This window comes from Tasmannia lanceolata, unplaced genomic scaffold (assembly GCF_043159265.1).
Source record: "Tasmannia lanceolata isolate RefF3 unplaced genomic scaffold, GAP_Taslan_0.1 ptg000029l, whole genome shotgun sequence".
NCBI classification, from domain to species: domain Eukaryota; kingdom Viridiplantae; phylum Streptophyta; class Magnoliopsida; order Canellales; family Winteraceae; genus Tasmannia; species Tasmannia lanceolata.
Genome location: NW_027518706.1, coordinates 9,605,169 through 9,747,387, shown reverse-complemented (window position 1 = coordinate 9,747,387; position 142,219 = coordinate 9,605,169). Strand labels below are relative to the sequence as shown.

General features: G+C 39.5%; 8 protein-coding genes, 2 long non-coding RNA genes and 1 pseudogene across 12 annotated transcripts in view; 6 read left to right on the top strand and 5 right to left on the bottom strand.

Moving 5' to 3' along the window:
* Positions 1 to 1,286: 1,286 nt before the first annotated feature.
* LOC143859027 (putative disease resistance protein RGA1 pseudogene) lies at positions 1,287 to 3,402 on the top strand (annotated as a pseudogene).
* A 13,424-nt stretch (positions 3,403 to 16,826) lies between these two features.
* Positions 16,827 to 32,267, top strand: LOC143859026 (uncharacterized). The gene is made up of 6 exons (XM_077369703.1): positions 16,827 to 18,955; positions 19,041 to 19,622; positions 19,667 to 20,079; positions 29,440 to 30,039; positions 30,168 to 30,614; positions 30,898 to 32,267. Exons 1-6 carry the CDS (start codon positions 16,944 to 16,946, stop codon positions 32,022 to 32,024), a joined length of 5,181 nt encoding a protein of 1,726 aa, XP_077225818.1. The 5' UTR covers positions 16,827 to 16,943; the 3' UTR covers positions 32,025 to 32,267.
* Positions 32,268 to 68,371: 36,104 nt separating this feature from the next.
* LOC143859025 (uncharacterized) lies at positions 68,372 to 89,251 on the top strand. Its single transcript, XM_077369702.1, has 3 exons — positions 68,372 to 68,483; positions 88,618 to 88,710; positions 89,067 to 89,251. Exons 1-3 carry the CDS (start codon positions 68,372 to 68,374, stop codon positions 89,249 to 89,251), a joined length of 390 nt encoding a protein of 129 aa, XP_077225817.1.
* LOC143859145 (uncharacterized) lies at positions 78,103 to 79,490 on the bottom strand. Its single transcript, XR_013239171.1, has 2 exons — positions 78,635 to 79,490; positions 78,103 to 78,521 (listed from the first exon to the last, which is right to left on the bottom strand). It is a non-coding gene; the product is annotated as an uncharacterized LOC143859145 (long non-coding RNA).
* A 735-nt stretch (positions 89,252 to 89,986) lies between the features above and the next one.
* LOC143859024 (putative disease resistance protein RGA1) lies at positions 89,987 to 93,070 on the bottom strand. Its single transcript, XM_077369701.1, has 3 exons — positions 92,302 to 93,070; positions 90,389 to 92,260; positions 89,987 to 90,274 (listed from the first exon to the last, which is right to left on the bottom strand). The coding sequence occupies exons 1-2, from the start codon at positions 92,944 to 92,946 to the stop codon at positions 90,968 to 90,970; spliced, it is 1,938 nt and encodes a 645-aa protein (XP_077225816.1). The 5' UTR covers positions 92,947 to 93,070; the 3' UTR covers positions 89,987 to 90,274; positions 90,389 to 90,967.
* Positions 93,003 to 93,641, bottom strand: LOC143859023 (putative disease resistance protein RGA4). Its single transcript, XM_077369700.1, has one exon. It carries the CDS (start codon positions 93,639 to 93,641, stop codon positions 93,003 to 93,005), a length of 639 nt encoding a protein of 212 aa, XP_077225815.1.
* A 23,375-nt stretch (positions 93,642 to 117,016) lies between these two features.
* Positions 117,017 to 118,021, bottom strand: LOC143859022 (putative disease resistance protein RGA1). The gene has a single exon (XM_077369699.1). It carries the CDS (start codon positions 118,019 to 118,021, stop codon positions 117,017 to 117,019), a length of 1,005 nt encoding a protein of 334 aa, XP_077225814.1.
* Positions 118,022 to 118,245: 224 nt separating this feature from the next.
* On the top strand, positions 118,246 to 127,159 carry LOC143859140 (putative CoA ligase CCL7). Its single transcript, XM_077369822.1, has 6 exons — positions 118,246 to 119,548; positions 121,234 to 121,423; positions 124,945 to 125,090; positions 125,866 to 125,933; positions 126,336 to 126,438; positions 126,614 to 127,159. The coding sequence occupies exons 1-6, from the start codon at positions 118,538 to 118,540 to the stop codon at positions 126,725 to 126,727; spliced, it is 1,632 nt and encodes a 543-aa protein (XP_077225937.1). The 5' UTR covers positions 118,246 to 118,537; the 3' UTR covers positions 126,728 to 127,159.
* LOC143859021 (uncharacterized) lies at positions 126,865 to 135,473 on the top strand. Its single transcript, XM_077369698.1, has 7 exons — positions 126,865 to 127,149; positions 131,159 to 131,408; positions 131,798 to 131,920; positions 132,095 to 132,137; positions 133,236 to 133,340; positions 134,552 to 134,648; positions 134,825 to 135,473. The coding sequence occupies exons 1-7, from the start codon at positions 126,865 to 126,867 to the stop codon at positions 134,909 to 134,911; spliced, it is 990 nt and encodes a 329-aa protein (XP_077225813.1). The 3' UTR covers positions 134,912 to 135,473.
* A 4,763-nt stretch (positions 135,474 to 140,236) lies between these two features.
* Positions 140,237 to 142,219, top strand: part of LOC143859144 (uncharacterized) — a 2,023-nt gene continuing 40 nt past the window's right edge. The window contains exons 1-2 of the long non-coding RNA XR_013239170.1: positions 140,237 to 141,206; positions 141,814 to 142,219. The exon at positions 141,814 to 142,219 is cut by the window's right edge and continues 40 nt beyond it. This is a non-coding gene — a long non-coding RNA (uncharacterized LOC143859144). The remainder of the gene's footprint in view (positions 141,207 to 141,813) is intronic.
* The window catches only part of LOC143859141 (putative disease resistance protein RGA3), a 13,708-nt gene continuing 13,179 nt past the window's right edge, over positions 141,691 to 142,219 (bottom strand). For all 3 annotated transcript variants that reach the window (XR_013239158.1, XM_077369824.1, XM_077369823.1), the window contains one exon: positions 141,691 to 142,134. The gene's annotated coding sequence lies outside the window, so the exon portion shown is untranslated. The remainder of the gene's footprint in view (positions 142,135 to 142,219) is intronic.

The window sequence follows — 142,219 nt, the reverse complement described above, 5'->3', positions numbered from 1 at the left end:
GGGGTACAGCTTATTTATGTGAGATTTTATATCCGTAAAACTGTATAGTCCGGTATTTTTCAAAAAAAAGTATTATACGGTTACACCATAAGATTATCCATTTTCTAAAAATATTGTACGGCTTACACCATAAGATGATCTAAACCGTCCATTTAATGGGTCACAACGTAAATATGTTGTACCAAACAAATTTTTTCAATAGGATGGTCCTAGCCGTCCAATTTGTAGAGGAACTGCATATTATCAAAACCTTTATAGATCGGAGGGTTGGGATCATCATATGGAAATGATTTTTTGGGAACAACCGATTTACGTTGTGGCCCATCAATTGGACAGTTTGGATCATCCTATATTCCTATGGTGTAAGCCATGCAGTACTTTCTGAAAAATACTAGACTATACGGGCTTGCACCATATAGAAACTCTATTTATGTTGTTGCCCTACAAATGAACGGTTTAGATCATCCTATGAAGTAGGCCGAACGAATGAATGGTTAGCATCATCCTGTGGAGATGATCTATGGAGGGGATTTTGGGGCTATGTATATCTATGGTGGAACCACTAAATGAATGGATTAGATCATCGCAACAGGTGGGCCCATTTTATTATTTGAGTCAGCTCATTTCCGTGGGAATATCTATATTCCATTGAAAATACACGTCCACAGACAGAAAAGTGAGACCCACCTATCTAGATGATCTAAGCTGTTATTTTTTAGCCAGTGAAATGATATATCGCCCCCTATTCTTACTTGGGACAGCCACATATAGCGTAAAAGATAATTTCATAAATACACTACAGGAGGCTATCCCAAGTAAAAAAGGGGGCAAATATATCACTTCCTATGTAAAATGTAAAGCAAAAGTGAGATGATAGCGGTTGATGGGCATTTATGTCCTCTCCAGCAAAAGTGGTTACTTGTGCTGGAGATTTATGCTCTCTTATTGTAGCAGTTTTTAGTTTGGGGGTTGTTCCTTATGGCTCTTGTTTTCCCTATTACTTTTGTGTTTGTGTTTGTTTCTTCCCTTCTCATGTGATAGTGGTTGCTCCTAATCTTCATGTTGTATCTTTCTTTCTTGTTAATATATCTGGTCGGGGTCTGCCTAACCCCATCTTACCCATCAAAAAAAAAAATGGTTACTTCTCCTCTGGTGTATTCATGAGTCATGACCACTTCTTTTTTACACTAGAGGGGTCTCCCATGTTGAAAAAAGGGCGAATATAAGGCAAACTTAAAAGAAAAAGAAGATCGATGAAAAATGAAAATAAAAAAAGAATAGTAAAAATGAAGAGGAGCCTATATAACGAGAAACCATCTTACTGGAAGAAGCTTGCAAGATATCTGTGTGATTCTACTCGCTCTAGCTTGAGAGAAATTTGTTATCCTATTACCAAGAAAATATGGCTGATGCTATCATTAGTACAAGAGAGGGAAAGGTTCAAATTGGATGTAACAACTACTAGTTCTGAGAGTCAAGAGATAACACCCAGTGTGTCCTTAGTAAATGAATTAGAAATTTATGGGAGAGATGAGGGTAAAGAAAAGATTGTAAAACTATTGCTAACCGATGTGAGTAATGAAAATGATGTCCCGGTTATTGCCATTGTTGGCATGGGGGGTCTGGGGAAAACCACACTAGCTCAATGGGCCTTCAACGACGAGAAAGTAAATGGCCATTTTGAGCTTAGAATGTGGGTTTCTGTGTCTCAAGATTTTGTTGTTAAACGACTTGTAGAAGCAATTTTAGAATCTGCAACTGGAAGTACAACTATTCCCAAAGAGTTGGAGGAGATGCAAAAACGCCTCCGAGATATAATATCTGAGAAGAGATTTTTTATTGTACTTGATGATGTATGGAATGAAAATACAGAAAAGTGGGTTAATCTGAAGAAAATCTTAACATGTAAAGGTAAAGGGAGCAAAATCATTGTAACTACTCGTAATGAAACGGTTGCATTGATGATGGGTGCGCTTCATTACTCCCTCCTCCACTTGACTGGTTTATCAGACAGTGATTGTTGGTCTCTGTTTGAGAGTCAAGCATTTGTATCAGGGAGAAGTGAAGAGCATCCAAACTTGGTTGCAATTGGTAAAGATATTGTCAAGAAATGTGGGGGTGTGCCGTTAGCAGCAAAGGCATTAGGTAGCCTCCTGCGTCTCAAAAGGGAGGAGGAAGCTTCGTGGTTGTCTGTAAGAGACAGCCAAATATGGGAACATGAAGAAGATGAAATTTTGCCTGCTCTTAGATTGAGATATACTAATTTGCCATCTCATCTAAGGCAATGCTTTTCTTTTTGTTCTGTGTTCCCAAAAGGCTTTACTTTTGAGAAAGAAGAACTTATTCTTTTCTGGATGGCTAATGGCTTTGTTACCCCTAATGGAACAATGGAGTTGGAAGACATTGGAAATGAGATTTTCAATGATTTATTATGGAGGTCTTTCTTCCAAGACATAGAAAAAGGCGATGAAAGAAATATAACATGGTGCAAGATGCATGACTTGGTGCACGATCTTGCACAGTCTATTATTGAGAACAAGTGTTATATCGTGGATGGGGAAAAAAACAAAAATTTTCCTCCATTGACACGATATATCTATTCTCATTTACCTTCTTCACTATTAAATTATCAGAGTTTGTTCAAGGCCAAAACCATACGGACAATACTATCGACCCATTGTTATAATAACCAGGTCCCTAGCAACATCAAGGAACTTAGATACTTGAGATGCCTAGATCTTAGTGGACGGGAACGTAAAGAGATCCCAGATTCTATATGTAATTTGAAGCAGCTAAGATACCTCGACCTCTCCTATAGTAATTTCATTGAAACATTACCTGAATCGATTACCAACCTACAAAATTTGCAAACATTGAAACTGAGACAATGTTACGACCTCTGCAATTTGCCCAAGGACATGAGAAAAATGAGTAAGCCTCAGACATGTAGATACTTATGGTTGTAGGTCATCAACTTGTGTGCTCATTGGGATTGGGCGACTGAGTTGCCTCCTAACACTATCCATTTTCATTGTGGGTGACGAGGAAGGACGCCGCCTCAGTGAGTCGAGCAATTTAAAGCTTAGAGGAGAACTATCAATTAAACAACTTAACCTTGTGAGAAATGCAAGTGATGCGAAACAAGCCAACTTGAAAAGCAAGAAAGACCTCAGAGAATTGGGCTTATCATGGGGGGATGATGATGGTGATGTTGAGATGCATGAAGAAGTGTTAGAAGGCCTTGAGCCACACGGTAATTTGAAATATTTGCAGATAGGAGGCTATGAGGGTATTCGATTTCCAGGATGGATACAGAAGTCATTGCTCACAAATCTAGTTAATGTTACTCTTTCAAATTGCCGGACTACAACGCCTCACCTCACTCCAATATCTATCTATTAAATATTGTCCAAATTTGGGGAGACGATGCGAAAGGGAGAGATGAGAGGATTGGCACAAGATAGCCCATGTACCCAATATCTACATTTGGCCACGTCCAACAACAACGGAGAAGATAACCAGATGCATCAATACCCTACTCCCATGCTACCGTGCCAACTGAAACGGTGATTTTATCTCTCAACCGTGACTCACTCTACCATCCCAGGTTCGTTATTTCATAATCCCCTCTTTATCTTTTAATTATACAACCTACTTTGTTTCTTTAATTTTCCTTCATCTATCTAACTAATTTTTACCAAATAATGTTCTGCTACCTTTTTCGCTGCAATTTGGAGGATTTTCTGCAGTTTTGTGGCTGAGGTTGGGGTTAGAATTCTCTGATCGGGATTCTTGCTCTGCTCTTTTGTCAGAGGTCTATGTTGGTTCTTGTATGTTTCTTGAGGTTGTGGTCTGCTCTTGGGACAGAGGATTGCTATTTGGTTTTTGCTTCTATTTTCAGTTATATGTACTAAGCCAGCCTCCCTTCTTTCTATCTGATTGTTGTCTTCTTATAGTGTGTTTGCCCATGTTATGTCCGAGGCAAGGTGGCTAGTCCTCTTGCTTTTTTTAATAGATTTCAGATGTGGATTCTACTGTGGAGATTGTGGTTTAGTGAAATGTATTTCTGATAAACATTATCTCTATTTCAACTTTTCTAGAGGCTTATTTGTATCACTAAATTCTGTACCCACTTTTGTTGATGCTGATTATTATCGCTAAATAATCTACTCTTTGTAGTCTCTCTATTTTTGGTGTGTTTTCCAAATTCTGTTGGATCCTATTATTGCTTTACCTAATTATTAAAATTTGTAATGAGTTGGAACTTTTAGTGCAGTTTTAGGCACTGTTTGGAAAAGAAAAGATTTTCCAAAATTTCATGTTTTTCCATCGTTTAGATAACAATAAAAACAATAACTTGAACCACAGTTGTTCAATATTTAGAGGGATCTTCAATTTATAGTGATATCCTTTTAAATAAGCCATAATCATATGATTTCCCTATGAATCAGGGAAATGAAAAAAAAAAAATTAGGAAAAGAAATTCCACGAGAAATGTTTTTCCTCCAATCCAATCAGGGCATATGATTTGATTTAATTCATTCTAATCAGATTTTATTTTATTTATGTACTTCTCTTCTTTTATTATTTAAACAGCTGTCAAAGGTTGTTACAGTTCCCAAAACGCTCTCAAAACCAATTAAAACATAAAAGACAATCTATGTTTGTGCAATTACTTAAACATGGTAATGCCAATACCAGTGGCCTAAACAAAACATCCTGCTCTTATTATTCAATAGAAGGTACAAAAAATTAAGAAGACATAAGAATGTAACTCTCCCATCAACAACAAAACAAACACACTATAATCAATAGTTTCCTCTTTGCCCAGGCAATTCAGTGGTATCAGGTTCATTACACATAGGAGATGTGAAGTAGAAGGTTCCTATTGTATACTTGATCTGATCTCCATAAACATGAGAGGGCCGACTGAGCTTCACCCCCGACCGGCCTCCTGCAAAGTCGGTGACAATGTTACATGAGGGTTCTGGTGATGACACGAGCCTCATGGAACAATCTCCGGCTTTCAATTCCTTCCCATTGATGTAAAATCAACACTCATTTTACACTACTCTTCCTCACGGAAATGAGTGTTGAATGTAAAATCAACACTCATTTCAAACTCGCCCTCTTCGTCGGCTCGTCAGTTGTATAGTAGTATAGTACACTACTCTTCCTCACTAGTCCATGCATGTTAAGGCAACCGTGCAGCCTACATGTAATATACTTTTAATCATTTCACGAGATTAATTGACGAGTGTTATTAATGCAAATTTGTACATATTTAGATGATTCATAAAATCATTTTTTGGTAAATTACAAGTAAAGAAACTTTTTTGAACGATCATTATTTTTGTTAGGCTCCATTTCTTTCGACGTTAAGTGAGCATAAAATAGATTTTACATCCATTTTTCCTTTCAACATAAAAATGGAAGTAAAATTTGTTTTATGCTGTAAAAATGAGGGTAAAACAAATTCAAAGTTCAATTTTACATAAAAATAAACGGAGCCTTACTAGTGTTTCTTTCGACTTAAAATAAGAGTAAAATAAAATTTTATGCCTATTTTAAGTTGAAAGAAAGGGAACCTTAAAATTGGGTGTAAAATTTACCTGACACCCATTTTTTGGTCGAAAGAAATGAAGCATTAATGAAACAATCATCCTATGGATGGAAGGTTAGTCTAATGCTCTTGGTGCCACCTTCATCGGATGATTCAAAACCATTGATTAAGCATGATGAAAAAAATACCATTTTAAAGATGTTTACAAGCCATTGATTTTTTGAATGCCGTAATCTTACGAATAAGATCTCCATGTGGCATCAGACCTATATCCACTGGGTCTTCCTGTGATGACCCATCAGATCGACGGTCTCAAATCTTACATCATGTGACGAGGTCATCTTGCTAGATGATTTCTTCATAAGTTATTGTAGGGCAAAAAAGGTTCCTGCTAATGACATGGCTGTCTAGCAATCAGAGGAGTGCAATACAAAGTCGATCTAAGTCAGCTATAACCACCATTTTCTCTTTGTTGTTTTCATTATAGCATAACCATTCATGTCAACTAGTCATCCCAAATCGGAGAAATGGGGTGGCCATCCCCTTTCTTTTTGCGCTTTCCTCATAAGGGCCTCGGACAAGTGGTCATTCTCGAAGCTTTCTAATGCTAAACGGGTGAGAGATGGATTGATGAGAATCACTGGAATCCTAGCTTTTAGCCTAAAAAGTAAGAAAATATTCAGAAACAGCTTAGCCGAACGAGATTTTTTGAAATACCTTTGCCTTACTCGTTCTCCATGCCTTAAAAGAAGATAAGACCCGTCATTTTACACCATTGCATCAAGATAGGTGTAGGGCACCAATTTACGCCTCATGTTTTGACATGGTAGTGCCCACCATGTCTACCCAAACCCCATTGCATCAACTTCATGGTTGTCGCTTGTGCCGAAATAAGGGATCTTATTATTATTTTATAAAACAAGTGGACATTTTTTAATAAAAAAAATAGTTATTAAACGTAGTGTTTGGTAGGGGTGCAGGAAAATGAGTTTAACCTCGTTGGACTTTTTGGACACCTATGAAGTGTTGTCGCTTGTGACGAAATAAGGGATCTTATTATTATTTTATAAAAGAGAACATATATGGTGGCAAGACCGTAAACAAGTGGACATTTTTTAATAAAAAAAATAGTTTTTAAACGTAGTGTTCGGTAGGGGTGCAACTTGGGTCGGGTTTTACCCGTCCCGCAGACCTGACCTGAAAATACCTTGGTTCGGGTTCTTAAATCATGGGTCTTGGGTAGGGTTGGGTTTAAGGTTGAAAAACCATACTCAATCTCGGATAGGGTCGGGTTTCAAGTTGAAAAACCCGAAACCCGACCCGACTCGAAACAGATAAATTGAGTATTATGCGTGTTAGTATGTATGTATCATTGAATTTAACATCAACACTATTGTTGTTGCATGTTTAAATGAATTGTTTATGTGGTTATATGAAGTTTATGTTTACCATCTTTGGTTTGTTTACGATTGATGCATGTTTGCATTTTGTTGCTAGTGAGTCCTTGGTTAATAAGCACAGAACCAGTGTTTTGTATAGAAAAGGCTAAATGCAAGCATCTAAGCACTCATGCACCTATATATACCTTTATGTTATCCCTTACCACTGAGTTTGTTTCTCTCTGCATTTATAATCTCAATGAGTTGAAGTTAGATAGTGAAAAACAATGCATCAACCTGAAAAAACCCGACCCGACTTGACTTGGGAATTATCATGGGTAGGGCCGGGTTTGGGAATCGTGGGTTTTTCGAAAAAAAAACCCAACCCAACTAGACCCGAGATATTTCTCGGGTAGGGTAGGGCTCTTCAAAACCCGGCCTGCCCGACCCGAGTTGCAGCCCTAGCGTTTGGGTAACTTTATGTCTTATGACACGACTACAAGGTCTATTCATGTGATCATTCATTTAGAAACAAAGAAAGTTATAGAAACAAAGAATTTTTTTAGGGAAAATAACCTAAAAATGAACTTTTTCCCTGAAATATTGTGTGTGGTGGGTGGGGGGGGGGGGGGGGGGGTGTTTTGAAAATGCCCAAAGAAAGGGGACAAGTAACTACTTTTGCCAAAGAAGACAGAAATGCTCTTATGGCTTATTAAAGTTATCTTCAGCCATCATTTCACTTTTGCTTTACATTTTACACATGGAAGTGATATATTTGCCCCCTTTTTTACTTGGGACAACCCCCTCTAATGTTTTTATGAATTATCTTGTACACTGTATGTGGCTGTCCCAATTAAAAATAAGGGGCAAATATATCATTTCACTTTTTCTTTACATTTTACACTAGGGAATAATATATTCGCCCCCTTTTTTGCTTGGGACACCCCCTCTAATGTATTTATGAATTTTCTTTTACACTATAGGGGCTGTCCCAAGTAAAAATAAGGGGCGAATATATCATGTTACTTGAACTTTATGTTTTGCACTGGAAAGTGACATATTCACCCCTTTTTTTTACTTGGGACAACCCCCTCTAGTATATTTATGAATTCTCCTTTACAATATAGGGTGTTGTTCCAAGTAAAAGCAAGGGGTGAATATCATTTCCCTCTTTACGGTGGGAAGTGATATATTCGCGCCCTTTTTTACTTGGAATAGCCCCCTCTAGTGTATTTATGAATTCTCATTTAGACTATGGGGATGTCCTGAGTAAAAACATGGGGCAAATACTAGTTTTACAACTCGAACCACTATTAGGCGCTCTGAACCACTAATTAGAACTATTTAGACAGCCTTAACCGCTATTTAGGATGTTTGAACCACTATTAGTCCCTCCGAACCACTAATTAAAACTCTTTAAACAATTAACCACGATTTAGGATGTTTGAACCACTAATTATAACCACATTTAGACCCTCTGAACCACTGCTAGACCTATTTAGGATGTGTAAACCACTATTTAGACCTTATGAACCACTACTAGACTTATTTAGAATGTTTGAACCACTACTTACACCCTCTGAACTACTATTAGACCTATTTAGGATGTACGGACAACTATTTAGACCCTATGAACCGTTGGTATACCTATTTAGAATGTTTGAACCACTACTTACACCATTTGAACCACTATTAGACCCTCTGAATAACTATTAGACCTATTTAGAACCTTTGAACTGCTATTAAACCATCAAACCACTATTTATACACTCTGAACCACTATTAAACCCAATGAACTACTATTAGACCCCCACTATTAGACCCTATGAACCACTAGTTACACACACTACTTCTTAGGGTTTAATAGTGGTTCATAGCGTCTATTAGTGGGTCTAATAGTGGTTCATATGGTCTAATAGTGGTTTAGAGTGTCTAATAGTGGTTCAAAAGTTCTAAATAGGTCTAAAAGTTTTTCAGAGGGTCTAATAGTGGTTCAAACATTCTAAATAGGTGTAACAATGGTTCATAGGGTCTAAATAATAGTTCAAACATCCTAAATAGTGGTTAAGACTGTCTAAATAGTTCTAATTAGTGGTTCAGAGGGCCTAATAGTGGTTCGAGTTGTAAAACCACTATTCGCCCCTTGTTTTTACTCGGCACATCCCCCTATAGTCTAAAAGAGAATTCATAAATACACTAGAGGGGGCTATTCCAAGTAAGAAAGGGGGCAAATATATTCACCCCTTGTTTTTACTTGGAACAACACCCTATAGTGTAAAGGAGAATTCATAAATACACTAGAGGGGGTTGTCCCAAGTAAAAAAGGGGGTGAATATATCACATTTTCTAGTACAAAACATAAAGTTCAAGTGAAATGATATATCCGTCCCCTATTTTTACTTGGGGCAGCCCCTATAGTGTAAAAGAGAGAAATGATATATTCACCCCTTGTTTTTACTTGGAGTAACACCCTATAGTCAGGGACGGAGCCAAGGGGGGGCAATTGCCCCCCCTCGTTTTTTGCATAAAAATTTCTGATTCGAGGGTATTGAATACTGGATAGGTCTGGTTTTAGAAAGCCCAATTTTTTTTTCCTCTGTACGAAAAGCCAGTTGTAGATTTTGATGTGGGTCCCATTCGTTGTTTAAAATCGAAACGTAAGCCAACAACATAATGGTAAGGTTTTTGATGTGGGTTCCATTCATTGTTCAAAATCGAAACGTGACAAGAGGACTTGCCGCGCTTAAACGAGAAGTTTCAGGAATAAAATATAGGGAATGATGTACTCGACCCTTTTATTAATTGGGACAGCCCACTTTATTGTAAAAGAGGAGTCATAATTGCACTAGAGGGGCTGTCCCAAATAGATCATTACTTTCCATTTTTTATAAAAGGAAAATTATTATATTTCTAGTTTGGAAAATGTTATCAACACAACCATATTTTGATATTTGCACAAACCCAGCTCTATTTTCTTCTTTAGTAGGTGTAGACACCCCATTTTGACCGTGCCCTGCACCTCCATGTTTCGTGCTTAACTTTTTCAAATCAGTGTGCTAGGACCCTAAATTACACCCGGGCTGGCTTAGGGTCCCACCAAGGTCCCTGTGAAATTTCGTCAAGATCTGAGCTGATTCGCCTAGTGAGCAAGCCTCGATAGTGTCGCGGTGCAAATTCAGATAGGGGGTTAAGTCATCCAAGAGGGAGTGCCCTGTAAGTGAATTAAAGTAGAGATGATACATTAGAGAAGGTTGTCCAAGGAATAAATGGGGTCAAATATATCATTTCTCTCAGGGGTCTGTTCTACACAGGCACTCCCCTGTAGTATAAAAAGAGTGGTCATAATACACTTGAGAGGGCTGTACTGGGGAGAATGGGGGGGTGAAAATATATCGTTTCTCATCTTCTTTAAAACCCATCGAACTAGGGTTTGAGAAAGGAGCAGATTTTTTTTTTGGCAAGAGGATTTCTGCAGCCGCAAGGGAGAGAGAGGAAGGAGCGGACCGGCCATCTCCCTCCACCATTACCTCGGCCATCATCTCCACCAATAAATCCCATCAACCACCACCACCTCCATTTCCATTAAACCTACCACCATCTTTTTCTTCATTTTTTACCTCCAAAACCCCTCTGCAACCCATTTCCATCTACGCATCCTCTCGGGTGGGTTCTTCACCGGAATCCGGCTACCTCCAATCGACCGCCACCTCCACTTCTTCTTCTTCTTCTATTTTTACTACCAAACCCCATTTAACCCAAATCCGAATCTCCTCCTCCTTCTTCTTCTTCCCCTGGAAACCCATCTTAACCACCACAATCTTCCCCTAAACCCTCCCCCATTAATTCCGGAAACCTCCATCATCCACCACTATCCAACCTCCCTTTCCCTCATTTTCTTAATCCCACCATTTCTACCTCAAACCCATTTGCAGCCATCCTTTCCACCACCACCACCATGTCACCTCCTCACCCCTGTTATCTCTAACCCCAATGGAAATCCAAACCCACTTTTAGAACTACCACCTCCATTTCCCCTGTGTAGAGTATAGAACCCAACACAAAGAGGGTTTCTCATTTTGTAAAAAAAAAAAATACTGAGAAAGAGCCGAGAGAGAGAGAGAGAGAGTGGGTTGCACAGAGAGGAGGCCGAGAGTCTCGCCATCGATCACCCTTCCATCTCCATGTCCGGCCATTTTCTACTCCAGTCGTTCATCACTTCCATTGCCGCTCATTGCTTCCAACTTCACTGCGCTGTAACTTCAGCAACCAAACCCCAATTACTTCCATTATAATCTGTTTATACAGATCATTAAACCCTCCTCTTTGATTCTTCACCCCCCCATTCCTATAGTTGCTGATCTCTCTGAAATTTTGGAGAAAGCTAACAAAAGAAGTGATCAGTTAGGGTTTTCATTTGGGAGATAATTTGAAAGGGATATGAGAGAAGATCGAGAGATTAGAGATTGAGGAGGAGGGGGAAAAGTTCGTTCTCCGGACGACGGATCGAAGCTCCGATTCCCCTTTTCCTCTGCGATTCCCATGAGAATCGTCGTCTCCGGCGAGATCCTATTGAAATCTGGACATTCCCGCGATCCGCAATCACTACCATTGATCCCAGAATTGCGGCATCTCTCCGGATTGCGAATCATCAGTGCAAGTAATATTCCTTTTCATTTCTAATTTTGGGTTTAAGACTAGTGGTTGGTTCTTGCTCTAATCCAGTTGGTTGAATGGTGTCTGTTGTATGATTTGGTTTCAATATGATGTGTTTTGGACTTTGAATATTAGCGTATTGTTATGATGATCAATTGTCCTTTCTTATAGTATGAATTAGGGGCTTTGTCCTTCGAAAATTTTGTTAAATACCTGTGTTTGGTCATTGAATACCCAGATTGTTTACTCTCCAAATAATGTGAATTTACCCTGAAAGATCATTAAATAAGGGCCTTCCCTTTCATGAAATCCCTCCTAGCTGCCCTCTAGGTCATATCTTATCATGGCCCCTGATTCTCGATGTGGAGTGCTGGGATTTATTCAAGTGTTTCACCAAGCCTCTTTCGTCTCTCCTTCAGATCTCGCTCTAGCATTCGGGATCTTTGTAGGATTTCTATGGTCTTCATTTACTCATGGTTCCTCAGAATTTTCGGGGTCATCTCTATCTTTCGAGGCCTATTTCAGTTCTTCGGGACATATTCTTTACTTGTTCCTCAGGATTTTCTTTGAATTTCGGGATCCCATCGATTTTGGGAGCGCGCATTGTCGGTTTCAGGCGATGACGGAATGTTTCTTGAGCCACCCCTTTGCCCTTCGCGTCCATTTTCCTATCTCATCATTTTCTACAGGGCTTAGAGGTTTCCCCTTCTTCGAGATCATTACTTCTTATAGGGTTTCGGAGTTCCCTTCACTTTCGAGATCATTTCTTGCGCGTCCCTCGGGATCATTTTCGAGTTTCGGGATTCTATCGATTTAGTAGTTCTTTTTATAGGGTTTTGTCTGTTCCTTTTGTTAGAATTTTACCTTTAGGGTTAGAAGCTTTTCATCTATCGTTTGTTTAGGATTTTCCCTCGTGGGTTAGATATCGTCTCATTTGGAGATTGATTAGGGCTCGTTAGTTTCGTTTTCGTCTCTTCGAGATTGTTCTTTTCTTTGGGATTTTAGTCCCCCCTGTTTTGGTTTCTTCCCCCTTAGGCTTTAGGGATCCCGTTTCCCTCTAAATTACTCTACCGCGATATGGTAGGTAAGGAGGCTCTTCTATCGGATCCCCTTTAGCCGAAAGGGTGTTACCTCCCTTTTAATCGTCAAAAATATAAAAAGCACTTCAAAAACATTTGAAAATATCAAAAGCCTTTAAAAAAAAAAATCTAAAGTGTTGAGTTTTATAGCGTACTAGGAGAGTTCGTTTCGAACTACGTTGGCTTGATCCTCTTGCACGAGGTACGTAGTGCAGCTTGGGGTTTATATCCCAAGTCCAGCCAAACTTTTGTAAATAATATTCTAAATCTTTTCGAATAAGCAACCTTTAAAACTTTGTTTTTCAAAAGATCTTCCTCTAGAGTTAGGAGTTTCTCCTAGATAGAGAGTTTTAGAGTTAGGAGTTTCTTTTGATAGGTTGTTTTGTTTGTTTGCTTGTTGTGTGTTTGTTTTAGAGTTAGGGGTCTATCCTAGAGTTATAGGAGCGCCTCTGTCCGGTCAGTCGGCGATCCACATCGCCGGGTGATGACTAGAGTAGGGCACGTTAGTCCACCCTTTGTTTTCCTTAAGAAACACAGCCTAGTTACACATAGGTTGTAGGAACCACCTGCATTAGCTTAGGGCTAATCTGCATTTAGTTTGGGCATATAGGGTGTCCTAAAATCCACAATTCACTGGAATTTAAATAATCGTACAAGAAACTTTAATAACTGGTCCGGTCTTTTAGATCGAGTCTAGGATAGAGGTCTAGGTGTCTTAGGCATCCTAGCTTAGAATAGGCGCGAAGAACTACGTTGCCTTGATTCTCGTGGAGGCGGGGATACGTAGGCTTCTTTGGATGAATACCAGACCATCCGAAGACTCGGGCCAATCATTTAGAGTCTTAGGATTTGTTGTATTGTTATTATATGTTTTGATGTGTTTTCTTATTTTATCGTACTGATCCTATACTTTTAGCTATAGCTTGCATGTGTTTGCGCATCAGAATTTAGACACCCATTAGGCATGTCACTCATAACCTAGCTATGCTTAGGTGACACATCTTTCATTTTATTTTATATGTGCTTATTATTTTATCCTCAGAAAATGCATGCTTAGGTAGACGACTCCTGAGGATTGTTCCCATTTCACATGATTTTTACCCAAACTTCTTTGGAGTTAATGAAAATGGCATAAGAGACCAAGTGCTTGCACTCGGACGAATTGGGGGTGCTCTCAGACCTTCCCCATTCGTAACCAGGCACGAACCCATATATATTTCTGGTTATCCATTGCACAGAGGATTTGATTTTAGGGTTCCATGGCATATCCATGGATGGCGACTCTGAGTTTATTTCAGGTATGTCTCGGTTTCGAGCCTTGGCTCCGGATCAAGACATATCTCTTTCTTTTTACATCGCCACTCGTGCTATGCTATGAGGGTGGTATCCGTTTTGAGAGTTCCTTGGCAGAGCTCTCCTTCACACGTGGATGATCCAGAGAGGGTGTTAGGGACCCGTTCTCTCGCCTATCTCGGATCGGGGTCCATAGTAGGCTTTTGAGAGCTTTTTAGGAAATGTAATAACCTTTTGACGAGAAATTATATGATGGGTGGCCAAACAAACTCATATTTTTCAAAATGTACCTACGGCACATTTCATAGGATGATCCAAACCGTCCGTGTGTTTGGTCACAACGTAAATCAGTTGTGCCCAAAAAAATCATTTCCATGGGATGGTCCTAACCCTTCGATCTATAGGGAGACTGCACATTATGGAAACTTCAATAGATTAGAGGGTTAGGATCATCCTAAGGAAATGGTTTTTGGGGCCCAACAATTGGACGGTTTGGATCATCCTATGGAGTGGGCCGTACTGTACATTTTGAAAAATAAGAGTTTGTACCGCCACCCATCATATAATTTTTTAATTGTAAGGTATGTACAGCCACCCATCATATAATTTAAAAAGTGAAACTAATTTGAATAGAAATTTGTGCAACTTTAATTTTTTTACTTTATAATAATTTATTAATTGATGTATAACAACTACTTTTTGCCCCCTCTGGTGCACATTCCTGGCTCCGCCCCTGCCTATAGTGTAAAGGAGAATTCATAAATACACTAGAGGGGGTTGTCCCACGTAAAAAAGGGGGTGAATATATCACATTTCCCAGTATAGAACATAAAGTTCAAGTGAAATGATATATCCGTCCCCTATTTTTACTTGGCGCAGCCCCTATAGTGTAAAAGAGAATTTATAAATACACTAGAGGGGGTTGTCCCAAGCAAAAAAGAGGGCAAACATATCACTTCCTAGTGTGAAACGTAAAGAAAAAGTGAAATGATATATTCGCCCCTATTTTTACTTGGGACAGCCACATTTAGTGTAAAAGATCGTTCATAAATACACTAGAGGAGGCTGTCCCAAGTGAAAAAGGGGGCAAATATGTCACTTCCCTATGTAAAATGTAAAGCAAAAGTAAAATGATGGCTGAAGATGTGCATTTCTGTCCTCTTTGGGAAAAGTAACCCCCCTTGCTTTGGCCATTTTCAAACCCCCCAACCCCACACACACGGTATTTAAGGGAAAAAGTCCATTTTTAAGGTCATTTTCCCTTAGGGTCTGTTCAGTTGCACGACGGAAATGGAAAAGATAAGGAAATGACGTGGCAGAAGGAAACGGAAAGGAAAAGAAACTGCTAAGAAAGCGGTAGGAGTTCGCATTCAGTTACCAGGGAAAGGAAAGGAAACAACAAAGAAACAGCAGGAATGTACATTCGGTACAACAGAAACCCCAATCGAAGCCCCAAAGACTAGAGATCAAAGCACCTAAATTTGAACCATCATATAAACCCCTAAATCATATTGAAGAACTTTGAATAAAGCTAAATCTGAACCCAAAAGTACAACAGAAACCCCAATCTAAAAAAAAATAAAATCAAAACAATGGCATAGAAAGAGATTGGGGGTTTCGGCAAAATCAGAAACCCTAACTCCAACAATGAAAACCAGAAACCCTAAAAAAATCAAAACAATGAAACCCTAACTCCAACAAGTCAAAACCAGATTAGGGGTTTTTGCAAAAAAAAAAGAAAGAGAAATAGATTCAATGAAACCCTAAAATATGAACCCTAAAAAACAAAAATCAGAGTTGAATGGCACTTTAATCTTACCAAGAGATGGAAAATTGGCAGAGAGAGAGAGAGAGAGAGAGAGAGAGAGAGAGAGATCAGAGTTCGATCCCTGCATCTCCATTACTCTGTTCTTCAAAAAACTCTTTATTTGTAATAAAAAAAAAGGCAGAGAAAGAGAGAGGAAGAGAGAGAGAGAGAGGAAGAGAGAGAGAGAGAGAGTACTCACATTTTGTTGCTCCGAGAGAATAGAGACAAAGGGAATGGAGACGACAAGAGTGGACGTCGAAGAAGAACCATGGTTCTTTTTTTTCGACGAGAGGAGTATTTCGCTCGTTCTAGGGCTTTTTTTTTCGACAACTTATGTTTCATCGGGGGAAAAAATGCGAATCTGAGCTATTCTCACGGATTTGGAGTTACGGAAATGGCCTTGCCACGTTGGATTATAATGATTCCATGTCAGACTGGCGCTTTCCTCGCGCTTTTAGTATCCGAGCAACAAAACGTCCATTTTAACGCGTTTCTGCGGAAAAGGTACCCCTTTTCCTTTCCGTTTCCATTTCCATTTCCGCGGCTCAACTGAACACACCCTTATAGATTTGACATCCTTGAAAATTTCCTTAGCAACGAAGAAATTTGAAAAAATAAAAGAATATGGAAAATGAGTTTAACCTACTACAATAAACAATAATAAAAGATGCGCCCTTGGCTAGGGGGTTGGACTTTTTGGACCCCCTATTTGTCGTTTGCGCCAAAATAATGTGCAAAACCCTTCTGAACTTGTAGAAGTCTATTCATACGCTGCTTCGTGGTGAGGAAAAGAAGACAAAGTTACTAGAACATAATAAAGGAACGTTACAAAAGAAATTGAAAGTAAGGTTATCAACTACAGCAAATGTGTCTATAAACATTGGCCCTTTTATTTACCTGGAACATCCTCCTCTAGTGTATTTATGACCACTTTTTTAACACTAGATGGGTTGTCCCATGTAAAAAAAGGGCGAATATAAGGCAAACTTAAAAGAAAAAGAAGATCCATGAAAAATGAAAATAAAAAAGGAATAGTAAAAAGAAGAGGAGCCTATATACCGAGAAACCATCTTAGAGAAACCATCTTACTGGAAGAAGCTTGCAAGATATCTATGTGATTCTACTCGGTCTAGCTTGAGAGAAATTTGTTATCCTATTACCAAGGAAATATGGCGGATGCTATCATTAATATACTACTTAGGAATTTGAACTCTCTGATCCAAAATGAGCTTCAGTTACTGGGGGATGTTAAGGATGATGTGGAAGAGCTTCAGAGAATCTTACCGATGATTCGTGATATACTCCCAAACGCAGAGGCGATGGCGGTCAAGAATGGGCAGCTGAAGGGTTGGCTCTCAAATCTTACAGATGCGGGCTATGATGCAGATGACATCTTGACAGATTGGGCTGTGGAAGCTCAGCGATTACGCTCAATTGGTTGTGGCAACATCCAGGTAAGCAATACCTTCTTACCTTGTATTCAATTCCAACGCCATAAGATCGCAACTAGGACAAAAAAGATCCTCAAGAGATTACAAAAAATTACAGAAGATAGGGAAAGGTTCAAATTGGATGTAACAACTACGACTCCTGAGAGTCAAGAGAGAACACCCACCATGTCCTTAGTAAATGAATTACAAGTTTATGGGAGAGACGAGGATAAAGAAAAGATTGTGAAACTATTGCTAACCGATGCGGGTAATGAAGATGATGTCCAGGTTATTGCCATAGTTGGCAAGGGGGGTCTGGGGAAAACCACACTAGCTAAATTGGCCTACAACCACGAGAGTGTAAAGGACCATTTTATGCTAAGAATGTGGATTCATGTGTCACAAGATTTTGATGTTACTAGAATTGTAAAAGCAATTTTAGAATCTGCAACTGGAAGTCCAACTGCTCTTACACAGTTGGATGGGATGCAAAAAAGCCTCCGAGAAATAATTTGCGAGAAGAGATTTTTGCTTGTACTTGATGATGTATGGAACGAGGATAGAGAAAAGTGGGATAGTCTGAAGCAAATCTTAACATGTTGTAAAGGGAGCAAAATCATTGTAACGACTCGTAATCAAACGATTGCATCGATGATGGGTGCGCTTCATGAATCCCTCCACTTGACTGGTTTATCAGACAGTGATTGTTGGTCTCTGTTTGAGAGTCAAGCATTTGTATCAGGGAGAAGTGAAGAGCACCCAAACTTGGTTGCAATTGGTGAAGAGATTGTCAAGAAATGTAGGGGTGTGCCGTTAGCGGCAAAGGCATTAGGAAGCCTCCTGCGTCTCAAAAGGGAGGAAGCTTCATGGTTGTCTGTAAGAGACAGCGACACATGGGAACTACAAGGAGATGAACTTTTGCCGGCTCTAAGACTGAGCTATACTAATTTGCCATCTCATCTAAGGCAATGTTTTTCTTTTTGTGCTTTGTTCCCTAAAGGCTTTACCATTGAGAAAGAAGAACTTATTCTTTTGTGGATGGCTAATGGCTTTGTTACCCCTAATGGAAGAATGGAGTTGGAAGACATTGGAAATGAGATTTTCAATGATTTATTATGGAGGTCTTTCTTCCAAGACATAGAAAAAGATTATTGCAGAAATATAACAAGTTGCAAGATGCATGACTTTGTGAAAGATCTTGCACAGTCTATTATTGGGAACAAGTGTCATATCATGGATTCGGCAGAAACAAAAAATATTCCTCCATCGACCCAATATTTCTATTCTAATTATCTTTTACTATTAAATTATCAGAGGTTGTATGAGGCCAAAACCATACGGACAATACTATTTGGCCGTGGTTGTTTTTATGAGGCCAAAACCATCAAGGGACTTGGATACTTGAGATGCCTAGATGTTAGGCGTTGGGAACGTACATGGATCCCAGATTCCATATGCAATTTGAAGCAGCTAAGATACCTCAACCTCTCCTATAGTGTATACATTGAAACATTACCTGAATCGATTGCCAACCTACAAAATTTGCAAACATTGAAACTGAGAGAATGTGGCAACCTCCGCAATTTGCCCAAGGACATGAGAAAAATGAGTAGCCTCAGACATGTAGATACTTATGGATGTAGGTCATTAACTTGTGTGCCCATTGGAATTGGGCAGCTGAGTTGTCTCCAGACGCTATCCATTTTCATTGTGGGTTACGAGGAGAACTATCAATTAAAAAACTTGGCCGTGTGAGAAATGGAATTGTGCTGAACACGCCAACTTGAAAAGCAAGAAAAACCTCAGAGAATTGGAGTTGTCATGGGAGTATGATAGTGGTGATGTTGAGATGCAGGAAAAAGTGTTAGAAGGCCTTGAACCACACTGTAATTTGAAAGATTTGCGGATAAAAGGCTATAACGGTATTCGATTTCCAGGATGGATACAGAATTCATTACTCACAAATCTAGTTAATGTTTCTCTTAACAATTGCTGGAGATGTGAAAATCTCCCACCACTTGGGCAACTTCCCTCGCTCAAGAATCTTGAGATATCTGGAATGTCTGCATTGAAGCAGATCAACAATGAGTTTTACGGTAATAACACATTGAATGGATTTTCCTTTCCATCTTTAAAAAGACTATCCCTATGTGATATGGATAATTTAGAGATGTGGGCAGTGGAGGAAGGAGGAGTTTTTCCTTGCCTCGATGGATTGAGGATTGAATGCTGCACAAAGTTGATCACCTTGCCATGTTTTCTGCATCTTACCTCCCTTCATATTGATCATCTAGATGAGATGTCATCCTTTCCAGAAAGCTTTCTTCGAGATGGCAATGCACTCCAACGTTTAGAAATTTCGGATTGCTACAAGTTGAGGAGTCTTCCTAGGGAGCTCGACAATTTTGTTGCTCTCAAGTCATTGAGCATTTCGGCTTGTAAGGAACTGGTGTCTTTGCCAGGGGATTGCGAAACGTCACATCTCTCGAAAAGTTAGGGATTAAATGGTGTGAAAACCTTGCATCATTACCCGAGGAAGGAGTACTAAGGGGTTTGAAATCTCTTCAATCATTGGTTATTGGGGGCTGTAAAAAGCTTGTTTCTTTGCCGGATGACTTGCGGTACCTGACTGCCCTCAAAAATCTGAAAATTGATTGTTGTGATGACTTGGCATCATCGCTAGATGGGGGGCGTTTGAAATCTCTTCAGTCATTGGAAATAAGTAATTGTGATGAGTTGGCATCATTGCCAGATGGGTTACAGCATGTCACCACACTGCAACATCTATCTATTGAAGGATGTCGGAGAATGGTGAATTTGCCAGAGTGGGTCGAAAAGCTCACATCGCTTCAATCTTTGACCATCGACCATAATGGTAATATGACTTCTTTGCCCGCTGGACTACAACGCCTCACCTCACTCCAACAACTGTTTATTAACGGTTGTCTACTTTGTCCCACGCCCAACAACGGAGAAGATGACCATCCCAGGTTCTCCGACTCACGTTTGTTCTTCCCACGTTACCATGCCCACTGAAACGGTGATTTTATCTTCTCCGACTCACTCTACCATCCCAGGTTTGTTATTTCCTAATCCCCTCTTTATCTTTTAATTATATAACGTACTTTCTTTCTTTCTTTAATTTTTCTGCATCTATCTAACCAATTTTTACCAGATAATTTTCTGCTACTTTTTTGGCTGCAATTTGGAGGATTTTCTACAGATTTGTGGCTGAGTTTGGGGGTAGAATTCTCTGTTTGGGATTTGCTCTGCTCTTGTGTCAGAGGTCTATGTTGGTTTTTATATGTTTCTTTGAGGTTGTGGTCTGCTCTTGGGGATTGCTATTTGGTTTTTGCTTCTATTTTCAGTTATGTACTAAGCCTCTGTTGTGGTAGTTTTAGTAAGGGTTGCCTCTTTCTATCTGATTGTTGTCTTCTTGTAGTGTGTTTGCCCATGTTATGTCCTAGGCAAGGTGGATAGTCCTCCTCCTTTTGGATTTTTCTATAGATTTCAGATGTGGATTCTAGTGTGGAGATTGTGGTTCATGAAGGCTTTCTTGATCAAAATTTAGTGAAATGTATTTCTGATAAACATTATCTCTATTTCAACTTTTCTAGAGGCTTATTTGTATCACTAAATTCTGTAAGCACTTTTATAGATGCCGATTATTGTCACTAAATTATCTACTCTCTGTTGTCTCTCTATTTTTTGTGAGCATTTCAAATTGTGTTGGATCCTATTATTGCTTTACCTAATTAAAATTTGTAATGAGTTGGAACTTTTAGTGTAGTTTTATTTTAATTCATTCTAATCAGATTTTATTTTAGTTATGTACTTCTCTTCTTTTATTATTTAAAAAGCTGTCAAAGGTTATTACAGTTTCCAAAACGCTCTCTAAACCAATTAAAACAGAAAAGACAATCTAAGTTTCTGCAATTAGGTAATGCCAATACCGGTGGCCTAAACAAAACATGTTGCTCTTGTTATTCAATAGAAGGGACAAAAAAATTAAGAAGACATAAGAATGTAATTCTCCCATCAACAACAAAGCAAACACATTATAATCAATAGTTTCGTCTTTGGCTAGGCAATTCAGTGGTATCAGGTTCATCACACATAGGTGATGTGAAGTAGAAGGGCCCAAGTGTATACTTGATCAGATCTCCATAAACATGAGAGGGTCGACTGAGCTTCACCTCCGACCGACCTCCGGCAAAGTCGGTGAGGATGTTACATGAGGGTTCTGGCAATGACACAAGCCTCACGAGCAATCTCCGGCTTTCAATTCCTTCCCATTGATGTATCTCTCAACACTCATTTCAAACTCGCCCTCTCCGTCGGTCTCGTCACTTGTATAGTACACTACTCTTTCCCGCTCGTCCATGCATGTTAATGCAACCGAGCAGCCTACATGTACTATACTTTTATTCATTTCATGAGATTAATTGACGAGTGTAATTAGTGCAAATTTGTGCATATTTAGATGATTCATAACACCCTTTTTGGTAAATTACAAGTAGAGAAACTTTTTTGAATGATCATTATTTCTTTTAGGCTCCGTTTCTTTCGACATTAAATGGGCATAAAACAAATTTTACATCCATTTTTTTCTTTCAACATAAAGATGAACTTGAAATTTATTTTATATTGTAAAAATGAGCGTAAAACAAATTTTACGTCCAATTTTACATCAAACGAAACGGAGCCTTAATAGTGTCACGCCCATTCTTATGCCCATTTTACGTCGAAAGAAATGGAACGGGTGTAAAATTTGCCAGAACACCCATTGTTGGTCGAAAGAAAGGAAGCCTAAATGAAACAATCATCCTATGGATGGAAGATTAATCTAATGCTCTTGGTCCCACCTTCATCGGATGATTCAAAACCATTGATAAAGCATGATGAAAAAAGACCTTTTTTAAAATGTTTACAAGCCATTGATTTTTGAATGCCTCAATCTTGGGAATAAGATCTCCATGTGGCATCAGACCTATATCCACTGGTTCATCCTGTTATGACCCATCAGATCAACGGTCTCAATTCTAACCATTGAATAGGGAGGGTAACTTCAAAGGCAATCCTAGCTTATCAGGTAGAGAAGGAATAATAAGATAAGAAACCATAAAGGTGAGATTTTATTTGCTTCTTATTTTTATGATAATGGCACTAACTTGAAGGCAAATACTAGAAGTATGTTAGATACAAAAAGGAGTAGAGAGTACCCTGGATAGGCCGGGTCCCATGGGCCCACTCGTTCCAGCCTTGGGTGCAGTCTTGGCACATCACCTTTCCTCCCACACGGATAACTTTTGTCTCATCTTTCCAAGCTTCCATGACTTTGCACCCCATCAAAAGAAATACAACAATAACATACAGAAATGAGCTTCCCATCTCTCTCTCTCTCTCTCTCTCTCTAGTGAGAATCTGCACATCTTATATAGGGAAATGGTATCTGCACTCCCTTGTCTTGATAATGGCACTCCCTCGCTTCATTGAATACTTTTCATATTGGCTGCTGATAGACACAACCTTGTTTTCACACTTGCAATAACTCATCCTGTCTTTTCTGTTTTAATTGGCTTATGAGACCTTTGTGAGAACTGAAATAACCATTAACAGCTGTCTAAATAATAAAAGACAAGACAATTTAGTGCTATTATCAAAATATGGTAGTGCCAGCATCAGTCGCCTATATCAATCTATTATAATACTAGTGGGCAACCCGTGCGATGCACGGGGTGAGAAAGAAAAGGAAAATAATAAAAAATGCATTAAAACTGTTTTAAAAAAGAAGAATTTTAATCGAAATTCAAAATAAACACAAAATTACGGAGATAGTTTCGAGTTCAATAATCAATTTTGGACTAAAAAACGATTCTCAAAATCCAAGACAAACTGGCCCTAACAAAACTCAGATGGCTCAATTGTAACACTCAATTAAAGAAGTTTGACCTAAAAATTAAAACAAAGAAATGGATGCAGCTGAAAGGATAAAGGTGTATCTATCAAAAAACATGGTGTAGTTAGACGTGGCCGAGTAGCTTGTACATTAATTTATAGTGGCACCCATAAATTTAGGCATCGTGCACCATATGCGTTTAGTTAACCCACGCTATAACAGAAGTTGAAAATAATATCATCCAAGCCATCATTTGATAAATGATATCTATAAGCTCTAGAATATTTAAAAAGGAAGAAAAGGATCTTCCAATAAACTTCAGTCTACATGTTCCAATATTATGGCAGCCATTAATTCATGATGTATTAGTTAAGTGCAGCCACTGGCAATTTCTTCAAGACTCTTGTCATTCAAGATATATAGCAGTCACTTAGAATAAGATTGTTTAATCAATAATTCATTGAGATGGGCTTAAGAAGAAACCTCTAGAAATTACAAAAATAGGGATATGATGGGACTATGGGAGAAGCATGCCAGAGATTCTCAGCTACTTTTCTTTCATAATATGAAAACCTGGACTGTTAAATGATCTTGCCTGATTCTTCTACAAAAGGCTGCTAAGAGACTTGAAAAGCAACTTCAAATTTATCTAAGTAGTAAAATTGCAAGAAGGGGATTCACCTCAAAGTTCTTCAGAGTGAATATAAGGGGGTAAGAGACTTAAGGATCAGTTCAGTGTTCTAGGGGGTAGAATGGATGAATGCACTGCTCTGCAAAGCAAGGAGGAAAGAAATTGTATATAGCGTCTGTTTTTTATGTCACAAAAAAGAAAAATGGATCACATAGAGGGACTGAATGATCCTAACCCTCTGATCTGTAGAGGGACTGAATGATCCTAACCCTCTATAGATTGGAGGGTTAGGATCAACACATGGAAATGATTTTTGGGAAACAATCTATTTAGGGTGTGGCCCATCTAATGGACGGTTTGGATCATCCTATGGTGCGGGCCATACCGTACTTTTAATAAAGTGAGGAGTGCAATCATCAAAATACATTAGTGCTGATAACATTTCCCTTATAAATTATTGGAGCATTAATTATTAGGGTAAATGATATCAACACAACCATATTTTGATATTTTACCTAACTCATCTTGTCGTTTAGTGTTTAAAGAGCTGTCAAAAGGTTATTACATTTCCCAAAACCTCTCACTAGCCAACTAAAGAAGAAAAGACAGCAGGGTTTGTGCAAAAAATCAAAATAAGGCTGTGCTCATAACATTTCCCATTATCATAACCCATACTAAATTTGTATCCTAAAACTATTCCTTAATGGTTTTAGGATTGTAGTTTTATAATGAACATTGATACTAGATATCACAATACTTTGCCCGGTAACAAAACCCTTTTCAACATTTCCAGGTCATGCTTTTTTGTTGGAGATTAAGATGGATCAATATGTATTAGAATATTGGGTTAATTGGGGCATTTCTAACATTGGAGATCTCTATGATTATTAGGTAACAGATATCTTCACACTCTTTCCAACTAGTCATGAATAAACAAAGCCATGATAGAGCGAAGTGCATGTGTATTGGCTAATCTGCCTAAAGGATGACTGGGTTGTAAAATCAGAATTAAAGCCTGTAAAAGATTAGCAGATTTGCACTACAAGGACACTCGATACCAAACAAAAAGGAAATTGAAGACTATAGATGTCATGTTGTGTCCATAGTGAGTTAAAAGTCTTGAGAATACAAACTCAACTTCATTTTTCATAGGTTGTATTATAATCCGGGTTTACTTTTAATTGAAAGGTTTAATGATATTGTTGGTTTACTCCTATACCAGTTGACAACCAATGTAACCACATCCTCCAGTCCATGTTAAGGAAGTTGGGTCATTTTGTTTCAGTTAGAAAAGGCTACATAATCGTCATTAAGGGTATTTTAGTGATTTGAAACATGTAGTAAATAAGACATTCTACTCATATATTTTGTATGAATGATAATACACTCTCCCATATGTTTGGTCGTCTTTTCTCTTTTATTCTCTCCTTAAGACATTCTCTGTTATTCTACTCATATAATTAGTATTTATCTATTTTTCATCTCTTAAACCCTAGGTCCTTTTTCTTTCCCCAAATATTCATTACAAATCATCCCCAACTCCAACCCTATGAATTTTCTCTAGGACATCTCTTTCTTTTCTTATTATTCTCTACCTTCCATGTTCTCGTTAGTATCTTACTACTCAATGCTCACGTTAGTATCTGCCTAAGTAAGGAGCTTACAAACAAAGGTATGCCCCATCTTCATTAAGCTAGGTCCATTTTAGCTCTCCTTTGCACTTGAATCTCTATCTATCTTCTCTCATCATTGCAAATCAGTCCACCCTCCCCCTATCATGTCATATTGTCATGCATCATTATTTAGTTTCTTTTCCACTTCAAAATTATATGACTTCTCATCTCAAGAAAATGTGGTAAACAATATCCATATAATGTTTAAAGTAAAAAGCTGAAGGCTGACACCAAGAATTTAGAATTAAAATCCACATATGCCAAGTGGTCATTTAGAAGCAAAAATAAATTGTACAATTGTAATAAACATATAAAAATGAAGTAGCAAGCTCATTGATATCAGAAATAAAATGCAGCAACAAATATTTCTACAAATACCAACAAAATATACTTACCGGTAATTCCCTCTCAAGATTCCACAATCCTTGTTCTTCATCAAATCTCAAAGGAATTCTCTACAAGAAAGTGGGAAAATTATTAACAGGCATAAAAATGGAACCATGAAATCAAATGACAATAATTTTCATGTGAAAATATTTCAAAGTTGGTTATGATGGGGATCCACGGCGTAGAAGGAAGAAGACAGTCTGGACAGAGCCCTGGTTATGACAAATGGATGCGGAGATTTGGAGTAGGGTTGCAACTCGGGTCAATTTTTGCTAATTCGGGTTGTGCTTTTACCTTAAAATCGGGTTGGATTCGGGTTGATATCTATTCATATTTTAGCAAAAGCTCAACCCGACCCGACCCGAGTTGCACCCCAAATTTGGAGAGAAAGTCAATCTCTCTCTCTCTGTTTTTTTTTTTTTTTGACAATCTTCTCCAGAACAGTGATTGCTGAGAAGTACAGGTTGAGCATTGGGGGCTAGGAATCTATGGAAAATTATAGGTAGATGGGATTAACAGTTTGGAGAGATACAATGAAAAATTTCTACATTGTTCCAAAACATCATTTGATTCAGAGTTGGACGTGGGAGGACAATTAGATTCTTGATGGACTGTTGGTGGGGGTCGAATGCTGTTCTTGCTGATTTCCCCGACTTGTCCAGAGTGTGGCTTGTAATAGGAATGCCTGTGTGATTGTTTCGATAGGCGGAATGGGAAGGTTGAAAGGAAAATTCAATTTTTTTGGAACTTGTTTGATAGAGGTGCACCGTGACGGTTATTTATAGTAGGATTGACTCAAATCTACATTTGAAGAAGCGATATTGACTGGAGAATCTGGATATGGGAGTTGACTGAGAAGTTCTCAATTCAATCCTTCTGCCAACACCTTGTTATGTCTGCTTCTTCATCCTCTGCCAGAAAAGCTTGGAAGATTCATGCACCACATGGTCTGTGTGTTTTGTTGGACTATCTGCCTCAACAAAATTTTGATGGTGGACCACCTCTGTAGTCGAAACCAAGGTTGCCAGAGCGGGAATCGAAACGGGAATCGAAAGCGGGAATCGAAGGCTCCTAGGGAAGAATCCTACCCAAGGTTGCCAGAGCGGGAATCGAAAGCGGGAATCGAAACGGGAATCAAAGTGGGAATCGAAGGCTCCCAGGGAAAAATCCTGCTTCCTTGGTCGAAACCAATTAGTTGTTAATCATTGTGCCTTATGCATGGGGGATGGAAAATCTATTTATCATCACTTTATTCATTGTTGAGTTGCTAGAGAATTGTGGTCTTTAAATTTAAACAAATTTGGGATTAATTGGATCTTTCCTTCTCGTATTGCAGATTTGTTGGAGCAAGAGTTCTGTAAATATGATTTCCCCCAGCCTGCCACTTGACCGAGAGTAATGCAAATCAGCACATGCACCTCAACACGAGACCCCGTGAAGTCGCCTTCTAGCAAATTGACCCCACCAAATATGCCTTTGAATAACTACCTTCTCTAAGGCAAACTCAACTCCATCTTCTAATGAGTGACCTCCTTCTCTGTCGACCATCGACTTCATCAATATGGCAAAACACTTCCTTGCACTCAAAGCACAATACACGTCAACTCATCCAACATACCTCCATGTTTGGTCCCCACTAGAGTCATCTCTCTTGGCCTCTTGCCATGTTAGGGTCACCTTGCACAAGGATTCCCATCTCTTTTGTTTATGTACATTTCTCTAGCGTTGAAATGTTCAACACTATTTCTTAGGGAAAGGCCTCTCCATAAAGCTTACTATCTAATCATCTCTAAGACCCTTTGCCATATGATAATCCCATCATTCAACTGCAGGACCACGTCCAACTTCGCATCTGCCAATTCCAAACTATATCAGAACCATAGGTTGCATGGCATGTACCAACCAATCCTCTGAAGGTCTCTGCTCTTTCACTTCTTCAAGCATACTCAACAATGTTAGCACCGTCGTTGAAAGGAAAAAAATCCGCTCATGCCACTTCAAGTAAGAAGTACATTGTTCACATAGAACCATTCTCTTTGTAGCACTAACACAATAGCACTAGGAATTCTTGACATTTTGCCTCCACCATATCAACTTTGATAAGATCTCCAAGCTTCTGCTCTTAACTACCCTGCTCTTGAAGCAGCCCATGGCAAATGCACAGTTCAATGATGCCTCACACAACAGTCAGAAATCTTTCATTTACGCTTCGGAAGGAATCCCACATTAGCTATGTCCAACCCACTGGCCTTCCTAGGTGTCAAACACTTTTCTCAATCAAGATTACGAAGCTGGCAGAACTTGGCCACATTTAGGTCAACTCAACTTTGCTACAAAGCTGATAAGGTTCCTGATCTCTTGTGCTTCTGCACTTGAAATGAACCAACCATAGACATAACCACTTCAACAATTATACCAAGTACCGACACATTTTATATAATCACCTGCCACCAAAGTGCCGAATACACACAGTTCTACCTCGTAATTCTATGATTCACTGTTTGAGTCAAACGCGCATTGGAGACAGAGGAGGAAGTTGATGACTTGTCCAATGATGACTTGGTGTCTCCCTCCACCTCTATTGCTCCTCCATCTAGTAGTGGTTTTCTATTGATCTTTACCCCAATAAGAATGACAATGGTGTCTAAAAGAGGTTGAAGTTGGATGCATAAAAATCGAGATAAGACGCATGTCCCAATGGTTCAAGAGGCAGTTCATCAACTTCAAAAAGGAAGGGGTTGGAAATTAAGGTTGTGATGTGGAATCTTGATACTTAATTTTGGTTGAAAATGAGTTTTCATTGAGTTAACTTCGTAGCCATGGAAGACCAAAGAATTGATTTGTTGAACTAGTTGGATTTGTACAATCGGTTCTCAAAATCCAAAACAAATAGGGCCTAAACGTAAATACTGTACATAGCTACGGATTTAGTCATCACAATTATTAGCAAAAAAATAATAAAAAACAGAATAATACCAGCGATGGAATATAGCAAAGGCATTTTAGTGACAGACTAAATTCCATCGCTAAAGGCATATAGCAATGGATTTTGTCCATTTAGCGACGGATTTTGTCTATATCCCAGTAGTGTATTTCTTGTAGTCATCCCATTCTTTTCAAGATCATTTTTCAGTCGCTGATCCTCATTTAATTTGTACCCTTCAGAATAGGCATCACACTAGCTAGGTGAGCAATCTATTATATAGAATCTCTCTAGAATATAGGCCCAATGAGACAGACCTAATATCTTCCAAGATTTGTCTTTGTGAATTTTTATTCCATTGACGTAAGAGGCTTTACCGGCCTTGATATTTAGGTGTCGATGTTAAGGTCTGATAAGCTTTCTAGTAAAAATCTATTTCAGCAAAAAAATTCAAATCTTGAAAAAGGGATCTTTTCATAATATCAAGGGTAAGTTTGTTACAAGAGTTTGGTCTGATTTTATATATGAGAAATTATACGGTGTAAGCCCTCGATAGTCCCCGTATTTTTCTGAAAGTACTGTTTGGCCTGCACCATAGGATGATCAAACCCTCCATTTGAAGAGTCTATATAACAAACCATCTTACAGGAAGAAGCTTGCAAGATATCCTTGTGATTCTACTTGCTCTTTGCTCTAGAATTTTTTTTTTTTCTGTTACCAAGGAAATATGGCGGGTGCTATTGTTACTATACTGCTTAGGAATTTGAACTCTCTAATCCAAAACGAGGTTGATTTACTCGGGGGTGTTAAGGATGATTTGGAAGAGCTTAAGAAACAGTTAGGATTGATTGGTGATATAATCCCAAACGCAGAGGAGATGGCCATGAATGGGCAGCTCAAGGGTTGGCTCTCAAATCTTATGGATGCGGCCTATGATGCTGATGACATCTTATCAGACTGGGCTGTGGAAGCTCAGGGATTACACTCAATTGGGTTTGGCAACATCCAGGTAAGTAATTCCTTCTTACCTAGTTTTCAATTCCAACGCCATAAGATAGCAACCAGGACAAAAACGATCCTCACGAGAATACAAAATATTGTACAAGACAGGAACACGTTCAAATTGGATGTAACAACTACGAGTCCTGAGAGTCAAGAGAGAACACATACTGTGTCCGATGTGCATGAATCTGTGTCCGATGTAAATGAATTAGAAGTTTATGGGAGAGATAAGGATAAAGAAGAGATTGTGTGGCTATTGCAAGCCGATGTTAATAATAATGAAAATGAAGTCCCGGTTATTGCCCTAGTTGGGATGGCGGGTATGGGGAAAACCACATTAACTAAATTGGCCTTCAATCATGAGATTGTAATAGGCCATTTTCAGCTAAGCATGTGGATTTATGTGTCTCAAGATTTTCATGTTACTGGAATTGTAAAAAAAATTTAGAATCTGCAACTGGAACTAAAACAGATGTTACACAGTTAGAGGAGATGCGAAAAAAACTACAAAATATAATATGTGAGAAGAGATTTTTGCTTGTACTTGATGACGTATGGAACGAAGATGAAGGAGCGTGGGAGAAACGGAACCAAATCTTAAAATGTAACGTTAAAGGGAGCAAAATCATTGTGACTACTCGTAAAGAAACGGTTGCATCGATGATGGGTGGGCTTCATGGATCCCTCCTCCACTTGACTGGTTTATCATTCAGTGATTGTTGGTCTCTGTTTGAACGTCAAGCATTTGGATCAGGGAGAAGTGAAGAGCCTCAAAATTTGGTTCCAATTGGTGAACAGATTGTCGAAAAATGTGGGGGTGTGCCATTAGCAGCAAAGGCATTAGGAAGACTCCTGTGTGGCAAACAGGAAGCACGGTGGGAGTGGGTAAGAGACAGTCAGATATGGGAACTAGGAGAAAATGAAGTTTTGCCGGCTCTAATATTGAGCTATATTAATTTGCCATCTCATCTAAGGCAATGCTTTTCGTTTTGCTCTGTATTCCCTAAAGGCTTTACCATTCAGAAAGAAGAACTTATTCTTTTGTGGATGGCTAATGGCTTTGTTACCCCTAACGAAACTATGGAGTTGGAAGACATTGGAAATGAGATTTTCAATGATTTATTATGGAGGTTTTTCTTCCAAGACATAGAAAAAGACGACTCTGGAAATATAACAAGTTGCAAAATGCATGATTTGGTTCACGATCTTGCAGTCTGTTATTGGGAACAAGTGTCATATCGTGGATCGGGAAAAAATTGTAGATATTCCTACATCGACCCGATATGTCTATTCTCATTTGCCTTCACTATTAAAAGAGCAGAGGTTATACAAGGCCAAAACCATACGAACAATACTATTGGGCCATGTTTGTTATAATTTTGTCCCTAGCAACATAAAGAAACTTAGATACTTGCGATGCCTAGATCTTAGTCACATAAATGTTGATGAGATCCCCCATTCAATATGCAATTTGAAACAGCTAAGATACCTCAACCTCTCCGATAATTATCGCATTGAAACATTACCTGAATCGATTACCAAGCTACAAAATTTGCAAGCATTGAAACTGAGAGATTGTGATAACCTCCGTAATTTGCCTAGGGACATGAGAAAAATGAGGAGCCTCAGACATGTAGACGCTTATGGGGTTAGGTCATTAACTTGTGTGCCCATTGGGATTGGGGAGCTGAGTTGTCTCCAGATGCTATCTATTTTCATTGTGGGTGACGAGGAAGGACGCCGCCTCAGTGAGTTGAGCAATTTAAAGCTTAGAGGAGAACTATCAATAAAACAACTTAACCTTGTGAGAAATGCAAGTGATGCGAAACAAGCCAACTTGAAAAGCAAGAAAGACCTCAGAGAATTGGAGTTATCATGGGGGGATGATGATGGTGATGTTGAGATGCATGAAGAAGTGTCAGAAGGCCTTGAGCCACACGGTAATTTGAAATATTTGTGGATAAGAGACTATGAGGGTATTCGATTTCCAGGATGGATACATAATTCATTGCTCACAAATCTAGTTAATGTTTCTCTTTCAAATTGCCGGAGATGTGAAAATCTCCCACCACTTGGCCAACTTCCCTCGCTCAAGAGTCTTACGATACATGGAATGCGTGCAGTTTTGTGGCTGAGGTTGGGGGTAGAATTCTCTGATCGGGATTTTTGCTCTGCTCATGTTGGTTCATGTATGTTTCTTGAGGTTGTGGTCTGCTCTTGGGACAGGGGATTGCTATTTGATTTTTGCTTCTATTTTCACTCATGTACTAAGCCTCTGTTCTATCTGATTGTTGTCTTCTTATAGTGTGTTTGCCCATGTTATGTCCGAGGCAAGGCGCCTAGTCCTCCTCTTGGATTTTTCAATAGATTTCAGATGTGGAGATTGTGGTTTATGAAGGCTTTCTTCATCAAAATTTAGTGAAATGTATTTCTGATAAACATTATCTCTATTTCAACTTTTCTAGAGGCTTATTTGTATCACTAAATTCTGTACCCACTTTTGTTGATGCTGATAATTTTGATTCCAATAATCAGTTTTGGACTCAAATTCGATTCTCAATATCCAAAAGGAACAAGGCACAAAGTATAACTGATACCATTGAATTGATCGTGTTAATTTTTTTCCACTGCCAAACTGTTTATTAGACTCAAAAGAGGGCTTAGTTGAAGGGATTGGTGAGAAAAATAGTTTGAAAAGACAGAAACAGATATGCCCACTTGAAACCTTCTTAATCCCCAGTAGGAATTACCCTTCATCTATCCCTTCCTTCTCGAGGAGCATGTAGCCAGAAGCTTGAAAAAAAGGTTCCTGCTAATGACATGGCTATCTAGCAATCTGAGGAGTGCAATACAAAGTCGATCTAAGTCAGCTATAACCACCATGTCCTCTTTGTTGTTTTCATTATAGCTTAACCATTCATGTCAACTAGTCATCCCAAATTGGAGAAATGGGGTGGCCATCCCCTTTCTTTTGCGCTGTCCTCATAAGGGCCTCGGACAAGTGGTCATTCTCGAAGCTTTCTAATGCTAAACGGGTGAGAGATGGATCGATGAGAATCATTGGAATCCTAGCTTTAGCCTAAATAGTAAGAAAATATTCAGAAACGGCTTAGCAGAAGGAGATTTTTTGAAATACCTTTGCCTTACTCATTCTCCATGCCTAAAAGAAGGTAAGACCCATCATTTTACACCATTGCATCAAGATCAAGATAGGTGTAGGGCACCAATTACGCCTCATGTTTTGACATGGTAGTGCCCACCATGTCTACCCAAACCCCATTGCATCAACATGGTTCCCTACATTTTACACACGAGTGAGCCCGCCATCTCACCCATTTGAACAGTGGGATCCATAATTTTACCTCATGTTTTGATGGGGTGGGGCCCATTTTTTTTACACCGGTGGACACGCCATCTCATGCCTAACAAATGAATAAGACAAGATCTTCTAAAAAGTGAGCCAATGTGGTTGTTCTTTCCACCTAGCAACTTCATGGTTGTCGCTTGTGCCGAAATAAGGGATCTTATTATTATTTTATAAAACAAGTGGACATTTTAAATATAGTGTTTGCTAGGGGTGCAGGAAAATGAGTTTAATCTGGTTGGACTTTTTGGACACCTACCAACTTCATGGTTGTCGCTTGTGCCGAAATAAGGGATCTTATTATTATTTTATAAAACAAGTGGACATTTTTTAATAAAAAAATAGTTATTAAACGTAGTGTTTGGTAGGGGTAGGGCTACAAATGAGCCGAGACGAGCTTTGGGGTGTTCGGGCTCAACTCGTTTAGTATTTATGAAGGCTCGTGTTCGGCTTGGCTCGTTTAGTTTTCGAAAAAGCTTGGCTCGTTAAGTGGAAAGAACCGGGCAAGCTCGGCTCGGCTCGTCTCAAGAATGATAAAAACATACATCTGTGAGATTTGAACCCAAGCCCCCTCTAAATCCAACACCTTAACCACTCAGCCAAACTTTCATTTGTGATAAACAACCCACATTCTTATTTTATATATAAAAAACAAACATAATCCAGGGCTTTAAAGCTCGGCTCGGCTCGTTTATGAATCGAGCCTAAAAAGCTCGCGAGCTTTTCCGAGCCGAACTATACAAAGCTCAAGTTCGGCTCGTTTATTTGGCGAGCCTAATTTTTGGGCTCGGGTTCGGCTCGTTTAGTAAACAAACGAGCCCAAGCCGAGATTTTAACAAGCCGAACCCAAACATGTTAGCGAGCCGGCTCGGTTCATTTGCAGCCCTAGGCAGGGGTGCAGGAAAATGAGTTTAACCGTCTTTTTATTTCTTCTTCTTCCTTCCTTTCTTCTTATATATTAATTATTATTATTACTTGAAGTTCTTTCATGGTGCTCTCTCAAAGAGAAAGAGCTCCAAAGAACTTGAATGAGAGGAGTGAAACAATCTCCTATTTATAGATGAAGGAGTGAAGGAGTTTGAATCCTAAATCTCCATGTGGGGTTCACCAAATTTCAAATAATTCCCACCAAAGCATTTGAAAAGATTCCAAATGAAAAAGATGGAGGGAACTTTGCACAACTTTCAAGACTTTGATTTTTCCCTTCAAATTAATGGAGGGAACTTGCACAAGTCTAAAAAACTTTAACTTTTCCCTTCAAAATATATTATTGTAATATAATATAATTAATAATACCAATTACATTATTAGTAATATAATAATTTATAATATATAACACATGTTTGCATTTTGTTGCTAGTGAGTCCTTCCTTAATGAGCACAGAACCAATGTTTTTTATAGAAAAGGTTAAATGCAAGCATCTAAGCACTCATGCACCTATATATACCTTACCACTGAGTTTGTTTCTCTCTGCATATAATCTCAATGAGTTGAAGTTAGATAATGTAAAACAATGTGTCAACGTGGAAAAATCCGACCCGACCTGACTCTACCTGGGAATTATCATGGGTAGGGCAGGGTTTGGGAATTGTGGGTTTTTCGAAAAAAATCCAACCCAACTAGACCCGAGATATTTCTCAGATAGGGTAGAGTTCTTCAAAACCCAGCCCGCCCAACCCAAGTTGCAGCCCTAGCGTTTGGGTAACTTTATGTCTTATGACATGACTACAAGGTCTATTCATGTGATCATTCATTTAGAAACAGAGAAAGTTACAGAAAGAAAGAATTTTTTTAGGGAAAATAACCTAATAATGGACTTTTTGTTGGAATTTTTCTTTCTAATATAATATGAATAAATAAAGTTAAATAAACTCACCTTAAGGAGATAGAGCACCTAAGCTAAGATGGCAAATCTAATGGGCAGATTGTGAAAACTCACGCTACCAAGAGCCAATGTGTGATCCCCCTTTTATAATTCCGGTTCATTCTAAGTCTCTCCCATTAGAGATGTAGGATGAAGATAAGATCAAAATCCCTGATTTTGTGGTTTGTTCTTATCAAGTGACAAGTCATTGTCAAAGTGAAAAATGGGAAGTAGTTAAGATACGGTAAATAAAAATTAGTCAATAAATCAAAATTGATTTTGAAGGACACGTATCCAACAATCTCCCACTTGGCCTTTAAAATCTTTTTAAATCAAATTTCTCTCATACCCAATACAGACAGGTAGACCCAAAACACAGTACTTATGAAGTACTTATGAAGTGAGATTTTCCCAAAACACAATTATCAGGGATTATTATCAGGATCAACTTATTATGTGGACTCTCGTCACAAATATTGCGAACTCCTGCCACTATCTGTATTGTGAACTCTTGTCACAAATACCACAGTTCGTGTTGTGAACTCTTGCCATTTATAATGTGAATTCCTGCCACGGTTTGTATTGTGAACTCCTGTCACAAATACTGTGAACTCTTGCCACAGTTTGTGTTGTAACTCTTGCCACTTCTAATGTGAACTCCTGCCACGGTTTGTATTGTGAACTCCTGTCACAATTTATATTGTGAACACTTGCCACAATTTGTGGACCCTTACCACTTAAGATGAACTCCTGTCATCTAACTTATGAGAGCTCTTATCTTATTTTGGTGAACTCTTGCCACCCTATTTTAATGTGAACCCTTGTCACATAGTACATGAACTCATGCCATGCTTAGGTGAACTCCTGTCACACGATTTAGTCAAAACACATATGAACTCTTGCCATATATATAAAAGAACTTGAGCATAAAAAAATATTTATTTGATAGAATCAACAAAATTAGAAAAACAACATGTCTCCCACTGAACTTGGCATACAAACAATGTTCAATAGGATTATAAGAGAAACCAAACTGGGTGACAATATTGTGGAATTTCAGGGTCAAATATGTATCAATCTGTAAACTCTTGTTGCAAAAGAACAAGAAATGTCTACCTTTGGGTATGACATTCCCTAATAAATCATCTAAAAATTCCAATTTAAATTTGGTGACTTCAAAATTTTTACTTCAAGTTGACCCACTTTGGTAGAGTCAACTCACTAAGTTCATGCTTAGTTGACCCACTTTGGTGGTATCAACTTACTAAATCCAATCTTAGTTGACCCACTTTGGTGGTATCAACTTACTAAAACCATCCTTGATTAACTCATTTTAATGGTGTTAATACACTAAAACCATTCTTGATTGACCCACATTGGTGGTGTCAATACACTAAATCCAATCTTTCGTTGACCCACTTTGGTGGTATCAACTTACTAAAACATCCTTAATTGCCTTTGGGCAGTCATAATAATTATTAGATTTATCTAAAGCACTTAAGTGTTAGTATAAGATGGAAACATGTTCATGTATTAACAAAATATTGTAGACACCCCATTTTGACCGTACCCTGAGTCTCCCATGTTTGAGCAAAGCCTAACCAAACCAATGTTTTAAAACTCCAAATTTCACCCCAAGGTAGGTTAGGGTCCCAGCAAGGTCCCTGCAAAATTTCGTCGAATTCCGAGCGCGTTTGCCTAGCGAACGAGCCGAGAGAGGACCGTAGTGTAAACCGTATAAGGGGGGTGAACGTATCCTGAGAGGGGAGCGAATTTATCCTGGGATGGGCAGATCAAGGCTAGAAAAGACACGATTCTTTGGCGCGCCTTATCAATTTTCGCGCATTTCGTGCGCTCATCAAATGGTAGTGCCGATATTAACCCTCTTATTTTTCCTATAAATTTGACTTAAACTCTCATTTGTAGAGGATTAGAGGTTTTAACATAAATTAGAGAGAGAGAGAGAGAGAGAGAGAGAGAGGAGAGAAATCCCCAAATTCGCCGAAACTCATTTCTTCTCCGATCTTCTCCGGCAATACTCCAGCCGGCCATCACCATAGCCTTCTTCTTCTCCTCCATCGCTATATTTGTCCGATTTGCTATTTTCCCTCCCCAAAATCACAGCTCATAAACCCTAACCTAGTTTATCTTTCTAATCAGATTTTCGGATCTTCTCTAGGCAAATTTTGCCGGAACTTCTGCTAAACTCCGACGAAATTCTGGCCGGCTTCTCCTTTATGTTTCTCCTTTATGTTCAGAAAGAGAGAGAGATCTCAGATCTGAGAGAGAGATCTCAAATCTGAAGAAGAAATTTCAGATCTGAGGTCTACAAATCTGTAGAGGGAGAGAGAGAGAGAGAGAGAGAGAGAGAGAGAGTTTTGATTTCAGACGCTGATGGAGGAGCTGCAGAGAAGAGGAAAATTAGGGTTCTAGAGACGAGAAATTCCCCCATTTTCGTTCGATTTTGAGCTTTTGGAAGGTTTCAACCTCCCGATTCAGATTTCAAATGCTCAACCTCTTCAAAGCTATGGAAATCCGGCATATCTCACTTCTCCGACGAGCTTCTTCTTCTCCGGCTACACATCCTCGATTGATTTCCATTATCTGGTGATTTCTTCACAGATCTTCCTCTTCCTCATTTTCTCTGGTGGATCTCGCCGGAATCCGGCAGATCTCCATGAATTCCGACCAATTCCCACAGGCCTCTCTCTCCTTTATTAGATCCGAGATTTACGGCCCATTCTTGCTGTCATTTTCTTGTTTTCAATCTTCATCGTCTTGTCCACAAGGTCTGGAACTCATCACCTCTGCAAATTGCTGAGATTTGATCTTCCGGAACTGATTGTTGTCCTCTGCAATTTCAACAAATCTGTCAATCGGCATCAGCTCCTTTCATTTGCAGGTTCGTTCATATGGTTTTCAAGTTTTTTTTTATGCTAGAAAGGAGAGGAGTTAGATTTATGGAAGAATATCCAGCTCAACAACACCAACAGATAACGTCTTTGTCTATTGGTGTTAATGCCCTGGTTCTTCAATAATCCCCACAAGTCTAATTCATCTCCTCTAATTTCACAAGAATGGACACCTCCTGTTTCAAATCATAGTATCTTATCACTTTGAATCAAGGTATTCTTTTAGGGTATTTGTTGAAGCTGGATGAATGCTCATGTTGTACATTTGCTTTTTAGTGAACGAAATGGAATTCAATTACCAAAATAGAATGCTTGCAGATATTGATATTACTATTACTTGGTTTTGATAATAGCATGAGATCAGCTTGTTGTGTTGATAGTTGCATTGAATTAATTTGTCTTGCCTTCTCTTATGAATGCTCACTAGAATGGGGAAAATGGTAACAGCTTCTGTTAGTTCCCATCTCTTTTTAATTGCTCGAGATAAATGAGTTAGTGAAACTATCGCAATAACATAGTGTTCCTGGCTTTAATCTTTTGTGCTTTCGATATTAATACCATCATTTCCTGGTAATTACACAGATCCGTCGTGTTCCTTCAATTTTCACTGCTGTGTTGATTTTCATAGTCTCTTAAGTATTGTAAGAGTCTATTAGGGATGTTACAATTCCATCCAAAACACGAGATGAGTTAGGGTAATTATCAGTACATTGTAGTGTCAATATCAAGGGCGATGAAGGCGCTAGCCCAAGCCCATATGTAGGGGGACATACCTTGTCATGGTAGCACCCCTATTTTCTTTCTCCTTCTTTAGATAGAAGTTTCTTAGCTTTTTAGACATCCTTTGAACCCTTGCTCTTCTTCATTGCAAAGGGCGATGAAGGCACTAGCCCAAGCCCATCATTAGGGGACTTGCTCAGTCCAAGTAGCATTCCCCTCTTCTTTTCAAAAGACTTAACCAGTCTTTTATATGTGTATCCCTTAGACATTAGAAACCCATTCATTGCAAGGGCAATGAAAGAGCTATCTAGAGCCCTTCTTAGGAGACAGGCCGTGTCTCATTTATCCTACTGGTTATCATCCATTTGGAGAGCCAGGCTTTGCTTCTTTTGCCTTACTCGTCAAATCCTTTTAGGCGACAAGCTATGTCTCATGTAGAAAAGGTCAAACCTTTTTGAGACAGGCTTTGTCTCATTGGTCATAATGTTCTCTGTGTTTAGGAGACTTGACTAGTCTCGATGGCACCCTTATTTGTTCTCCCAGAGTTTATGAGACAGGCTGTGTCTCATAAGCATCAGCTGCCAGTTTTTCTTTTAGGAGACTAACCTAGTCTCATGAGCACTCCCCTCTTAGGGTTGTGCACTAGGAGTCAGTCCTTTCGTATATGAGTCAGTCTTTAGCTAGAGAGTCTGTTTTTAGTTAGAGAGTCAGTCTTTCAGGAGTCAGTCCTACCTTTATGATGATAGGATTCTGTCTTCTTGAGTCAAAACTCAAAAACACTTAAAAAAACATTTCAAAAACCAAAAATCTTAAAAATCAAGAGTCTTTCAGAGTAGTTAGGAAAATCATTTCCGAACTACGTTGGCTTGATCCCTTTCCATAGGGTACGTAGTGCAGCTTGGGATCCACATCCCAAGTCCAGCCAAACCTTTAAAAATAAACATTTCAAACCTTCAAAAAAATACAAAAATTCTACAAAACCTTTTTAAGAAAGATCTTTCCCTAGAGTTAGGAGTCTGTCTTAGTTGTTTGGGATGTTTTAGAGTTAGGAGTCTGTCCTGATTTGTATTGATATGGTGTGTCCTGTCGTGTGAGTGTCCCTAGAGTTAGGAGGCCTCAAGTTGATCGGTTAGACAATTAGTCGAACCGATGGCTAGACTATGAAGCATATAGTCAGCCCATGATTTTTCTTAGAATGCACAGCCTAGTTACACATAGGATGTAGGGCCCACCTGCATTAGCTTAAGGCTAATCAACTTCCATTAGTTAGGGCATATAGAGAGTCCTAAAAATTACAATTCACTTAAATTTAAGCAATCGTACAAAAAATCTTTAAAAAATCAGTCGAGTCTAGTGGATCGAGTCTAGGATAGCGGTTCTAGATGGTTAGGCATTGTAGTTTAGAATAGGTCATCGAACTACGTTGACTCCGATTCTTCCCGAGGCCGGGATACGTAGAGCAGCTGGGATGGACGGCCATCTTGGTCCGAGTCAAGTCGCATTAGAGTTAGGATTTGTCTTGTCCTGTAATATATAAGATTGATTTGTGTTTTATGTTTTGATGTGTTTTCTTACTTTCTTGTACTGATACTATACCTTTAGCCATAGCTTGCATGTGTGTGTCCACCAGAACTTAGACACCAATTAGGTATGACATTCATAACCTAGTTATTCTCAGGTGACACTACTTTCATCTATTTTGTGTGTGCTTATTATTCCTCCGAGACATGCATGATTAGATAGACGTCTTCTCGGAGATATGTGTTCCCATTTCGCATGACTTTGGCCCAAAACTCTTCAAAATCAATAAGTAAATGGCATAAGAGACCAGGTGCTTGCACTTGGGCGGACGAGGTGCTCTTCGGACCTTCCAAATTCGTAACCAGGCACGAACCTTCTTTTATATCTCTGGTTATCCGTTGCAACAGAGCATAGTATGGGATCCTTGACCCACTCATTGGATGGCGACTCTTCTTTGTTTAAGGTACGCCTCGAATCTGGGTAGTCCCCGAATCGAGAGGTATCTCACCTTTTTTATCGCCACTCATACTGTGAGGGGCACTTCTTTTGAGAGTTCCTTGGTAGAGCTCTCCATTCACGTGGATGATCCTGAGACTATAGCATGGGGCACGTCCCCCGCCGCCTCTCTCAGATCGGGGTCCACAGGCTGGCGACTCTGCTGGGGATACTCTTTCGAGATATTGCCTAACTCTGTTAAAATGTCATTTTTTATTAATTTTGAAGAAATTTGGGCTAAAATCATTATAAATGGGAATTTAATCGCTTAGAATCCAGGGGGACCAAATAGGTGTTTAAAAACAAGGGATTCCCACACTACACAGCATACATTATTTTGTTCTTTATTTTCTTTTATTGATTTTACTATTATTGGCTTCACGGGATAGATACAATGGGTGCCACATGGGATGTCATTACCCTGTTGGTGCTGTTGTATTTATTTTCAAGCTATGCGCCAGTGTTGCAGTAGTAAACACTCGGTGTACTTGTGTTTACAGCAGCCGGTGAGCAATGAAGCATACTGTATATAACACTCGGTGTACTTGTGTTATATACTTAAAGTATGGATCATATGCATAGTGCCCAATATATTGAGTTCGGAGCTCTATTTTCATTTTACATATATTATGTACATGGATATATTGTTGATTTAGTAAAACCCAATTAGGATCTGCATGTGCTTATACATATATTGCATTCATATAAGGACGAACATGTGTTGCTGACACATGTTGAAGCCTAGATTTAGGAGCCTTGTCCTGTCTATAGATTATTGTAGTTCACCTTATGTGGCTACAACGCGGTCCTAGTACACTCACATGTCTGTCTTGAGTCAAGCTTCTTGACTCTGCTAGATTAGAATTAGGGCTGGTGCCCCTGGTTAGGGTGTATATATGTATATATACATATTTATATTGATTATTAGATTAGGGCTTACTCCTTTGTGATGTTTCCTATCTAATCCAATCAGTCATATCCTTTGAGATTTAGATTTGGTCGATGATTCTACTTGTCATCATTATGACCATGGTCTTTTTCTGATCTTTTGATCATAGATCTGATTCATATCTTGTATCATTGATCTATATCCTATACATTGATATTTAGATTAGGGCCTACCTCTTAGTTAGGTTCTTCTTCCTAATCTATCAATTCTTTCTATTTATCCACTCTGTGGATACTCATTAGATTATTGGCTCTTTATCCATAATCTATCTCGTGATCTATTGTTCATAAAATTGATCCATTTTTCATCGTGTATTTACATTATTAGATTAGGGTTTACTTCTTAGTTAGGTTTTCCTTCCTAATCTAATCAATTATCCTTATCTATTCATTCTTTTGGAATATGCTCAGATCGATGGGTTTTCATCATCATTCTTATGGTCACGATCTATCCTTCGATCTTTTGGTTGTAAATTCAACCCATCTCTAAATGTCGTCATTCATGGTCAGTCCCTCACATCCCTCTGATGACCATATTCTGTTTTTTACTCATGAGCCCGTCTTGCCACCATCATTTGAGTGCAAGTATCCTTGCTGGGAGTCCTATACTACCGAGTTTATCCATATACCCTTATGATGACTTGTGGGGTCCCTTTGTGTGGCCGTCATGCTGCCAAATTTTACCCAACACATTTTCAGTGTGATTGCTATCGTTTAGGGTTATTGATAAATCATGTGTTTATCTTACCATAACCCTTCTTACAATTGTTATGCTGTTGGTTCTTACCCAAGGGAGAGATGTGTTCGTATTATCTCTTGTTTCAACTTGTGTGTAACATTTCCATGAGATTGCCTCATACTAAAATTGGTGTTTGTCATTTCCATGACAGGAGTCTTAGCCATTCGCTTGCAGTTCACGCCAAAAGAGCCTTATTTCTGAACCTATTGGATCTTATTAACCTTTGAGGATAAGTCACAACTTTACTTCACTTGTTTCCCCTCAACCTAGATGGCCGAGCTAACTTCGAACAAAAAGCTATCCGTGGCTGAAATGTGGGAAATAATACATTCTTGGAATAAAGAAATAACTCCTATAAAAGACGAAGCTAAGGAGACCTGTAACTTCTGAGGACTCTGTAGTCCAAAATCATCCTCCTGTGACCCTTGATCCTATCAAGGCCATGATAGCACATATTGGTGATTCTGAAGAAGAACAACTTACTGAAGAGAAGTGTTTTACACCTCCCACTGTCGTAGGAAAGGAGAAAGAATTTGCTGACGAGGTTGAGAAGCTGTCTCCTATGATCCCTATTCCTATCTCGGTCCCAGTATCACATATTGATAATTCCAAGGGCAAGCAACATGTCGAAGAGAAGTGTATCTCATCTCTCATTTCAGTAGGAAAGGTGAGGGAGCGTGTTAAAGAAATTGAAGAATTGACCATTGATCACCAAAGCGTAAAGAATCCAAGGAATGATAGCAAATCAGTTACTGATTCTAAGAAGATCAACATTGTTGAGTCATCTCATCAAGCACCTCAATCTGTCATGCAGAAGTCTGGTCAAGAAAATGAGAAACCAGCACAAAAGCCTAAGAAGAAGTTCACTCCATTACCGAAACCTCCAGCGGTCATTCTCCGAAAACTTGTTAAGGATGGACAGTTGAAACTCATGGCTCAGAAGCCACCTCCTAAGGTTCTTCCAAGGTTTTACAACAAGGATGAATACTGTGAATATCACCAAGGCCCTGGTCACATCACCAATCGTTGTCGCTCCCTCAGATTTGCGATTCAGGACCTCATAGGTAGGGACCGTTCCATTTGGCCTGGGTTTAACACTAACCAGAATCCTTCACCTAGACGTGTTGATATTCCTCTAACTATTGCTCAAGCTAACTCGATGGTTGAGCCTTTTAAAGATCCAATTATCATCACCCATCCCACTTTTGAGTCAGAGAATTCTTCATCTTCAAACTTGGGAGTGTTAGAGCTTGAAATGTCAGGAGGTGGTTATATGCCAAGAAAAATATTGTCGATGTCAGTTATTGAAGATCAGCTGAAGCTGGGTCAACAGGACCTACACCAGGGTTGAACCCCTAGTTATGGACATCATGGAGGAAGGAGTGCCACCCATAACCTTTCAGTGCCAGTGCATTACTGACAAAGAAGTACCCTGTTTTGTTAGGTTTATCTTTTGTTGAGTGTACACCAACTTTCTTCTCTCAAAGTTGTTAAGTCTTATTGTGTCGATAAAACAAAAAGAGAAAAGAGTGTCATGTTTGTCAGTCTTGTTCATTCAAGAGTTTGTTGTTTCCGTTCTTTGTCAAGTCTAATGTAGAGTCCATTGAGGCGAGTCAAAAAAGAAAAGAAAGAGAAAAAGAGTGTTACCGTTGTACATACAGTTTTCAATTCAATAAAGTTGTTGATTTCATATCGTTGATATTCTATGATTCACTCTTAGATCTAATGTTTAAAATAAAACTAAAGACACCCTTCTCGGATGAGAATGCAGATGAAATTCCCCTCGAGATCTGAAACATGATCAAACGAGAGGAAGAGCGTCGAGTATAGCCATTCAAAGAAGAAATCGAAGCTATTGATAGTGGTATCGAAATCTGAAACTCGGGAAAGATGGATTGGCAAAACTTTATCTCCCGATGAGCGCAAAGAATTGATAAACCTATTTAGAGGGGGTTCGAGGTAGTCTTGCTTGATCCTATAAGGATAAACCGGGTGAACGCCCTGTTGTTGTGCAAAGCAAGACTACATCAGCTTTAGACATTCAGTCAAAAGGCCAAATTCGAGAGAGATATGAGCATCAGACATCCAGTCGAGCTAATGAGAAGTTTGGAGAAGACTTTCAGAAAAGGAAGTCATAGACTTGATCCCCAAGAAGAGCATTTGGGTTGTACATCTTGGTGGGATTTCAAGTCATTGTATTCAGATAGTAAGGACAGTTTTTATGTCCAAAAGAAAGATAATATTCAAAAGAAAGAAAGGCATGAGAAAAAGATAAGAAGGAAAAGGGAATGTGTCCCTAAGACAACATATTAGAAAAATCAAACCCAAGTGATGGAGTCTATGAGATAGATTAAATATCAGAATTGTCTCCAACATTTGGAGATTATCGAGAGCGGTGTAATCTTGAGCATAAATTCAAGATATTCGAGAAGCGCACAAGTTTAAGTGGAGCACCGTAGTTGAAGTCTTGCTTGCAAATACCGCCAGACTCTCGAAAAAATAAAAATAAAAAAAATTCAAAGTCTTGAACCTTATTCCTCAAAAGCTTGTACATCAAAACACCAGGAGGCCATCATTGAACGTTTGAGCCTTTATAGCCAAAATCCCAACGTTTAAAAAAAAAATCCTTTTGTGAGCCCTTTGAGCCAACATTTTAAAGCCAAACATTCTTTCAACCACATTATAAACCAGGGGCATTTTATGGACCCGAACTACGCGGACCTGATCCTCACCTCTTCAGGGATACGTAGGCAACTTGATCACCTCAGGTTCGGTCAACCTTTGGGATAAAAGTTAAATCATCCCCCTTTCAAAATTTTGAAGCTAAAAAGCTAAACCATTATTTGAAAACCCCAAAGCGAACTACGCGGATCTGATCCTCTATTTTTGGGGTACGTAGGAAGTCTGGCTAGACCAGATTAGGTCCAAATCGTTTGAACTTCCAATATCCAACCCTTTTTGAACCCGAGCCTACCTATAAAGTTCTTCTGGTGAAACGAGCAAAGGTTCAAAGCAATTGAAAACAAAAACAGAAAGAAATGAAAAGAAAGAGAGTCTGAAGACCCACTAGGTTGAAAACCCGAAAGGGCGGCCTAAATAAAGTCATGTACTTGCTAAGTCGATAACCAAAGGAGCCGGCTTATGCAAAATGAGGGTATCAGTCAACTGGATTGAAAACTTGAAGAGGCAATCCAGTCAGAGGCAAAGACTTCCCACAAAAGTGAGCTGATAAGCATGGAAGGAGTTTCCTCGGTTATGAAGAACTCTGATGTTTGAATAGTGTGAGAATTCCAGGCAAAAGCTGAGGCAAATGGTTTGCTAGACCAGAAACCTGGAATGCAATAATCATTAGTTCCCATCAAAGGAGACTCGAAGAGATGAAGAAGCAATCACTACACAGGGCAGGATCTTGGAATCCGAGTAGTGTCAGTGAGACTTACTTTGACACCTTTTTAAACTAGGTGCATTAAGACTGAGCAATCCAAAGGGGTAATAACCATGACGAAAATCCTGATGGAGGAAATTAGTGCCTCTTGACATGGTTTTTGAAATTATTTTGAGAGTGGCTAACCTTACCATAAAAAAAAACACATCAGGTCTAAGGGTGAATCAAAAGTGAGTCGAGTCCCTCGAATAATGTACGTCTTCTTTGATAGAGTCCTTGAAAATCTGTTCCTCATTCATATTTGTTTTCCTTCAAGGTCCAAGTCGTCTGGCACTGAAAGAATGGATGTATACCTTCTGAAGTAATAAAAAATGAATAGACCCTGGTTTAGATATCAGAGAAAGGCAAGAGATATCCTGTTCAGACATGATAAAGATGACAAATTTCAAGCAGTAGGCGGTGGAAAGAGCGAACCTCAAATAGTGGTTAATGAAAGGAGAAGTCTTTGAGCTTAGCCATTATCCCATCTTTATTCCAAAGAAAAAACCTATGCAAACCCAAATTTTCCTACCTATCCTGGTTCTACTTTCCTTAGGACTCTTGTCATGGAAGTATAATACACTAGGGGCATCTTTTATGACTAGCGTCATAAAAGATATCGAACGCACAAAGGCAATCAGTGCCAATGTTTACAACAAATTGAGATAAGAGAGATGCGAGCACATCTCAAGCCAAATCTCTAAACTCCTCAAATGAGCCCTCTTTCTAAAAGAGTCAACTTCCAAAGAAAACCAATTTCCCCAACGGAGTCTAGAATTTGCTCCCACAACCTTCAAAACCTCAGCAGAATGCTTTTACCTGTTAAAGAAGGGTCATAACCCGAAAACCCCTGTCAAGTTATCTGAGTCCAATTCTCAGCAAAGAACTCGTACTCTCAATTTTCTCGGCAAGAGACAATCAATCTAAAAAAAAAAATCAATCAAAAAAATTCTCATTCAAAATCAATCAATTCTCAGCAATACCCGTTGGTTTCCAAGGCTCTTCGTGGTCTATTATTCAAGTATACCATGGACCCTTGCTTCTTGAGTGGCTCTTCGTGATCTGTCTTCTACGCTGTACATGGACCCACTATCCTTGTCTTTTTTTTGGCTCTTCATGGTCTACCATTCAGGTACACTATGGGCCCTTGCCTCCTTGGTGGCTCTTCGTGATGTGTCCTTTCAAATATATCATGGACCCACTATTCATAATCATTCCATTCATATCTTTTACATGCTATTGTTTCTGCTTGTTGGGCTCTTTGTGGCTTATTGCCATGGACCCCAGGTTCAATGCTGGGCTCTTCGTGGCTTATTGCCATGGACCCCGGATTCAATGCTTGGCTCTTCATGGTTTCTTGCCATGGACCCTAGATTCATTGCGTGGCTCTTCATGGCTTGTCACCGTGGACCCTCGATTACTTCTTGGCTCTTCATAGCTTATGGCTATGAACCCTTGATTCCCAGTTTTCTAACCCACCAACCATCTCATGTCTTTCTAACAAGGCTCTTTGTGGCTTATTCCCATGGACCCCAGGTTCAATGCTGGGCTCTTCGTGGCTTATTGCCATGGACCCCAGATTCAATGCTTGGCTCTTCATGGTTTCTTGCCATGGACCCTAGATTCATTGCGTGGCTCTTCACGGCTTGTCACCGTGGACCCTCGGTTACTTCTTGGCTCTACATAGCTTATGGCTATGGACCCTTGATTCGCAGTTTTCTAACCGACCAACCATCTCATGTCTTTCTAACGACGCTCTTCGTGGCTTATCATCATGGACCCTCGATTTCTATTTGCTTGGCTCTTCACAGTTTGTCACCGTGGACCCTTGAATATTTCTTGGCTCTTCATAGCTTATAGCTATGGACCCTCGACTCCCGTTTGCCTGGCTCTTCACGGTTTACCACCGTGGACCATCGTTCTCTGCAAGGCTCTTCATGGCTTATTACCATGGACCCTTGATCAAAATTTCTATTTAACTGTCAATCTTTCTTGTCTAGTTTGGTGAAAAGCTGGACCGCAACTCTATCTAGTTATTTTGTTGTTAGCAATGAAAAGTCAAGTCATGATCCGTCGTTCCACAGTACAACTCCACCCAATTGCGGAGTCAGGAATACCTGTGTGACCGATGTGTTACTTGAGTTATGTGTCTGGTGGGAGGCTATCTCACCAATATGTTTTGAATGTTGAGTTATGTGTCCAGCATTTCACCAAATTACCCATAAGTCATGTTGAATGTGAAATTTTAGAACCAAATTCTTTCTGAGAGCATCCGCCCTGAGCGTAGAAATCTGAGAAGTACCAAAGCCTATTCCATTTCAAGACCCCTGAGGCACCCGTTCCATTTTCAAACCCCTGAGGCATCCATTCCATATCACAACCTCTGAGGTATCTAATTTTTCCAAAAATTCAATCTTTCCAAAATCACTTTCTTCATTATTCTTTCTCTTCAATTCATTTTGGGCCAGTCAAAATGTGTTGTCTGTTCAGCTTTGACATTCGCGCGACAAGCACGCTCTGTCAAAGAGGGGCATCTGTAGACACCCCATTTTGACCATACCTTGAGTCTCCCATGTTTGAGCAAAGCCTAACCAAACCAATGTTTTAAAACTCCAAATTTCACCCCAAGGTAGGTTAGGGTCCCAGCAAGGTCCCTGCAAAATTTCGTCGAATTCCGAGAGCGTTTGCCTAGCGAACGAGCCGAGAGAGGACCATAGTGTAAACCGTATAAGGGGGGTGAACGTATCCTGAGAGGGGAGCGAATTTATCCTGGGATGGGCCGATCAAGGCTAGAAAAGATATGATTCTTTGGCGCGCCTTATCAATTTTTGCGCATTTCGTGCGCTCATCAAATGGTAGTGCCGATATTAACCCTCTTATTTTCCTATAAATTTGACTTAAACTCTCATTTGTAGAGGCTTAGGGGTTTTTAACATAAATTAGAGAGAGAGAGAGAGAGAGGAGAGAAATCCCCAAATTCGCCGAAACCCATTTCTTCTCCGATCTTCTCCTGCAATACTCCGGCTGGCCATCACCATAGCCTTCTTCTTCTCCTCCATCGCTATATTTGTCCGATTTGCTATTTTCCCTCCCCAAAATCACAGCTCATAAACCCTAACCTAGTTTATCTTTCTAATCAGATTTTCGGATCTTCTCTGGGCAAATTTTGCCGGAACTTCTGCTAAACTCAGACGAAATTCTGGCCGGCTTCTCCTTTATGTTCAGAAAGAGAGAGAGAGAGAGATCTCAAATCTGAAGAAGAAATTTCAGATCTGAGGTCTACAAATCTGTAGAGGGAGAGAGAAAGAGAGAGAGAGAGAGAGAGAGTTTTGATTTCAGACGCTGATGGAGGAGTTGCAGAGAAGAGGAAAATTAGGGTTCTAGAGACGAGAAATTCCCCCATTTTCGTTCGATTTTGAGCTTTTGGAAGGTTTCAATTTCCCGATTCGGATTTCAAATGCTCAACCTCTTCAAAGCTATGGAAATCCGGCATATGTCACTTCTCCGACGAGCTTCTTCTTCTCCGGCTACACATCCTCGATTGATTTCCATTATCTGGTGATTTCTTCACAGATCTTCCTCTTCCTCATTTTCTCCGGTGGATCTCGCCGGAATCCGGCAGATCTCCATGAATTCTGACCAATTCCCACAGGCCTCTCTCTCCTTTATTAGATCCGAGATTTACGTCCCATTCTTGCTGTCATTTTCTTGTTTTCAATCTTCATCGTCTTCTCCACAAGGTCTGGAACTCATCACCTCTGCAAATTGCTGAGATTTGATCTTCCGGAACTGATTGTTGTCCTCTGCAATTTCAACAAATCTGTCAATCGGCATCAGCTCCATGCATTTGCAAGTTCGTTCATATGGTTTTCAAGTTTTTTTTTTATGCTAGAAAGGAGAGGAGTTAGATTTATGGAAGAATATCCATCTCAACAACACCAACAGATAATGTCTTTGTCTATTGGTGTTAATGCCCTGGTTCTTCAATAATCCCCACAAGTCTAATTCATCTCCTCTAATTTCACAAGAATGGACACCTCCTGTTTCAAATCATAATATCTTATCACTTTGAATCAAGGTATTCTTTTAGGGTATTTGTTGAAGCTGGATGAATGCTCATGTTGTACATTTGCTGTTTAGTGAACGAAATGGAATTCAATTACCAAAATAGAATGCTTGCAGATATTGATATTACTATTACTTGGTTTTGATAATAGCATGAGATCAGCTTGTTGTGTTGATATTTGCATTGAATTAATTTGTCTTGCCTTCTCTTATGAATGCTCACTAGAATGGGGAAAATGGTAACAGCTTCTGTTAGTTCCCATCTCTTTTTAATTGCTCGAGATAAATGAGTTAGTGAAACTATCGCAATAACATAGTGTTCCTGGCTTTAATCTTTTGTGCTTTCGATATTAATACCATCATTTCCTGGTAATTACACAGATCCGTCGTGTTCCTTCAATTTTCACTGCTGTGTTGATTTTCATAGTCTCTTAAGTATTGTAAGAGTCTATTAGGGATGTTACAATTCCATCCAAAACACGAGATGAGTTAGGGTAATTATCAGTACATTGTAGTGTCAATATCAAGGGCGATGAAGGCGCTAGCCCGAGCCCATATGTAGGGGGACATACCTTGTCATGGTAGCACCCCTATTTTCTTTCTCCTTCTTTAGATAGAAGTTTCTTAGCTTTTTAGACATCCTTTGAACCCTTGCTCTTCTTCATTGCAAAGGGCGATGAAGGCGCTAGCCCAAGCCCATCATTAGGGGACTTGCTCAGTCCAAGTAGCATTCCCCTCTTCTTTTCAAAAGACTTAACTAGTCTTTTATATGTGTATCCCTTAGACATTAGAAATCCATTCATTGCAAGGGCAATGAAAGAGCTATCTAGAGCCCTTCTTAGGAGACAGGCCGTGTCTCATTTATCCTACTGGTTATCATCCATTTGGAGAGCCAGGCTTTGCTTCTTTTGCCTTACTCGTCAAATCCTTTTAGGCGACAAGCTATGTCTCATGTAGAAAAGGTCAAACCTTTTTGAGACAGGCTTTGTCTCATTGGTCATAATGTTCTCTGTGTTTAGGAGACTTGACTAGTCTCGATGGCACCCTTATTTGTTCTCCCAGAGTTTATGAGACAGGTTGTGTCTCATAAGCATCAGCTGCCAGTTTTTCTTTTAGGAGACTAACCTAGTCTCATGAGCACTCCCCTCTTAGGGTTGTGCACTAGGAGTCAGTCCTTTCGTATATGAGTCAGTCTTTAGCTAGAGAGTCTGTTTTTAGTTAGAGAGTCAGTCTTTCAGGAGTTAGTCCTACCTTTATGATGATAGGATTCTGTCTTCTTGAGTCAAAACTCAAAAACACTTAAAAAACATTTCAAAAACCAAAAATCTTAAAAATCAAGAGTCTTTCAGAGTAGTTAGGAAAATCATTTCCGAACTACGTTGGCTTGATCCCTTTCCATAGGGTACGTAGTGCAGCTTGGGATCCACATCCCAAGTCCAGCCAAACCTTTAAAAATAAACATTTCAAACCTTCAAAAAAATACAAAAATTCTTCAAAACCTTTTTAAGAAAGATCTTCCCCTAGAGTTAGGAGTCTGTCTTAGTTGTTTGGGATGTTTTAGAGTTAGGAGTCTGTCCTGATTTGTATTGATATGGTGTGTCCTGTCGTGTGAGTGTCCCTAGAGTTAGGAGGCCTCAAGTTGATCGGTTAGACAATTAGTCGAACCGATGGCTAGACTATGAAGCATATAGTCAGCCCATGGTTTTTCTTAGAATGCACAGCCTAGTTACACATAGGATGTAGGGCCCACCTGCATTAGCTTAAGGCTAATCAACTTCCATTAGTTAGGGCATATAGAGAGTCCTAAAAATTACAATTCACTTAAATTTAAGCAATCGTACAAAAAATCTTTAAAAAATCAGTCGAGTCTAGTGGATCGAGTCTAGGATAGCGGTTCTAGATGGTTAGGCATTGTAGTTTAGAATAGGTCATCGAACTACGTTGACTCCGATTCTTCCCGAGGCCGGGATACGTAGAGCAGCTGGGATGGACGGCCATCTTGGTCCGAGTCAAGTCGCATTAGAGTTAGGATTTGTCTTGTCCTGTAATATATAAGATTGATTTGTGTTTTATGTTTTGATGTGTTTTCTTACTTTCTTGTACTGATACTATACCTTTAGCTATAGCTTGCATGTGTATGTCCACCAGAACTTAGACACCAATTAGGTATGACATTCATAACCTAGTTATTCTCAGGTGACACTACTTTCATCTATTTTGTGTGTGCTTATTATTCCTCCGAGACATGCATGATTAGATAGACGTCTTCTCGGAGATATGTGTTCCCATTTCGCATGACTTTGGCCCAAAACTCTTCAAAATCAATAAGTAAATGGCATAAGAGACCAGGTGCTTGCACTTGGGCGGACGAGGTGCTCTTCGGACCTTCCAAATTCGTAACCAGGCACGAACCTTCTTTTATATCTCTGGTTATCCGTTGCAACAGAGCATAGTATGGGATCCTTGGCCCACTTCCTTGGATGGCGACTCTTCTTTGTTTAAGGTACGCCTCGAATCTGGGTAGTCCCCGAATCGAGAGGTATCTCACCTTTTTTATCGCCACTCATACTGTGAGGGGCACTTCTTTTGAGAGTTCCTTGGTAGAGCTCTCCATTCACGTGGATGATCCTGAGACTGTAGCGTGGGGCACGTCCCCCGCCGCCTCTCTCGGATCGGGCTCCACAAATATGCGTCAATATAAAGAGAAAACCTTAGCATTTATTTAATAAAACATGCAAGTGTGTCAATATCAAAATAGTAGATTCAATCAACCCTATAGCATTATTAAAGCTAACACTTCTGTATTTTATACTAAACGTACATATGATGCTTGTGCAGCAAAAATTCCAAGTTCCAACAAAATATGGGGCGTCAGTATCATACTAGAAGCTTGGAGTTCATGTATTTATATACAATACAACATTATATAATTATCCATGAGATTTTCATAATGACCAAATTACCCTTAAGCAATTTATACTAATTGCTAAAGCAAACTTATATCCATACTAATATGTTTCTAATCAGATAAACCAAACCTCTGCAACACCGTGACATGATTAGACGTAAATGTCGACCCACTATCCACAAGGCATGGATAATAAGAATAATATGATCACCTTAGAAGATAGCACAATTAGGACTTTATAATTCTAGTCGTGAGGGAAACCTTATAGAGGGCAACAATAAGGATCATTGTTGGAGTAAATGAATGGTCAAGATTGTGGGGTGCCAATAGTAGAGAGTATTTACACAATAAAAAAAAAGGTGTTTTATCAATGAGTCCAAGATATAGATAATATCATGCCTGACATATAGGTGGCTTCTACACAGGACTCTTGTACTAAGAAAAATAGGTTTATCAAGAAGCTTATCCCATTCATTACCCTCTTCTTTAAGAGGGATAGAGACGAGAAGCCAAAACCCAGTAACTTGTATCTTTCCACTACCGTGCTCCACACACCACCTTCACAACCATTTGCCGGGATGCTGATCTTAATCATGCGACGGCCTTATTCTGGCAAGATGCCCGAGGCATGAAAACTATTCCAAAATAGCCCCTCTATGGCTTCTTCAATGGCCGACGGCACCAATTTAGATCAAGATTCCGCGGCCATCCAATGCCCATGAAAAATGATCGTCCTGTCTATAGAGGCCTAGTCTAGCTAAAACAACCATGACCATTGGCATAACCAAGGTTCTATATTGTAACATAAATCCAGCCAAGAGGTTTCTTTTGCTTATCTGGCAAAACCCATTCATTGGATTTTCTATTTAATTACCAGACAAACACTGGTTCATCTAAATATTTAAACAAGGAACAGTTCAACATGAAATTACTTATTTGGTATGGAATTGGAGAATCATTGCCAAAAATAAAAAATAAACCAGTAACTCAAAAAATATATAAATCACAATAGGACCCCCTTCCCCTCTCATTCAATGCAACTCAGAACAGGTAGTTACAGTTTCCAAAGAGCATATCTCATTCCTACCACTTGGTTTGAAGAGGGTGGACAAAAGAGACGCAACATCAATAATTGATGGCTGGATATATCGATTTATCGAAAAGAGAAGTAGCGACAATAAAATGGCAGATCTTGGGTGGTAAAGAAAATTTTAAAGAAAAATTCAACACCGTTCTGATACTATTGTTGGAATTTTTCTTTCTAATAAAATATGAATAAATAAAGTTAAATAAACTCACCTTAAGGAGATAGAGCACCTTAGTGTGGACCCCGCTCCGGAGGACGGTGAGCGAGGGATACGAGATCCCCGTCAATCCTCAAAGATCTCCACTATGTGAAGGAGAGCTCTACCAAGGAACTCTCGAAATAATGCCCTTACAGCATGAGTGGCGATATAAATGAGATACCTCTTGATCCGGAGACAAAAGCCTCGAAACCAAGAGGCACCTGAAAATAAAGAAGAGTCGCCATCCAAGGAAATGGGCCCTGGATCCCATAAAATACTCTGTCGCAATGGATAACCAAAGATATAAAAGGTTCGTGCCTGATGATGAATGGGGAAGGTGTTGGGCGCCCCCAATTCGCCCAAGTGCCAGCACCTGGTCTCTTATGCCATTTATTATTAAGTTTGAAGAGTTTTGGGCAAAGATCATGTGAAATGGGAACGAGTATCCCCCGAGAAAACATCTATCTAAGCCTGCATGACCCGGGGATGGGCAAAAGGAAATAAACATCCAAATCCTAACTCACCGCATCTAATCCTAACTCACCGCATCTAGGAAAGCAGTAACATCCGCATGCATAGCTACAGCTAAGCAGATAATGACAGATAAGATGAGATAATCAGGAAAAACAGTAAAGAGCTACGTCTAAGCACATAATCAAGATATGATGAATGAATAAATGCTACAACTAAGCATATGAGAGGACAGATAGGCACAGCAGTAAACTACCAAAGCAATAGAATAAACACACTAGCATACGAGCCTAAACAAGAGATAATGCTAAGAAAATAGTAATCAATCACATGCTAGAAAAGCAAGTATGCTAAAGATAACACATGAGAAACCCAAGACAATCACACAACATGAGCTAAAAGATGCAAGGAGAGAAAGGGATCGGAAAATCGACGATATGTGAGGACTAGAAATGCCAGGGAAAAGAAAAGGGGACATACGATAGGCTCAGGGAGCGATTCTAAAGGAATCAAGCCCAGCAATCCTGATCTGCTAAAGATCGGACAAGTCCCGCGGTCGTCATAGCCTATCGTTGGGCTCAGCGAGAAAAATCCCTGTGAAGGGGCCACGCTATGTCGTCACCAGTCCCAAAATCTGATAAAATGTCGGAAAACGATGAAAACCAGAAAACCACGATCAAAATCAGAAATGAAATAAAAAGACGAATCTGAGTGACCTGGCAATCACCATCCTTGCCCATTTTGGTTTTTGTTTTGAAAGGTTTGAAAATGTTCGAAAATATTTATTAAAAAGGTTTGACTGAACTTGGGTGGACCCAAGCTACCTACGTACCATGTGGAAAGGGATCAAGCCAATGTAGTTCGAAACAGCTTTTTCGAAAAATGCTTTTGGTGTTTTTGATGTTTTTTGTTGTTTTTTGGATTTTTTGTTGTTTTATCCCTTTGATTGAAAGGGGGTTTTGGCTCAGGAGGTCTCCGTCCGTCGTCGCCTTAACCTGACAAAGTGTTCCCAAAATCAATGGAATCTCGAAACTCGAAAAGGATCCCGAGGAACATGCAAAGAAGAATCCCGAAAAGAAAGGAAACCCCTCAAACCCTGTGAAGACCCTAAGGTGGGAACAATGATAGGAAGAGCAAGGGGTTGGCTCAAAAAATATTCCGTCATAGCCTGAGCCGAAGGGAAGCTTCCGAGAATGAATGAAACCTTAAGAAAATTGATGTGTACCATCCCTTTTATGATTATATCATATTTGTAGGTTAAAAGGACAAGGTAACCCATCTAGGTCCTTGCAAAATTTCGTCAGAATCCGAGCAGATTTGCCAAATAAGACGAGCCGAGAGAGAACCGTAGTGTAAACTAGAAGCGGGTGCATTTATCCTGAATGGTGTGGAACATGGGTTGAATAAGACACGATGAATCGAGCCCATCACTTTTCTGCGCAAAACCGCGCGCCTTATCAACTAGTTGTGCTGATATCAGTTCCCCTTATTTCCTATAAATACTAATGTAACCCTCATTTTTCATTGAATCTAAGTTTTCTCTAATTTTTAGAGAGAGAAAGAGAAGGAAAATTCTTGAGAGAGAAAACAAATCTAGCTTCTCAAACCCTAACCTTGTTTCACCGATCATCTTCTCCGGTGATTTTTCGGCCAATTTCTCATCTCCGGCGAACCTTGGCCTAGGCTTTTGCATATTCAATCATTATAAATCTCTTTCACCTTCATCCTTTTAGCAGATCTTGATGTTCTCTTTAACTAGAAACCTTAACTTTTCACATCAAGATCTTCTTCTCAGACGTTTCTTTGCCGGAATTTAAGTTTTCGATTAACTTCTATGGCTGATTTTCTAATATTCCGATGAATTTTCCATAGATCCGACGATCTATCTCAGGCCTCCATCATTTCCAATTCTGCTTCTTCATTTTTACCCCTTACCTAAAGATCACCCAATTTTTCCATCTCAGAGAGAAATTGAGGGAAAAATCAGAGCGCAAAGAGAGAGGGAATAACCTTTCTTCACCATTTTTATAGATCATCTTCTTCTTTGGTCATTTCTCGTGTTGGAGAGATTTCTTCAAAGTTCTACTCGAAAAAGTTTTCGTGGATAATTCTAAAGATCATCTTCAACAGGTTTTTTTTTAAAAAAAAAGATCTTCATATTTTTATGAATAACAATCTTTTTAATTCAGATCTGTGGTGAATATGTTGATATCTATTATTTAGAAATGGATTTTATGCTTGTAACATGATTTCTGAAACTATAATGTTAGTAAAGTAAGGAGTAAAGGTGAAAATAAGAAGATTTAACTCATTTTTTTTAACTGTTTTGCTCCTCAAGCTCTAATTTTTTTTTCTTTTTTCTTTATCACTGATGAGTAATTGAAGTGTAAATTATACTTTAATGAATGAGAAATATTATCATTTGCACAATTGTTACAGGAAAAATGAAGGAGATTCAAAAATTTTGGTTAAATGTATTCTTCAGAAATCTCCTTGGGCACAGATAACACGCATTTTTTTTTTAGAAATCAGTTCATGATAGCAGTACAAATATTTATATGTTATTTGATTAGAATCAGTAATGTTTGGTTTAGATTAGTTTGTCTAAGTTCGTCCTAGTGGATTTTCTTATTTGATTGGTTTATAGATGTCCTCATCTTGGAAGAGATGAAATGATATTTTCTTTATGTTCTGAGAGTGAAGATAAGTAGAAATTTATTTTTGTTAAATACAAAGGTGAATTAGTATCAGTAAATTTTAGGTGAATAGAGCGAGCAGCTTCCTCTTATTTTGATAAAAGCACTTCATAAGGATGGCCTTTAATATTTTACAGTTTAGGTATGTATGATAATTACTATATTGGCTTGTATTTTTTTTTTTATAGTGAATAACTTTATTACATTGTATCCCCATCTGCGAGAATTGTTCGATCAGAGTTGTCTGTCTTGCCACATGCAACACAGGTGTATATGCTGATTTGTATTAAAGTCAGTTTGTCTTATGATAGTTGCATTTAGTTGTTCCCCAAAGGTTCAACAAGAAGTGTTTATGCTCAATCAAATGATTATGGGAGTTACTGTTATAGAATATTATGCATTTAAAATTTAAAAGGTGTGTCATTTGTTTAGTCATCAGATTTTATACTCATAAAAAATGCTTGCTTAACTATATGTATTGCATTCATTGAACTGTTACAGATGTATCTGCTAAAATGAGAATGGACCTTATGTATAAACAGACGTAATGAAATGATAAGATACTTTTGCATACCTTATCAAGTTAGGGCCTTGTGTCTCAAGCTTGCAATGTACTCAAAATGTTCAGGGTATTCTCATTTTCTCTGTGTTTCTCTTTATCCTGTCATTTGCTTCAATGCCATATAATCTCAAAGACTTTAATCTTTTCCGTTGAGTAGATTATTTTATTCGTTGCATCAGATTTCTTCTTGTTTAGTTTGCTATTAATATTTTTAATCACTAATGTGGTTCATTTTGCCGGATTTTCTTTTAATAGTCCATTGTTGGTAATGAGATAAAATGTATTGGGTATTCTTTCATTGAGTAGCATAACATGGATGCACAATGCTAAGATCTGTTGGTTTATTTCATGAGCACAGTATATGTTGGTTGTGGTACAAAATATACTTATTACCTGTATGCTCAATATTATCCTATCTTAATGGTTGAGACTGTACATAATCTGTGAGTACATAATTTGTAACTTTATATATGTTCAGTACATAATTTTTATTATTACAATCACTTGCTTAATTGGTATGTGGGCTGTTGTAAATGATCATTTCTATATATATATTTTAGCTAAAGAAATAGTTCGCATGTGAGTGCCCATCTTAATGAAACATAGAAATGTAGGTTCCTTTGTCAGTATGGCTTTTGGAAGTTGTAGCTTAACTTCTTTGTGTTGAATTCCTTAGTCTTTGAATCATTTTCATTATCGAAATCCTTTAGTTCAATTTTTCTACTTCACATATAGCACTACAAATTCTACTGCACATATAACACTACAAATTGCACAAACTCAGTTTTCTTTTCTGCTTCACATTTAACACTACATGTTACACAAAGTTCCATTCATCAATATTTCAGAAGACAGAACCTGTAACTTGGCCATAAGATATGTTTTATTTCTATAAACTGATTTTTTTTAATGGTTGATCTGTGTTATTTTAATTCTAGAAAAATTTAATGTGTTCTTAAGTCTCAATTATTCTAATATGTTTTTTTTGTTTGTTTGAGAAATTTATTAAGTTCCCATTGTTTAGAGCTGTTGATTTCATGTTATTATTTGTTTCAAATAAAAGAACAGAGTAAAGGATGTTCATGTTCCAATTAGGTAGCCTACTCATAACGAATGACATACCTGTTGGTTCCTTTGTTTGATAGTAATACCAATATTATTAGGCTTGGTGGTTCAAGTTCACCAATTTAGTTTAATGATGTTTTATTTTGATAAAAAAGTTTAGATTTATGCTCTTTGATTACAAGCAGTTTTGTGAATATTCTTGGTTACACATTGATCTCAGTTTTCATGTCTTGAGATTTCTAAATTGATTTGATTGTTTGGATTCCTTCTTGGATTAAATGAGGTTTTTTCATTAGATTATTCCAGTTGGAATGGTTTGGATCTCTGAACAGCATTAGAATAGTAGGTTTCCTTTGAATTTTGACTTGGTATGTGCTTAAATGTGTTATGATTACAAGATGACTTGTTGGTTCCAGTTACTCTACCTTGTAATCCATGAATGCCTTTCCAATTAAATACTTGAATGTGTTTCTGACACCAGAATATGGCACTTCATTTTGATATGTTACAGCTCCCTTTCTATTTTGATGTTTACAATTTTCACCTCATTTAGATATGTATACCTTTAAACCTTAGGTCCCCTTTCTTCATTGCAAGGGCGATGAAGACGTTAGCCCAGGATCTGATTTTCTTGGATATGTTTGTTGGTTGCATTCATAGTGAATTAACCAATTGTCCTCATATGAAATCAGCATGTTTCGCTTAGCTGAAATATTTGTCCATCTTTAATGCTCGTGAATCCTACTGTATCAGTGGGGTTATAGTATAATGCTCTAATAATCATACCTGCTCATATAAGCTTTTCAATCAACTGTTCATATTGCCTTGATATTGCTATTGCATGTTCTTTGGATTTTTAGTCTTGAACTCTACTGGATAGCAGTGAGTGGAAGTGAGGGTTCCTGGCTTTTTGAAATGGATGGCTACAATTTCACAGTCAACCGACTATTGATGAAATAACTCACAGTGATGGTCCAGCAAGTGTTTGATAAAAGGACAAGCTACATTGATTTTCCCTTGACCACCGTTGCGGTTGAAAAAGTGCGAAGAATTCAGATCTTGTCATAGTGAGCTGCTGCCGGTATAGTCTGAAACTTCCAGTATGTTCAATCAGTAATCTCTTGGGCTTTAGCTTTGTTCCATCAGTTCAGCTTTCCGACAACTTGGGAATGATATTTGGTCAGTTCAGTATACCTACTCTAGAACCATTTGCAGTACACTGCGACAAATCGTGTTTGCTGCCCAAAGTCATCCCAAGCCCATCCTTAGGGGACCTGCCCGGTCCGAGTAGTGCTCCCCTCTTATTTTAGTAGACTCTCCTAGTCTTTTAAGACACCTTTTAGATAGGGTCTTTCCCTCATTGCAGGGGCGATGAAGGCGCTAGCCCAAGCCCATCCTTAGGGGACTTGCTCAGTCCAAGTAGCATACCCCTCCTTTGTATATAGGAGACTTGCCCAGTCTCATCAGATGTTTACGTCATTTGTATCTCGGAGACAAACTTTGTCTCATATAGAGAGTTTTCCCTTTAGGAGGCTTACCTAGCCTCATGTTAAAGTGGCCCCTCTTTTAGAGCGAGTCTTTGACTTGGTAGTGCTATTAGAGAGTCTCTGACTCATTTGTATTCCCTCCCTAGTGTTATTAGTTAGGAGTTTTTCCATTAGAGACTAGCTCAGTCATATAGAGCCTTCCCTGCTTGGGATCTTAGATTGTTTTCTCTGTTCTTGGGGCATTTCTTTACGTGTTGTGGTTCGTCTCTTTGAGGCGTTAGTTGCTTGTTCGGGGTTTCCCCTTTGGATTTAGGGCTTTGCCCTAGTTTATGGCTATGCTTGCGTGTCCCTTTGAAGGGTGAAAGCATTTAAGAATCCAAAAGCATTGGAATATTTTAAAATCCAAAAACATCAGAAATTCGAAACTCAAAAATATTTGAAAACTTTAAAAACGTCAAAAACATTTGAAAAACATTAAAAACCTTAAATCTTTTGGATTGTTAGGTTTTAATTATGAGAGTTCGATTATCGAACTACGTTGCCTTGATCCTCTTCCACGAGGTACGTAGTGCAGCTTGTGATCATTATCCCAAGTCCAGCCAAACTTTTGTAAATAGCATCTTACCCCTTTTTGAATAGACAACTTTAAAACCTTGTTTTCAAAAGCTCTTCCTCTAGAGTTAGGAGTTTGTCCTAGATAGAGAGTTCTAGAGTTAGGAGTTTGTCTTTTGTTGTGTGCTTGTTGTGTGTTTATGTTAGAGTTAGGAGTTTGTCCTAGCTAGGAGCGCCTCCGTCCGGTCAGTTGGCGATTCACATCGCCGACTGATGACTAGGTCTTGGATACGCTAGTGATCCCATTGTTTTCCTTAGGACGCACAGCTAGTTACACATAGGTTGTATGAACCACCTGCATTAGCTTAGGGCTAACCTGCATTTAGTTAGGGCATATAGGGTGTCCTAAAATCTACAATTCACTGGAATTTAAATAATCGTTCAAGAAGCTTTAATAATTAGTCCGGTCTTTTAGATCGAGTCTAAGATAGAGGTCTAGGTGTCCTAGGCATCATAGTTTAGAATAGGTTCGAAGAACTACGTTGCCTTGATTCTCGTGGAGGCGGGGATACGTAGGCTTCTTTGGATGAACATCAGACCATCCGAAGACTCGGGCTTAATCATTAGAGTCTTAGGATTTGTTATGATTGTGTGTTTTGCTATGTTTTCTTACTTTCTTGTACTGATCCTATATCTTTAGCTGTAGCTTGCATGTGTATGTACACTAGAACTTAGACACAAGTTAGGCATGTCACTCACAATCTAGCAATAATTAGGTGGCACCTCTTTCATTTATTTTTTGTGTGCTTATTATTTCTATTCTCAGGAAATGCATGCTTAGATAGACGACTCCTGAGGATTGTTCCCATTTCACATGATTTTTGCCCAAAACTCTTCGAGGTTAATAATAAATGGCATAAGAGACCAAGTGTTCGCACTCGGGCGAATTGGGGGCGCTCTTCAGACCTTCTCCATTCGTCACCAGGCACGGACCTTTTGTATCTCTAGTTATCCATTGCAAGCAGAGCATTTGTTTTGGTTCCATGGTGCATCCATGGATGGCGACTTTGAGTTATTTCTAGATATATCTTGGTTTTGAGCCCTGGCTCCGGATCAGGATGTATCTCTTTCTTTTTATATCGCCACTCATGCTATGCTGTGAGGGTGACAACCTGTTTCGAGAGTTCCTTGGCAGAGCTCTCCTTCACGTTGTGGAGATCTTTGAGGATGTAGGGACCCGTTCCCTCGCCGTCCTCTCAGGATCGGGGTCCACATCTGGTAGTACAACAGTACAATGCATATATGGCAACTGATTTGTGCGTGCCCAAACAATAATTGGACTCAAATTTAAGGGGAGTGATAAATCGACCCCCATCTACGTTAAATCGACTCCTGTGCGTCTTTCTCTCTCCTCTGGGTTAGAGAGAGAGAGAGAGAAACACATGGGAGGTCAATTTAAGATATTTGGGAGTCGATTCATCACTGCCCAAATTTAAACCAATAATCAATTTCGCACTCACAATCATTACCATAATCTTAAGGCCATGTTGCTCTGAGATTGTGACAACCGATTGTGACCCCCAAACCGATTAATGGAGTCAAGGATAACAATCGGTTGTCACAATCTCAAACGAACAGGACCTAAATGAAGAAGGCCTAAATAATGTGGAGGGAACAACTTCGTCAAAATTCACGTGTATGATGTGGAATTGGGCCGAGCTTGACATGTTGAATCTCATAGCGTCCCCTGGACACTCCGGACCATTTACACCCGTATTCATGGAAATCAAGCAATGAACGTTCCATGTTCATACCTACTAGAATGATTGGGGCCCATTTAAGGTCCTGTTCATTTGGATTTTGTGAAATGATTTTTAGTCCGAAATTGGGTATTGGTCTTTGAAATTTTAAATTTGAGTCTAATAGACAGAGCTTCGTCTAACCTGTACAGTCAAATCTGTACCATCAGTTTAAATAATCCATGATTGACAAATATAGAAAAACTAATTTTAAACTAATTTTATAATCCAAGCTTGTAAAAGTATAATCCAAGCTTGTAAAAACAAAACACATCGTGTAGTATAATTAAATTTCAAATGCAGACATGCACACTACATGATTGGCTAGCCATATGCCCATTTAGTTACATTTTTTTGGTTCAAGCAATCCAGTATTTCTGTGATGTAACTATGATCATTGTCTATAATGCCAAACTAATTGTGATAAACAGAAGATCTTGGTTCTGATTAGATATCTTCAAAACCGCCATCCAAGACTACTTAAGTGAAGATTGTGACATAAAAGTAAGAATTAGGAGGCACTTTTGAAATTAAAGCAATCTAAATCAAATGTACAAAAGAAATCAAACAAAAAACAAACAAAGAAATGAAATGAGTAGACCTTCATTTGAAAATTCCAACTCCAGCAATGTTGATGAATTTATCTGGTGAGGAGGCAACTGGCTGTGTAAAAAAGCATAGAACTGACGGTAGGACTGATTGGATAATTTCCTTTTCTTAGGGACTATTAAGCAATTATTTTACCATGTCGGGATTAATCAGCAAAAATAAAGAAAGATGAAACCAAGTAAAAAAAATGGGCCAAGAATGATATGAGAAGTGTTTTTATAGGATGTTGAAATAGGTTGTTCATAAACTCGAACCCCGTTAAGGATAATTCACATCCCTTGTAATCTGATTGGACATCAAAAAGCTTTAAGAAGGACAACCTCTATTTTTTTGTATTTAATTTTTTGAATTTCACATCCTGATTCTTAGTTCCTTCCATATGTTGGTCTGGTGCTCTCAGCTTCTACTGCGAAATAATGTGAAAAAAGCATAGAACTGACGGTAGGACTGATTGGATAATTTGCTTTTCTTAGGGACTATTAAGCAATTATTTTACCATCTCGTGATTAATCAGCAAAAATAAAGAAAGATGAAACCAAGTAAAAAAAGGCCAAGAATGATATGAGAAGTGTTTTTATAGGATGTTGATATAGGTTGTTCACAAACTCCTTGTAATCTAATTGGACGTCAAAAAGCTTTAAGAAGGACATCTCTATTTTTTTGTCTTTATTTTTTGAACTACACATCCTGATTCTTAGTTCCTTCCATATGTTGGTCTGGTGCTCTCAGCTTCTACTGAGAAATAATGTGAAAATATGCCTTGAAACTCTAAAATATTCCAGATTTTTTTTCGTTATTTGTAGGAATGTTAGCATAAAATATGGTAGGTTAGTAATAAAATTTCAATGACGTTGAGTTGAGCATGTTGTGTACTTTGAAAATAATTCAACATTTGAAAAATTACTTTAGTAGGGTTCCTTGTAATCTATGATTTGCCTTTATTGTTCCTAACTTTTAATTCTCAATGATTCAACTCCAATATGCAGGTCTTGTGGCTAAACGCCTTTGTCAATGATGCGACAAAAAGACATGCCTCAAGATTTTCTCTTTTATATTGATGATGATTGGTCATGAGGGCATGTTTGAGGTCATTAGGAGCGTCATGCCTGGGCCTTTTGTGTCCCTCGTCGCAGAAATATTTGCTTGCACAGTTTGTCAAAAAAGCATACAAACTCAAGTACTATTGAGATCATTAGGAGTGCCATGTCTGTGCCTTCTCTATCGCCAAAAATATTTGCTTGTGCAGTCGGTCAAAAAACATACAAATCCAAGCACTACATGCCGTTTTCTTCTATTTTGTTTCTTTATTTATAGAGGAATAAATCTTAACAATCAGGTATTTCAAAACGACCTGTTTATTTTTTTTCTAATTTTGGAATGAATGAATAAATGTTCTGTACTGTATATAAGATTCCAAAATCTTATCTATATGTAGTTCTCAATTCGGTTTGATCATGCCATTGAAAATGTATATATTTGCTATCCAATCAATAAGTATCAACATGCATTTTTAAACAACTTTAATGACTGAAACTGACATATTTATCATTTAATGAAATATGGCTTTTACAGTTTAATATTCTAAAATATAAAATACTTCAATCGTCCGCATGTGCAATTTTACTAGTTAATAGATAAAGAGGGGATTAGGAAATAACGAACCTGAGATGGTAGAGTCAGTCGGAGAAGGGTTGAGAGATAAAATCACCGTTTCAGTGGGCACGGTAGCAGGGGAGTAGGGTACTGATGCATCTGCTTTTCTTCTTCATTGTTGGACGTGGCGAAATGTAGATATTGGGTACATGGGCTGTCTTGTGCCAATCTCTCCTCTCTCCCTTTCGCATCGTCTCCCCAAATTTGGACAATTGATAATAGACAGTCTTTGGAGTGCGGTTAGGTGTTGTAGTCCGGCGGGCAATGAAGTCATATTACCACAATCTTCGATGGCCAAGTATTGAAGTGATGTGAGCTTCTCAATCCACTCTGGCAAATTCACCATGCTCGGACATCCTATAGATAGATGTTGCAGTGTGGTGACATGCAGTAGCCCATCTGGCAATGATGCCAACTCATCACAAGAACTGATTTCCAGTTTTTTTAGGGCAGTGAGGTACCGCAAGTCATACGGCAAAGAAACAATCTTTTTACAGCCAATAATCTCCAATGACTGAAGAGATTTCAAACACCCATCTACCAATGATTCCAACTCATCACAATCACCAAATTTCAGATTTTTGAGGGTAGTGAGGTACCGCAAGGCATCCGGCAAAGAAACGATCTTTTTACAGTCAATAATCTCCAATGACTGAAGAGATTTCAAACACCCATCTAGCGATGATGCCAGCTCATCACTATCAACAATTCTCAGATGTTTAAGGGCAGTGAGGTACCGCAAGTCATCCGGCAAAGAAACGAGCCTTTTACAGCCCACCATAACCAATGATTGAAGAGATTTCAAGCCCCTTAGTACCCCTTCCTCCTCGGGTAATGATGCCAGGTTTTCACACCATCTAATCTCTAACTGTTCCAGAGATGTGAGGTTTTGCAATCCCTCTGGCAAAGACGTCAGCTCCTTACAAGCCGAAATGCTCAATGACTTGAGAGCAACGAAATTGTTGAGCTCCCTAGAAAGACTCCTCAACTTGTTGCAATGCCCAATTTTTAAACGTTGGAATGCATTGCCATCTCGTAGAAAGCATTCTGGAAAGGATGACATCTCATCAAGATAATCAATATGAAGGGAAGTAAGATGCAGAAAACATGGCAGGGTGATCAACTTTGGGCAGCCTTGAATCGTCATTTCATCAAGGCAAGGAAAAACTTCTCCTTCCTCCACTGATGCCCACATCTCTAAATTTTCCATAAAACATAGCGATAGTATTTTCAAAGATGGAAAGGAAAATCCATTCAATGTGCTATTACAGTAAAACTCATTGTTGATTTTCTTCAATGCACGCATTCCATATATCTCAAGATTCTTGAGTGAGGGAAGTTGCCCAAGTGGTGGGAGATTTTCACATCTCCAGCAATTTTTAAGAGAAACATTAACTACATTTGTGAGAACTAAATTCTGAAATCGAATACCCTCAAATTACAGTGTGGTTCAAGGCCTTCTAAACTTCTTCCTGCATCTCAACATCACCATGATAACTCCAATTTTCTGAGGTTTTTGTCGCGTTTCAAGTTGGCTTGTTTCGCATCACTTGCATTTCTCACAAGGCTAAGTTGTTCTATTGAAAGTTCTCCTCTAAGGTTTAAATTGCTCAACTCACTGAGGCGGCGTCCTTCCTCGTCACCCACAATGAAAATGGATAGCTTTAGGAGGCAACTCAGCGGCCCAATCCCAATGGGCACACAAGTTAATGACCTACAACCATAAGTATCTACATGTATGAGGCTACTCATTTTTCTCATGTCCTTGGGCAAATTACTGAGGTGGTGACATTCTCTCAGTTTCAATGTTTGCAAATTTTGTAGGTTGGTAATTGATTCAGGTAATGTTTCAATGTATTCACTATCGGAGAGGTTGAGGTATCTTAGCTGCTTCAAATTGGATATAGAATCTGGGATCTCTGTACGTTGCCAACCACTAAGATCTAGGCATCTCAAGTATCTAAGTTCCTTGATGTTGCTAGGGACCTGGAAATTATAATCACAGCCCAATAGTATTGTCCGTATGGTTTTGACCTTATACAACCTCTTATCATTTAATAGAAAATGCAAATGAGAATAGACATATCGGGTCAATGGAGCAATATTTTTTGTTTCTGCCGAATCCATGATATAACAATTGTTCCCAATAATAGACTGTGCAAGATCGTGCACTAAGTCATGCATCTTGCACCTTGTTATATTTCCGTCATCGCCTTTTTCTATGTCTTGGAAGAAAGACCTCCATAATAAATCATTGAAAATTTCATTTCCAATGTCTTCCAACTCCATTGTTCCATTAGGGGTAACAAAGCCATTAGCCATCCAGAAAAGAATAAGTTCTTTCACAATGGTAAAGCCTTTAGGGTACACAGAGCAAAAAGAAAAGCATTGCCTTAGATGAGATGGCAAATTAGTATAGCTCAATCTTAGAGCAGGCAAAATTTTATCTTCTTTTTGTTCCCATATTTGGCTGTCTCTTACAGACAACCACGAAGCTTCCTCCTCCCTTCTGAGACGCAGGAGGCTACCTAATGCCTTTGCTGCTAACGGCACACCCCCACATTTCTTGACAATCTCTTTACCAATTGCAACCAAGTTTGGATGCTCTTCACTTCTCCCTGATACAAATGCTTGACTCTCAAACAGAGACCAACAATCACTGTCTGAATAACCAGTCAAGTGGAGGAGGGAGTAACGAAGCGCACCCATCATCAATGCAACCGTTTACATTAAATATTTTAGAGTATTTTATATTGTGAGGATCTTTTTTGTCCTAGTTGCGATCTTATGGCGTTGGAATTGAATACAAGGTAAGAAGGTATTGCTTACCTGGATGTTGCCACAACCAATTGAGCGCAATCGCTGAGCTTCCACAGCCCAGTCTGTCAAGATGTCATCTGCATCATAGGCCGCATCTGTAAGATTTGAGAACCGACCCTTCAGCTGCCCATTCTTGACCGCCATTGCCTCTGCGTTTGGGAGTATATCACGAATCATTGGTAAGATTCTCTGAAGCTCTTCCACATCATCCTTAACAGCCCCGAGTAACTGGAGCTCATCTTGGATTAGAGAGTTCAATTTCTTAAGCAGTATGTAAATACCCAAAAATACCCCCCACTTAAATTTTCGTCCCCCTCTTTAAAAGAGGGGCGTTTTTGTCCGTTCAAGTTTGACTCTGATTAGGGCTTTCTAATAAAGCCTATAAATATATTATTGTGGCTAAACAAACCCTAAAAACGGTTGTGCAGCCCTAGAAAGAGAAATTGGAGAAAGAGAAGAAGAAGAGCAACGAGATCGCGAATTCGGAGTCGAAGCCGTGAATCCAGGTAAGATCTATGAACTATGAAAGCTTTGGATAATTAGAAACTTTAAATCTAGACAAGGGAGTGTAGATACCATTTCCCTATATAAGATGTGCAGATTCTCACTAGACAGAGACTAGAGAGTGAGAGAGATGGGAAGCTCGTTTCTGTATGCTATTGTTATATTTCTTTTGATGGGGTGCAAAGTCATGGAAGGTTGGAAAGATGAGACAAAAGTTATCCGTGTGGGAGGAAAGGTGATGTGCCAAGATTGCACCCGAGGCTGGAACGAGTGGGCCCATGGGACCCGGCCTATCCAGGGTACTCTCTATTCCTTTTTGTATCTAACATACTTCTAGTATTTGCCTTCAAGTGAGTGCCATTATCATAAAATAAGAAGCAAATAAAATCTCACCTTTATGGTTTCTTATCTTATTATCTCCCTATTCAATTTGAACTCATTCTTCTTGAATTTTCACCGGGTCTGGGATTTTTTCATTTGAAAACTGATTATTGGACTGAAAATTGCATTTAATTTTGAGTCCAATAATCAATTTTGGTCTAAGAATCCATTCTCAAAATCCAAAACAAACAACGCCTTAGAATCTTCGGACTGGGTTAGAATTTAGTACATGACCAATCATACCTTTGAGCTAACAGTCAAACAGTTTGGATTATTGAACCAGTTAGAATCCATTCTCACTTCTCCCTGATACAAATGCTTGACTCTCAAACAGAGACCAACAATCACTGTCCGACAAACCAGTTGTTAGGTCTAAAATCGGTAACAGGTTATGGTAGGGCCGGAAGGGCTGATCTGGCAGGCCACAACTGAAGGGCTAATGGAGTCCTGCGCTGCACAAGGGCACAGATAAGAAGACAAAGGGTCAGAGGACCAACCCGGAGTGGTGCTCCGGACGGGCGCTTCGACACTCAAGTCAGTATGAGCAGGAGTGCAGAGCAATGTCAGAGCAAAAGCTTAGGGTTTTGATTTTCAGATCCCTCACCTTAGCACAAATGAGGGCTATTTATAGTGTGATCCTGAGCAGGTGGCCCCTGTATGGACCAGGTCTCATACTTAGGAGGGGCAGGTGGAAGTCCCTGATTGGTCCAGGTGTCACTCCTAGCAGGGACAGGTGTTGGCTTTGCAGTGGTCCCTGTGAGGCCACGTGTCAACAGCCAATTGGTTGCTGAGTTCGGACCCATCAGTGCTGAGTTCAGACCCCATCAGTCCTGAGTTCGGACCCATCAGTGCTGAGTTCAGACCCCATCAGTCCTGAGTTCGGACCCATCAGTGCTGAGTTCGGACCCCATCAGTTGCCCCCTGGTTCTCCGAGTCGTGATAGCGGCTAGGGGAAGCAAAAAGAGGGTTAAAACAGCATCTGACCGGCCTTAAGGCCTCTGGGCAGCTGAGGCCGGCCTCAGAATGGGCCAGGTGAAACCGCGGCCGGACAGAGGCCTCTGGGCGGCCTGGTGCCTTAGCCGGACAGGAGCCTCTGGGCTATCCAGTCTGGCCAAAATTTGAACCAGAAGTCTGGCCGGCCAAACCTCCTGGGCGTCGTGGCCGGGCAGATCTCCTGGGCGGGGCGGCTAGGCCGGACAGGTCCGCTGTCGTTTAGTGACTGCGCCATATCCTGTCCGGCTAAGGCACTGGACGGCCAGGCCGGGCAGGTCTTTTGGCGTTTAGCGATTGCGTCATATCCTGTTCGGCTTAGGCTGTGGACGGCCAGGCCGGGCAGGTCTTTGTCGCCTAACGAACGCGTCATATCCTGTCCGGCTAAGCCTTCTGGGGGGGCTAGGCCGGGCAGGTCTTTTGTCGCGTAGCGATTGCGCCATATCCTGTCCGGCTAAGCCTTCTGGGCGGCTAGGACGGGCAGAATTTTGTCTTCTAGCGAACGCGTCATATCCTGTCCGGCTAAGCCTTTGGACGGCCATGCCGGGCAGAATTTTGTCGCCATCCTGTCCGGCTAAGCCTTCTGGGCGGCTTGGCCGGGCAGAATTTTGTCGCCTAGCGAACGCGTCATATCCTGTCCGGCTAAGCCTTCTGGGCGGCTTGGCAGGGCAGAATTTTGTCTTCTAGCGAACTCGTCATATCCTGTCCGGCTAAGCCTTCTGGGCGGCCATGCCGGGCAGGTCTTTTGTCGCGTAGCGATTGCGCCATATCCTGTCCGGCTTGGCCGGGCAGAATTTTGTCGCCTAGCGAACGCGTCATATCCTGTCCGGCTAAGCCTGTGGACGGCCATGCCGGGCAGGTCTTTTGTCTTCTGGCGTTATCACTTTGGAACTTGTACCTCGCATTTAATGCGGACGGTGCATTTAATGCGAGCGGCGCATTTAATGCGGTAGGTGACGTGGCCCACTCCGGCTGGTGGGAAAAGGGCGGGATTTTTCCCGCTCTTCCAAGCCTATATATACCGGAGTTTTTACTCCTCATTTTTCACTTTTCACATTCTTCTCTCCTTCTCTGCTGCTCGGCTAGTCAAATTTCTGCCCGCCTCGGATCAGTGAGCCCGGAGATCTTCGGTCAACACCTCAGTTCGGTAATTTCTTTTAGCTTTTCTTTTCTTCCCTTTTAATGTCTAGCACTAGTTCCGAGTCGGACTCTGGCTCAAAGGAGTCCGGTTCGACTAGTAGTACTGGGTCCGGGGCGTCGGAGAGGACGAGGCCGGCCTCACCTGCGGAGGCCGGTGTTGAGGACGAGGAGATAATAATCGTAGTAGACGAGGAGAGCGGAGAGGAAGTGATTGTGGACTTAGACACAATCCCGGTCCGTGGGGACGGACCGCACCGGGTAGAAACCAGCGACGACGAAGAAAACGTTGAAGCGATAGTTCCTCGCTTGCCGCGCGCACCCGTCGAGGTGATAGCGGAGGTACGGATGGAGGCCAACCCACAGTACAACATCGGGGCCCTGTACGAGGCGAATCATCTGGGGCCGGGCAAACTTCAGGTCGTCAGGACAAATACTGTATCCCTGATCGGTACATTTTGAGGGCGGCCGTTAAAGGGGACCGGGCCAGCAACGATAGTGCAGATCTCTGCCTATACGAAGAAGCCTTACGGGTCGGGCTCAGGCTTCCCTTTAATCCATTTTTTGTCGATGTGCTGAATTATTACGGGCTGGCGGTTACACAGGTCGTGCCGAACTCTTGGAGGACGCTGGTCGGCTTCCTGCACCTTTTGGGAATTCGGCTCCGTAGGAACCCCACCCTGCCCGTCTTCAGGATGTGTGCGCACCTGAAGAGGCACAAGGACGGCGGCTGGATCTACATCAGCCAACGGCCCGAAGTAAAAATGATCACTGGCATACCTACTTCCATTCACACATGGAAGAACAAGTTTTTCTACGCTAGGGACACCGAGCAGGGCTCCCACTGGCCGTTCTCGTTGGAATGGAGAACGCCGGACACCCAGAACCTTAGTCGGAAGCCAGCCCTTAAGGGCTATGACTACATGACCTTCGCTTTGATCAAAGAAGAGCTAAAGCGCGGTCAAATAAACTACTCGAAGTTCTCCGAGGAGGCCGTCCTGGTAGAGCTCGGAATCAGCCGTGCGACGCCGGCACGTACGTAGACTCTTTTAGGCCAGCTCTTATTTTTTGAACTGTTCCTTTCTCTTTTCTTTTTTTAACTCTGTTCTGTTTTCACGTTCAGAAATGGTGAAGCAGATGTCCATGCTGGACAAAATCAAGCAGACCTCCCAGGCGTCCCCAACGCAGGAGCAGCCCCAACCCAAGGGCAAGAAAAGAAAGGTGCCGGAGTCAACTCCGGCGATGGTCGCACTGGCCGAACCTCTCAAGAGCAGCCGGGCGACGCATAAGATTTTCGTGAAGCCGAGCCGGGCAAATTTCACCGGACAGAGCTCCGGATCTGCAGGGGTCACAGAGCCCCAACACAGCGGGCCGGTCCTGGGCATCCCTGCTGCCACGGCGGTGAGAGGCGACAACGTCTTCCGCCCAAACTGGGCGGTGCAGAAAACGGACACCGGCCTGAGGGATAGCCGGGTGGCCACAGAATTGATGTACCAGGGCGTCCTCCCACGCGACCGACGGGAAGTCGAGAAAGAGGCACCAGAGACCTGTGCAGAGGCGATCGCCTCCGCCCTCTATCAGCTCCAGGTGTACTCTAGGGATATGGCGAAGAAGAGTTATCTCTTCTCTGAGACGCTCACACAGATAGAGTCCGAGAAGGGCCAGCTCCAAATGGACAAGGACGGGCTTAGCGAAGCCGTCCAGATCAAAGAGGCCGAATGCAACAGCTTGAAGGACGAGCTGGAGAGGGTCAAAAACCAGGCCATGCAGGATCTCCTAACTGCGAGGGAGAGAGCCGGCCAAAGAGAAAAGGCGGCTATCGAGGTGGCCGTGAAAGCGGCAGCGCGGGAGGCCGTGAAGAACACCGAAGAGAGGAAGGACACACAGTTCTTCAACCTGGGCCTCCAAGCCTATAAGGTGGGGTTCCTTCTCTGCTCCGAGCAGGTGAAGAAGGCTCACCCCAACATTTCTCTGGACGGACTGACCGTCCCGTATGCACCTCCAGAGGAGGAAGAGGACGAGGAGGAAGAAGGCGAACTGGACTCCTCCCAACCCGTCGAGGTGGAAAAGGAAGTCGTTCTGGCTTCCGAGGCCACCCCTCCAACCGCCGAGGCCAGCCAGGTTGCAGCCCTTACTACAGAGGCAGTCACCGACGAGGTGGCCGACGAGGAGGCCTGAGTGGCAGCCCTCTTGCTCCTATCTTTAATTTTAGTTTGTAAATTTTTGTAATGGCCCACGAGGCTCATTCTTTGTAAGCCAGCTCGGAGAAAAGAGCGCTTTTGTAATATGAATACAAATTCAATTTTGTCTAACTGTCTGTACGGCTGCCTTGCTTTTTGTATTTATGACGTCTGTGCTTCTTCCTTGTCTTTCTGTCGAGCCAGAGTGGTTGTCCAGGTTTGCAAACACTTAGAGTATTTGATGTGGTTTTCCACTAGGGCGGGTCTGTGGTTGGAACTGATCTCCACACCAAATTGGACGCGCCGGAGTGCACCACTGCCGTTCTCTAAGTCTGCAAACACTTAGAATGAGAGCTAAGTCTGCAAACAGTTAGAGTCTTTTTAGCGTCTAGCGATTGCGCCATATCCTGTCCGGCTTAGGCTGTGGACGGCCAGGCCGGGCAAGTCTTTTGGCGTTTAGCGATTGCGCCATATCCTGTCCGGCTAAGGCTCTGGGCGGCCAGGCCGGGCAGGTCTTTGAGGTGGTTTCCACTAGGGCGGGTCCATGTGGTCGGAACTGATTTTCACACCAAATTGGACGCGCCGGAGTGCACCACTGCCGTTCTCTAAGTCTGCAAACACTTAGGCTGAGAGCTAAGTCTGCAAACACTTAGAGTCTTTTGGCGTCTAGCGATTGCGCCATATCCTGTCCGGCTTAGGCTGTGGACGGCTAGGCCGGGCAGGTCTTTGAGGTAGTTTCCACTAGGGTGGGTTCATGTGGTTGAAACTGATCTTCACACCAAATTGGACGCGCCGGAGTGCACCACTGCCGTTCTCTAAGTCTGCAAACACTTAGAATGAGAGCTAAGTCTGCAAACACTTAGAGTCTTTTGGCGTCTAGCGATTGCGCCATATCCTGTCCGGCTTAGGCTGTGGACGGCCAAGCCGGGCAGGTCTTTGAGGAGGTTTCCACTAGGGCGGGTCCATGTGGTCGGAACTGATCTTCACACCAAATTGGACGCGCCGGAGTGCACCACTGCCGTTCTCTAAGTCTGCAAACACTTAGAATGAGAGCTAAGTCTGCAAACACTTAGAGTCTTTTTGGCGTCTAGCGATTGCGCCATATCCTGTCCGGCTTAGGCTGTGGACGGCCAGGCCGGGCAGGTCTTTTGGCGTTTAGCGATTGCGCCATATCCTGTCCGGCTAAGGCTCTGGGCGGCCAGGCCGGGCAGGTCTTTGAGGTGGTTTCCACTAGGGCGGGTCCATGTGGTCGGAACTGATCTTCACACCAAATTGGACGCGCTGGAGTGCACCACTGCCGTTCTCTAAGTCTGCAAACACTTAGGCTGAGAGCTAAGTCTGCAAACACTTAGAGTCTTTTGGCGCCTAGCGATTGCGCCATATCCTGTCCGGCTTAGGCTGTGGACGGCTAGGCCGGGCAGGTCTTTGAGGTGGTTTCCACTAGGGCGGGTCCATGTGGTTGAAACTGATCTTCACACCAAATTGGACGCGCCGGGGTGCACCATTGCCGTTCTCTAAGTCTGCAAACACTTAGAATGAGAGCTAAGTCTGCAAACACTTAGAGTCTTTTGGCGTCTAGCGATTGCGCCATATCCTGTCCGGCTTAGGCTGTGGACGGCCAGGCCGGGCAGGTCTTTGAGGTGGTTTCCACTAGAGCGGGTCCATGTGGTTGGAACTGATCTTCACACCAAATTGGACGCGCCGGAGTGCACCACTGTCGTTCTCTAAGTCTGCAAACACTTAGAATGAGAGCTAAGTCTGCAAACAGTTAGAGTCTTTTTGGCGTCTAGCGATTGCGCCATACCCTGTCCGGCTTAGGCTGTGGACGGCCAGGCCGGGCAAGTCTTTTGGCGTTTAGCGATTGCGCCATATCCTGTCCGGCTAAGGCTCTGGGCGGCCAGGCCGGGCAGGTCTTTGAGGTGGTTTCCACTAGGGTGGGTCCATGTGGTCGGAACTGATTTTCACACCAAATTGGACACGCCGGAGTGCACCACTGCCGTTCTCTAAGTCTGCAAACACTTAGGCTGAGAGCTAAGTCTGCAAACACTTAGAGTCTTTGAGGTGGTTTTCCACTAGGGCAGGTCCACGGTTGGAACTGATCTCCACACCAAATTGGACGCGCCGGAGTGCACCACTGCCGCTCTCTAAGTCTGCAAACACTTAGGCTGAGAGCTAAGTCTGCAAACAGTTAGAATCTTCAAGGTGGGTTTCCACTGGGGTGGGTCCTTGGTTGGAACTGATCTCCAAGCCATTGCGGACGCGCCGGAGTGTACCACCGCTGAGCTGCAGAGGTCTAAGTCTGCAAACACTGCAAACACTTAGAGCTGAGCTGAGGAGGTCTAAGTCTGCAAACACTTAGACTGAGAGCTAAGTCTGCAAACACTTAGAATCTTCAAGGTGGGTTTCCACTGGGGCGGGTCCTTGGTTGGAACTGATCTTCAAGCCATTGCGGACGTGCCGGAGTGTACCACCGCTGGGCTGCAGAGGTCTAAGTCTGCAAACACTGCAAACACTTAGAGCTGAGCTGAGGAGGTCTAAGTCTGCAAACACTTAGATTGAGAGCTAAGTCTGCAAACACTTAGAATCTTCAAGGTGGGTTTCCACTGGGGCGGGTCCTTGGTTGGAACTGATCTCCAAGCCATTGCGGACGTGCCGGAGTGTACCACCGCTGGGCTGCAGAGGTCTAAGTCTGCAGACAGGTTCTACACTCGGGGGGCCCGTGGCTGGAACTGACCTCCAAACCATTGTGGACCGGCCGGAGTGAACCTCTGCACCGCTGCTGAGTCTGCGCTGCAAACCGGTTCTACACTCGGGGGGGGGCCCTTGGCTGGAACTGACCTCCAAGCCATTGCGGACCGACCGGAGTGAACCTCTGCACTGCTGCTGAGTCTGCGCTGCAAACAGGTTCTACACTCGGGGGGCCCTTGGCTGGAACTGACTCCAAGCCATTGCGGACCGGCCGGAGTGAACCTCTGCACCGCTGCTGAGGTCTAAGTCTGCAAGCACTGCAAACACTTAGACTCAGGACGCACATGCCTGTCCCGGAGGCTGTTGTCTCGTCTTGTGAAATGACGAGTCTGATTCCGGTCCGGGGGCGTGTGCTCTCTGCGCCAATCCGTCCTACCATTTTTGTCTGAGTGAGATTTCGAACAGCTTTTTGTTGCGGGGTCCCACAGATGGCGTCAAATCTGTTAGGTCTAAAATCGGTAACAGGTTATGGTAGGGCCGGAAGGGCTGATCTGGCAGGCCACAGCTGAAGGGCTAATGGAGTCCTGCGCTGCACAAGGGCACAGATAAGAAGACAAAGGGTCAGAGGACCAACCCGGAGTGGTGCTCCGGACGGGCGCTTCGACACTCAAGTCAGTATGAGCAGGAGTGCAGAGCAATGTCAGAGCAAAAGCTTAGGGTTTTGATTTTCAGATCCCTCACCTTAGCACAAATGAGGGCTATTTATAGTGTGATCCTGAGCCACCTGTCCAGGACAGGTGGTGGCCCCTGTATGGACCAGGTCTCATACCTAGGAGGGGCAGGTGGAAGTCCCTGATTGGTCCAGGTGTCACTCCTAGCAGGGACAGGTGTTGGCTTTGCAGTGGTCCCTGTGAGGGCCACGTGTCAACAGCCAATTGGTTGCTGAGTTCGGACCCATCAGTGCTGAGTTCGGACCCCATCAGTCCTGAGTTTGGACCCATCAGTGCTGAGTTCGGACCCCATCACCAGTCAAGTGGAGGATGGAGTAATGAAGTGCACCCATCATCAATGCAACCGTTTCATTACTAGTAGTTACAATGATTTTGCTCCCTTTACCTTTATATCTTAAGATTTTCTTCAGATTATCCCACTTTTCTCTATTTTCATTCCATACATCATCAAGTACAAGCAAAAATCTCTTCTCAGATATTATATCTCGGAGGCGTTTTTGCATCTCCTCCAACTCTTTGGGAATAGTTGTACTTCCAGTTGCAGATTCTAAAATTGCTTCTACAAGTCGTTTAACAACAAAATCACATAAACCCGCATTCTAAGCTCAAAATGGCCCTTTACTTTCTCGTCGTTGAGGGCCCATTGAGCTAATGTGGTTTTCCCCAGACCCCCCATGCCAACAATGGCAATAACCGGGACATCATTTTGATTGCTCACATCGGTTGGCAATAGTTTTACAATCTTTTCTTTAACTCGTCTCTCCCATAAACTTCTAAATAATTTACTAAGGACACAGTGGGTGTTCTCTCTTGACTCTCAGGACTCGTAGTTGTTACATCCATTTTGAACATTTCCCTCTCTTCTGCAATTTTTTGTAATCTCGTGAGGATCTTTTTTGTCCTAGTTCCTATCTTATGGCGTTGGAATTGTAAACAAGGTAAGAAGGTATTGCTTACCTGAATGTTGCCACACCCAATTGAGCGTAATCGCTGAGCTTCCACAGCCCAGTCTGTCAAGATGTCATCAGCATCATAGGCCGCATCTATAAGATTTGAGAGCCAAACCTTGAGCTGCTCATTCTTGACCGCCATCGCCTCTGCGTTTGGGAGTATAGCACGAATCATAGGTAAGATTCTCTGAAGCACTTCCACATCATCCTCAACATCCCCCAGTAACTGAAGCTCATTTTGGATTAGAGAGTCCAATTTCCCAAGCAGCATACCAATGATAGCATACGCCATGTTTATCGAATTTCGGCCAAAATTTCAGGATTTCGGCTGAAATTTCTGTTTCGGCTAGGTCCGAAATTTAAGCTGAAACCGAAATTTCAAACCATGGTCAGGGAAGAGTCACAATAACACAAATTGGCCAATAATAATTTTAGGGAAGTGTCCAAAAAACTACAACCCAAGAACCACGGTGTGACAGACCCGCATCCCACAGGATCCCGCTTGGGTGGTGACCCACATTACCTCCCTAAAGAGAGATGTGATGATGCAAGGACGCCTCAGGTCCTGAATTGAATAAGATGATGTCATCCTGATTTTTATAATCTCCCCAAAGTCCTGAATGTCACTCGGACTTTAACATGAGCCCAACCCTAACTCCCAACGTGAGTATGTCTCTAACATGAGACCGAGCGGCCTGGTTGCGAGATTACATTCGTAATAAAAGTTGTTTAAAGTACATATAGGTAATTCGGACCACACACAAAAAAAAGGTAAAGCACAATAAATTTTAATTAGGTAAAGCAATAATAGGATTCAACACAATTCGGAACACACACAAAAAATAGAGAGACAACAGAGAGTAGATAATTTAGTGATAATAATCAGCATCAACAGAGAGTAGATAATTTAGTGATAATTTGAAACAGAGATAATGTTTATCAGAAATACATTTCACTAAATTTTGATGAAGAAAGCCTTCATAAACCACAATCTCCACACTAGAATCCACATCTGAAATCTATTGAAAAATCCAAGAGGAGGAGGACTAGCCACCTTGCCTCGGACATAACATGCGCAAACACAATACAAGAAGAAAGAGGCAACCCTTATTAAAACTACCACAACAGAGGCTTAGTACATATAACTGAAAATAGAAGCAAAAACCAAATAGCAATCCCCTCCCCAAGAGCAGACCACAACCTCAAGAAACATACAAAAACCACCATAGAAAAGAGCAAATCCCGAACAGAGAATTCTACCCCCAAACTCAGCCACAAATCTGCTGAAAATCCTCCAAATTTGGTAAAAATTGGTTAGATAGATGAAGGAAAATTACAAAAGAAAGTACGTTATATAATTAAAAGCTAAAGAGGGGATTATGAAATAACGAACCTGGGATGGTAGAGTGAGTCGGAGAAGGGTACGGTTGAGAGAGAAAATCACCGTTTCAGTGGGCAAGGTAGCAGGGGAGTAGGATACTGATGATTTGAGAGCAACGAAATTGTCCATCATCAATGATGACACGTGGTACACGGGCAATCTTGTGCCAATCCTCTCCTCTCTTCCTTTTGCATCGTCTCCCCAAATTTGGACAATTGATAATATACAATCCTTTGAGTGCGGTGAGGCGTTGTAGTCCGGCGGGCAATGAAGTCATCTTACCACATCTATCGTTGAACAAAGATTGAAGTGATGTGAGCTTTTCGACCCACTCTGCCAATGATGGCAACTCATCACAACCACGAATTTGCAGTGTTTTTAGGGCAGTAAGGTACCGCAAGTCATCCGGCAAAGAAACCATCTTTTTACAGCCCTCAATAACCAATAACTCAAGAGATTTCAAACGCATCCCATCCGGCAATGATGCCAACATCACCACGATCATCCCCCCATGATAACTTCAATTCTCTGAGGTTTTTCTTGCGTTTCAAGTTGGCTTGTTTAGCATCACTTGCATTTCTCACAAGGTTAAGTTGTTTTATTGATAGTTCTCCTCTAAGCTTTAAATTGCTCAACTCACTGAGGCGGCGTCCTTCCTCGTCACCCACAATGAAAATGGATAGCATCTGGAGACAACTCAGCTCCCCAATCCCAATGGGCACACAAGTTAATGACCTACAACCATAAGCGTCTACATGTCTGAGGCTCCTCATTTTTCTCATGTCCCTAGGCAAATTACAGAGGTTATCACAGTCTCTCAGTTTCAATGTTTGCAAATTTTGTAGCTTGGTAATCGATTCAGGTAATGTTTCAAATTGCATATTGAATGGGGGATCTCATCAACATTTATGTGACTAAGATCTAGGCATCGCAAGTATCTGAGTTTCTTTATGTTGCTAGGGACAAAATTATAATAAACATGGCCCAATAGTATTGTTCGTATGGTTTTGGCCTTGTATAACCTCTGCTCTTTTAATAATGAAGGCAAATGAGAATAGACATATCGGGTCGATGTAGGAATATCTACAATTTTTTCCCGATCCACGATATAACACTTGTTCCCAATAACAGACTGTGCAAGATCGTGAACCAAATCATGCATTTTGCAACTTGTTATATTTCCAGAGTCGTCTTTTTCTATGTCTTGGAAAAAGGACCTCCATAATAAATCATTGAAAATCTCATTTCCACTGTCTTCCAACTCCATAGTTTCGTTAGGGGTAACAAAGCCATTAGCCATCCACAAAAGAATAAGTTCTTGTTTCTGAATGGTAATGCCTTTAGGGAATACAGAGCAAAACGAAAAGCATTGCCTTAGATGAGATGGCAAATTAATATAGCTCAATATTAGAGCCGGCAAAATTTCATTTTCTCCTAGTTCCCATATCTGACTGTCTCTTACCCACTCCCACCGTGCTTCCTGTTTGCCACGCAGGAGTCTTCCTAATGCCTTTGCTGCTAATGGCACACCCCCACATTTTTCGACAATCTGTTCACCAATTGGAACCAAATTTTGAGGCTCTTCACTTCTCCCTGATCCAAATGCTTGACGTTCAAACAGAGACCAACAATCACTGAATGATAAACCAGTCAAGTGGAGGAGGGATCCATGAAGCCCACTCATCATCGATGCAACCGTTTCTTTACGGGTAGTCACAATGATTTTGCTCCCTTTAACGTTACATTTTAAGATTTGCTTCAGTTTCTCCCACGCTCCTTCATCTTCGTTTCATACGTCATCAAGTACAAGCAAAAATCTCTTCTCACATTATATTTTGTAGTCTTTTTCGCATCTCCTCTAACTGTGTAACATCTGTTTTAGTTCCAGTTGCAGATTCTAAATTTTTTTTTACAATTCCAGTAACATGAAAATCTTGAGACACATAAATCCACATGCTTAGCTGAAAATGGCCTATTACAATCTCATGATTGAAGGCCAATTTAGCTAATGTGGTTTTCCCCATACCCGCCATGCCAACTAGGGCAATAGCCGGGACTTCATTTTCATTATTATTAACATCGGCTTGCAATAGCCGCACAATCTCTTCTTTATCCTTATCTCTCCTATAAACTTCTAATTCATTTACATCGGACACAGTATGTGTTCTCTCTTGACTCTCAGGACTACGTTACATCCAATTTGAACGTGTTCCTGTCTTGTACAGTATTTTGTATTCTCGTGAGGATCGTTTTTGTCCTGGTTGCTATCTTATGGCGTTGGAATTGAAAACTAGGTAAGAAGGAATTACTTACCTGGATGTTGCCAAACCCAATTGAGTGTAATCCCTGAGCTTCCACAGCCCAGTCTGATAAGATGTCATCAGCATCATAGGCCTTATCCATAAGATTTGAGAGCCAACCCTTGAGCTGCCCATTCATGGCCATCTCCTCTGCGTTTGGGATTATATCACCAATCAATCCTAACTGTTTCTTAAGCTCTTCCAAATCATCCTTAACACCCCCGAGTAAATCAACCTCGTTTTGGATTAGAGAGTTCAAATTCCTAAGCAGTATAGTAACGATAGCACCCGCCATATTTCCTTGGTAACAGAAAAAAAAAAAATTCTAGAGCAAAGAGCAAGTAGAACCACAAGGATATCTTGCAAGCTTCTTCCTGTAAGATGGTTTGTTATATAGACTCTTCAAATGGAGGGTTTGATCATCCTATGGTGCAGGCCAAACAGTACTTTCAGAAAAATACGGGGACTATCGAGGGCTTACACCGTATAATTTCTCATATATAAAATCAGACCAAACTCTTGTAACAAACTTACCCTTGATATTATGAAAAGATCCCTTTTTCAAGATTTGAATTTGATTGTGCCGAAATAGATTTTTACTAGAAAGCTTATCAGACCTTAACATCGACACCTAAATATCAAGGCCGGTAAAGCCTCTTACGTCAATGGAATAAAAATTCACAAAGACAAATCTTGGAAGATATTAGGTCTGTCTCATTGGGCCTATATTCTAGAGAGATTCTACATAATAGATTGCTCACCTAGCTAGTGTGATGCCTATTCTGAAGGGTACAAATTAAATGAGGATCAGCGACTGAAAAAATGATCTTGAAAAGAATGGGATGACTACAAGAAATACACTACTTGGATATAGACAAAATCCGTCGCTAAATGGACAAAATCCATTGCTATATAGCGATGGAATTTAGTCTGTCACTAAAATGCCTTTGCTATATTCCATCGCTGGTATTATTCTGTTTTTTATTATTTTTTTGCTAATAATTGTGATGACTAAATCCGTAGCTATGTACAGTATTTACGTTTAGGCCCTATTTGTTTTGGATTTTGAGAACCGATTGTACAAATCGAACTAGTTCAACAAATCAATTCTTTGGTCTTCCATGGCTACGAAGTTAACTCAATGAAAACTCATTTTCAACCAAAATTAAGTATCAAGATTCCACATCACAACCTTAATCTCCAACCCCTTCCTTTTTGAAGTTAATGAACTGCCTCTTGAACCATTGGGACATGCGTCTTATCTCGATTTTTATGCATCCAACTTCAACCTCTTTTAGACACCATTGTCATTTTTATTGGGGTAAAGATCAATAGAAAACCACTACTAGATGGAGGAGCAATAGAGGTGGAGGGAGACACCAAGTCATCATTGGACAAGTCATCAACTTCCTCCTCTGTCTCCAATGCGCGTTCGACTCAAACAGTGAATCATAGAATTACGAGGTAGAACTGTGTGTATTCGGCACTTTGGTGGCAGGTGATTATATAAAATGTGTCGGTACTTGGTATAATTGTTGAAGTGGTTATGTCTATGGTTGGCTCATTTCAAGTGCAGAAGCACAAGAGATCAGGAACTTATCAGCTTTGTAGCAAAGTTGAGTTGACCTAAATGTGGCCAAGTTCTGCCAGCTTCGTAATCTTGATTGAGAAAAGTGTTTGACACCTAGGAAGGCCAGTGGGTTGGACATAGCTAATGTGGGATTCCTTCCGAAGCGTAAATGAAAGATTTCTGACTGTTGTGTGAGGCATCATTGAACTGTGCATTTGCCATGGGCTGCTTCGAGAGCAGGGTAGTTAAGAGCAGAAGCTTGGAGATCTTATCAAAGTTGATATGGTGGAGGCAAAATGTCAAGAATTCCTAGTGCTATTGTGTTAGTGCTACAAAGAGAATGGTTCTATGTGAACAATATACTTCTTACTTGAAGTGGCATGAGCGGATTTTTTTCCTTTCAACGACGGTGCTAACATTGTTGAGTATGCTTGAAGAAGTGAAAGAGCAGAGACCTTCAGAGGATTGGTTGGTACATGCCATGCAACCTATGGTTCTGATATAGTTTGGAATTGGCAGATGCGAAGTTGGACGTGGTCCTGCAGTTGAATGATGGGATTATCATATGGCAAAGGGTCTTAGAGATGATTAGATAGTAAGCTTTATGGAGAGGCCTTTCCCTAAGAAATAGTGTTGAACATTTCAATGCTAGAGAAATGTACATAAACAAAAGAGATGGGAATCCTTGTGCAAGGTGACCCTAACATGGCAAGAGGCCAAGAGAGATGACTCTAGTGGGGACCAAATATGGAGGTATGTTGGATGAGTTGACGTGTATTGTGCTTTGAGTGCAAGGAAGTGTTTTGCCATATTGATGAAGTTGATGGTCGACAGAGAAGGAGGTCACTCATTAGAAGATGGAGTTGAGTTTGCCTTAGAGAAGGTAGTTATTCAAAGGCATATTTGGTGGGGTCCGTTTGCTAGAAGGCGACTCCACGGGGTCTCGTGTTGAGGTGCATGTGCTGATTTGCATTACTCTCGGTCAAGTGGCAGGCTGGGGGAAATTATATTTACAGAACTCTTGCTCCAACAAATCTGCAATACGAGAAGGAAAGATCCAATTAATCCCAAATTTGTTTAAATTTAAAGACCACAATTCTCTAGCAACTCAACAATGAATAAAGTGATGATAAATAGATTTTCCATCCCCCATGCATAAGGCACAATGATTAACAACTAATTGGTTTCGACCAAGGAAGCAGGATTTTTCCCTGGGAGCCTTCGATTCCCACTTTGATTCCCGTTTCGATTCCCGCTCTGGCAACCTTGGGTAGGATTCTTCCCTAGGAGCCTTCGATTCCCGCTTTTGATTACCGTTTCGATTCCCGCTTTCGATTCCCGCTCTGGCAACCTTGGTTTCGACTACAGAGGTGGTCCACCATCAAGATTTTGTTGAGGCAGATAGTCCAACAAAACACACAGACCATGTGGTGCATGAATCTTCCAAGCTTTTCTGGCAGAGGATGAAGAAGCAGACATAACAAGGTGTTGGCAGAAGGATTGAATTGAGAACTTCTCATTCAACTCCCATATCCAGATTCTCTAGTCAATATCGCTTCTTCAAATGTAGATTTGAGTCAATCCTACTATAAATAACCGTCACGGTGCACCTCTATCAAACAAGTTCCAAAAAAATTGAATTTTCCATTCAACCTTCCCATTCCGCCTATCGAAACAATCACACAGGCATTCCGATTAGAAGGCACACTCTGGACAAGTCGGGGAAATCAGCAAGAACGGCATTCGACCCCCACCAACAGTCCATCAAGAATCTAATTGTCCTCCCACGTCCAACTCTGAATCAAATGATGTTTTGGAACAATGTAGAAATTTTTCATTGTATCTCTCCAAACTGTTAATCCCATCCACCTATAATTTTCCATAGATTCCTAGCCCCCAATGCTCAACCTGTAGTTCTCAACAATCACTGCTCTGGAGAAGATTGTCAAAAAAAAAAAAAAAAACAGAGAGAGAGATTGACTTTCTCTACAAATCTCCGCATCCATTTGTCATAACCAGGGCTCTGTCCAGACTGTCTTCTTCCTTCTACGCCGTGGATCCCCATCATAACCAACTTTGAAATATTTTCACATGAAAATTATTGTCATTTGATTTCATGGTTCCATTTTTATGCCTGTTAATAATTTTCCCACTTTCTTGTAGAGAATTCCTTTGAGATTTGATGAAGAGCAAGGATTGTGGAATCTTGAGAGGGAATTACCGGTAAGTATATTTTGTTGGTATTTGTAGAAATATTTGTTGCTGCATTTTATTTCTGATATCAATGAGCTTGCTACTTCATTTTTATATGTTTATTACAATTGTACAATTTATTTTTGCTTCTAAATGACCACTTGGCATATGTAGATTTTAATTCTAAATTCTTGGTGTCAGCCTTCAGCTTTTTACTTTAAACATTATATGGATATTGTTTACCACATTTTCTTGAGATGAGAAGTCATATAATTTTGAAGTGGAAAAGAAACTAAATAATGATGCATGACAATATGACATGATAGGGGGAGGGTGGACTGATTTGCAATGATGAGAGAAGATAGATAGAGATTCAAGTGCAAAGGAGAGCTAAAATGGATCCAGCTTAATGAAGATGGGGCATACCTTTGTTTGTAAGCTCCTTACTTAGGCAGATACTAACGTGAGCATTGAGTAGTAAGATACTAACGAGAACATGGAAGGTAGAGAATAATAAGAAAAGAAAGAGATGTCCTAGAGAAAATTCATAGGGTTGGAGTTGGGGATGATTTGTAATGAATATTTGGGGAAAGAAAAAGGACCTAGGGTTTAAGAGATGAAAAATAGATAAATACTAATTATATGAGTAGAATAACAGAGAATGTCTTAAGGAGAGAATAAAAGAGAAAAGACGACCAAACATATGGGAGAGTGTATTATCATTCATACAAAATATATGAGTAGAATGTCTTATTTACTACATGTTTCAAATCACTAAAATACCCTTAATGACGATTATGTAGCCTTTTCTAACTGAAACAAAATGACCCAACTTCCTTAACATGGACTGGAGGATGTGGTTACATTGGTTGTCAACTGGTATAGGAGTAAACCAACAATATAATTAAACCTTTCAATTAAAAGTAAACCCGGATTATAATACAACCTATGAAAAATGAAGTTGAGTTTGTATTCTCAAGACTTTTAACTCACTATGGACACAACATGACATCTATAGTCTTCAATTTCCTTTTTGTTTGGTATCGAGTGTCCTTGTAGTGCAAATATGCTAATCTTTTACAGGCTTTAATTCTGATTTTACAACCCAGTCATCCTTTAGGCAGATTAGCCAATACACATGCACTTCGCTCTATCATGGCTTTGTTTATTCATGACTAGTTGGAAAGAGTGTGAAGATATCTGTTACCTAATAATCATAGAGATCTCCAATGTTAGAAATGCCCCAATTAACCCAATATTCTAATACATATTGATCCATCTTAATCTCCAACAAAAAAGCATGACCTGGAAATGTTGAAAAGAATTTTGTTACCGGGCAAAGTATTGTGATATCTAGTATCAATGTTCATTATAAAACTACAATCCTAAAACCATTAAGGAATAGTTTTAGGATACAAATTTAGTATGGGTTATGATAATGGGAAATGTTATGAGCACAGCCTTATTTTGATTTTTTGCACAAACCCTGCTGTCTTTTCTTCTTTAGTTGGCTAGTGAGAGGTTTTGGGAAATGTAATAACCTTTTGACAGCTCTTTAAACACTAAACGACAAGATGAGTTAGGTAAAATATCAAAATATGGTTGTGTTGATATCATTTACCGTAATAATTAATGCTCCAATAATTTATAAGGGAAATGTTATCAGCAGTAATGTATTTTGACGATTGCACTCCTCACTTTATTAAAAGTACGGTATGGCCCGCAGCATAGGATGATCCAAACCGTCCATTAGATGGGCCACACCCTAAATAGGTTGTTTCCCAAAAATCATTTCCATGTGTTGATCCTAACCCTCCAATCTATAGAGGGTTAGGATCACTCAGTCCCTCTACAGATCAGAGGGTTAGGATCATTCAGTCCCTCTATGTAATCCATTTTTCTTTTTTGTGACATAAAAAACAGACGCTATATACAATTTCTTTCCTCCTTGCTTTGAAGTGCAGTGCATTCATCCATTCTACCCCCTAGAACACTGAACTGATCCTTAAGTCTCTTACACCCTTATATTCACTCTGAAGAACATTGAGGTGAATCCCCTTCTTGCAATCTTACTACTTATATAAATTTGAAGTTGCTTTTCAAGTCTCTTAGCAGCCTATTGTAGAAGAATCAGAAGCTGGCCTTAGGCAAGATCATTTAACAGTCCAGGTTTTCATATTATGAAAGAAAAGTAGCTGAGAATCTCTGGCATGCTTCTCCCATAGTCCCATCATATCCCTATTTTTGTAATTTCTAGATGTTTCTTCTTAAGCCCATCTCAATGAATTACTGATTAAACAATCTTATTCTAAGTGACTGCTATATATCTTGAATGACAAGAGTCTTGAAGAAATTGCCAGTGGCTGCACTTAACTAATACATCATGAATTAATGGCTGCCATAATATTGGAACATGTAGACTGAAGTTTATTGGAAGATCCTTTTCTTCCTTTTTAAATATTCTAGAGCTTATAGATATCATTTATCAAATGATGGCTTGGATGATATTATTTTCAACTTCTGTTATAGCGTGGGTTAACTAAACGCATATGGTGCAGGATGTGTCTATCAGCTGCCAATATGAAAAGTATTCAATGAAGTGAGAGAGTGCCATTATCAAGACAAGGGAGTGCAGATACCATTTCCCTATATAAGATGTGCAGATTCTCACTAGAGAGAGACTAGAGAGTGAGAGAGATGGGAAGCTCGTTTCTGTATGTTATTGTTATATTTCTTTTGATGGGGTGCAAAGTCATGGAAGGTTGGAAAGATGAGACAAAAGTTATCCGTGTGGGAGGAAAGGTGATGTGCCAAGACTACACCCAAGGCTGGAACGGGTGGGCCCATGGGACCCGGCCTATCCAGGGTACTCTCTACTCCTTTTTGTATCAAACATACTTCTAGTATTTGCCTTCAAGTTAGTGCCATTATCATAAAAATAAGAAGCAAATAAAATCTCACCTTTATGGTTTATTATCTTATTATTCCTTCTCTACCTGATAAGCTAGGATTGCCTTTGAAGTTACCCTCCCTATTCAATTTGAACTCATTCTTCTTGAATTTTCACCGCGTCTGGGATTTTTCATTTGAAAACTGATTATTGGACTGAAAATTGCATTTAATTTTGAGTCCAATAATCAATTTTGGTCTAAGAATCCATTCTCAAAATCCAAAACAAACAACGCCTTAGAATCTTCGGACTGGGTTAGAATTTAGTACATGACCAATCATACCTTTGAGGTAACAGTTAAACAGTTGGGATTATTGAACAAGTTGACCCAACTTGTATGTCTGCTTGCTTGCAGATTTATCATACAATGAGTGACCTAAAATCCGTTCAACTAAGCCCTCTTTTGAGTCTAATAAACAGTTTGATAGTGGAAAAAATTAACACTATCAATTCAATGGTTAGAATTGAGACCGTTGATCTGATGGGTCATAAGAGGAAGAACCAGTGGATATAGGTCTGATGCCACATGGAGATCTTATTCCCAAGATTGAGGCATTCAAAAATCAATGGCTTGTAAACATCTTAAAAAAGGTCTTTTTCATCATGCTTTATCAATGGTTTTGAATCATCCGATGAAGGTGGGACCAAGAGCATTAGATTAATCTTCCATCCATAGGATGATTGTTTCATTTAGGCTTCCTTTCTTTCGACCAAAAATGGGTGTTCTGGCAAATTTTACACCTGTTCCATTTCTTTCGGCGTAAAATGGGCATTCTTGGGTGTGACACTATTAAGGCTCCGTTTCGTTTGATGTAAAATTGGACGTAAAATTTGTTTTACGCTCATTTTTGCAATATAAAATAAATTTCAAGTCCATCTTTATGTTGAAAGAAAAAAAATGGATGTAAAATTTGTTTTATGCCCATTTAATGTCGAAAGAAACGGAGCCTAACAGAAATAATGAGATTTCGGAGGAATGTAGGCTGCTCGGTTGCATTAACATGCATGGACGAGCGGGGAAGAGTAGTGTACTATACAAGTGACGAGACCGATGGAGAGGGCGAGTTTGAAATGAGTGTCGAGAGATACATAGGGGTGGCAAAATTGGCCGAACCGAACCGGAACCGAGCCTAAACCGAACCGAAAATTCGGTTTCGGTTTGGTTAAACCAAACCGATTCAAATTTCAGTTTGGTTCGGTTTGGGGATCAAACCGAACCGAAACCGAATATTTCCAATTATTATGAGTAAGGGGTGGCAAAATTGGTGGAACCGAACCGAAACCGAACCGAAAATTCAGTTTTGGTTCGGTTTTGGTTCGGTTTTGGTTTGGTAAAACCAAACCGATTCAAATTTCGGTTCGGTTCGGTTTGGGGGTCGAACCGAACCGAAACCGAACCTTTGCCACCCCTAGAGATACATCAATGGGAAGGAATTGAAAGCCGGAGATTGCTCCGTGAGGACTTTGCCGGAGGTCGGTCGGGGGTGAAGCTCAGCCGACCCTCTCATGTTTATGGAGATCAGATCAAGTATACACTTGGCTCCTTCTACTTTACATCACCTATGTGTGATGAACCTGATACCACTGAATTGCCTGGCCAAAGAGGAAACTATTGATCATAATGTGTTTGCTTTGTTGTTGATGGGAGAATTACATTCTTAGGTCTTCTTAATTTTTTTGTCCCTTCTATTGAATAATAAGAGCAAGATGTTTTGTTTAGGCCACCGGTCTTTGCATTACCATGTTTTAGTAATTGCACAAACTTAGATTGTCTTTTATGTTTCAATTGGTTTTGAGAGCGTTTTGGGAACTGTAATAACCTTTGACAGCTGTTTAAATAATAAAAGAAGAGAAGTACATAACTAAAATAAAATCTGATTAGAATGAATTATATCAAATCAAATGCCCTGATTGGATTGGAGGAAAAACATTTCTAGTGGAATTTCTTTTCCTAATTTTCTTTTTTCATTTCCCTGATTCATAGGGAAATCATATGATTATGGCTTATTTAAAAGGATATCACTAAAACTTGAAGACCCTATAAATATTGAACTACGGTGGTTCAAGTTATTGTTTTTATATTTAATTAAACGATGGAAAAAGAAGAGATTTTCCGGAAAAATCTTTTCTTTTCCAAACAATTCATGCAATCCAAACAGTGCCTAAAACTACACTAAAAGTTCCAACACATTACAAATGTTAATTAGGTAAAGCAATAAAAGGATCCAACACAATTTAGTGATAATAATCGGCAGAGTAGATAATTTAGTGATAATTTGAAACAGAGATAATGTTTATCAGAAATACATTTCACTAAATTTTGATGAAGAAAGCCTTCATAAACCACAATCTCCACACTAGAATCCACATCTGAAATCTATTGAAAAATCCAAGAGGAGGAGGACTACCCAGCTTGGCTCGGACATAACATGGGCAAACACACTACAAGAAGACAAGAATGAGATAGAAAGAGGCAACCCTTATTAAAACTACCACAACAGAGGCTTAGTACATATAACTGAAAATAGAAGCAAAAACCAAATAGCAATCCCCTACCCCAAGAGCAGACCATACAAAAACCACCATAGAAAAGAGCAAATCCCGAACAGAGAATTCTACCCCCAAACTCAACCACAAATCTGCAGAAAATCCTCCAAATTTTGTAAAAATTGGTTAGATAGATGAAGGAAAATTAAAGAAAGAAAGTACGTTATATAATTAAAAGCTAAAGAGGGGATTATGAAATAACGAACCTGGGATGGTAGAGTGAGTCGGAGAAGGGTATGGTTGAGAGAGAAAATCACCGTTTCAGTGGGCAAGGTAGCAAGGGAGTAGGGTATTGATGCATCTGCTTTTTGTTGGACGTGTCCAAATGATGACATCCGGTACATGGGCAATCTTGTGCCAATCCTCTCCTCTCTCCCTTTCGCATCGTCTCCCCAAATTTGGACAATTGAAAATTCGCAGTGATTGGAGTGCGGTGAGGCGTTGTAGTCCGGCGGGCAATGAAGTCATTTTACCACAATTGTCGATCCTCAAATATTGAAGTGATGTGAGCTTTTCGACCCACTCTGCCAATGATGCCAACTCATCACAATCATGAATTTGCAGTGTTTTTAGGGCAGTAAGGTACCGCAAGTCATCCGGCAAAGAAACCATCTTTTTACAGCCCTCAATAACCAATGACTCAAGAGATTCCAAGCCCCTTACTACCCCTTCCTCCTCGACTAATGATGCCATGTTTTCACACGATTCAATCCTTAACTGTTTGAGAGATGTGAGGTACCGCAATCCCTCCGGCAAAGACACCAGCTCCTTACAATCCCAAAATATCAATGACTTGAGAGCAACGAAATTGTCGAGCTCCTTAGGAAGACTCCCAACTTGTTGCAATGCCTTATTTCTAACTGTTGGAGTGCATTGCCATCTCGTAAAAAGCTTTCTGGAAAGGATGACCAATCAAGATCATTAATATTAAGGGTGGTAAGATGCAGAAAACATGGCAGGGTGATCAACTTTGGGCAGCGTTCAATCCTCAATTCATCGAGGCAAGGAAATGCTCCTCCTTCCTCCACTGATGCCCACATATCTAAATTTTCCATATCCCGTAGCCATAGGCATTTCAAAGATGGAAAGGAAAATCCATTCAATGTGCTATTACCGTAAAACTCATTGTCGATTTGCTTCAATGCACGCATTCCAGATATCCAAAGATCCTTGAGCGAGGGAAGTTGGCCAAGTGGTGGGAGATTTTCACATCTCCGGCAATTTGAAAGAGAAAGTTTAACTAGATTTGTGAGCAATGAATTCTGTATCCATCCTGGAAATCGAAGACCCTCATAGTGTCTTATCCGCAAATATTTCAAATTACCGTGTGGCTCAAGGCCTTCTGACACTTCTTCATGCATCTCAACATCACCATCATCATCCCCCCATGATAAGGACAATTCTATGAGGTTTTTCTTGCGTTTCAAGTTGGCTTGTTTCGCATCACTTGCATTTCTCAGAAGGTTAAGTTGTTTTATTAATAGTTCTCCTCTAAGCTTTAAATTGCTCAACTCACTGAGGCGGCGTCCTTCCTCGTTACCCACAATGAAAATGGATAGCGTCTGGAGGCAGCTCAGCTCCCCAATCCCAATGGGCACACAAGTTAATGACCTACAACCATAAGTATCTACATGTCTAAGGCTACTCATTTTTCTCATGTCCTTCGGCAAATTGCGGAGCTTGTAACAATTTCTTAGTTTCAATGTTTGCAAATTTGGTAGGTAGCTGATTGATTCAGGTAATGTTTCAATGGAATTACTATTGGAGAGGTTGAGGTATCTTAGCTGTTTCAAATTGCATATTGAATGTGGGATCTTTATAACATGAAATACACTAGGATTAAGATCTAGGCATCGCAAGTATCTAAGTTTCTTGATGTTGCTAGAGACAGAACTAAAAACATTGCCCAATAGTATTGTTCGTATGGTTTTGGCCTTGAACAAACTCTGATCATTTAATAGTAAAAAAGGTAAATGAGAAGAGATATATCGTGTCAATGGAGGAAAATTTTTGGTTTTTTCCCCATCCACGATATAACACTTGTTCCCAATAACAGACCGTGCAAGATCGTGCACCATGTTATATTTCCGTCATCGCCTTTTACTATGTCTTAGAAGAAAGACCTCCATAATAAATCATTGAAAATCTCATTTCCAATGTCTTCCAACTCCATTGTTCCATTAGGGGTAACAAAGCCATTAGCCATCCAGAAAAGAATAAGTTCTTCTTTCTTGATGGTAAAGCCTTTAGGGAACACAGCACAAAAAAAAAAGCATTGCCTTAGATGAGTTGGCAAATTAGTATAGCTCAATCTTAGAGCAGGCACAATTTCATCTTCTTTTTGTTCCCATATTTGGCTGTCTCTTACAGACAACCACGAAGCTTCCTCCTCCCTTTTGAGACACAGGAGGCTACCTAATGCCTTTGCTGCTAACGGCACACCCCCACATTTCTTGACAATCTCTTTACCAATTGCAACCAAGTTTGGATGCTCTTCACTTCTCCCTGATACAAATGCTTGACTCTCAAACAGAGACCAACTATCACTGTCTGATAAACCAGTCAAGTGGAGGAGGGAGTCATGAAGCTCACCCATCATCAATGCAACCGTTTCATTACGAGTAGTTACAATGATTTTGCTCCCTATAAAACATGTTACGATTTGCTTCATACTATCCCACTTTTCTCTATCCTCGTTCCATACATCATCAAGTACAAGCAAAAATCTCTCCTCACAAATTATATCTCGTAGTTTTTTTTGCATCGCTTCTAACTGTGTAAGATCTGTTGAACATCCAGTTGCAGATTCTAAAATTGCTTTTACAATTCGAGTAACATCAAATCTTGAGACACATGAATCCACATTCTTAGCTTAAAATGGCCCTTGACACTCTCGTGGTTGTAGGCCAATTTAGCTAGTGTGGTTTTCCCCAGACCCCCCATGCCAACAATGGCAATAACCGCGACATCATTTTCATTACTCACATCAGTTAGCAATACTTTCACAATCTTTTCTTTATCCTCGTCTCTCCCATAAACTTCTAATTCATTTACTAAGGACACAGTGGGTGTTCTCTCTTGACTCTCAGGACTCGTAGTTGTTACCTCCAATTTGAACCTTTCCCTCTCTTCTGCAATTTTTTGTAATCTCGTGAGGATCTTTTTTGTCCTAGTTCCTATCTTATGGCGTTGGAATTGTAAACAAGGTAAGAAGGTATTGCTTACCTGAATGTTGCCACACCCAATTGAGCATAATCGCTGAGCTTCCACAGCGCAGTCTGTCAAGATGTCATCAGCATCATAGGCCGCATCTATAAGATTTAAGAGCCAAACCTTGAGCTGCTCATCCTTGAACGCCTTCGCCTCTGCGTTTGGGAGTATAGCACGAATCGTAATTAAGTAAGATTCTCTGAAGCTCTTCCACATCATCCTTAACATCCCCCAGTAACTGAAGCTCATTTTGGATTAGAGAGCCCAATTTCCCAAGCAGCATACCAATGATAGCATACACCATGTTTATAGGAAAAAAAATTCTCTCCAACTAGAGCGAGTAGAATCACACAGATATCTTGCAAGCTCTTCCTATAAGATGGTTTTTTATATAGACTAACTCTTCTTTTTACTATTCCTTCTTTATTTTCATTTTTCATGGATCTTCCTTTTCTTTTAAGTTTGCCTTAGGTAAATGATATACTCGCCCCTTTTTTTACATGGACAACCCCCTCTACTGTTAAACATGTGGACATAAATACACTAGAGGAGGATGTTCCAAGTAAATAAAAGGGGCGAATATATCACTTCCCTTGCTTTATTTTGTTCTCTAATTTATAGATACATTTGCTTTAGTTGATAACCTTACTTTCAATTTCTCTTGTGCAACGATCATTTTCCACACCACGAAGCAGCCTCGAAGCAGCGTGTGAATAGACTTTAGCAAATCCCAATTAATAACGGTTACATTATTTTTGCGCAAGCGACAAATTAGGGGTCCAAAAAGTCCAGCCCCACTACCCAAGGGCGCATCTTGTATTATTGTTTATTTATGGTAGTAGGACCCACACCCCATGTGCCTAGACCTGGCAAGAATTGACCCGGACCGCCCGAAATTTCCCGGTCCGGGTCAACATTTTGTGACCCGTTTCTAAGTTGACCTGCAGGTCAACCCGGCCCGTCAAAACTGGGCGGGTCCGGGTAGACCCGCGGGTGCAAGTGCCCATAGAAGTGAAACAAAGTAGTTTTTCCATAATTGTCATATTTCTATACCTCTTCTTTGTAGTTTTTTTCCGTAGTTGTCATATAACCCTAAAAGGAACTTTTTCCGTAATTTTTTTACTTTAAAGCACTTTTCCGTAATTTTCCTCCAAAACTTTAGTACCTTATATTATTGCCATATTGCTAGCTTCTTTCGGTACTTATTATTGCTAGCCACCTTTCCAGAAATAGTATTTCCGTGCAGTTTGGACTACGTCTAATAAGACAAATCTCTCACGTATACAGTTGCAAAGGATGGGCGAGAAGTAGCCTTTGGAGAAGGTGGCTAGCAAATACCTATAAAAATCTTGAAAAAAAATAGAAAAAACAAAAATTCATTAAAAAACTGGGTGACCCGCGGGTTGACCTGGCCCGTAAGGGCCGGGTGTGGGTCTAACCTTAGTGACCCGTAAAATTTTCTGCGTCATTTTGACCCGGAACAGTACGGGCCGGGTTTCACCCGGCCTAGCCCGCCCGTTTGCCAGGTCTACATGTGCACATACATTGAAAATTGTTTTGACGGTCGGGCATCATATAAAAACTCTTTCCCGGCTCCCTATCCGTGGAAAGAACAACCACAATTGCTCACTTTTTAGCAGATTCTGTCTTATTCGTTTAGGCATGAGTGGCCTCCAATTCATGATGATATTCCTCTAAATTAACTAATCATAATCCTATCAATTTCCTTTATGTAGTTGGGTTACACCAACGCTAGCCTCTTGTCGAAGAAAAACACTCCTCACTCTTTGAGATTACAAGGTGACATCATAGATTCACAAATGGTTTTCACCATAGTTGGATCACCCTCAATTCCTCTCTTACTTACCATAAAAGCTAAGAGGTTGCTCGATGACATATTTAGCCAATCGAAGCTTTGAAAGCCAGTACTGTAAGCTTACCCACAATGTTCTAGCTATAGGATCAACGGTCTAGATTATCCATACATGCTCCAATACTGTACCTTAAATTAGTCAAGAAACCTATTTTGTGGAGAGGCCCCCAACTTTCACTTTTAGGATACAACTCTGGTCAATTTTTTAGGAATTGAGGTTGAGCTTTTATACCTTAAAATGGGGTCAGAAGTGGAAATTGTCATAAAAGTAGCGGCAATTGCAATATTATTTTCTATGATTTTATGTGGGTTGTTTTTATCCCATAAACCTACTATATTTTAACATGAGAAAAACTTCTAAAGAAGAAAAAAAATAAATACTGCCAATTAATGACCTAAATACTCCTGGTTAAGGATTATATATTTAAACAAATATATAATCCCGCCCATTTGCCAGGTCTACATGTGCCCATACATTGAAAATTGTTTTGACGGTCGGGCATCATATAAAAACTCTTTCCCGGCTCCCTATCGGTGGAAAGAACAACCACAATTGCTCACTTTTTAGCAGATTTTGTCTTATTCATTTCCCGGCTCCCAAAAAACGGGTTTTTTGGGAGAAATTTCGGCTGAAATAAAATACGGTTTTAGTTAAAGGTGATTTTGGTCGAAATTTAAAACCATGGTTAGGGAAGAGTCCACACGACACAAATGGACAATAAATAATAGTTAGGGACACGGTTTCAAATTTCGACTGAAATCCGAAATTTCGGATTTCGGATTTCGGTCAACACCGAAACCGAAATTCCGTCAATTTCGGCTAAATTTCAAAAAAAATTATTAATTTTTAATCCTTTACCAAATTCCATCCAAAATTACCGAAATTTTAGCCCAAAAAACTGACATTTCATGTGACTTTACTGAATTTCGGTTGAAATTTCTGTTTCAGCTAGGTCCGAAATTTATGCCGAAACCGAAATTTCAAACCATGGTCAGGGAAGAGTCACAATAACACAAATTGGCCAATAATAATTGGGAAATGTTATCAGCATTGGTGTATTTTGATGAAGGCACTCCTCACTTTATTAAAAGTACGGTATGGCCCAACCCAGAGGATGATCCAAACTATCCATTAGATGGGCCACAACCTAAATAGGTTGTTCCCCAAATATCATTTCCATAGGTTGATCCTAACCCTCCGATCTGAATGTTAGAGGGTTGATCCTAACCCTCTTTAGATTGGAGGCTTAGGATCAACCTATGAAAATGATATTCTGGGCACAACCTATTTAGGTTGTGGCCCATCTAATGGACGGTTTGGATCATCCTATGGTGCGGTCCATCCCATACTTTTAAAATAGTGAGAGTGCCCTCATCAAAATACAGTAGTGCTGATAACATTTTCCTAATAATTTTAGGGAAGAGTCCAAAAAACTACAACCCAAGAACCACGGTGTGACAGACCCGCATCCCACAGGATCTTGCTTGGCTTGTGACCCACATTACCTCCCTAAAGAGAGATGTGATAATGCAAGGAAGCCTCAGGTACTGAATTGAATTAGATGATGTCATCCTGAATTTTATAATCTCCCCAAAGTCCTGAATGTCACTCAGACTTTAACATGAGCCAACCCAAACTCCCAACGTGAGTATGTCTCTAACATGAGACCGAGCGGCCTGGTTGCGAGATTACATTCTTAATAAAAGTTGTTCAAAGTACATATACGTAAACGCTAATACTGCTCAATGCATATGCTCTATGTAATTCATGTAGGTACATAGAAAACATTTTTTAGTCTCTTTGGTGAAATCCGTGTCGTGATGGCCCCAGTAGTTATGAACTTTGGTATAGCATTTGCAGCAGCACCAACAGCATTTGTTTTCTCGCTGGATAGATAGAAAACATGGTGCAACAGGAATGTGGGTAGGGCAGTGACAAAAAGTTAGACAAAGGTAGTGCGACTTCGCTAGAGATAAAGTGTGGGAGGCGAAGTACAATATATATATATATATATATATATATATATATATATATATATATCTCATTATTAATACTCTCTAATACCTTATATAAAATACGCTTTTTGCTAATAATGGTTGAGGATTGTTGGAATAGTGGTTAAAACTATGTATTTAGGGTATGAATAGTGGTTGCAACACTGTCAATAGTCGTTAATATGCGTAAGTAGTTGTTCAAACTTAGAGTACCACTGGTTCAGGGTTGTCCAATTGTTGTTCATTGGATTGGATTCCATCTAGTTCATATTGTGTCATTGGATTGGATTTCAGCTACTTTAATGGTGGTTGAAGACTGTTGGAATAGTGGTTAAAACTGTGTAATTAGTGGTTGAAAGGGTATGAATAGTGGTTGTAACACTGTGAATAGTGGTTAATGTGTGTCAGGAGTTGTTCAAACTCTTCTCGCTCTGGTTCAAGGTTGTCCAAATGTTGTTCAATGGATTGGATTCCATCTAGTTCATATTGAGTCATTGGATTGGATTTCATCTACTTTACTAGTGGTTGAGGATTGTTGGAATAGCGCTTAAAACTGTGCAATTAGTAGTTGAAAGGGTATCAATAGTGGTTGCAACACTGTGAATAGTGGTTAGTGTGTATAAGGAGTTGTCCAAATATTGTTTATTGGATTGGATTCCATCTAGTTCATATTGAGTTATTGGATTAGATTTCATCTACTTTACTAGTGGTTGAGGATTGTTGGAATAGCGGTTAAAACTGTGTAATTAGTGGTTGAAAGGGTATCAATAGTGGTTGCAACACTGTGAATAGTGGTTAGTTGAACGTCCAGTTGCAAATTCTTTTAAGTTTGCCTTAGGTAAATGATATACTCGCCCCTTTTTTTACACGGACAACCCCCTCTAGTGTTAAAGATGTGGTCATAAATACACTAGAGGAGGATGTTCCAACTTCCAAGTAAATAAAAGGGGCGAATATATCACTTCCCTTGCTTTATTTTGTTCTCTAGTTTATAGAGACATTTGCTTTAGTTGATAACCTTACTTTCAATTTCTCTTGTGTAACGATCCTTTTCCACACCACGAAGCAGCCTCGAAGCAGCGTGTGACTAGACTTTAGCAAATCCCAATTAATAAGGGTTACATTATTTCTACGCAAGCGACAAATAAGGGGTCCCAAAAGTCCAAAAACTCTTTCCCGGCTCCCTATTGTAGACACCCCATTTTGACCGGACCCAAGTTCGTGTTGATTGTGCAAAACCCCGTCCAATGAGTGAGTGGGTGCCCCAAATTTAACCCCAGGGTAGGTTAGGGTCCTGTCCAGATCCTCACAAAATTTCGTCGAGATTTGAGCTCGTTCGCCTAGCCAACAAACCGGGATAGTGAGCGTGGTGTGAACTCAGAAGGAGGCTGAATTAGTCAAGTTGGGGAGTGCCCTTAGCATGTAGGAATCAGTGTAACAAACCGGAAAGGGGGGTGAGGCATCGGAAAAGGAGGGCTGTCCAGATGAAATGGAGGGGGGTTAAAATATCATTTTTACACATAAGCCATGATGGGGGGTGAATTAGCCGTCTAAAATCGAACCAATTTCGCGCGCCCAACACATTTGGTGCGCTCATCAAAATGGGGAGTGCTAATATCAACAGCCAGCATATGTGTATATATAAAAAATAAAAATAAAAAGAGAAAAAAAAAGAAAGAGAAAAGAGGAGATCTCGTCTTCGGAGAGAGAGAGAGAGAGAGAGAGAGAGAGAGTCTTCTCCGATGAGTTTCCGACGGAATTCCGGCCGGATTGCCATCTCCAGCAAGCTCAGATCTGAGATCTCTTTCTCTAATTCCATTTCTTCCCTCTCTAAACCATAGATCTACACATTTTTTATTATTATTATCAGATTTACTCCTAGTTTTCTTTGCTTAGATCTGTTCTATTCTAATCTAGAGCTAGTTTTCTTTGCTTTCTTGTACTGATCCTATATCTTTAGCTGTAGCTTGCATGTGTTTGTCCATCAGAACTTAGACACCAGTTAGGTATTGTGGACCCCGATCCGAGAGAGGCGGGAGGACGTGCTCCCACGCTAGGTCTCTATGGATCATCCACGTGAATGGAGAGCTCTACCAAGGAACTCTCGAAAGAAGTGCCTCTCACAGCATGAGTGGCGATATAAGGTGAGATACCTCTCGATTCGGGGACTAGCCCAGATTCGAGGCGTACCTTAAACAAAGAAGAGTCGCCATCCAAGGAAGTGGGCTAAGGATCCCATACTATGCTCTGTTGCAATGGATAACCAGAGATTATAAAAGAAAGGTTCGTGCCTGGTTACGAATTTGGAAGGTCCAAAGAGCACCTCGTCCGCCCAAGTGCAAGCACCTGGTCTCTTATGCCATTTATTATTGATTTTGAAGAGTTTTGGGCGAAAGTCATATGAAATGGGAATCAATATCTCCGAGAAGACGTCTATCTAATCATGCATGTCTCGGAGATGAATAATAAGCACACATAAAAGAAATGAAAGAAGTGTCGCCTAATAATAACTAAGTTATGAGTGTCATACCTAATTGTAGTCTGAGTTCTAATGTGCAAACACGTGCATACTACAGCTAAAGGTATAGGATCTGTACATGAAAGTAAGAAAACACAGCAAAACACACAACAAAATTCAATTCTATACATGACTGGACAAAATGAGTCCTAACTCTAATGCGACCTGACTCGGACCAAGATGGTCGTCCATCCCAGCTGCTCTACGTATCCCGGCCTCAGGAAGAATCGGAGTCAACGTAGTTCGATGCCCTATTCTAAACTATTATGCCTAACCATCTAGAACTGCTATCCTAGACTCGATTCCACTAGACTCGACTGATTTTTAAAGCTTTTTTGTACAATTGCTTAAATTCAAGTGAGTTGTAATTTTTAGGACTCTATATGCCCTAACTAATGCAAGTTGGTTAGCCTTAAACTAATGCAGGTGGGCCCTACATCCTATGTGTATCTAGGCTGTGCAACCTAATGAAAACCATGGGCTGACTATATGCTTCCTAGTCTAGCCATCGGTTCAACTAAGTGTCTAACCGATCAACTTGAGGCCTCCTAACTCTAGGGACACTCACGCGACGGGACACAACATATCAACAAATCAGGACAGACTCCTAACTCTAAAACAACCTAAATAACTAGGGCAGACTCCTAACTCTAGGGGAAGATCTTTTTGAAAAGGTTTTGAAGAGCTTTTTGTATTTTTTTTAAAGTTTAAAATGTTTATTTTTAAAGGTTTGGCTGGACCTGGGATGTGGATCCCAAGATGCACTACGTACCCTGTTGAAAGGGATCAAGCCAACGTAGTTCGGAAATGATTTCCTAACTACTCCTAAATGACTCAAGAATTTTTAAGATTTTTTTTGTTTTTAGATGTTTTTGAATTTTCAAGTGTTTTTGACTCAAGAGGACAAATCCCTATCATCATAAGGGTAAGACAGACTCCTGATATCCCGCAAAGGTTGGACAGTATCCTATGCTTTGCGGGGGAAAAACGACAGAATCACGACTCTGCAATGGTTGGACAGCATCCTATACCTTGCAAGAGTGGATAAAAATTACATGATTTGATAAGAGGTTGGAAAGAAATCTAACCCCTATGATGATAGGACTGACTCTGAAAACTGAAGGACTGACTCTCTAACTAAGGAGAGATTCCTATGCTAAGGACTGACTCTGAAATTAGGATTCTAAGAAGGAGGTGCTAATGAGACAAAGCCTGTCTCCTAAAAAAAATAAGATAAAGAAGGGTGCTAGTGAGACTATGCAAGTCTCTTAGACACAGAGGTAGGCTCCAAGAGAGGTGCTGACGAGACATGGCATGTCTCCTAAGGGTGAACTCACTAATGAGACAAAGCTTGTCTCTAAAGGGTATAACTTTTCCTACATGAGACATAGCCTGCCTCCTAAAAGGGGGGGCTCTAGATGACTCTTTCATTGCCCTTGCAATGAAAATGAGAATTAAAAAAATCCAAGATATATGCCTAAAAGACTTAGAGAGTCTTCTAAATGAGAGGGGAAAACGCTATTTGGACTTAGTTAATTTCCTAAGGATGGGCTTGGGCTATCGCCTTCATTGCGCCTGCGATGAATGGATTACCTAAAGTATAAGGGCATCTAAAAGATTAAAAACTCTCTACCTAAAGAAAGGGAGATAAGAGCAGAGGGTACTACCACATCAGGTAAGCTCCTCTAAGACTGGGCTTGGGCTATCGCCTTCATCGCCCTTGCAATGATATATCAAGATAAGGGCAACTAACAGACCAAGTTGGTCTTCAACTAAGAAGGGTGCAACTTATGAGACTTGAGGTAGCCTCCTAAAAGGTTGACTCAGTAAGGATGTAAAACCAGTTACTAAGGATGTACATTCAAGTATTACTTTGCTGATTTCGCCATGATCATCTTGTCTTTCCTTCAAACAACAACACTATAATTCCTAAATGAGCCTCTGATCAAAACAAGGAGTTACCTTTAACACTGCTATATTTTGATACTCCCATTAGATATACTTTGATAATCCCTTGTCTCCAAAATTTCATTATCTCATCTTGTCCTTTACAACTAAACCTCTATCAATGCTCATCACAATTTTTCAAAGATACTCAAGGGAAAACCAATACAATAGTACTGATAATGACTTGATAGAACAGAATGGGCATATTATTTACGCATGATGAAGCGACCAGGGATGAATAACACTAAAATGCCCAAGATTGAAAACCTATGAATCGACCTGATATCTTTATAGTGCTATCCAAGGCCAAGCTTTGCTAAGGTGCTGACAGTTAGGAAGAAGAAATCTCAAACGCTAATTGGCTAATAACAGGACCTCTTCTTTCACCGATTCAAAGTCAAACAAAATTCAAGGACCCAATGTATGAATCAACAATGATGAATCATTCAACGACAAACGCAAACAAACAATCAATTATCAATAAAACTGATTTCAATTTTTATGACAGATTCAATAATGATAAATCTTGAAATTAACAAGCTTTTGCCAAATGAAGTACTACTATAAAGACTTGGCCCAAATTAAATCAACTCTTGATCGCCTGCTCAGAGAATTGTCATCCTAAGAAATTACAATTTTCATCTACTGATCAACAGACAATAGTTTTATCCTAATGCTTAATTGATAAATATTTTCTATATGCATATATAAGCAAACACCATCCTATAATTCACACCCCTAATTCCTTTGGAAACTTCAAAATGTAGAGTTCGAATGGCCATTGGGACAATTTATCCATCTTAAAAATCTGCTAAGTTTTGAGGTAACACAATTTCAAAAGGATAAGATAAGAAGAAGAAAAAAAGAAAATTACCTTCTCCATGCGCTTTCTCTTCACCTTAAATTTACTCATCGAGCGAGTAATTCGTCAATTCTCTTTCAAGGATTAGGATAATACTCTTCCTTCCTTTCAATGCGGAGTTAGCTTCTTTCAAAATTCTAAACAAGATCAGAAACTCTTATCAGACCGATGAAGAGAAAAATGGAAGAGGTCGAATCTTGGTAAGATCGCCGGATCGAATGAAAATGGTGGAGATCCAATCTAGTGATGACAAAGGTTAGGGATCAGAGAGATGATGTTGAGAGTGCTTTAGGCCGGAGCTCGGTTTTGACGGATTCCGGCGATTCTCGTCGGGAAAAATGAAAATTTCAAAGAAAATTCTCTCAAACCCTCTCTACTCTTCCCAATCGATCTCTCTAGATCTGCAATGGTGAGCATCGCTCCAAAGCGAAAAAAATGATGTGCGACCGGAGGAGAAGAAGCTCGTCGGAGCTCAGATCTGCCGGAGAAGGAGGCAGGAATCGATGGAGTTAAGGTCAGATTTGATAGAAAATGGGCTAGATCTAGGGTTTCTAAGATTCGAATTAGGGTCTGGATGAGGTTTTGTGAAGTGGATCGAAGACCGTAAGGTTCATTGACAGCAAGTAACCGTGGCAACATTCAGGTGATTGGATCTCGGTTTTAAAGGATGGATCTAGGGTTAGGTATAGCAAAAGATGAAGAAAAAGATTGAATCAAGTATTAGGCTAACCAGAGGGGTTTGCTACCAGCAAAGTAATGGTCCGAATCCGGCCGGAACTCCTGCAAGCTCGCCGGAGAAGATGATCAGAGTAAATGGGTTTCAAAATCTCTCTTTCTCAGATCTATTTTTGCGAAAATCAGAGAGAGCTTCAAATGAGAAGATAAATCTCATTTAAAGGCATTTTTGGGTAATGATAATGGCACTACCACTTTTGATCGACGCGCGGTTGCGCGAAATTTGATAGGCGCACGACCGTTTCGTGTCCTTTTCAGATAAAAAATCGCACCATTCCAGAATAAATTCGCCCCCCCTCTCAGGATAAACACACCCCCCTTTTCTGTTTTACACTACGGTCCTCTCTCGGCTCGTTCGCTAGGCAAATGTGCTCGGATTTTGACGAAATTTTATGGGGACCTAGCTGGGACTCTAAGCTAGCTTAGGGTGAAATTTGAGACCCTAGCTCAATCATTTGATGGGGTTTTACACAAAATTAGAATGTTTAGGGCACGGTCAAAATGGGGTGTCTACAGGTATGTCACTCATAACCTAGCAATGTTTAGATGACACATCTTTTATTTTATTCTGTGTGTGTTTATTATTTCATCCCCGAGTCATGCATGATTAGGTAGACGTTCACTCGGGGATATTCGTTCTCATTTCACATGATTTTTACCCAAACTTCTTTGGAGTTAATGAAAATGGCATAAGAGACCAAGTGCTTGCACTCGGACGAATTGGGGGTGCTCTTCAGACCTTCTCCATTCGTAACCAGACACGAACTCATATATATTTCTGGTTATCCATTGCACAGAGGATTTGATTTTGGGGTTCCATGGCCTATCCATGGATGGCGACTCTGAGTTATTTTAGGTACATCTTGGTTTGGGGATTTATCCTTGGATCAAGAGGTATCTAGTTTGTATCGCCACTCGTGCTATGCTATGAGAGTGACATCATTTTCGAGAGTTCCTTGGTAGAGCTCTCCTTTCATGTGGATGATTCAGAGGATGTAGGGACTCATTTCCTCACCTCTCTCTCGGATCGGGGGTCCACACCTATCAATGGAAAGAACAACCACATTGGCTCACTTTTTAGCAGATTTTGTCTTATTCGTTTAGGCATGAGATGGTGTGGCCACCGGTGTAAAAAAAATGGGCCCCACCCCATCAGAGAGAGCTTCAAATGGTCGGCCCTACCATGTCACCTTATCAAAAGGTTAGTGGTATAATGATGGCCCCAGCCATGTTACACATTAGTTAACCTAAGAAAATGTTCCAGTTAAATTTTTCTACGGAAAAAAAATTCCGATGAAAATTTTTCTTAGAAGGAAAACAAATGACAAAGGAGAGAAAGAAACATGTTTAGTAAGAGTTTTATACGGTATTTTTTTTTAAAAAAAGGTAGCTACACAGAACTTGATAAAAGGACAAAATGACCCTTCTAGAATCTAAATACCTAAGCCTAGCTATGGCAAACAGAAGTTCGTTAAGATTTTTATTCAAAACTGATGACATTTTTGTGGCGGGGGCAAATTTTAAGACACTTGATTCAATGTACCACAAATAGTTGTTAGGGAAGAGTCGACACGACACAAATGGACCATAAATAATAGTTAGGGACATGGTTTTAAATTTCGACCGAAATCCGAAATTTCGGATTTTGGTCAACACCGAAACTGAAACGGCCGAAATGTACCAAATTTCGGTCGAAATTTCGGAAATTTCGGCGAAATTTTTAAAAAAATATTAATTTTTTATTCCTTTACCAAATTTTAGACGAAATTACCGAAACCGAAATTTCGGCCCAAAAAACCGACATTTCATGTGACTTTACTGAAATTTCGGCCAAAATTTCAGGATTCCGGCTGAAATTTCCATTTCGGCTAGGTTCGAAATTTATGCTGAAACCGAAATTTCAAACCATGGTCAGGGAAGAGTCACAATAACACAAATTGGCCAATAATAATTTTAGGGAAGAGTCCAAAAAACTACAACCCAAGAACCACGGTGTGACAGACCCGCAACCCACAGGATCCCGCTTGGGTTTTGACCCACATTACCTCCCTAAAGAGAGATGTGATGATGCAAGGAAGCTTCAGGTCCTGAATTGAATAAGATGATGTCATCCTGAATTTTATAATCTCCCCAAAGTCCTGAATGTCACTCAGACTTTAACATGAGCCCAACCCTAACTCCCAACGTGAGTATGTCTCTAACATGAGACCGAGCGGTGTAGGTACATAGAAAACATTTTTTAGTCTCTTTGGTGAAATCCGTGCTGTGATGGCCCCAGTAGCTATGAACTTTGGTATAGCATTTGCAGTAGTACCAATGGTGCAACAGGAATGTGGGTAGGGCAATGACAAAGAGTTAGACAAAGGTAGTGCGACTTCGCTAGAGATAAAGTGCGGGAGGCGAAATACTATATATATATATATATATATATATATCTCATTATTGATACTCTCTAATACCTTATATAAAATACGCCCACCGGTAATAATAATTATATGATTCCCATTTGTACTTTAGCATACGCCATGTTTATCGAATTTCGGCCAAAATTTCAAGATTTCGGCTGAAATTTCTGTTTCGGCTAGGTCCGAAATTTAAGCTGAAACCGAAATTTCAAACCATGGTCAGGGAAGAGTCACAATAACACAAATTGGCCAATAATAATTTTAGGGAAGTGTCCAAAAAACTACAACCCAAGAACCACAGTGTGACAGACCCGCATCCCACGGGATCCCGCTTGGGTGGTGACCCACATTACCTCCCTAAAGAGAGATGTGATGATGCAAGGACGCCCAGGTCCTGAATTGAATAAGATGATGTCATCCTGATTTTTATAATCTCCCCAAAGTTTTGAATGTCACTCAGACTTTAACATGAGCCCAACCCTAACTCCCAACGTGAGTATGTCTCTAACATGAGACCGAGCGGTGTAGGTACATAGAAAACATTTTTTAGTCTCTTTGGTGAAATCCGTGCTGTGATGGCCCCAGTAGCTATGAACTTTGGTATAGCATTTGCAGTAGTACCAATGGTGCAACAGGAATGTGGGTAGGGCAATGACAAAGAGTTAGACAAAGGTAGTGCGACTTCGCTAGAGATAAAGTGCGGGAGGCGAAGTACTATATATATATATATATATATATATATATATATATATATATCTCATTATTGATACTCTCTAATACCTTATATAAAATACACCCACCGGTAATAATAATTATACGATTCCCATTTGTACTTTAGCATACGCCATGTTTATCGAATTTCGGCCAAAATTTCAAGATTTCGGCTGAAATTTCCGTTTCGGCTAGGTCCGAAATTTAAGCTGAAACCGAAATTTCAAACCATGGTCAGGGAAGAGTCACAATAACACAAATTGGCCAATAATAATTTTAGGGAAGTGTCCAAAAAACTACAACCCAAGAACCACGGTGTGACAGACCCGCATCCCACGGGATCCCGCTTGGGTGGTGACCCACAATACCTCCCTAAAGAGAGATGTGATGATGCAAGGACGCCTCAGGTCCTGAATTGAATAAGATGATGTCATCCTGATTTTTATAATCTCCCCAAAGTTTTGAATGTCACTCAGACTTTAACATGAGCCCAACCCTAACTCCCAACGTGAGTATGTCTCTAACATGAGACCGAGCGGCCTGGTTGCGAGATTACATTCTTAATAAAAGTTGTTTAAAGTACATATAGGTAAGCACTAATACTGCTCAATGCATATGCTCTATGTACTTAATGTAGGTACATAGAAAACATTTTTTTAGTCTCTTTGGTGAAATCCGTGAATGGATTCATTTCATAGAAGAGTGGCAAAGTTTTTCGGCCGGCTGCCAACTTGACGCCAACCCTCCTCCTTTATCCTGGCTTGGGACAGGCTGTGGAAAACACATTCATTTTATAAGACAGCTGTGAGGCCAGCCATGTTGTACGGCTCAGAATGTTAGGCCACCAAAAAGCAGCATGTGCATAAGATGAGTGTAGCGGAGATGCGAATGCTTAGATGGATGTGCGGCCACACAAGGTTAGATAGAATTAAAAATGAAGACATTTGAAAAAAGGTGGGGGTGGCTCCAATCGAGGAGAAGATGAGAGAGCACCGCTTAAGATGGTTTGGACATATCCAACGTAAGCCTTTGGATGCTCCGGTGAGAAGAGGTGACTCGTGCCAAATTGAGGGAGTAAAAAGAGGTAGGGGTAGACCAAAAATAACATGGGTAGAAACAGTGAGGAAAGACTTGATAGTTAGAAACATAACAGAGAACGTAACCTTGGATAGGATAGAATGGAAGAAAATGATCCACGTAGAAGAACCCAACTAGAACCAGGATTAGAGCCTGATAGATCCCTTTTACCTTCTTCATGAATTTTTTTATCTAAAGGATTCATTTAGCCGACCCCAACTAGCGTGGGACAAAGGCTTTGTTGAGTTGAGTTGAGTTTGGTGAAATCCGTGCTGTGATGGCCCCAGTAGCTATGAACTTTGGTATAGCATTTGCAGCAGTACAAATAGCACTTGTTTTCTCGCCAAATAGATAGAAAACATGGTGCAACAGGAATGTGGGTAGGGCAATGACAAAGAGTTGGACAAAGGTAGTGCGACTTCACTAGAGATAAAGTGCGGGAGGCGAAGTACAATATATATATCTCATTATTAATACTCTATAATACCTTATATAAAATATGCCCACCGGCAATAATAATTATATGATTCCCAATTGTACTTCATGCTTGCAATACAAGTTATGCAGGAAAAATGCAAGTGAAATGCTATTTAAACGTGGTCGTGTGCGCATCAGATCCATCTCAAGCATGTCGTGGTACATATCATGATTTCCCACACTGTTTGTACAAACCATGACAATGCCTCGGAGACCCTCGATATAGATTCCTCGTTCCAATAGCATTTCTAAAAATAGAAATTGTGGAGGGGTATGTTATGATTAAATAATACAAAGAGGTGTAGGCCATGTTTGGCAACCAAGAATATATTTTTCCATGGAATATTAGTTTACTCAACGGTGACTGAGGGCATGATTCCTATCATCATAAGGGAAAGACAGACTTCTAATATCCTGCAAAGGTTGGACAGAATCCTATACTTTGCGGGGAGGGTTGGATGGAATCACATCTCTGCAAAGGTTTGACAGCATCATATACTTTGCAGGAGTGGATAAAATCACATGACTTGATGAGAGATTGGATAGAATCCTAACCCCTATAATGATAGGACTGACTCCTAAGCTGAAGGACCGACTCCTATGCTAATGACTGACTCTCTCTAAGTAAGGACAAAAACTCTTATGTTAAGGACAGACTCATATACGAAAGGACTGATTCCTAGTGCATAACCCTAAGAGATGAGTGTTAATGAGACTAGGCTAGTCACCTAAAAGAAAACTGACAGCTGATGCTTATGAGATATGGCATGTCTCCTAAACTCTGAGAGGGGCTCAAAGTATCCTTATCATTGCCCTTACAATGATAAAAAGATATGGGCAACTACCAGACCATGTTGGTCTTCAATTAGTAGGGGGTGCAACTTGTGAGACTAGAGGTATTCTCCTATGAGGGTGATTTTCTAATGAGACAAAGCTTGTCTCCCTAAAGAGGGCTTTAGATGACTCTTTCATTGCCCTTGCAATGAACAAGGGTTCCTATTATCTAAAAGACTGGACAAGTCTTCTAAATAGAAGAGGGGAGTGCTACTTTGACTGAGCAAGACCCCTAATGATGGGCTTTTCTATTGAGACATAGCTTGTCTCCTAAAAGGATAGGCTCCAGCTAGCGCTATCATTGCCATTGCAATGAAGAGGAAAACTTAATGTCTAAACACGTCTAAAGAGACTTAACAAGTCTTCTAAATGATAGAGAACGCTATTTGGACTTGGTAAATACTCTAAAGGATGGGCCTGGGCTAACGTCTTCATCGCCCTTGCAATGAAGAAATGGGACCTAAGGTTTAAAGGTATACATATCTAAATGAGGTGAAAATTGTAAACATCAAAATAGAAAGGGAGTTGTAACATATCAAAATGAAGTGCCATATTCTGGTGTCAGAAACACATTCGAGTATTTAATTGGAAAGGCATTCATGGATTACAAGGTGGAGTAACTGGAACCAACAAGTCATCTTGTAATCATAACACATTTAAGCACATACCAAGTCAAAATTCAAAGGAAACCTACTATTCTAATGCTGTTCAGAGATCCAAACCATTCCAATTGGAATAGTCTAATGAAAAAAATTCATTTAATCCAAGAAGGAATCCAAACAATCAAATCAATTTAGAAATCTCAAGACATGAAAACTGAGATCAATGTGTAACCAAGAATATTCACAAAACTGCTTGTAATCAAAGAGCATATTTCTAAACTATTTTTATCAAAATAAAACATCATTAAACTAAATTGGTGAACTTGAACCACCAAGCCTAATAATATTGGTATTACTATCAAACAAAGGAACCAACAGGTATGTCATTCGTTATGAGTAGGCTACCTGATTGGACCATGAACATCCTTTACTCTGTTCTTTTATTTGAAACAAATAATAACATGAAATCAACAGCTCTAAACAATGGGAACTTAATAAATTTCTCAAACAAACAAAAAAAAATAGATTAGAATAATTGAGACTTAAGAACACATTAAATTTTTCTAGTATAAAAATAACACAGATCAACCATTAAAAAAAATCAGTTTATAGAAGTAAAACATATCTTATGGCCAAGTTACAGGTTCTGTCTTCTGAAATATTGATGAATGGAACTGTGTGTAACATGTAGTGTTAAATGTGACCCAGAAAAGAAAACTGAGTTTGTGCAATTTGTAGTGTTATATGTGCAGGAGAATTTGTAGTGCTATATGTGAAGTAGAAAAATTGAACTAAAGGATTTTGATAATGGAAATGATTCAAAGACTAAGGAATTCAACACAAAGAAGTTAAGCTACAACTTCCAAAAGCCATACTGACAAAGGAACCTACATTTCTATGTTTCATTAAGATGGGCACTCACATGCGAACTATTTCTTTAGCTAAAATATATATATATAAATTATCATTTACAACAGCCCACATACCAATTAAGCAAGTGATAGTAATAATAAAAATTATGTACTGAACATATATAAAGTTACAAATTATGTACTCACAGATGATGTACAGTCTCAACCATTAAGATAGGATAATATTGAGCATACAGGTAATAAGTATATTTTGTACCACAACCAACATATACTGTGCTCATGAAATAAACCAACAGATCTTAGCATTGTGCATCCATGTTATGCTACTCAATGAAAGAATACCCAATACGTTTTATCTCATTACAAACAATGGACTATTAAAAGAAAATCTGGCAAAATGAACCACATCAGTGATTAAAAATATTAATAGCAAACTAAACAAGAAGAAATCTGATGCAACGAATAAAATAATCTACTCAACGGAAAAGATTAAAGTCTTTGAGATTATATGGCATTGAAGCAAATGACATGATAAGAGAAACACAGAGAAAATGAGAATACCCTGAACATTTTGAGTACATTGCAAGCTTGAGACACAAGGCCCTAACTTGATAAGGTATGCAAAAATATCTTATCATTTCATTACGTCTGTTTATACATAAGGTCCATACTCATTTTAGCAGATACATCTGTAACAGATTAATGAATGCAATACATATAGTTAAGCAAGCATTTTTTATGAGTATAAAATCTGATGACTAAACAAATGACACACCTTTTAAATTTTAAATGCATAATATTCTATAACAGTAACTCCCATAATCATTTGATTGAGCATAAAACACTTCTTGTTGAACCTTTTGGGAACAACTAAATGCAACTATCATAAGACAAACTAACTTTAGTACAAATCAGCATATACACCTATGTTGCATGTGGCAAGACAGACAACTCTGATCGAACAATTCTCGCTGGTGGGGATACAATGTAATAAAGTTATTCACTAAAAAAAAATATTCTAGCCAATATAGTAATTATCATACATACCTAAACTGTAAAATATTAAAGGCCATCCTTATGAAGTGCTTTTATCAAAATAAGAGGAAGTTGCTCGCTCTATTCACCTAAATTTTACTGATACTAATTCACCTTTGTATTTAACAAAAATAAATTTCTACTTATCTTCACTCTCAGAACATAAAGAAAATATCATTTCATCTCTTCCTAGATGAGGACATCTATAAACCAATAAAATAAGAAAATCCACTAGGACAACTTAGACAAACTAATCTAAACCAAACATTACTGATTCTAATCAAATAACATATAAATATTTGTATTGCTATCATGAACTGATGTCTAAAAAAATGCGTCTTATTTGCGCCCAAGGAGATTTCTGAAGAATACATTTAACCAAATTTTTTGAATCTCCTTCATTTTTCCTGTAACAATTGTGCAAATGATAATATTTCTCATTCATTAAAGTATAATTTACACTTCAATTACTCATCCGTGATAAAGAAAAAAGAAAAAAGAAAATTAGAGCTTGAGGAGCAAAATAGTTAAAAAAAATGAGTTAAATCTTCTTATTTTCGCCTTTACTCCTTACTTTACTAACATTATAGTTTCAGAAATCATATTACAAGCATAAAATCCATTTTCTAAATAATAGATATCAACATATTCACCACAGATCTGAGTTAAAAAGATTGTTATCCATAAAAATATGAAGATCTTTTTTATAAAAAAAATACCTGTTGAAGATGATCTTTAGAATTATCCATGAAAACTTTTTCGAGCAGATTTTTGAAGAAATCTCTCCAACACGGGAAATGACCAGAGAAGAAGATGATCTATAAAAAATGGTGAAGAAAGGTTATTCCCTCTCTTTGCGCTCTGATTTTTCCCTCAATTTGTCTCTGAGATGGAAAAATTGGGTGATCTTTAGGTAAGGGGTAAAAATGAAAAAGCAGAATTGGAAATGATGGAGGCCTGAGATAGATCGTCGGATCTTTGAAGGGAAAAATCAAAGTCTTGAAAGTTGTGCAAAGTTCCCTCCATCTTTATCATTTGGAATCTTTTCAAATGCTTTGGTAGGAATTATTTGAAATTTGGTGAATCCCACATGGAGATTTAGGATTCAAACTCCTTCACTCCTTCATCTATAAATAGGAGATAGTTTAACTCATCTCATTCAAGTTCTTTGGAGCTCTTTCTCTTTGAGAGAGCACCATGAAAGAACTTCAAGTAATAATAATTATATATATATATATACATATGAGGAAAAGGAGTGTGTGGTCGAGCGCACCTAAGCTTAGGTGCGGTCGAGGGCCCAAACACATGGGTCCTACATTTTTTGTGTTGATCAAAACCATTCGCTTGCAAGGCCCTATCATAGATAGGTTGTGTACACAAAATCAGCTCCATTGGATCATCCTAACCCCTCCAAAAGTGGAGGGCAAAAATGGGCAAATTTGTGGCAAACGGTGTCTGTCCATTTTGACCTCCACAAATGGATGGGTTAGGATGATCCTATGAAGCTGATTTTTTGTACATACCCCATCTATGTAAGGGCCTTTCAAATGAATGCTTTAGATCATCCTAAAAAAGTGGGCCCACATGAGTTTGGGGCCCTCGACCGCACCTAAGCTTGGTGCGGTCGACCGGACAATTTTATTCCTTTATATATATATATATATATATATATATATATATATACAAAAAAATAATAAAAAATAAAAAAAGTGGGCCCACATGAGTTTGGGGCCCTCGACCGCACCTAAGCTTGGTGCGGTCGACCGCACAATCTTATTCCTTTATATATATATATATATATATATATATATATATATATATATATATATATATATATATATGAGGAAAAGGATTGTGCGGTTGAGCGCATAAGGGTTTCATGCGGTTGAAGAGAGAGAACCATTCTCATTGGTTGATTTAGTGGGCCCGGGCAGGAAAAGAAAGAGAGATTTCGTGCGTTGTTATCATTCTCTTCGACTGCTTAAAGAAACTTTTTTGATTTGACAGCCTCTATTTTCTCGTAATTGTCATAACCTCCTATATGTGATTGGTATTTGTTTCATAATTTTAAAATTTATAACCCGTAATTTTTCATTCAAAACCTTATAATTTAGCTAATTTACTTTTTGTTGTGTAATGATTACTTTTTAACCTTTTCTAGCAACATTTTAGCAACATTTGGATGCGCGCATCTTTGCACACACGATGGCCACTTGCCGAGAAATTGCCAAGGAGAAGCTTGATAGCAAATTCTATTAAAATAAAAACCACATTTAAACCGTCCATTAGATGGGCCATACCCTAAATAGGTTATGCCCCAAAATTATTTCCATCGGTTGATTCTAACCCTCCGATCTATAGAGGGTTAGGATCAACCCTCTAACATTCAGATTGGAGGGATAGGATCATCCTATGGAAATGATTTTTGGAGCATAACCTATTTAGGCTATGGCCCAACTAATGGACGGTTTGGATCATCCTATGATGTGGGCCATACATAAAGTGAGAGTGCCCAGTACTGTTGACCACATTTAAATGTGGTTTTTATTTTAATAGAATTTGCTATCAAGCTTCTCCTTGGCAATTTCTCGGCAAGTGGCCATCGTGTGTGCAAAGATGCGCGCATCCAAATGTTGCTAAAATGTTGCTAGAAAAGGTTAAAAAGTAATCATTACACAACAAAAAGTAAATTAGCTAAATTATAAGGTTTTGAATGAAAAATTACGGGTTATAAATTTTAAAATTATGAAACAAATACCAATCACATATAGGAGATTATGACAATTACGAGAAAATAGAGGCTGTCAAATCAAAAAAGTTTCTTTAAGCAGTCGAAGAGAATGATAACAACGCACGAAATCTCTCTTTCTTTTCCTGCCCGGGCCCACTAAATCAACCAATGAGAATGGTTCTCTCTCTTCAACCGCATAAAACCCTTATGCGCTCAACCGCACAATCCTTTTCCTCTATATATATATATATATATATAGAAGAAGAAGAAAGGAAGGAAGAAGAAGAAATAAAAAGACAGTTAAACTCATTTTCCTGCACCCCTGCCTAGGGCTGCAAATGAACCGAGCCGGCTCGCGAACATGTTTGGGTTCGGCTTGTTAAAAGCTCGGCTCAGGCTCGTTCATTTACTAAACAAGCCGAACCCGAGCCCAAAAATTAGGCTCGCCAAATAAACGAGCCGAACTTGAGCTTTGTATAGTTCGGCTCGGAAAAGCTCGCGAGCTTTTTAGGCTCGATTCATAAACGAGCCGAGCCGAGCTTTAAAGCTTGGATTATGTTTGTTTTTTATATATATATAATAAGAATGTGGGTTGTTTATCACAAATGAAAGTTTGGCTGAGTGGTTAAGGTGTTGGATTTAGAGGGGGCTTGGGTTCAAATCCCACCACTTAACGAGCCAAGCTTTTTTGAAAACTAAACGAGCCAAGCCGAACACGAGCCTTCATAAATACTAAACGAGCTGAGCCCGAACACCCCAAAGCTTGGCTCGGCTCGGCTCATTTGCAGCCCTACCCCTACCAAACACTACGTTTAATAACTATTTTTTTATTAAAAAAATGTCCACTTGTTTTATAAAATAATAATAAGATCCCTTATTTCAGCACAAGCGACAACCATGAAGTTGGTAGGTCTCCAAAAAGTCCAACCAGATTAAACTCATTTTCCTGCACCCCTACCAAACACTACATTTAAAATGTCCACTGGTTTTATAAAATAATAAAAAGATCCTTATTTCGACACACGTTTAAAAGCTAATTTTTTATTAAAAAATGTCCACTTGTTTTATAAAATAATAATAAGACCCCTTATTTCGGTACAAGCGACAACCATGAAGTTGCTAGGTGGAAAGAACAACCACATTGGCTCACTTTTTAGAACATCTTGTCTTATTCATTTGTTAGGCATGAGATGGCGTGTCCACCGGTGTAAAAAAAAATGGGCCCCACCCCATCAAAACATGAGGTAAAATTATGGATCCCACTGTTCAAATGGGTGAGATGGCATGCTCACTCGTGTGTAAAATGTAGGGAACCATGTTGATGCAATGGGGTTTGGGTAGACATGGTGGGCACTACCATGTCAAACATGAGGCGTAATTGGTGCCCTACACCTATCTTGATCTTGATGCAATGCTGTAAAATGATGGGTCTTACCTTCTTTTAGGCATGGAGAATGAGTAAGGCAAAGGTATTTCAAAAAAACTCCTTCTGCTAAGCTGTTTCTGAATATTTTCTTACTTTTTAGGCTAAAAGCTAGGATTCCAATGATTCTCATCGATCCATCTCTCACCCGTTTAGCATTAGAAAGCTTCGAGAATGACCACTTGTCCGAGACCCTTATGAGGACAGCGCAAAAAGAAAGGGGATGGCCACCCCATTTCTCCAATTTGGGATGACTAGTCGACATGAATGGTTAAGCTATAATGAAAACAACAAAGAGGACATGGTGGTTATAGCTGACTTAGATCGACTTTGTATCGCACTCCTCAGATTGCTAGATAGCCATGTCATTAGCAGGAACCTTTTTTTCAAGCTTCTGGCTACATGCTCCTCGAGAAGGAAGGGATAGATGAAGGGTAATTCCTACTGGGGATTAAGAAGGTTTCAAATGGGGATATCTGTTTCTGTCTTTTCAAACTATTTTTCTCACCAATTCCTTCAACTAAGCCCTCTTTTGAGTCTAATAAACAGTTTGGCAGTGGACAAAAATTGACAGGATCAATTCAATGGTATCAGTTATACTTTGTGCCTTGTTCCTTTTGGATATTGAGAATCGAATTTGAGTCAAAAACTGATTATTGGAATCAAAATTATCAGCATCAACAAAAGTGGGTACAGAATTTAGTGATACAAATAAGCCTCTAGAAAAGTTGAAATAGAGATAATGTTTATCAGAAATACATTTCACTAAATTTTGATGAAGAGAGCCTTCATAAACCACAATCTCCACATCTGAAATCTATTGAAAAATCCAAGAGGAGGACTAGACGCCTTGCCTCGGACATAACATGGGCAAACACACTATAAGAAGACAACAATCAGATAGAACAGAGGCTTAGTACATGAGTGAAAATAGAAGCAAAAACCAAATAGCAATCCTCTGTCCCAAGAGCAGCCCACAACCTCAAGAAACATACAAGAACCAACATGAGCAGAGCAAAAATCCCGATCAGAGAATTCTACCCCCAACCTCAGCCACAAAACTGCACGCATTCCATGTATCGTAAGACTCTTGAGCAAGGGAAGTTGGCCAAGTGGTGGGAGATTTTCACATCTCCGGCAATTTGAAAGAGAAACATTAACTAGATTTGTGAGCAATGAATTCTGTATCCATCCTGGAAATCGAATACCCTCATAGTCTCTTATCCGCAAATATTTCAAATTACCGTGTGGCTCAAGGCCTTATGACACTTCTTCATGCATCTCAACATCACCATCATCATCCCCCCATGATAACTCCAATTCTCTGAGGTCTTTCTTGCTTTTCAAGTTGGCTTGTTTCGCGTCACTTGCATTTCTCACAAGGCTAAGTTGTTCTATTGAAAGTTTTCCTCTAAGGTTTAAATTGCTCAACTCACTGAGGCGGCGTCCTTCCTTGTCCCCCACAATGAAAATGGATAGTGTTAGGAGGCAACTCAGTCGCCCAATCCCAATGGGCACACAAGTTAATCACCTACAACCATAAGTATCTACATGTCTGAGGCTACTCATTTTTCTCATGTCCTTGGGCAAATTGCGGAGCTTGTAACAATGTCTTAGTTTCAATGTTTGCAAATTTGGTAGATAGCTGATCGATTCAGGTATTGTTTCAATGGAATTACTATTGGAGAGGTTGATGTATCTTAGCTGCTTCAAATTGCATATAGAATCTGGGATCTCTTTACGTTCCCATTCCCTAAGATCTAGGCATCTCAAGTATCTAAGTTCCTTGATGTTGCTAGGGACCTGGAAATTATAACAATGGCGTAATAGTATTGTCTTAATGGTTTTGGCCTTGTACAACCTCTGATCATTTAATGGTGAAGAAAGTAAATGAGAATAGATATATCGTGTCAATGGAGGAATATTTTTGGTTTTTTCCCGATCCACGATATAACACTTGTTCCCAATAATAGACTGTGCAAGATCGTGCACCAAGTCATGCGTCTTGCACCTTGTTATATTTCCGTCATCATCTTTTTCTATGTCTTGGAAGAAAGACCTCCATAATAAATTATTGAAAATCTCATTTCCAATGTCTTCCAACTCCATTCTTCCATTAGGGGTAACAAAGCCATTAGCCATCCAGAAAAGAAGAAGTTCTTCTTTCTCAATGGTAAAGCCTTTAGGGAACACAGAACAAAAAGAAAAACATTGCCTTAGATGAGATGGCAAATTAGTATAGCTCAATCTTAGAGCAGGCACAATTTCATCTTCTTTTTGTTCCCATATTTGGCTGTCTCTTACAGACAACCACGAAGCTTCCTCCTCCCTTTTGAGACGCAGGAGGCTACCTAATGCCTTGGCTGCTAACGGCACACCCCCACATTTCTTGACAATATCTTTACCAATTGCAACCAAGTTTGGATGCTCTTCACTTCTCCCTGATACAAATGCTTGACTCTCAAACAGAGACCAACTATCACTGTCTGATAAACCAGTCAAGTGGAGGAGGGAGTAGTGAAGCGCACCCATCACCAATGCAACCGTTTCATTACGAGTAGTTACAATGATTTTGCTCCCTTTACCTTTACAGGTTAAGATTTTCTTCAGATTATCCAACTTTTCTTTATTTTCATTCCTACATCATCTAGTACAAGCAAAAATCTCTTCTCAGATATTATATCTCGGAGGCGTTAAAATTACGATAGAGAAATTTTCTATCTGAAATTTTGCACAAGGGGGCAAAAATTATAGTAAATTTTGAACAAGGGAGGGATATAAAACTGGTAAAATTAAAATTTTAAACTTATTTTCTATCTTGGGGATGATTGGAAAGGGGGGCATATTTTTTTAAAAAAAGGGGGTAAGTATAAAAAAATATTAAAAAATAAAGGTATATTTTTTTTCCAAAAAATTAAGGGGGGCAATTGTCCCCCTTCCCTTTCAAGTGCCATCGCCCCATTAACAATAAAACCCATCAAAGATAGGAAAGAAAACATCCACTCTTTTAGCATCAAAGTTTTGATCTCTGCAACCCAACTGAAAAAAATGGAGAAATCTTGTTATGGCAAAGATGGCATATACAGGTCTCCACGCCCACCAATCCATCTCCCAAAAGACCCCAACACTTCAATGGTCTCATTCCTTTTTCGCAATTTATCGTCCTATTCCGACCGGCTAGCCCTCGCGGATTCCGATTCCGGCGAGTCCCTGACCTTCCACCAATTCAAAGTCATGGTCCAAAAGGTTGCCCATGGTCTAGTCCAAATAGGCGTAAAACAAGGTGATGTTGTTCTACTTTTCGTCCCGAATTCAATCCAATTCCCACTCTGTTTCTTCGGAATCATCGCTCTCGGCGCAATTGCAACAACTGTCAATCCTCTGTACACCATCGGTGAGCTATCTAAGCAGGTTAAAGACTCTAATTCCAAGTTTGTTATCACAGTCCCTGAGTTATGGGACAAGGTGAGGGAATTAGGCCTACCCGCCGTGATACTTGGATCAAAAAACCAAACTCAGATTGTCTCTGATCATGGAATTACCTACTTCTCTGATCTGATCGATATGGCGGGGCCTACGGCTTTGGATTTCCCTATGGTTTCTATCAAACAGACTGACACGGCCGCACTGTTGTACTCGTCTGGTACCACAGGTACTAGTAAGGGTGTTATTCTGACTCACCGGAATTTCATTGCGGCCGCGCTAATGGCTTGTTCTGACCAGGATACCAATGGAGAGTTGCATAATATATTCCTTTGTTTCCTTCCTATGTTTCATATATTTGGGCTGTCTATCATTACTTATGCGCCGTTGCAGAGGGGGAATTCAGTTATAGTTTTGAGGAGGTTTGAGTTAGAGGAGGTTTTGAGGTTGATTGAAAAGTATAGGGTGACAGATTTGTATGTCGTTCCACCGGTTATGATTGCGCTTGCGAAGAATAGCTTGATTAAGAAGTATGATTTGTCGTCATTGAAGAGGCTTGGTTCTGCGGCTGCGCCACTTGGGAAGGATGTAATGGAGGAGTGTGCCAAGAATATCCCTAAGGCCATCGTAGTTCAGGTACTTCTGCTCTGACCAAATGATTTAGAATTTATTTTGAACTTGCCCAGATAGGGAGTGACTTGAATTTGTAATCTCTGATTAATTTTTAGCAAGAATTGAAAATTCTGGTTTAGCGGAAGAGAGGCAAACTAAGTTGTTGTGTGATACATGGGCTGAAACATTGGGGAGTCCACATGCCCAATAACTGCAAGAAAGAAAAAATATATAATTTTTTTTATAAAAGTGGGTGCAATCGTACTAGCACATATGCACTGGATCCCATCAGAACTCCAAAGTCAAGCGTGCTTCGGCGATGGGTGACCTACTGGGAAGTAATTAATGAACATGTAAACTTGATAAACAAAGTTATTTATTATGTCGATGTTTATTTGACAGTTGGGTTGACGTTTATCTGACTGTTGGGCTGTTACTAATTTGGATATAGAATATTAGTGGGAACACAGTAATGTTTTAGTGATTTATGTATATGCTTTATTTCCTCTAATCATCATGGATCTGGTGCCAAGTCCACGAACTAACGATGTTCTGCTGGATCTAGTTGTAGGTGTAAAAGAACATAGCAAGAAAAATAATAATGTATTTATGGCTGTGCTTATCCACGGATCCGTGCTCCAATAATTATTTTTATCAGTTTAATCTGCCACAAAATCTTCTAAGAGTAGTTAGGAGCTTTGAGATAAACATTTTTTGAGAGAGTGGGTTTTCTATCTCATCCATTATTTTTTAATACTACACATGAATATTTCTTACGATTTTTTCTTATCGTGGTTTCCTCCTATGTTGGTATCAGTCCAGGTTGAAATAACTCGGTTGAAGCCGAGTTTTTAGTTCGTTACCCACTGTTGTGTATGGGTTTTTTCTAATACGGGCTAGATTGATTTTTTTTTGTTAACCCTATGCGTATGGATTTGATAGTTAGAAAATGGTTGATAAAATACATAACTAGTTGTGGCTTGGTGTTGGGTCTTGCATAGTTTGCATAGCAACAGTCAAATTGTCCTGGTTACAGACATGTTAAATAATTTAGAAGTTTTTCAGATATGCCAACTTCGCATGGTACTTCATGATGGAAAGCATCCCATTTTAGAGATTTAGTTATTTTATTCATATGTCAGATTTGATTGTTTCATCTGCCTCATTGTCTCTGATCTGTTCTTATTACTCTCATGGTGCAACTGACTTTTCAATGAATCTATTTTTCGTACTTCGATGACTATATTAAAATAATCATTTTCTTCTTACGGTGCTTGTTTTTTGGGTAGTGTTCATAACTTGTGGATATGCTTCAATGGAATGAATATTTGTGATGAACTCTATTCTCACCACATTAAGAAACTAGCTAATGACAGAACTTTCTAAGGTTAAATTCTGTTTTCCATACTGACTAATTGCAACTTATTGCACCTTTGATAACACTTTCTGGCCATGTAATTTAGGGCGATGATATTTTCACCCCCCCTGCATTACGCATGCGCTCCCCTTTTAAATTGATTTGACTTCAAAAAGCGTTAAAGTTGCACACTGTTCAAGCCAAATCACCTTATATGGGGAGCGCATGCGTAATGCAGGGTGGCTGAAAATATCATCTCCCGTAATTTATTATAAGATATATTGCAAGTACAGTATGACTGATGCTAAATTCTTCACGTGATGACTTTGGGTCCATATATTGTTGTTGGTAGGGCTATGGCTTGACAGAGTCATGTGGAATTACCTCAGTCGAAAATAAAACAGAAGGAGATCAGCATTTTGGTTCGACTGGAACTCTTGTTCCTGGGGTTGAAAGCAAAATAGTTAGCGTTGACACATTAAGACCCCTTCCTACTAATCAATTAGGGGAAATATGGATTCGAGGCCCAAATATGATGACAGGTATGATTTTGGTTAATATTTTACTATCATTTAGCCTGTATATGCACTTTTAATGGACTCGAATTTCGGCTGATAATTAGATTGTATATTTGTATGAAACGTCTATATCTTTCATTCCATAAACCATATATGACTATCTTAAATGTGGTCTGTATATGTACTTTTAATGGACTCAAAATTTAGGCTGATATTAATTAGATTGTATATTTGTATGACACATCTATATCTTTCATTCCATAATCCATATATGACTATCTTAAATGTGGCTGGTTTTGGTTCTCACATAGATCCTCAATTATTTGAAGGAAATGCATCCCATTAATTTGAACTAGTTAGAATGTAAATTCTTACCTTCTTTTTATGTTCTCCACTATTAGCCAGCTGACCACTTTTTTTGTGGAATGAAAGCACCCTTGAGGGACTTCTTTTCTCTCTATAGGCTTGCTACATATTTTCACATGATTTACATGGTATCAAAGCAAAGTTTAGAGCATATAGAAACAAAAGAATTAGATCTTTTGTATAAGCTATATTTGATAATCAGATCTGTTCCAAAAGCTATCTCTTTTCTCTTGCTTGTGATCTCTTTTATTTCATCTTTTAATCTAGGTGCTGTTTTTCATCATTCTCTTGTTCCTCTTTTAAACCTAATCAATTTCTTTTCCTCTTTAACTTTCATACATTTCATTGTAAACCCCAAACTTCTCATTTTCCATCTCAAAAACCTATTTGTGTATTTCCAAAACATTATTTCACATGTTTTTTAAACCTATTTCTCACTACTCTATCTCTCTAATGTATTTCTCTTCTTGATTTTTTCTTCTTCAAATCCTGTTTTGAAACTCTAGCTCTCAAACTTCTTTTTTGAAACCCTATTTTTCATTTTCAAAATCCTCCTTCCATTCTCAAAAGCCTATTTCTCATGATTTTATCTCTCCAATTTATTTCTTGATGCACTTAAACTACTGGGAATCCACCAAAAACAAAAAAACAAAATGATAGATAATTGAGCATTCATACAAAAAACCAATAGATCTTCTCAAACAATGGCAGAGAAACAAAGACAATAAATTTGATCAAAACATGATCAAAGGCAAGAAAATCGCATTCAAAATCCAAAGGTCAAACTATATAAAGTGCCATACATGCTACTGTCCTAAAAATACTGTTCACGTTTTCATTGCATAGGGCCCGCCAAAATTTACTTAATCTTTTAAATAAGAATCACTATAAACTATCCTGGATTTGTGCAAGTTTGTCAATTTTCATGACGATTGGACCTGTATAGGGCCCATTATTGATAATAACATGATGCTTTCGATGTTTTGAGACAGAACATATGCCGATCTGGCCTGGGGGATAGAGGCAGGAATGGGAGGAGTGAGCGAGGGTCCCGGTGTTTTTGAATTGGGCATTGAGAAGATGACATTTTTTTTATTTCGCTTTCTTCTGGAATGGAAATCAATCTCTCATTTTCCTCACCTCTCCACTCATACTAAAGTACTCAGAGATACTTTCTTTCGTTAGGGCTCGATCCCTAACCGGAATTGGACGGGGTGCTCCCTCTTCTTCAGGAATAAAATGTTTCCTATTTACATTCCCATCTCTTAGAAAGAGCCGCTAAACGATGGGACCTGCTTTGAGCCCTACTTTTGGATCTCGGTCAACCCTCTTCTTCTCTTGAATCATCTTTTTTGAATCAATGGCTTATTCATGAATTTTTCTTGCATCAATTCTCCCTTGGGGAAAACTCGCACTTGAGTTTGCATCTTTGAGTTCCAACATCTTATCATAGTCTAGTTTTCACAAGTTCTTTTGAAAACCACGACCTTGATTGCATTGGAAACTTGAGAACTTGTAACTATGCAAGACAAATGACAACAAAAGAGACTCGGTACACAGTCTCTTGACCAGTCATAGAAGCTAAAGATCCATCAACCAAAGTAACAATGGAAAAAAGGGTGGCCCAGTGCACGAGGCTCCCGCCATTGTGGGGTCTGCGTAGGGCTAGATGTATGCAGTCTTACCCCTGCTTTGCAGAGAGGCTGTTTCCGTGACTCGAACTCGTGACCACCAGGTCACAATGGAGCAACCTTACCGTTGCGCCAATGCTTACCCTCTAACCAAAGCAACAATCGAATTAAGTGAAAATTATCAAATGATGTAAAAAACTGACGATGCACTTGTCATATGGTCAGATGAACTATAATCAATGACCCAAGGAGAAAACTAAAGAGAAATAAAAAGCCGTGTATCACTTGAATTTGCCAAAGAAGCAGAGGATGAGGATCACAAGTAGCTCACTTTTGAGTGTGCTTAACAAGCTTGTCTTAGTCCTCACATGAGAGAACCACTGAAGCACGAGTAGAGGAGCACCATGCTGTTGAGTCAATGACAGCTTGTTGGGAAGTATACTCTCCATGAACAATGTAGGAAGCCAAATTCTCCCAGAAAGGTTTCCAAAACTTATCCTAGCAATTTTTAGATGTTATTTAATCTCCCACAATGATCTCATTTTTTATTGCCACGTCCTCTACCACCGCAACCACCTCCCCCAAAATGCCCGTCCTCTGCCATAAGCACCACACTACCTATGCCATCATCACCTTGGCCAACAAAAGAAGCCAGGGATGATCCTCACCAATAGTTGCTTGTGAAGAGGATGAGGATACCTCAACATGTTGAAGCTGTGAATAAGGGCTGTTCAAAGAGGGAAGCTATTTGCTAGCCAATATTTGGACAGAAAACCAATAATACTCTGGACCAAGTCCAGAGAGAAAGTTAGCCATCTTAAATGCCGTTGGATGTCTCTTCAAGAGTTCCAAATCAGATGCAAGAGGTTGACACACATTCAATTCTTCCCCCATACCACGAAGAGTATTCTAGTACTCAAACTTTTGTTCCCTTGTATGAACAATAAGCTATTCTTGAATAACTACTCATAGACACAATATATTTGCATTTTTCTCTTAGCTCTATCAAGGAGCATTGCATTTGCACTAGCATGTGGTTCCATACAGTTTCAAAGCCAAGTCAAGATTTGATAATCTGCTTAGATCCAATCTCATATTTATTGTTAAACATACTAGGTTTGTCTTGATTTAAAAATTTCAATTTACCCTTGGCACGTAGGGTTACCTTTACTGATTGGGCCCATTGAGTTTAACTGAAGTAGGTTGGACACTAGCCATCTCCATGTGTTTGACTTACACTCATAATGTACAGTCACAATGTGAGTATTAATATTAGATTATATTCTTACATGCAAAATAAATGGAGGACATCACAAGAGGCTGTAACATAATAGTCTACACATAGGAACAACATACCACACATAAGGATCTAGAAGTCACTCTGTGTGGATAAACGAATTACAATATTTCAATATTGACGCAAGATGGATCCTTTTGTTATTATTTAACTTCATATCTATATTGCTTTTACCATTAAGTCACTAGTCTAGCTTTTCAGATATATTTTTTTGATTAAAATTTATTATATTAAATTAAGAATTTTTTCAGGTTATTTCAACAATCCACAAGCCACTAAGTTAACAATAGATACACAAGGTTGGGTACATACTGGAGATCTGGGATATTTTGATGAAGAAGGACGATTGTATGTTGTTGACCGTATAAAAGAGCTAATCAAATATAAAGGATTTCAGGTAGCCTAACCTTTTCTGGCTATTTTTCTTTTCTATTTTAGAACAACAGTAGACCATCATTTGTATGTTCTTATGAAAACTTGCAGGGCATACACTGTGGCACTCCTCACTCAATTTAATTAAGCAATTATCCAAATAATTAACAACGACCAAGCTTTTGTTGTTAATTATTTGGATAATTGCTTGACTAAATTGAGTAAGGAGCGTCACATACACTGCTTGTCTCATTTTTGAGAATGTCATGTGCATTGACCAATGAAGTCTCAATATATAATATGAGTGGTATGGGTTGCTCAAAGCATGCAGATGTGTCTATTCTCTAGTTTAATAAAGCACATCTGTGAAGTAGTTTTTTGTTTTTCCTTTCGATAATATACAATGTAACAAAAATTTATTGAGAAAATGATGTACAAGTTACAACATGTAGATAAGAGGTTAAAAGAAGTTATAAGAGGAGAGGATATATATTCTTCTCTTATAACTATATGATATAGAAGAGATATACACTTACTATATGTTATTATAGTGTGGATGAACACTCATATGGAGATGGTTCTGATCAGGAGAAATAAATATCTGGATCTAGAGTTTTCCATCATTAGGCAGAGGTGGTCCTTGAGGTGTGCAAGTATCTAAATTATAATCTGTGTGATGGAATTATATTCTTCAACCATGCCATTTTGTTTATATTGGAAAGCATCTAAAACATGTTATTGCGCTAAGTCTTTTTGTTTGCTATGAAAGTATTGATTTTCATTTGTGCAATTGTTTGTAGGTTGCACCTGCAGAGCTTGAAGGGTTGCTTCTTTCTCACCCCGATATATTAGATGCCGTTGTCATTCCGTAAGTTGTAACCAATCTATGCAACATGTATATGTCTATGCATACATGTGTATAGATATTTATTTATGTATAGATGTACAATCCCGACAAAGGGGGGGACAAAGGCTATTCTCAATGGGATATTGTACCTCAGGCATCCATGGACCTAGGACCATAGTAACATGACTTTCTCTATATCCATCTCAATATATTTCCATGTATCTATACTCGATCGAGTAGATAACTTACGTATAACAATGTGGGCCCCACTGTATTTTAAGCTGACGGAGTAGATAAGTTATCTACTCGGTCGAGTAGATACAATAAAACCATAAATCCCCATATTATTACTCTGTAGAAATCTAGGTTCAATGCTATAGAGACTATCTGTTGAAACTTGACTAAATCCTTTTACCCTTGTAGATTTCCTGATGCTGAAGCTGGTGAGATTCCAATTGCGTATGTTGTTCGCTCTCCCAACAGCTCACTAAATGAGGAAGATGTTCAGAAATTTATTGCAAAACAGGTATGGAAATGATTTCCGTATGACAATTTACAAACAACATACATAACATTGTACATTATGCTTGCTTCTTCAAAATACATAAATATATGTATTTATTATGTATATATGCATAGATATATACACTTATAATTAGAGGGCATCCAATATCAAATTCATGGTTGTGTTTTTTGTGCAGGTTGCGCCGTTTAAAAGATTGCGGAGGGTAACATTTGTGAACAGCCTTCCAAAATCAGCTACGGGGAAAATCCTTAGAAGAGAGCTAATTGAGAAAGTCAGGGCGAAGATGTGAGATAAATATTTGTTTTCTTAAGCTAAATTGTTGATTATTGTTCTACTATATTTTATGGTTGGGGTGCCCCTTGGTGTGGAACCAGGAACATGTGGGTCACCTCATGATTGTCTATTAGCATAGACAAATTGAAGGTCATGGTGATAAAGAATCTAGTGAATGGGCTACCAAATTTGAATTCCTTTGGTAGTGGAAATGTGTGTGAGGGTTATCAATATGGTAAGGCACATTGTCTTCTATTTGACAAGTCTCTTTCAAGGTGCAAGGCCCCATTGGAGCTTATCCATAGTGATGTAATGGGACCTTGTAGGACACCTTCATTTCCTGGCTTCCGCTATATGTTGTTATTTGTTGATGATTTTACTAGATTCACTTGGGTGTACTTTATAAGGGAGAAATCCGATGCATTGTGTAAAATGATGGTAAGTGTCACAGTGCAACTCACGCAAAATCAAAATTTCTCTGATAAAGGGGATGTCCGTAATGGCCTAGCACAATGCTAGTCAAGCCAACCAAGTTTGCACCCACAAAGATCACACAACAAAACAAGAACACACACAAGAGACTTTTTTAACATGGTTCGGCCAAACAATGCCTACTCCACAGGCAACTCCATTGCCATCATCTTTCTCAAACTCTTTAGGCAAATTAAAGCCATTACAAAGGAAACTCACAACAGTTGCCTATCTGTTGCCTATCAACAGCGTATCTGTTGCCTGTCAACAACCTACCTGTTGCCTATCAACAACCTACCTTCCTTGGGCAAAAACGCCCATTACATAGAATTTGCGCAATTCGTATGCCTAAGCACTTACAAATGACAAGCCACTATGTGGCATAACAGTTGCCTAACCACCTGGCCATGATTGCCTTAGCAAGTCTTCACAATGTGCAAGTGCATGCCAATGCCTTAATGCCATGTGTGCCAAAAATGCCCACTAGTTGCCTTTGCTTAGCCTTGGGCAAAAAAGCCCAAGCAGTGCCTTGGTTTGAATCATAACCGTTTACAACCGTTGCCTCCATGTGCCAACACACTCAGGCGCTTGCCAATTGTCACATGTGCACTGATGCCCTGGTTTTGCCTATGCGTTGCCCACCAACCAGTGCACACTATCCAACGCCCACTAGCTAGTGCCCATTAGCTAGTGCCTGCAAACCAATGCTAACCATCCAGTGCCCATCATTGATCCAGTGCCCACGAATCCAGTGCCCAACCCAACCAGTGCCGAACTAGTCCAGTGCCCAACCAGTGCCTACTGATCCACACTTGAGTTAGGTTAGGTTCTCACTAATGCTTGCCCATGGAAGCTATGCATAGCCCACACCTATGCTCTAGGCCATGCCAAAGCCTTGGTTCCATTGCCTTCTTTCCACCCTGATGTTCCAAGTGTACATTGGCAAGGGTGCAAGGTGCCACCACAAGCCAATGTGTGTGTCAACATTTTAAGGGGGTGACAGTAAGCCATAAGAATGGGTTTTGGTAGAAATGGTCAGCCCTACCGTGTCAAAACATGAGGCATAAATTGGTGCCCTACACCCATGTTGATGCAATGGTGTAAAATGATGGGTCTCGCCTTATCAAAAGGTTTATGGTATAATGAAGGTCCCAGCCATGCTACACATTAGTTAACCTAAGAAAATGTTCCAGTTAAATTTTTCTATGGAAAACAAAGTTCCAATGAAAAATTTTCTTAGAAGGAAAGCAAATGACAAAGGAGAGAAAGAAACATGTTTAGTAAGGGTTAGGCATTGACTCCGCTCAATCTGTCGATTGACCTCTACTTGGGGGGAAAATGTCATGTCTTACTTCATTTTCTAGTGGTTAATGCGTTTTTTATTGCTTTTAAACTTGGGGGAGCAATCGCTTGGAGACAATAAGTATCAGTAGAAGAGTCCTGACATTAGTGTCCTAAGGTCTCATCACATTGGCTCATTGGGTGAGACGATCGGCTGAGTATTCAGGACAGCCAGGGGACAGGTCGGAAGCACTCCGGGTGGCTTCCATCTATACGTGTCTGATCGGCTCCCAAGTGGGGTCCCATCGGCTGATCATTCGAGACATTGCCTGTGCAAGAGGGAAGGCCGAGCAAGATTCCCGCAAATCTACAGTAGTCCGTCAACGATTGTCGAAGGTTGAAATGTAATACATCTCGAAATGCCTCTTGAAAAGGCATTACATATAGAAAATCAAGGATCAAAGAACCAAGCTTTGATACACTTGTTCACAAAAAGAACAAAGCAAGAAGCAAAAAAACACACTAAGTAACACCACAAAAGACAAAGTAGGGAGGGAGAGAGAGAGAGAAATTCTAAAGATTATTATATTCAAAGCTTATTTAACGTTTTCTCACTTCTCGCCGACTGTTACCATTCACCTCCCTCAGTTCTCACGTTAACTCTTCTCAACTATATAAGCACAAATAAAAACAACCTACTTGTAGTCTAATTCTAACAACTAGTATCCTATTCTAACAATAACTCTAACCACTATCCTCTCACAACTAACCACACAAAGAAAAGGCACGGTTCTCTTCTTTGACTCTGACAACCTCTCCAACCAACCATAGAACTCTTCTCTAACAAATGAATCCTCCCATTCTAACTTATAGAAACCAAATTTAAAACTAAATTCTTAACCGAATAGAATTCCTAGTTTAACTAGGATTCAAATATCTCATGTGAGCCCGCTCCACGCCACACACTACGCCGTGTCCGCACACGTCCGCACCACCTGTGCCGGCCCGGCTCCTCCGCGTATGTGCATAGAGTCGGCTCAACATTACATAATTCAATTTTGGGTTGGGACTCAAAATTTGATTAGTTGTTGACAGATGAGAGAGAGAGAGAGAGAGAGAGAGAGAGATGACTTGTGGAATAAAATTAAATTCTGATACCAGTAAGAAGACTACCAAAATGAGTGACCCGAAGTGCAGGTATAAGTTTAAAGCGTTGAAATTAAAACCAATTAAACTTCTCATTAAAGAAAGAACTTTGGTAAATTTTTGAAGTTCACGGATGGTCTGATGATAGTATGAATCTGAATGGATGTGGATTCAGACACCAAATATAGGATCCGAGGAATATTCTAATTTGGATCGACTCAGATCCTAGTTGGATCAGTCCAGTTGACATTAGGCTTGTCACCGGACCCAGATAGTTTAATGGATCCTTTGAATCTGATTCTTAATTATTACTATATAGATAGATTTTTATAGTTTCGTTAGAGTCCCACATGTGGATATGGAAAAAGTCATTGTTTAATCAGTGGGTCTTATACGTTTCTGTGATTAAAGTTCTGTGTTTCATTAGAGTCCCTCTTGTTGAACCTTAAACCCATTCGCTTATCGCTGTGATTGTGTTCGCCCAATAGCCCCCTGGTCGGATTGCAGGAAAAACATTTATTGTGGAATTTCTTTTCTTAGATTAACATAGTACGAATCTCTACGAAGGAAGCTTCAAAAGAATGCCTAACGCTAGCGCCCTAAACGCCCTTATTAGGGGCCCCATAAAACCCCGAAGGGCTATCAAAGAACCCCGAAAGGCAACATATACCCGAAGGGCCATCAGAGAACCCCAAAGGGCAAGACAATACCCCCCTTCAGAAAGGGCTATCCTTGGAGACTGAGTTTTGGTCACAACCCGAGTTTACATCATCCAATTTGAATTCATCTTAAAATCCCATATCATTTTGTCATATGTACTTTCATGAAATGCTTAATTAGTAACACATACACATACATGCCTATGGAACTTTCCAAGAATCAAAAGATTATATGACATGCAAAAAAGAAATGTTTTTTTATGCGATGATCATTTCAAAAAAAAAAAAATATATATATATATATATATATATATATATATATATATATATAGAGAGAGAGAACGGTTCCTACACATATGTGTAGAGAGTTCTCTACACACTAGCTTAAAATACAATGGGGACCCACATTATTTGGGTGATCCAAGCCATCAATTTTAAAGGCCCTCACATAGATAGGGTGTCTACAAAAAATCAGATCCATAGGATCACCCCAACCCTACGATTTGTGGAGGTAAAATGGATGTCTTTAAACCTTTACAAATTAGTCCATTTTTTGCCTCCACAGTTCGATTGGTTAGAATGATCCTATGGATCTGATTTTTTGTGGACACCCTATCTATGTGAGGGCCTTAAAAATGAATGGTTTGGATCACCCAAATAATGTGGCCCCCACTGTATTTTAAGCCGGCGTGTAGATACTTATCTCCACGTATGTGTAGGAAATAGGAACCGTTTTCTCATAGATATATGGGAGAGGAGAAAATCGGCAAATGTCCACTTCTCTCTGTTACGTGTCTTCAGATCCCATGTCTCGTCTCTCAAACGTCACTTCAGGGAATAAAGGGCAGATTTTTTTATTTTCTGCAAAGTTCTCTACTATTTACACGTAGCCGAGAAAGAAAATATCTATTTTCACCCGTCTTTTGTCCCAAAAAAGAGAGATCATATCCTCTCAGCTATGTCTCTATTTCTCTTTCCCAATTCTCTCACCGAAGACTGGATTAGAACCACACGTTTCTCTCTCCCCCCGTTGTTCATCCACCTGTTGCTGCATCGCCCTCTTCTCCCATAAAACCATTACCGAATCCTCCGTTTCTTTCTTCTTCAAAACCTGCAGCAGCTTTGCACGCCTTGACCTTGGTAAGTAGATTCATCACCATGTATGTGAATTTGGAATTTGGGACTACTTCAAATGCCATTGTTGAAAATTCCCTATGGAAATGTACGCAAAATGTGATGATCTATCCAATGCACATTGAGTGTTTGATGGAATGATGGAGAGAGTCATGGAATTCTCTCACCTTGGTACAAGCCAAATTAGGACAGATGAACAAAAGCAATAGCAATTTTCAACTCAATGCCAAAGAAAACAATTGTCTCTTGAACCATTTTTCAATTAGCTATTAGGTTATATTTCCTTATGTTGATTATTATATTTGTATTTCTAATCTGCTGTGTTTATTTTAAATCTAAGATTTTAGTGGCTTTTTCTATTTGCTTAATAGGTTAGACTTGCTTTTGTTGTCTAGAGTCTAGACTGAGTGAGCAAGCTCCGAGCCTATTCGATGTTTATATTAGCAGCAATTTTGTGAACACTTGCTCTACCTATCGGACTGACTCACCACTCACTTCAAAAGGAAGATTTTGTGATTGTAAGTATGGCTATGAATTTTCTTGGGTTTTTCTAAATTTTATATTATGCATTTGGCAGATGCTTAGTTCATCGGTTCAGAATCAGTTTCATGGGTGCTTCGAAAGATGGGTATGAGATATGTCGTTTTGTTTTATTCTAAAATTTTCTACCTCTTTTTTTTATGATCTTTTAGGTACTATGACAAACAAAACATTCAAGAAAGGAAAAAAGTTTAGGTATGCTCTGTCTTACATCATTTAATTTCTAGGATTTTTTTTTATAAGTGAAGTTTCTCTTTTATTTTTCTTAATGTCATGATGACAAATACAAATAAATTCAGTCAAGAAAAAAATAAAAGGTCTATCCTATCTTTGTTTCTATCGATCTATTTCCGATAGAAGTATTTAAAAGTTGGTTTCTCTCTCTGTCTCTCTCTCTCAACGACTATGGATATAATTGAGGAATATCACTGTGGACAAAACATTAGGATACTCCAAACTCTTCCAAAAGCAGCGGGCAAGTAAACTAATCACCATCCCAATTTTGTAAGGCATTGGCCTTTTTTAATCATTTCATATGTATGTTATAACTTTAAGCTATACAATTTTTTTTCAGTTTTATCGGTGCATATTTAACTGAAGAGTAATTTTTATTATGCTTATGGACAAATGATGTTATGTGATACTCTGATTAGATTTCCATAATTGATGATGTTTTGCCATTAGAATGAATGCCAACCTGTGATTTCCAACGAAGTCCAATGGCATGAAGATTTGTAGGTTGGTTGGTACAGTGATAGAATCATGCTTACGCTATTTTCATCTTTTAGAATGAGCTAAAACTCATTGTAGAAGATTTCATACCTTCTATTTCTAAGCCAAGTTACTATTACGCTGGTTTGTAATTTATATGTAGTTTTGGGAAAATGTTTATGGAGTTTTCACAGATTTTATTTGTTCAAGTTCAAATATTTAACCATGGGTGAGAATATTTCGGTCATCACTAGATTTGCGGGGAAATTTGTTATAGAATATCACTGACACACTTGTGTCTTCTTAGATTGACTCTTTTTTCCTTTTTCCTTTTTCCTTTCATTTCTCAGGGTTAACAGTAAAACAGAAAGGAATTGAATTTTTACTTTCACTTTAATAAGGTACAACCTAATGCATAGTAAGTCATAACTTCAAATATCAATTTGAAAGGGTGAAAGAATCAAACTCGAGCTTTTTTTTTTGGGGACAGCTATTTGTACTTTGTTAATAACACCTCCTAATTTTGTGTACTTTGTTAATAACACCTCCTAATTTTGTGTAACATGTTTCAAATGAATACAGGGGACTTCATACGAGGTTAAAAAGTTGTTTTCAGGTTACAGATGAATACAAGGGACTGCAGACGAGGTTAAAGGGTTTTTTTTCCAATGTCAAGAGGTTAAAGGGGTAAACAATTCAGATGTGGACTGCTTATGCATAGGTTTTATACATGCGAATATATATAAGTCCTGAAATCAAAACCTTATAGTGCATTTCTTGATTTTAGACTTGACTGAAATTGGCCATTCTTGGTGCTTATATTATTGAAAGCTTCTGTGATCATGGATTTACATTTTTTTATGTTAGACTTTCTTGCTCTGATCTCAGCCTGTATTGATATTTAGGTTTTTCATATATTCTTAACACATTTTCTTAATTTTTTTTGTAATTTATTGCATCACCGTTTTCAGTTGTTTTTTACAGCTATTTGCAGGTTGTTGTTAACACATTTTTTTCTATTTTTAAATTTAGTTGGAAGATTCACAAAATTCTTACACTCCTACCACAGGGATTTTAAGTTCTGAAATGATAAGCTAGGAAGAAATTACTGATATTGATATTTGTCAGTATACAACTAACATGATACACATGTTACAAAAATAAATTTTTAATTTTTTCAGTTTCCACTACAAGACATATACTTCTCTTATTTATCTCTATAAACCTACCTAGGATGTATAAATTTTAAAAACAAAGAAGTTAGAATACTAAATTTTATGTGGCCAAAATCTTTTGCACAATTTGCTCATGATTATATTATTTTGGAGCATTTCATTTTCATGATTTTATTATTTTGGAGCTTTTCATGTTTCTTTCCATCTTTTGGCATCTTTCTACTCTATTCCAGCATGATCTGTGTCTTGCCCCCCTTTCAGTCGCTGACAGAGTCAGGGAACCCAGCACCCACAGACTTTGGGATGGAATTTTTTATTTTAATGTACGCACAGACTTTGGGATGGAGAGAGACGGGGCGTACATGCTGAACAATATGCTTGCGAAGCATCTCTTTCATTGTATGTCCCTGTTTGTTCTTCATTTTGGTCGACATGTGTTTTAATTCTGGTTTGATTTTATTACTGCTAATTTTCTCTACATTAACTATACGATTGTGAGAAAATTTGGTATTTTAAGTTTATAGACTTATCATGTGTCAATGTAGAGACAGCCTGTTGTCTATCTGAGCCAATTGTTGGGTGCTCTCTCTCTTCTTTTGTTCTCTTTATCCTTCACTGCTGAAGCAATTGTTGAAAAAATACACCCCTCATATTGTTCAGTTGGGATTTTTTTACTGTTCATTCTAACTTCCCTTTCTCATTCATTTCTCTCCATGTTTTTAGGCACAATCTGCATTTCCATCATGCATTGTTGACTGATCTCTCTCCCTGCCAGATTTTTTATTCAAATTCTCCTCTCCCTACACACATTCCTAAAGAAGTATGCATGTCTGCCACTTTCTACCTTATTATTTTGTAATATTTAGAGCTATTTATTGGTAGATCATGCTTTCATGTATGGGTGTTTCCACCAGTTAATTATCGTATGGGCTTCATCATTCTTCTTTAAAATTTTCTTCACTTCATGTGATGTTCTCATAGCACAATTTGCACCAGGTTTTCTTTACATTTTCCTTCAGTTCATGTGATGCTCTCGAAGCACAATTTCCACCAGGTTTGACTCATGTTGCAAGATCGGGGTGAACAAAGCGTGTGTTTATGGTGTAACATGCACGCACATTGAAGAAAGGTCAATGATATCTTCTTCTACATCTTTTCTTTCTTCATTTGGATTGAATTTTTAATTTAGATTGTTCCTTGGTGTGGCAATGAGGTGTGGGCTGGAGAAGAATTTTAAAGAAAAGTTGCATAGCGCAACGAGGTTTGTTTGATGTTTGAGCTGTCAAAAAGAATGCTCTTGCACAAACTATATAAAGGAAAGATAAGTTGTTTCTTTATGTGTTGATTTTGAGAACCAATAGTGAGTTACCAATAGTTAGATCAACGTGCTGAATGGACATTGTTTTGGCCCTGGGAAAAAAGTAGGCACCCCAAGGATCAACATACATATTCCATTGTCTTCATCTCCATGTAATGGTTTTTATGACAACAGCTGATGTTCACACCCTATTTCGTTGTATTTTTTATGGGCTCAGGATACCCTATTAAATTGATGTATGTGCCCTATTAAATTGATGTATGCGTGTACCGCAGGTTCTATCCTTTTTAAATTGAGTCAGGAATATATCCTTTATATTTTTCCAAATTAATCAATTAATTGTCTTAATTGAGTTGGTGGGAAGTTGATGGTCGTTAGAGATGGAGTTCAATGACTTTTCTTGCTAATTAGGAAGAGTATAATTTTCTTGCTAATGAGGAATGAGTTGGCTTTCACATGTTAATCTCTTTGTCATTGTATTTAAATTCCCGGTTTACTTTTTTTCCCCGCCCCGTGCATCGCACGGGGTTTCTTATTATATATATATATATATATATATATATATATATATATATATATATATATATATATATAGGAAAGTGTTGGTGAGCTTAAGCACACTAAACTTATGGTGAGCTTTAGCGCCCAATCACATGGGTCCCACATTTTGGGGAGTGATCCAAACCATTCATTTGCAAGGCCTTATCATAGATAGGGGGTGTACCAAAAATCAGCTCCATAGGATCATCCTAACCCCTCCATTTGTGGAGGACAAAAATGGGGCAGATTTGTGTCTGTCCATTTTTGTCCTCCACAAATGGAGGGGTTAGGATGATCCTATGGAGCTGATTTTTGGTACACCCCCCATCTATGTAAGGGACTTTCAAATGTATGTTTTGGATCATCCTAACAAAGTGGGCCCCCATGTGATTGGGCGCTTAAGCTCACCATAAGTTTGGTGAGCTTAAGCGCACCAACAGTTTCCTCATATATATATATATATATATATATATATATATATATATATATATATATATATATATATATACATACATATATAGTAGAAGAGAAAATAAGAGAATTTTTTGTAGAATTACACATCACTCTTTTTGACTCTTTTTTAACAAAGGCACCCATTCAACACACATATTTTCAATCCTACCCCCTCCTTTATGCTTTTTAACAAAGGCACCCATTAAAGCCACATAATTTCAATCCTACCCCCCTCCTTTATGTTTTTTTAATAAAAAATCTATAGGGTGATCTTAACCATCCGATTTGAGAGGAACAACATATTATGAAAACCTCTATAAGATTGGAGAGCTAGGATTAGGACTGTCAATCGGGTCGAGCTTGGGCGGCTCAAGCTCAGCCTATGTCTATACAACGGTCGGGCCGAGTTCGGGCCTGACTAAATTAGAAAATTTGCTTGCCCAAACTCAGCCCAAACTCCACAACGGGCTTCGGGCCGAGTTCGGGCTTGCCCATCACCTCTTATTTTCTGCACGAGAAAAGACTAAGCCAAGCACAGAAAAGCCAATTTCATAGAAAGCCATTAAACTTGTTGGCTTTGGCATGTGAGAAAAGCCACACAGATTGATTTTTTGCCAGATTTTGTCTTATTCATTTAAAAAATCTAAGGTCGAACTATAGCCTATAGGATATGATGATCCAAACTGTTCATATGGAGTGGGCTGAAGAGGGGCAAAATAAAGAAAGAAAAAAAACCTATTAATGTCGAACTATAGCATATAGGATATTAATGTTTAAGTAACCTATTTAATTAATATCTACTGATTTTTAAGGGCATAAAAAATCTTGAAAAATTATATAGTAAATATATTATTGGACTCGGGCCTATAACGGGCTGGACGACCCTTGATCAAGCACAACCCAAATTAGAGTTCGGGCTTCAACTTTTGACCAAGCTTGGTTTGGCTTGTTCTTATTTTAATTATGGGAGGGCTTTTAGCGGGCCGAACGGGCGGGCTTCGAGCTTGCCCATCCCGATTGACAGTCCTAGCTAGGACCAGCCTCTGGAAATGATTTTTGGGGCACAACCTATTTATGTTGTGTTCCACCGGTTTGGATCAACCTATGATGTGGTATGTACAGTTCTTTGTCGGCCCGTGCATCGCACGGGGTTTTTTACCAGTATATATATATATATATATATATATATATATATATATATATATATATAGAGAGAGAGAGAGAGAGAGAGGGAGATGATATTCACCCCTCTACAGTACGCATTCGCCCCTTATAACGCGAACAGTGGGCAACTTTAACGCTTTTTTACGTCAAATCACGTTAAAAGGGGGCGAATGCATACTACAGAGGGGTGAAAATATCATCTCCCTATATATATATATATATATAACAATAGAATTCACAACTATCTTCCTTCTGAGGCTCTAGCTCCAGATTCTCTGAAATATATCACGAATCTTTATTAAATTCTCTCTTTTTTTAGACCTTGTTTTCCTATACCTAATATTCTCTTCTTACAAACTCTACATTCTTTAATTAAAATCTCTTCGACGCTTGTCTCGGCATCTATCAACTCGGCACGCAATCCGGCAAAACCCAAGTTCCTATTTCTTTTTCTCAATTGGAGGGGAATGACGTGGCCACTACTTTTGGCTGCAAAGGATAAAATTTAGGAAGTGTTCCAAGAATCCAATACATACATGATGTGGGTATAAATAGTTTCTCTATTTAATTTATTTGTTTCCTTCTAGCTATTAGGTAGTTTTAGACAAATATGGCTTATTGCCTTTTCTTATAATTTGAGTCTATGTAGATTTAGAAATTTAGTTCAATTAGGAGGAATTGGATTCAAATAATTTTAGAAAGTAGAGATTTACTTGGATAAGAAGTTAGTGTTTTTATAAAAGCCTATGTGAAGGGTTGTTGCCCAGTTCATGTTTGTTTTATGAAATAAAGAAATTTTCTTCTTTCTTGGTAGAGAGAGTTGTTTATCTCGTTCTTCGTGGATTCGACGAGTGCCCTCCGTGGATTCAAAGGTTTATCTGATCAGTGGTTGACGGAGATCAATCCTCGACTCGTTCTTCGCGCTTCTGGCTACGCCAAGAACTCACCCCTAAAAGCTTCAATCCTCGACTCGTTCTTCACACTTCCGGCTACACCAAGAACTCACCCCTAAAAGCTAGCCGTTAGAGGGAGGGTTCCCATTCCCTTATAACCCATCCCTATCTACTTCATTTACGCAATGCGGGACTATTTGCTTTTGCGTGGAACCCCAACAATCTCCCCCTCCACGCGGAAGCAATTTGGACCATCTTGCCCTTCCACGCGGCGGCAAGGTGGGAACCACAAGATAACTATACCAAGGTTTCCGAGATCTTCCCCGAGAGACATTCCCGTCCTCCGAGGGAAACTGGGGTGACCACGCCCTAAGCTTTGATACCATTTGTAGGGAATCAAACCGGGTAGAACTCGACCCTAAAAGCTAGCTGTAGAGGGAGGTTGCCCATTCCCTTATAACCCATCCACATCCATTTCACATGTCAAATGTGGGCATATTGCTTTTGCGTAGAACCCCAACACTTGTAAAGGTGACACTATTAATCTATATAAAACAGTTTTGTGCTGAATTTCCAGCAAGAGCGGCTCTCATTAATCTAATTATATCTTTGTTTTCACAGATTATTTTGACATGAAGGTTCTCCTATCAGAATATACACATCCTTGGCATCAATATGGATATAAAGTTTACTGAATTTGGAGTTAAAATGAAGGAGTTATATTGATTTAAAGTCGGCTCTAAAAATCTGTCCAAAACAAATTTTCAGTAAGTGCGTATGATAAAATTACACATGTCTTTATTTTCAAGTACAATTTTTATGAGGTTTCTTCTTAATTTGGATTTAAAATGATGGAGTTATGCTAATTTAAAGTCAGGTCTATAAATCTGTCAAAGACAGAATTTCCAGCAGGTGTTAGCCTCATAAAATGAATCATATCTTGGTTTTCAAAAACTATTTTGATTTGAAGTTTCTTCCATTAGAAAGTACACATTCTTATCATCAAAATGCAAATATATTTTTGCTTAATTTGGATTTAAAATGATGGAGTTATGCTAATTTAAATTCAGGTATACAAATCTGTCAAAAACAGAATTTTTTTTTTTTCAAGAACTTAAGCTGAAATTCTAAGAATTGAAAAGGAAAATAATATAAGAAAATATACCTGTAGAATTATGTTTTGTACTTGATTCCTTTTTTGAATTTTCAATAGAAATCCCCAAGAATTTCTCCTTCACATTTCTTTCGAATTTCCTAATTTATCTCTAGAGTTTTCATTTTTGGAAAAAACAAGAGAGAGAGAATGGGGTCTCATCTTTTTTGTTAGTTAGATTTTGATTAAAATAGTTTAAAACCAAATGTCAAGAGAATCTCAGCATGTGGCCACATTCTTCCACATGGTAAGAGGAATTCAACATTTGGCAAGGCTAGAATGCATATGGCAAGGGTGATTCAACAGGTGGCAATTGTAACCCACATGGCAAGGACAACTTTAACATGTGGAATGGATTAATTATCATGGTTTGAGATAGCCCACGAGTCAACTCAGTTTTAGTGAACTTGGGATGACTCTGGTTGACTAGGTTAAAGATTATTGGACTCAATTTTAACTTTAATTTTCTGTTCCAATGATCCCTTTTGGACTGACAATTGGTTCTAAAAAAAGAAGAGAAAAAATAGAAAACAGGGCCTTAATTAACAAATCTTGAACAACTTGTGTTTCTTGTTTGCTTTTGCTTTTGCTTTTTGCAGGTTAATTGCAATGATTCTAGTGATCTAAATAAGGAGGTTAGGAAATGTTTGATGGATGATGGTGCTGATCTCACGAACGAAGAAAGGTTAAAGATTAGACAATTTTTGGAAGCATATGTGGATGATCAAGTGTAGAGTTTATCAGTGTTGGATGCTACCATTCATGGGTGGATTCAATATTAATTATAGGTGAATTACAACTACAAGCATCAGAATTCAGAATTCAGTAATAAAAGAATGCCATGACCTTGGCATTTTATACTTGTAAGCTTCCTTCGGGTTATGCCAGTTCTCAACCTGATTAGATGCAATCATAGTCACAAATATTTGTCAAAAATGGGCCTAATCAAATTGACTGACTGAGTGACTCAAAGAAAAAACTGGAGTTCTTGGTCCATTTGAGTCAACTCAGCAGAGTTTCAGGTCAAGTTGATGGCCCCTAGTTAACTGAGTCAACTCGCTGGGTTTCTGAACTTTGGATAGGATTGAGATAAGTTAATTTACACCCATACTTTGGTTTAGAGTTCTGCCTAAATTTAATTTGTTTGATCATTCATTTTTAGGCTCTCTTAAGCGGGCAGTTAAGAGAATTGGATTAAAATGCTGTTCTTTGAACCATTTGATATATAAGGTGGAACCCACAATGTGAAACAATACATATTGTAAGGCACATGAGATTATGAAAGTAGTGTTTGAAATGGACTGCACGTCATAAAGTAGTCCTCTTCACGTTGTCCCCTTTGATTCTAGACCCACTTCTACCTACATAAATTTATGCAGGCAACTGATGTTGGCACTACCATATTTTGATAATTACACTAACTCATCTTGTCTTTTGGTCTTTAAAAAGCTGCCAAAGGTTATTTCAATTCCCAAAAAGCACTCATAAGCCAATTAAAACAGAAAAGGCAAGATGAGTTAGTGCAAGTATCAAAACATGGTTGCATATCCACAGCCAAATCTGAAAAGTATTTCATGAAGTGAGGGAGTGCCATTATCAAGAGAAGGGAATGCAGATACCATTTCCATATATAAGATGTGCAGATTCTCACTATAGAGAGAGAGAGAGAGAGAGAGAGAGAGAGAGAGATGGGAAGCTCATTTCTGCCTGTTATTGTTGTATTTCTTTTGATGGGGTGCAAAGTCATGGAAGCTTGGAAAGATGAGGCAAAAGTTATCCGAGTGGGAGGAAAGGTGATGTGCCAAGACTGCACCCAAGGCTGGAACGACTGGGCCCATGGGACCCGGCCTATCCACGGTACTCTCTGTTCTTTTCTTCTTTTTTTTATCATTTTTTATGCCCAGAATTTATGTAGGACCCGGCACACTTCAAATTAACCCCTAATGTTTAAAAAGTTGTAAGTAGACCCCCTGTGGTTTCAATTTGTGTAAGGTAGACCCCCTCAGTTGACGGTTCGTCCACAGATTTAAGGGTTAGGATGATCCGATGGAGCTGATTTTTTGGGCACGCCCTATCTCTGTCAGGCCAATCAAATGAACACTTTGGATCATCCAAACAATGTGTTTTCTTATGATTTCTTCTCTACCTAATAAGCTAGGATTGCCTTTGGAGATACCCCTCTATTCAATTTGAACTCATTCTTCTTGAATTTTATTTTCTCCGGGTTTGGGATTTTTTCATTTGAAAACTTATTAAAATCTTGAGCCAAAAAAAATGGATGTAAAATGTTTTTTTACCTCCATTTTACATCGAAAGAAACAAAGCCTAACAAAAACTATGATGCGTTCAAAAAAGAATTCTCAGCTTATAATTTATCAAAAATAATGTTATGGATCATCAAAATATGCATTAATAACACCCAACAATTAAGCTTGCGACATGATTGAAAGTATATTACATGTAGGCTGCAGGGTTGCCTTAACATGCATGGACGAGCGGGGAAGAGTGGTGTACTATGCAAGTGGCGAGACCGACCAAGAGGGCGAATTTGTGATGAGTGTTGAGAGATACATCAATGGGAAGGAATTGAAAGCCGGAGATTGCTCTATGAGACTTGTGTCATCGCCAGAACCCTCCTGTAACATACTCACCGACTTTGGCGGAGGCCGGTCGGGGGTGAAGCTCAGTCGACCCTCTCATGTTTATGGAGATCAGATGAAGTATACACTTGGGCCCTTCTACTTCACATCTCCAATTTGTGATGAACCTGATACCACTGAATTGCCTAGCCAAAGAGGAAACTATTGATTATAGTGTGTTTGTTTTGTTGTTGATGGGAGACTTACATTCTTACGTCTTCTTAATTTTTT

Bases quoted from the DNA above. Each gene is read 5' to 3' on its own strand.
- LOC143859026 (XM_077369703.1), top strand. From the start codon at position 16,944: ATGGCGGATGCTATCATTAATATACTACTTAGGAATTTGAACTCTCTG. The intron at 19,623-19,666 runs GTCATTGAGCAT...TGTCTTTGCCAG, and splicing joins GACAATTTTGTTGCTCTCAA to GGGATTGCGAAACGTCACAT. The intron at 20,080-29,439 runs GTAATATGACTT...TCTGTTACCAAG, and splicing joins TTTGACCATCGACCATAATG to GAAATATGGCGGGTGCTATT.
- LOC143859025 (XM_077369702.1), top strand. From the start codon at position 68,372: ATGGAAGGTTGGAAAGATGAGACAAAAGTTATCCGTGTGGGAGGAAAG. The intron at 68,484-88,617 runs GTACTCTCTATT...GGAGGAATGTAG, and splicing joins TGGGACCCGGCCTATCCAGG to GCTGCTCGGTTGCATTAACA. The intron at 88,711-89,066 runs GTGTCGAGAGAT...ATCAATGGGAAG, and splicing joins AGAGGGCGAGTTTGAAATGA to GAATTGAAAGCCGGAGATTG.
- LOC143859024 (XM_077369701.1), bottom strand. From the start codon at position 92,946: ATGCAAAAAAAACTACGAGATATAATTTGTGAGGAGAGATTTTTGCTT. The intron at 92,261-92,301 runs TTCTTCTAAGAC...CGGAAATATAAC, and splicing joins ATGATTTATTATGGAGGTCT to ATGGTGCACGATCTTGCACG.
- LOC143859023 (XM_077369700.1), bottom strand. From the start codon at position 93,641: ATGAGCTTCAGTTACTGGGGGATGTTAAGGATGATGTGGAAGAGCTTC.
- LOC143859022 (XM_077369699.1), bottom strand. From the start codon at position 118,021: ATGGGTGCGCTTCACTACTCCCTCCTCCACTTGACTGGTTTATCAGAC.
- LOC143859140 (XM_077369822.1), top strand. From the start codon at position 118,538: ATGGAGAAATCTTGTTATGGCAAAGATGGCATATACAGGTCTCCACGC. The intron at 119,549-121,233 runs GTACTTCTGCTC...TGTTGTTGGTAG, and splicing joins CTAAGGCCATCGTAGTTCAG to GGCTATGGCTTGACAGAGTC. The intron at 126,439-126,613 runs GTATGGAAATGA...TTTTTTGTGCAG, and splicing joins AGAAATTTATTGCAAAACAG to GTTGCGCCGTTTAAAAGATT.
- LOC143859021 (XM_077369698.1), top strand. From the start codon at position 126,865: ATGGTGATAAAGAATCTAGTGAATGGGCTACCAAATTTGAATTCCTTT. The intron at 131,409-131,797 runs GTAAGTAGATTC...TTTGTTGTCTAG, and splicing joins CTTTGCACGCCTTGACCTTG to AGTCTAGACTGAGTGAGCAA. The intron at 133,341-134,551 runs GTAAACAATTCA...CCATGTTTTTAG, and splicing joins AATGTCAAGAGGTTAAAGGG to GCACAATCTGCATTTCCATC.